The sequence below is a fragment of the Tachypleus tridentatus genome, chromosome 10 (genome assembly GCF_004210375.1).
Source record: "Tachypleus tridentatus isolate NWPU-2018 chromosome 10, ASM421037v1, whole genome shotgun sequence".
NCBI classification, from domain to species: domain Eukaryota; kingdom Metazoa; phylum Arthropoda; class Merostomata; order Xiphosura; family Limulidae; genus Tachypleus; species Tachypleus tridentatus.
In genome coordinates this window covers 88,574,383-88,695,546 of record NC_134834.1, presented here as the reverse complement: position 1 = coordinate 88,695,546, position 121,164 = coordinate 88,574,383, and the positions used below count along the sequence as shown (strand labels likewise).

Below are 121,164 nucleotides of genomic sequence, written 5' to 3'. Positions count from 1 at the left end.
TACTTGAAACATATATCCGGTAAAAACGGATTTAATGAAAGAAACCGTTTTCCGCAGAGACATCTCGGTCCAGCAGGCTGAGAAACTTTTCAGAACTAAAGATATGATTGTTAACAAAGTGTTTATCTGCGATTTCACACGAGATGGGAACAAGGGTAAATAGATTTGTAGTTCAGGCCTTTAGAAATGAAAATATTGAATGTATGGGAAAAGAATGTCAGCTGAAGAAAGTTTCGTGTTTTCAAGCCTCTGAGAAATTAATGACCATCTTAAATCCAAATAACATACCGCTAATATTTCAGACCGGAAATGCATACACTGCTCAACAGAAATATAAGTAATGATGACATAACCCAGTTCTAACAGTACAAAACTCTACTTTTATAATTTTTCACATTTCGTTTTAATAAATTATTTTAGTGAGACAAACGGTGTAACGTTCCACGTATATGGAATAATTGTTTTTTCTTTTTTGGCTTACTTTTTTAAAATATTATTCCAGCTTCAGTAAGACAAGGTAAAATAATGTCACGAGTTTTCTACAGTAATTTTGCAAGTGTTATACAATATTCCATTATTAGTAATACAAAATTAACTTTTTCTTGCTATTGTCAGTCTACACGTTTGAAAATACTACTCCGATTCTATAGCAAAACAAAAAGTTTTATGTATTGTCATTTTATACGTTTTAAAAGATTATTCCAATTTTAATGCCTCACAGTGGTATGTCTGCGGACGTACACACTAAAAACCGGGTTTCGATACCCGTGGTGGGCAGAGCACAGATAGCCCATTGTGTAGCTTTGTGCTTAATTCTAAACAAACAAACCGATTTTAGTACGCAAAATAAGCGATTTATGTGTTTTTCTATTGTATTTTCTACGTTTTAAAGGATTATTCTGGTTTAGTGAAACAATATAAAGGAACTTGTATTTCAGCACTATTATTTTCCACGTTTTCAGATATGAACCTAATTTTGATTTTGCCGAAAAACATAAAAATATATTTTGCTTTTAAAAGACGTTTGGATCAGTTGAAATTTTAAGAAGACGGATTAAAAGCTCTTGTCACTACCGGACATCTTTTTAACGACTACAATAAACCTTAAGCTGAACACGAACTTTTGCATAGGATTGTTTGTTTGTTGTTAAGCACAAAGCTACACAATGGGACATCTCTGCTGTGTTCAACACCACAAGTATCGAAATCCAGTTGCTAGCTTTATGAGCCTTCAGTCTTAACCCTGAGGGGGGATGGAACTCAGCATTTAAAGACAGACACGTTCGGTTATACAGGGTGTTCGGAAAGTCACTGTGCAGTTTTGTCTGTTAATAAATATATAAGTGCACAGTGACTTTCCGAACACCCTGTACTTGTATTGTACAGTAGGAATAATAATAATACGTTTCGTAATAATTAAGGAAGTTTCTCGTGGCCTGGCATGGCCAAGCGCGTAAGGCGTGCGACTCGTAATCCGAGGGTCGCGGGTTCGCGCCCGCGTCGCGCTAAACATGCTCGCCCTCCCAGCCGTGGGGGTGTATAATGTTACGGTAAATCCCACTATTCGTTGGTAAAAGAGTAGCCCAAGAGTTGGCGGTGAGTGGTGATGACTAGTTGCCTTCCCTCTAGTCTTACACTGCTAAATTAGGGACGGCTAGCCCTCGAGTATCTTTGTGCGAAATTCCAAAACAAACAAACAAAATAAGTTTCTCGTTGCGATGTACCGTAAGCAATAATTGTTAAACACTATCACGTTTCTTACTCTTAATTAAAAGAATATTTTCTTTAATTATAGGCTCCTCACAAGCTGTTTTTTTTTTTTCGGTCATAAACACCTTTCAATACTTTAATTTGTCAAGAAATTACATATTTTGTCTTTCGTACCTAGAAATACGATTGTTTGCATTCATATGTTTTTGTTTTATTTTGTTTGTTTCTTTGTTGCTAAGCTGAAAGTTACACTGTGGGTTATATGTGCTCTTTCCCCGCGAATGTCAAAACCCGATTTTCAGCGATGTCAGTCCTCAGACTTGCCGTTGAGCCACCGTTTTATATCTTTAGTAAAATGGTTAATTTCATCTTTTAATTATTTTCGATACAAATCTGTGTAACCATCCTGACGTAGGCACAGCTGCTATAGCATTAAATGATGTTGATTTTTTCCCTTCATCTTTATTTGTTTGTTTGTTTCAAGTTAAGCACAAAGCTACACGATGAGCTATCTGCGTTTAAGTCCGCAGACATACCTCTGTGCCTCAGGAGGCGCACTTTATAAACAGAAGTTAAACTGAAAAAAAAAAAAAAAAAAACGTTGTCAAGTTTCTCTGCAATACCAGCTTCAAACATTTGAGTTATAGGTCCAGAAGTTCTATCAGTGTTACAGATATAACTTTCTAGTACAAAACAACAACGTAGTTTCTCCAGTGAAGCCTAACGGTGGCCCCACACAGAAAGTGAAGCATCGTCTACGCCTACACTCTAGACTTAAGACTAGTGATTAAATTAGTATTTTAAAATGGATTGAATTCCCTTTTGTGATCCACTTTTACGTTCAATCAAAAGACCAGAAAAGCTAATGGAATGAATCTTCCATAGGTGGAACGGAGTTTCATACCAACTTGCTTCCTGATGCAGTCAATAAAAATCTGAGTGCAAAACATAGTAATATCCACATAAACATTGATTTTTATCACATTTGCGCGATAAGTAAGACAATATAATATTAATGTTTAAATAACATTCTTACACGTGCTTACAAGCTATTGAATAATGCTGTATCGTATTCAACCCATTTCTTTAACATTTTTATTTCCTCCAAACCCAAATTGGAGTTTTGTCAGACTGGATTAATTGGATGCAAATGTTGTTGTTTTGTTTTATCTGATGACAACAAGTTGGAAAAACGAGGGCAGCATATAATGAGATCAGATAGAAGAACAGCATTAAAAGAAACCTTATAATGAGAGATCCATAGGCAGACATTCAGAGCATCCTTTTTCTGAACATTCTAGTGAAGAGTTCTTGAAGACCGGGTATTCATTATCGTCACAGCTTTAATCTGTTGTTCATATCGTACTTTGAGAACTAAAATGAGTGAGTCCTTCACAGATTATTCTAATGAGGGAAAGATTTATTGAAAATACATCTTTCCCTCATTAGAATATATACATAGTGTATAAAGAAGATAATTTGATATTTTTAAATCAAAAGCACTAAATTTATAATTTTTCGTACTTTAGGGAAGGGACATCATTCGGCTTCATGGTTAGTATACCCTATGCTTTATCTAAGCCTAATTATTAATCATTTACTAATTTGTTTTTACTATTGGGTTGAGGAATAATTCGTGAGCGTTTTTTCAAGTTAAAAAAATATATTCATAAATGAAACGCTTTCGCAAAATATTTCATGTCATTTGGTAGATAATTTTTTGCTCTAATAGATGGTGTGTTTGATTTTCATATGTCTTTAATTTTTGCTTTCATTTTCAGCTCATTAAATGGAATGTCAAGTGGACAAAATCGAGCATTTTCGACACCATCTGCTTTTCGCATTTAATTTCTTGCAGTTTCGTTTAAAACAATGCATACTATATACCTAGGTATTACATGAAATAAAGTATCATAATAAATGTTTTGGGTGTAATGTGTTCATGCATTGAAGTATTGTATAGTCTTGCATGTAATGCTTGAATGAAATTATTTAAAAACGCTCACGAATTATTCCTCAACCTAATACATACCAATACGAAGTTAGATATCAATGCTGCTGATTGGATCAAGTCCCTTCTACAGCCTGTTGAGTACTGTCATAATGGTTAACAGTAGTAGTTAGGGTTCCTCATGTATTTTTGCTGGACATACCCCATGCTCCATAGGGCACTAACAGGCTTATATCTTAAGACTCGGCAGCTAACATCCTATAGTCTTTAGGTGAGTCGTGATAAGAGATGTATGTGATGATGTGAGCAGAAATTCATCCTGAGTTTCCTTACATGAGAGGCATGTGTGCTAAAAACTCGTCTAGAATCTATTCCTTAATATGAAACTGAGACGTGATATTCATAAAATGGCACTGAATATATCACATGAAAGAATTTTCCTTCACTTGACTTCACTAAATACTAATATCAAAAACTGAAAAAAAAAGTAGCTAGTTTGGAACAATTAAAAAATAAAGTGACGTAGTGACTGAGAAAATTTCGTAAGGGAAAAATATTACCTTCATTTCATTTACTATGATAAGCAAATAATACTTTTTTAGATTATAATACTTTTTGTTAAATTGTTAAGAGGATGATTCGTCGTTATTGTAACAAAAAGAAAGGTTCATTACTAAAAGAGTTTTTTACTTCTACGATTCCTCCTCAAGAGAAATTAGTTGGTTAGGAAGGTCTTCCACAGGCCCCGACTACTTAAATCACCAACAAGTTCATCTTCGGTTGTGAAGGTTGAAGCTAGATTGTTTAAATTCACAAGCAGGTCTAAAGAATTATCTTAATTTAAACGACCAGATAATTTCTATTGAACGCTTCAAAACCGTTGTGACGGCATTTATTTGCTAGATGTTAAGTATGCCAAAAGCGATTTGGTCGGTTGTCATTCTTGATGTTTGCCATAAGATCTAATCTTGAGGTCTAAAGTCAGGTTAATATATGCAATTTTAATGATGTAAGTACAGAAACCATGTATCACTTTTTAAAAATAAAATCAAATTATATGTAATTTACTGACATAAACGAGTTAAGATCTTACCTATGGGTCACAAATGCTTCATATTTAAAATCGCGGCCCGGCACGGTCAGGTGGGTTAAGGCGTTCGACTCGTAATCGGAGGGTCGCGGGTTCGACTCCAGGTTACACTAAACATGCTCACCCTTTCAGCCGTGGGGGCGTTATAATGTGACGGTCAATACCACTATTTGTTGGTAAAAGAGTAGCCCAAAAGTTGGCGGTGGGTGGTGATGACTAGCTGCCTTTTCTCTAGTCTTACACTGCAAAATTAGGGACGGCTAGCGCAGATAGCCCTCAAGTAGCTTTGCACGAAATTAAAAAACAACAACAAACAAACAATTTAAAATCGCTTGTTTTATTTCTTGTGAGCCTGACATGGCTTGGTAAATATAGTGTTAAGTTCACACTCTGCGAAACAAACACAATCACCGAAACATACTCGCATTTTCAGCTGTGGAGAGAGTCGTTATAATGTAACTATTCTTAATAGCCAAAGATTTGGTGGCGGATGATGTTCACTGGTCGCATTTACTTTATTCTACCCATTTATCATTAAGTAATTTGCGAAAACGACCCACGGATAGATTTGCGGAAAACAAACATGCTATGTGTGTTAAAATTTGGTGTTCTCAACATGAAAAAAATGTTAAAAGCCTCTACTACTATTTTCAGTCGTGACATCATAAACTAACTTGTTTTATTCAGCAAACAATAACACAAGCCTTAATATATTAGTCATATCTCTATAATTTACAGCTATACTACATATCTTGTTGTCGTTATGATTTATACACTGGGAATATATTCAGTGACGATTTTATATATGTTAGTATTGTTATGTATTACAATTTCAAATAGCCTGAAACTGAGTTAAATTAGAATTTGAATTTAGAAGTTAACTAAAAGTAACTGTGTGTCCAATTTATGATATTTGCCAAGAAGATTGATATTCACAGTTTCTTTTTTAATACAAATATATTTTAATATAGAAACAATAATACTATTTACAATAACGTTTATTACAATTAACGATCTACATACAAACTTTCAAACAATATTAAGTTTTTTTTTCTTCTCTGAAACTTTCTTGATATTTTATCAAGGGTTCACGATGAGCGAGTTAATTTTGGTTTGATGTTGGTACAATTCACTTAACAGAGAGCTAGCTAGCTCTTCATTTTTCGCTGATCATACATCAATTTTTTTTTTTTTTTTTTGCCACTGTAAGAATTGTCTTTCTAAAATTGCTAATGTCCAATGTGAATCCATTAAAGTTAAACTGTTTGAAATTTATAAACGTTCATGTTCAAATATCTGAAGCTCCCAGTTAATAAGTATTAATCACAGTCATAGTTTCCGAGGTTTATAACAAACCAATAATATATACTATCTCGTGGCGCTTCGCGTTGGTTACATTTATAGGCGTGTGAAAAGAGTTTAGAAATTTCAGTCTGCACAACAATACTGACAATACACCAGTGTTGTTGTTGTTTTGAATGAAGCACAAAGCTACACAATGAGCTATCTGTGCTCTGCCTACCACGGCTATCGAAACCCGATTTTTAGCGTTGTAAATACACAGACATACCGCTGAGCCACTGGGGGGCTATATACGAGTGTTACGTACACACACGTATTGTTGATTCTTACACTCGAGAATATTCTACAATTTTATGGAATATGCAGGAATTCCGCAATACAGATTTAACGATATAAGTTGTGAATATTTCTAAATATAAATGTAACTAAAAAGAAACATCGATATTAAAATAGATATATAATAGCAAATCTATCACAGTATTGAGCTAAGGCATAGAATATAATTGTTATTGTTAGCTAGTAGTTCCACAGATTTAGGATACACACGTTTATGATTGTATTCATGCTAGTGATATACACTAAGGTCAATGTATATGCCAGTAGGCTATACGCAGAAAATTCTATATATACTCTTCAAAACAAGAAACGCAAAAGGAATATTTTTTTTATTTTAAAGAGAAATATATGTATTAACGTTACAAGCTCAGAGTATGTGATGTTACACGTGTTAAGGCACTGATTGTCAGACCAAAATGACAATAAAAGTTGTGCACTTTGAAAACGGAGGAAAACATCGTATTTTTCGCCAAAACGCATTCGTGTCCAATAAATTTGTTTGAGAGATCTGCATGTTCTGCACGTGCAACATGTGCAAAATCCCTATAAAAGTGACGGGTTCTCGGTTTCCATAGCTCAGTGTTAAGTCACCGACACGCAATACAGTTACGCCAAGACTGACAGAAGCACAACGCAACAACGCCATTGGTCGCTTGGAAGCAGGCGAATCTCGATCAGATGTTGCCAGAGCTATGAATATCCACCCAAGCACCATCACAAGGCTATGGAATCGTCACCAACAACATGGATCAACTCGTGACCGTCCACGATCTGGAAGACCTCGTGTGTGCCGGAAGTTGACAGATTTGGTGGTGGCAGCGTCATGATGTCGGCTGCCATCGCCTACAATGCCAGTACAGACCTTTTGCACATTCGAGGGGATCTTACGGCTCAACGATATGTCGACGAGATTCTTAGGCCCCATGTGCAACCCATCATGGTGAACGTCAACGACGTTTCTCAACATGACAACGCCCGTCCTCACACAGCCCGACTCACCACTGTCTTTTTGAGACACCACAACATCAACGTTCTTCCCTGGACCTCCAGATCACCAGATTTAAACCCCATCGAACATCTTTGGGACGAGTTGGACCGATGTCTGCGACGGCGACAACCTCAACTGCAGACCCTACCTCAGCTTGCAGCAGCTTTGCAGGCTGAGTGGACAACCATTCCACAAAATGTGATTCGTCATCTCATCGCTTCCATGGGCAGGAGATGCCAAGCAGTTATTGATGCTCACGGCGGGCATACACGTTATTGACGTTGAGTGACGTTAAACTTCAAGTAGTGAGCGTGGGCTTCGCCTTTGCAGACTTTGGATGTTCATCAGTGAATGTGCAAAGTTTCACACATGTCATACAGAACTACCCGGAATAAACTTGTTAACAATTTGTCTCAAATTTTGCCTTTTGCGTTTCTTTTTTTGAAGAGTTTATATATATATATATTCTTATGATACACACAGAGAATTGTATATATACCTGTGATATAGACGCAGATCATTGTGTATACCCAAATGATACACACCAAAGATTGTATATACATGTAGGATAAACACAGAAGATTATATGTACACACATAAGAAATACACAGAGTATTGTATATACTCGTAGGGTATACGCAGGGGATTGTATGTATGTACACAGTGGATTTCATATGCCCCTGGTACATACACATAGAATTGTATATACTCATAGAACATACACAGAGTATTATATGTATACACGTATGATATACACAGAAGATTGTATAAACCTGTAAAATGTTCATAGAGGATTTATGAATTTGCATTATATAGAAGCCAAGGATATTCGAGAAAACATCACCTCCTATCGTCAAAAAGACAGTTGTATTATATTTCGTAACTATTATTTGACCTATACGTGTATTGTAGGCCTACCTACGTTTTATATTTCACAAGGTATTTTATATTTTAACATATTATTTGCATAACTATTAGGGTGAAGTAATTTACTGACTTCCATTTATTGATGACTTGTCATCTGTGCCAACTGCTTGTACTGAAGTAATGCCATATGGATGCAAGAATAAATACAATACTTTTGGATGTAGACACTGTGAAGAAAACTGGAACTGAACGAGGGCATGCGCCTGCAATGGAAAACAATGCTGCAGTTCTACAGAAAGAAATATAGCCTTAGAATAATCAAATATGCTGTGTAGAATTTGGTATGAAAATAATTTATATACAAATAAATTTATTTTTCTTGCTTATTTGTTTTAATACAAAAACTATCTGCTCTGTCCACCGCGAAGAATCGAGCCTCGCTTTTTAACTTTGATATTTTGTAAACTTACAGCTTATACACTGGGGGACATATGTAAAGGTATGTAAAGAACAACTGACTTACAGATACTGGTCTCTCATACCGTTAATACTGACGCGAAACTTTCATACTGAGACTCTGGTCTGCGGATCACCATTTTCCAAATTTTTTTTCTTCTATGTCTCCCTTAGATAAATATAATATCTTGTGCTTCCCCTCATTTGTTGAATAAGTAAAAAAAAAATGAATTTAGTGAAGAGATACAATGCACGAATACACATTAAAATGTATGTTGAAGACATTAGTTATTATTGCTATTATTAAAAGGGCCAGGTGATTAAGGCACTCGACTCGTAATCTGAGGTTCGTAGGTTCCAGTCCCCGTCGCCGAATATGTTTGTCCTTTCAGCTGTTGGGGCGTCATAATGTAATGGTTAATCCCATTCTTCGTTGGTAAAAGAGTAGCCCAAGAGTTGGCGGTGGATGGTTATGACTAGTTGCCTTTTTTTTCTAGTCTTACACTGATAAATTAAAGACGGCTAGCTCAGATAGCACTTGTGTAGCTTTGTGCGAAATTCAAAAAACAAAATAAACAAAATTATTAAATAAAATTTAATAAAACATCTAATCTTGCGCCCCCTCAAAAATAATTTGCGCCCTCCACATTCTGGAAAACTCTGCTGTAGAATAGTTCCCCCTTAATTAAAGCATTGTACACACATGTAGTCAGTGCAGAATTAACAATACTTATATTTGTGAAACATAATATACATGCATCAGAACTAAGCTACCGACAAGAAATTTCAATATTTTTAACTTACGTTCAATGAAGTCCAATTTTAATAACTGGTAATCCCGTTTTTGTCATAAGAGTGCATAAATGACGATTTTGTACATAATTAGAGTATGAAGTTAGCATTGTTTGACCTTTCGTCTTTAAATGACTCTGAAACCTAAACACTGAACGTGGCATCCGGCTTAATCTTATCTGTGGTAAGTTAAAGTTTAATTTAACACACTTGTAGATGCCACATTGTATTTGTACCACCATAACTTTTCCTGGGATTGAAGTCCTTAGTTGGCCCCTGTATTACCAAACAATCACGTGTGAGAGAGTGCACAAACTATACAATATGAATTATGTATTTCTTTGATTAAAAAGATTGAGATTGACAGAAAGGTTTTGTTTTTGTTTGTTTTTTTGGAATTTCGCACAAAGCTACTCGAGGGCTATCTGTGCTAGCCGTCCCTAATTTAGCAGTGTAAGACTAGAGAGAAGGCAGCTAGTCATCACCACCCACCGCCAACTCTTGGGCTACTCTTTTACCGACGAATAGTTGGATTGACCGTAACATTATAACACCCCCACGGCTGGGAGGGCGAGCATGTTTGGCGCGACTCGGGCGCGAACCCGCGACCCTCAGATTACGAAGCGCACGCCTTAACGCGCTAGGCCGCGCTAGGCCATGCCAGGCCCTTAAGAGAATGGACTTCTAGTGAAAAAGAATGACCATTTTTGTTTTAGTGGATGGAAGGCCTTAAAACTCAGTACTATATCAGTGTTTAAACAACGTAAGAATATAGTCACAACGTATATCATATTAGTGGTTGGTCACTGCGTGTGATATTAGTAGTTAGTTTCAGCATATATCATATTGGTGGTTAGTCATAGTGCGAGTGATATTGATGGTTAGTTACAGTGTATATCATATTAGTGGTTAGTCACAGTGTATATCATGTTAGTAGTTGGTCACAGTGCGTGTGATATTAGTGGTTAGTTACAGTGCGAGTGATATTAGTGGTTAGTTACAGTGTATATCATATTAGTGGTTAGTCACAGTGCGTGTGATATTAGTGGTTAGTTACAGTGCGAGTGATATTAGTGGTTAGTTACAGTGTATATCATATTAGTGGTTAGTCACAGTGCGAGTGATATTAGTGGTTAGTTACAGTGTATATCATATTAGTGGTTAGTCACAGTGCGTGTGATATTAGTGGTTAGTCACAGTGCGAGTGGTATTAGTGGTTAGTTTCAGCGTATATCATATTAGTGGTTAGTCACAGTGCGAGTGATATTGATGGTTAGTTACAGTGTATATCATATTAGTGGTTAGTCACAGTGTATATCATATTAGTGGTTAGTCACAGTGTATATCATATTAGTGGTTAGTCATAGTGCGTGTGATATTAGTGGTTAGTCACAGTGTATATCATATTAGTGGTTAGTCATAGTGCGTGTGATATTAGTGGTTAGTCACAGTGTATATCATATTAGTGGTTAGTCATAGTGCGTGTGATATTAGTGGTTAGTCACAGTGTATATCATATTAGTGGTTAGTCATAGTGTATATCATATTAGTGGTTAGTCACAGTGTATATCATACTACTGGTTTGTCACAGTGCATGTGGTATTAGTGGTTAGTCACAGTGTATATCATATTAGTGGTTAGTCATAGTGCGTGTGATATTAGTGGTTAGTCACAGTGTATATCATATTAGTGGTTGGTCATAGTGCGTGTGATATTAGTGGTTAGTCACAGTGTATATCATATTAGTGGTTAGTCATAGTGTATATCATATTAGTGGTTAGTCATAGTGCGTGTGATATTAGTGGTTAGTCACAGTGTATATCATATTAGTGGTTAGTCATAGTGCGTGTTATATTAGTGGTTAGTCACAGTGTATATCATATTAGTGGTTAGTCACAGTGCATGTGGTATTAGTGGTTAGTCACAATGTATATCATATTAGTGGTTAGTCACAGTGTATATCATATTAGTGGTTAGTCATAGTGCGTGTGATATTAGTGGTTAGTTACAGTGTATATCATACTACTGGTTTGTCACAGTGCATGTGGTATTAGTGGTTAGTCACAATGTATATCATATTAGTGGTTAGTCACAGTGTATATCATATTAGTGGTTAGTCACAGTGTATATCATATTAGTGGTTAGTCACAGTGCGTGTGATATTAGTGGTTAGTCACAGTGCGAGTGGTATTAGTGGTTAGTTTCAGCGTATATCATATTAGTGGTTAGTCACAGTGCGAGTGATATTGATGGTTAGTTACAGTGTATATCATATTAGTGGTTAGTCACAGTGTATATCATATTAGTGGTTAGTCATAGTGCGTGTGATATTAGTGGTTAGTTACAGTGTATATCATATTAGTGGTTAGTCATAGTGCGTGTGATATTAGTGGTTAGTCACAATGTATATCATATTAGTGGTAAGTCATAGAGCATGTAAAGTGAGATAATGAAGTCTGTTTTTTGTTATGCTTTTTTATCGTTTATGTGTTTTTCCTTCTATCATTTAAATTATCTATGAATTTTAGTTACATTACAACGATAACTGATATCCTAGATGAACAAGTTTATTTTGAGTAAATATGCGTGCTTTATGAAACTGACGCAAGCTACCCTAACGGTAACATACAGACACTATTAACATAGCAAGTGATTATGTAAATTTACGATCACATGAGATGTGCTCTCGTGACCTAACGGAGTGAATAGAAACCCTGCTAAATGTCTTCATAAACTAAGTTACGAGATGGGTAGAGAAAGATATGGTAATTTAATTACTGCTGTTTGCTACTCGACATTGTTATTAATATAGAAACGTGATTTTGGAATACTACGTTGTTGTTGTTGTTTTTATAATTAGATTCTTTGTTTTTCTGGTTCTTTTGAAATAATTAATATTGATATATATGTTTTATTGTTCATTAACATTAGTACCAAGTCCTGGCCAGACGCGTGCTTATTAAATGTGTTTTTTGTTAACTGCTAAATTTTATTCCAAGTGTTGTTAGAGTTTAATAAATTGGTTTTCTGTTGAAAAGTGGTTGCAGTGACGTGTATTTTACACAGTTACAGTGAAGTTGATGTATAGTTACAGTACACATGATATTAGTGGTTAGTAGCGGTGTATGCCACATTAATGGTTAGTCGATGATTGTATATGTGATCTTAGTAGTTGATCAGTGTGCGTGCCACTACAACAGATGGTTACTGTATAAGTGATTTCAGTAGTTAGTGACACTGGTGAACTGGTCACTGTTTCAATGTGTGGTCTGAGAAACCACGCACAGCATGTGTCGGTTATCTCCAGTAACAATGATGAATGATATTGTAAACTTCTAATAGCAAGTTGGTTCCCATCTGGATAACGTCAGAATTGGATGTGTTGCTTTCCCATCCGAAAATCCACTTCTCCACCAAACTATTGTATCTAAACAACATTTGAAGACTTTGTTAAACTTGTTTCTTTTAATATGGTTAATGAAATACTCAGATTCATTTTTTTGTATGTTAAACATGTGTATATATCAAAACACATTCAAATTGATTCTCCTGATGATATGCTTACTTCTGAAGTGTTAGCAAAAATAGCTCAGTAAATGAATATTTATCTTCCTGTGGAATACTGAAGAGGTAAAGTTAGTTAGATGTTTATAAGATGTATTTTTTGTGTTTGTATTTTTATAGCAAAGCCACATCGGGCTATCTGCTGAGCCCACCGCGGGGAATCGAACCCATGATTTTAGCGTTGTAAATCCGTAGACTTACCGTTACACTAGCGGGTGAGCAACAGGTTTATAAGAAACAGAAAAGAGAAAATAACGAATTTTCTATCATGATGATTAAACTGCTTTAGATATCACTGAAAACGATTTTCTGGAAAAATTTAGCACCTAAGAATATTTAGCATGTGTGTTTGAGTATTTTATTCTTATAACAAAGCCACATAGAGCTATTGGCTATGTCCGCCGAGGGGAAATCAAACCCCTGATGTTAGCTTTGTCAATGCGAAGAATTACCATTGTCCAAGCAGGAACATTGTTTATCTTTCAATTGTAAATGGAATTGAACATATGGTGATAAAATTATTAAGATGTTAAATTACGTACTTAACTATAAACATATAAGATGAGTAATAATTCTGTAATTGTATTATCTTAAACAAAAAAGTCTGCAAATAATCAGGTTTTTTAGTATAAGCCTTTATGCTTATGCCATTACGAATATAATTGTTTCTTTCTTTGTTTTTGAATCTTCGCGCATAGCTACACGAGGACTATCTGCGCTATCCGTCCTTGATTTAGCAGTGTAAGACTAGAGGAAAGGCACCTAGTCATCACCACCCACCGCCAATTCTCAAGCTACTCTTTTACCCTCACTTCTGAGAGGGCGAGTATATTTGGTGTGACGGGGACTCAAACCCACGATCCTCAGATTACAAGTCGAACGCCCTAACCACCTGGCCTTGCCAAGCCACTAATACGAAAAGAAACTACCACTAGAGATAAATCCAGTTGAAATAAAAACATCCTTTTCCACGGTTAGAGAACAGCCCAGTCAACACTAAAACATTCACTATATTGAGTCTCAAAACTATGCTCTAATCTTACATTATTTATGTTTGTTTTCTTCTAATTAGTATTCTTATATTCATTCCTAAATATCCTGTAATTTAAACGAGTTTTTATTTGTTTCTGGTAATACTTGGGATTTGTACGTATACAACATAGAAGTATAAAAATAACATTTAACACAGAAATATGTACTTTTAATGGACAGTTGAAATACATGAACAGTGTATTAGTGCTATTAACCCAATATCCAATACAGTTTAAGAACTGCAGAAATAGAAATCACTGCTATTTTTGTATTAAACTTTAATAAGAATACAGTTTTAAACTTTATATTTTAGACAGGAATATCTTATACGCTGTATTTAGGAACGAGTTTACTTGTTGCTAGATTAAAACCACACTCACCGCGCAGCCGTCGTGAGCTTTGTTCCACTACGTGCGCTGTTATGCACGTGGGAAAAAGCACAATGTCACTGTCTCCAACTGCATTTCACGTCTAGCGGAACGAAGTAAAACGTGTTGAAATTCCAGTTCTACTAACAGTATGGATTTAAATAAAAACAACACAGATCTGGTCTGGAAATGTTATGAGAGTATTTAGTCGTGCTGAAAGATACATTCCTATCACATACGACAACTCACCCATGTCTTCCAGTTGTCATGAGCAGTAATTCGAGTTTATAACCCACTACTCCTGTTAAACATATCTGCACTTTACATGAAGTTTATTTTAGATTGTTTTACAATTATTCTCAGTCTTAATTAAAGACATACTAATTAGTGAGAAAAAACACGATCTGTAAGATTTGTTTACACATTCCAACTGTACTCAAAATAAAAATTAAGTTGATTGGTTTTGGCTTTGTATTTGCTTTAGTAGACAAAATTCCAGATATCCGATCGTTAACGAAACAGAACAAATAGACGGACGCTGTTATACACTCGATGATTTAAAATATTTTAGTTTTTCCACCCACTGTTAACTTCCAACATGATTTTACCTATTAAGCCTTTTGCTAAACTTTCTTACAGAATCTGTTATTTTATACACATTTCTTTGATTCAAAAATTATATTAATTATTCACATTTACAATCGCATGGTCAACGTTTTGAATAAATCTCTATAGAATCAGCTTATTTCTTTTTTACATTTGATCAAGTCACTTCGAAGAATTTGAGAAATAAACATTTTTTTGTGTGCTAGTGATCTGCGCTAGCCGTCCCTAATTTAGCAGTGTAAGACTAGAGGGAAGGCAGCTAGTCATCACCACCCACCGCCAACTCTTGGGCTACTCTTTTATCAACGAATAGTGGGATTGACCCTTCAAATTATAACGTCCCCACGGCTGAAAGGGCAAGCATGTTGGGTGCCACCGGGATTCGAACCCGCGACCCTCGGATTACGAGTCGTACGCCTTAACACGCTTGGCCATGCCGGGCCTGTGTGCTAGAGAATTTGTTACTGCTGCAAAACAGCAGAAACCTGGTGCCTTAGCACTAACTATGATACTTAACCACAAAAGGAGGATAAAAGTGATAGGAATACGAAACCATGTCTTTTAAGTTTGTAAGACTTCTTTGTTTTGATTTCATCTTAGGTGTTATTAACTAGGAGTTTCTTGACTTCAATCCGGACTGTTCATTCCATATGTCTCGTATTACACGTGTTTGTTCCACATTTTGAAGAATGACTATATATGAAAGAAATTTTTATTGTATATGCTACCAGTCTCAGAACTTGTTTTCATTTACCTCTGTCTATCCCAAGAGCTGTAGAGTTTTGTACACCATTATGTAGATAGTTAAGTATTTTAAAACACTCTCCCTGTACATTGGTACTTTGAGCATAGAAGTACATTTATTTCAAAGTTAATTGCATTGATTTAAACATTAATTTAAATATACAGCTGAAGAATGAGGATCCCAACATTTTACATTCCATTTTGATATATAAAAATCTCCCATTTTTCAAAAAATTTGGAAAGCGCATTTGGATAGCTTTGGCCTCTTAATGAATAGACCAGAGATATAAAGTTTTGACTAGACCTACTCAACACATACATTTGAATTATAACACAGTGAGGGTTCTATCAAATATTCTGAAAGACATTTCAAATTTTCAACAAAAACATATAGATATAAGTTATAGTTCGGCAGATGGCGCCACACATATAAAAGTGACCGACTTTGAACAGGTAAAACCATCAAACTTCAGTAATTTAACGTGTAACGGTAAAACACGTATAGGCTAATGCTGATAAATTTTATACAATACATAAAAAACAGTGTATAATCAGTGTATACAAAATATAAAAAACGGAGATATACTTCTGACAGTAATACCACATTTCTAAAAGTCTGCTATTCCAAAATCTCTTCGCTTAAGTAAGGATTTCACAGTTTTATGTACTCGTTAAATTTGAGCATAAATTTTAATCTGTGAATTTGATTCTGTTTAGTCATTGTTCAAGAAATATGTAACACGTTAGAAAGTTCTATTTAAATGACAAAGATGAACCATGAAAAAAAATACTTTTATTGTCTTCGATGCAATTCTGAAATTTCAGTAGTCTAAAATGTTTGTACATAGAATAGCAGCACAGACCTTTATTCATGTATATATATATCAGAACCTTTACAATGTCGATATATTTTAAGATTTTCTTTTATTTGAAGCCAATAAAAGTTACATTTTCTGGATTAAAACTGTTTAGTTCACATGGAATTATCATGTACTAGTTTTGCCGATAGGTAAACCCATCTAGATAAATTTTGTTTCTTCCATTAGTGTCCTATAGAGATATATCGATATGAAAAGTGTTTCCATCAAAATACTATACTAATTGTAAAAAGTCTCTGCTCACGTACTATAACAGTATGAAAATAGTCTTTACTTAGATACTAAACCGATACGAAACTATATCCATTTATGTAGCGTATTGATAAGAAAAAAGCCTCCATATACAGTTTACATACTATATCAACAAGGAAAGTGCCTTCGTTTAGATGTTTTCGATTGGTCAACGGTAGGTTTGCTAAGTTACAATGTTATAATTCGGAGTTCGATGCCCGGAGAAAAGACTGTTCATAGTCCACTGTGCAATGTGTTCTAAAAAATAACACCGACTATTCCATTTAGACATTTTACCAGCACGAACTTGTGTTTCAAATAAAATACGATAAAAACAAGAAAAGAAATTCGATTTCAGTTAGTATGAAAAGTATGCACATGTACACACCTTACCAATACATAAACATGTTTACTATAATAACATGAAATATGGTCACTTTTACCAACATTGAGGTATATAAAAAGAATGAAAAATATATCCATTTATACACAAAACTGGCATAAAAAGATTTCCATTTAAATACTCTCAGTTTAAATACGAGTCATATTGCGTCATAACTAAAGCTCTTCTACAAAAGCACAGTTTTCATAATACCATGTTGTCTTTGTTTAAGAGATTTAAACCATTAGTTTAGACCCTATTTGGAGGGTATTTTGGTCGACGGAAGATTAATTAAAAGCCAGACTTATATAACATTGACTGGTGGTCTTCTAAACAGCTGACCCCACACTCTTATTAGGTAAACTTATTGACGCCACAGTGAAGCAATTATGGACACACACGACGATAAAGCTTATGTTTTCTAACATTCTGTTCTACTGATTACCGTTCATCCCTCGTGGACGTAATGTCGCCAAGCTCCTTAGAATGGAAAGACAGTGTGAGGGAACACAAATATGTAACGTGGAGTAAAAATAGTTCTTTCAAAATGAACTCTAGGAGTAACAGTTTCGAGCTATTTTTAAAGTCAATAATAGAAAATAATACACTAAAAATAGAAAATTCATTATAGTAAAAAAATATTAATGCATTTACAATTACCTTATTATAAACAGATGCTATCAGTTTATAATATATGCATCACGTAAGCTAAATTCTTTATTTATACAGATATATGAGAATATAAATTTCATTTGAAATTAAAATAAGCTTGAAGATGTAGTGTACTTAGAATATTTTCTTCCTTCCTAATTAGTTAAATCTCACAGTTGAGTACAATAATTTAGTAAAGAATGTTAATTCCAGCTTTTATTTTAATGAAATTTAAAGGCAGCTAAATAAAATATTGTACAATTTGGGAAAACAAAAGCTGTTATTGTCCATTTCACTTTCCCTTGAAAGCCTGTTGATTACTCTTCAATAAATGGTTCATAGATTTTTCAGAATGATAACATGTAAATGTTAAAACAGAGAAAAACATTCACTCGTATTAAGACACTGCCAGTATTAGGTGATGAGTTAATGAATTGTCCCACGAGGGTACAATGGTATGTCTACTGATTTACAACCCTAAAGTCTAGAAATCGATACCTCACGGTGGACTCAGCAGATAGCCTTATGTGGCTTTACTCTAAAACAAACAAACACTTAAAAGACATATATAAATTACACCCGTTTAATAAATACCCACACATTTTGGTTTAAAATTTACTAATATTTTAAAAGCTTATTTTGGTACGCTGAAAACAAAAGCTATAACTGTTACCATATACTTCAAAACCATCAGTATGTTCTATACAACAAGGTTTAATAAATACACGGACTGTTAGTTGCCATATACTTCAAAATTATCAGTATGTTATATACAACAAGGTTTAATAAATACAAGAATTGTTACCATTTACTTAAATATCATTACTATGTGGCATACAAGGTTTAACAAATATAAGTACACTTGTGTTTTCTGACAATCTAATTCGGGCCAACAGAAAACCCAGGGCTTTACTGTTAGGTATGACCTTAGAACTAAACATAATGTTAACACTAGATTACCAAACGTGAAACAGATTATATACTCGAATTGCTGTAATAAAACAAATTCATCGTATAAACAGAAATTTATTTTACTTAATCTGATGAAAACCAGTTCTTCGAAATGTCACCAGATAAAATAAATTTTCCATTTTACAGTAAATCTATTCCATTACATTAAACTCACAGCTGCAAGTTCTTCTGCAAACATTTGGATAATTCTCAAAGGTTGTGTTTTTGTTGTTGTTGTTGTTCATTCACTCTTTAAAACTCTGTTTTGGTTTGGTTTGAATTTAGCGCAAAGCTACACGAGGGCTATCTGTGCTAACCGTCCCTAATTTTGCAGTGTAAGACTAGAGGGAAGGCAGCTAGTCATCACCACCCACCCGCCAACCTTTTTACCAACGAATAGTGAATTGACTGTTGCATTGTAACGCTCCCAAAACTGAAAAGGCGAACATGTTCGGTGCAACAGAGATTCGAACCCGCGATTACGAGTCGAATGCCTTAACCGTCTGGCCACACTGGGCCAAAAACCCTTTTAAAAAGCCAACACGTGGTTATCCGGTGTAAAAAAAAAATCAGACCGAGAGTATAAAACAAGAATTCTTGTGAAGAGTAGTACTCAAAAACGAACATCTTATAGTTTATCAGATTTCAATGAAAATATATTTATTTGTTTCGGCTAGATATACAGTATAACTATGTAGCCTCGTGTAAACCAGTGCTTTAAAACATAACATTTTTCAATTATTTCTCCAAAGCCGAGACAGAAATTTGCTGTAGTTTTATATTCTATTGAAGAATTCAGGGTCCATCTTGTAATTCGGTTTGGAAATAACACACCAGACGGATCCAGTTTGGAAATCCAGACTAACAACAGGCTAGGAAGAGATAACAGATAGTCACTAAACCAGTTCTCGGTTTCTAAATGTTACTAAAGCAGATTGCATTCTTCAATGGTTCTCTAGTTTGTTTGTACTAATCGCACTTGTTCTCTTATTAATGTATGTTTAACCTAACAAGTTCTATCTATTTTGTTCCTAAGTTTTCTGTTTTCCCAGGAATTTATAATTTCACAGTATGATCGAAAGGCTTTATTCTTTTGTCCAAATAAATCACCGAAGTTATAGTCGCATCGCATTTTTTAATTTATATATATATGTGCGTGTGTGTATGAGGTTAGCTTATTTACAAAATCATAACTACCGTTAGAACAATAACTTCCATAAAATATCACGTCGCCTTTGGTTATCATCAATAAGAGGTATGCATGTAGTATTCAAATTGTTTTTTATTCAACATTAAATCTTAAATCTTATCAGTCATTTAGATAGTTCTGGCTGAAATATATAAACGAGCTTCTGTCTTAATAGGGCGCGGCATGACCAGGTGATTAGAGAGTTCGACTCGTAATCTAGGGTTGGCAGGTTTCAATTCCCGTCACACCCAAAATTTTCGCCCTTTCACCTGTAGGGGCGTTATAATGGGACGGTTAATCCCACCGTTCGTTAGTAAAAGAATAGCTCAAGAGTTGGCGATGGGTGATAATGACTAGCTGCCTTCCCTCTGGATGTCTTACGCTGCTAATTAGGGATGACTAGCGTAGATAAATAGTTTTTCCTTTTCGACAAAGACAGAATATACAACCATAAGATCTCAATTGAACTGCTTTGGTAATTCTGAATAGAACAAGCTATTCGATTGTTCATTAAAATGATATTTTATGCATACAATAGGCCATACAGTCAAGGCAGAGACTCCTATAATTTAGGCATATCCGTTTCTAGCTTTAAGCTGCTGATTAAAGAGAAAATAACAAGTTGACGACATCCGTGAAATGAATCGGCTATACGTAACCGTGTTATATGGCTGACTGCCACTTTTATAACGCACCAATCTTGGCAGTATCTCGTCTCATACTGTAGAGATTTTCGGATAGTCAGTTTGGTAGTCTAATAATAATGGGCTTAAATCAAAGCAGTATCGCACTGTACATAGCGTTTAATAATACATACTTAACGATAATAAATAAGGAGAACTATTATGAGAAGACTGGTATATAAGTGTATAAATACAGAATTATGAGTAATAAACACAGTGATAAATAGATACTAAGTGTTTATAGCATTTATTCTTATTCAATACAAATTTCCAGAGAAGCTTGAAGTAAAGGTAATTCGTATAGAAGAATATAGAACCTGATAGTTACTGCCCACCCCACCCCCATTTTTGGTTCATTAACCCTATCTTTTTATAATCTGATTTCTCAAATATTATATCGGATGTACATTTCTGGGTTTTTGTTGCCTGTTACAGTATATCTAATATTAATCCCAAGTAACCAGTATCTTAGGGATGTCGCATCTTTCTGGCCGTAGAAATAAGAAGAAATTCTAGACCTTCTAATCTCAGATTTTCAGCTACCTCCTATTCTAGTCTGCCTCTGTTGTCTCACTGGTCTGCTGACCTCATGTAATCAAAAGTTGACCTCAGGTTGTTACTTCGGAATTCACTGGGACTACATAAAACATTAATTTTGACCTAATTAGTGGAGTTTGAAAGAGAGTCACTTTCTTTGTGTGCTATCTGTAATATCAGTTTAGTTATTTTCCAAAAAAGAGTTCAGGTCTATCCATGCTTCGACCTTAGTTTCTAGTCGAGTCTAGTTTTGTCTGAGGCATGGTCTCAACCTTAGTAGGCTTCAGTTCTGTATAAGCTTCAATTTCAGTTATATTTCCTGGTGTAGGTCAGTTTTATTCGAGCCTAGGTTTCACTCTTAATTGTGTTCTAAGCTGCCTGAGGTTTAGCTCAGAAAGCTAATGTTTTGGTGTAGCTTTTTTTCCTTTCCACATTTTATGTTCTGTATTCTAACATGTGTACGTCGAGTCATCAAGGGTATTCCCAAAAGCAGTGAATATCCAGCTATTTCAAAGCTATATAAGATGTGAATAAAAAAACACTTCCTCAATATCTTAAAATGTGCACGCTTGTGTTACTTATCCAGTACTACGTTATAAGATTACATCTTTTTTAACCTTTTATCTGTTTAGCAGTACTTAGTTTTCGAATTTATAGTTTTGGCAGTGTTGGATATGCAAGACTGTTTAGTTTAAGAGCTATTATTTAGTGATCTAATATTTAATGGTTATTTAGTTTTCATAACAAGGGTGTTAAAAATTAATTCTTTAAAAGGGAACAGTTATTAAAAATTTAATACGTAACTCTGTACGAGTCGTACGTTGAGAATGTTGTTTCACTGCTTTATTAGACTTTTGTAATATTGTTTGCATTATCTTATTCTGAGCTTCTAAGTTTTCTCGTCATGGGAATATTGTTATCATTATAATTCTAGATATTTCTAGATTGTTCTGTTGTATGCTATAAACACGTCCCCCGCTGGTACAGCAGTAAGTCTACAGATTTACAACGTTAAAATCAGGGGTTCGATATCCCTCGATGAACTCAACAGATAGCCCAATGTAGCTTTGCTATAAGAAAAACACACATACACTATAGATACGTGTAAATACATAGTACAAGTAAAAAACTAAAGCTAACAAAAGTGAAGTTAGACTGCGTGACTGTTAGTTTAGCCGTAACGGTTGATATCTAAAGTGAATTTAACAGATATAAATGAGAATTTCTTTTTTTGTCAAAGAGTGTTCTAAGGGAGTTGTATCAGACTATGTAAACTATAAGGAAACGGAGACAGTTATTTAAAACTCTGGATGCAACTGTGATAACAAATAGTGTAACTAATTTTTGTATATACTTTTGACTTATTTTGAATATAATTTTACAACAAGTGGATTGCGTGCTGTCCGTTTGTTGTTCGCATTTATCGCCAACAAGTCACAGACACTTACTGTAAAGAATCCCATCCCTATAAAACCAGACAGGCAGTGCTAATTTAATGCATTACATTCCTGCATATAATATACACTACACTATACTAATAATTTCCAAACCTTTTACTGTGTTACCTTCAAATCATTTTAATCCAAGACCAAAGTGGACTTAACTGTAATTGTCTTCCTGCTAAAATTCGGAACTCAATTTTCTGCGGTGAACAGAGCGCTGTAACTCTTGTATAGCTTTGCGCTAAATACAAAAAAAAAAATCGACCTTTCCATCAACGACTCAGCTGTAAGTCTAAGGACTTATAATGGTAAAATTTGAGTTTCTGCATATACAATGGGCCGAACACAGATAGTCCATTCTATCACCTTGTCTTCAAAAACAAAGAAAAAAGGGTTTGTGTGCGCTGTTTTTATAGCAAAGCTAAATCCGGCCAGCTGTTGTGTCCACCTAGAGAAATCAAACCTCTAATTTTAGCATTGCATATCAGAAAACTTACCACTCTCCACCGGAAGACAGAAAAAAAACGTAAATTTCAAGATAAAAAATATTTCTGCATGTTTATGACGTTAGTTGGTCTATGTTTTCGAAAGATATTGAATATCTTAAAACTTGTAAAAAATATTAATTTAAGGTTGAAATACCATTTCTATTTTTCAAATCTGTTTTGTTCGCGTAGTGATTAATTAATAATTTTTTTACACTCCTGTTACACATTATTGAAAAATTTTCGATTTGTATTGAAAATAGGTAAGAAATGTATTGTTATTCAATCCGATTCTTGTAACTGTGTTTGAAAATGAAGGAGATAACGAGAGCAAAGCAAGTTTCCTCGGTTAAACACTGATAAGTCTACGGACTTGTAACGCTTAAATCCCAGGTTCGATTCCTCTTAGTAGACACAGCAGTGTAGCTCGATGCGGCTTTGTTATAAAAACACACACAACAAAGTGAGTTTCAGCATTGGAGTTTTCTAAAATTGTAAAAAATTACAACGATTTTGACACCAGTCTGTACTCTTGAAGAAGATTGCGTCGACTGTTCACCCTGTGAAATATCGGTAAGTCTATGGAATTGCAGTGCTAAAATCTGAGGTTTGATTCTTCACGGTGGACACAGCAGAGAGCTGAATGTGGCTTTCGTATAACACATACTGGCACGAATTGCTTGGACTCACTTTACTTTAAAGTGAGAGAATGCTCATTTAAATGTTCTAAAAAATAATATCCACTTATAATCTTGAGTCCAATATGCTGAAAACATACATACGCAGTTTCAACTCATTAACTGCGAATTCAAGTTTCATAAATTTTTATGTCCTGAGAGAAAATAATTATTCGTTAATAACATTAGTCACACTGAAGTTCGATATAAAATAGAAAAGACCAAAACCATTGAGATTTTCAATTTGAGTGACACTTTATGCAACAAATAGGACAGGTTAGAGACCCTTAGGGTTTAGGTATGGCCGTTCCCAATTTCGAACTAATGACCCACAAGAATAATAAACATCCAGTCAGTAGCATCTGCTACCACATGGGTTTTGTTCATTTCTTTGGACTGAATAACATAAAGAAAGTATAAACAATGATCAGTGACATCGTGGAGCGAACATTGGATCTATATGTACGCTGTTCGGGTCGCTAACTACCTGAACAATTCCAGTTCATACCGTAAAACAATACTTGACTGTTTATTAGTAAACCAATTTGAAGCTATGGAAGAGTCGAAGCTAGAAGGAAAGGTAACAAAAAAATGATAAAAGCGCAGTCGCAGCAAATCACGCAGATCATTAATCAACTATGAAACCACTTGAACTGGGGTTTCACATGACTTGGACTACTGCGTTCAGCGCATACACATTTTGTAACACCGACCGAAGAAATATGCGTCCCGTTCAAAGACTATAAACGTGCGTAGTCTTTAAAACAAATATTTTTTTGCGCATGAGATGTTGATACATCCAAGAGTCCGCGTATATGTACGTATACACTCTAGCGTACTTTGAAATTCTGTTCATTTCCTGGGAAAAAGTTGAATGAAGTGCAACACATATGCGTATGTGTAGCACCGAACGCTGTTGAATGGCTTAAATAAGTAATTTAGATAAACATATCTGAAAGAAATAAAAAAGTTGTTAGAGAATGTTGAAGACGAATAATCAGGACACTTACAAAATTTCTAGCATAAGACGCCATGCGTAAAGGAGCGTCTGTCATTTATAGAGTTAAAGTTATGGACGTATTTATAAATTATTTACTTTTTAACTATGGTATATATTTACTGTTCAAGATAAAGATAAAAATATTTGACATTTTACCTGGCTTCAGGATTTATAATACAGTATTTGGTTTTGAATTTCGCGCAAAGCTACTCGAGGACTATCTGCGCTAGCCGTCTCCTATTTAGCAGTGTAAGACTAGAGGGAAGACAGCTAGTCATCACTGCTAACTCTTGAGTTACTCTTTAACCAACGAACAGTGGGATTAACTGTCACATTATAACGCCCCCACTGCTTAAATGGCGAGCATGTTTGGTATGACGGAGATTTGAAGCTGTGATCTTCGGATTACGAGTCGAACGCATAAACACCTGGCTATGCTGGGCCTGTAATACAGTATTCAATCCGGACTGAGTAGACAGATTGACTAACTTAGGACTTTTGAAATAATTTCAGATTTTTTTACTTCATATAGTGTCATTTTTTTAAAGTAAGTTCCACGTTCCAGAATATCTAGATATTATTATATTAAAAACATTTTACATAAAAATAAATAAAACATTGCTAACTTAATTTCCGAATACCGTGTTTCGTATCACAGAAAAATATATTTTTCCTTATGTAAAAATGTAGAATACTTATAGGTAAATATTAAAAAGTAACAGTGTTATTGATGTTTATGTCAGCGAAAATATTTTAGTAACAGGATAAAAAAGTGTGTTTTAGTAATAACAATCACATACAGAATGAGGCGTATATTCTCAATGTATTATCAAATACATAAATAAACATTAACAGTACTTAAGCGTCATTTTAGCTATTGAAATTAACTACGATTATAAATAAGTTTCCATAAGTTATTATTAGAAATTTAAAGGAAAACTGCACATTCTTTAAATTTAAACCGTTCTCACGATTACCCTCCACTAGATGGCAACACACTTGAAGGTTGATGATGATAAAAAATGATTGGCTTAATATACATTTATAAGCACACCTAAGAAAATAGTACCCACTCACAATCCCGGAAATTCAGAATACCCAACGTTTTATGTTTTGTGAAATAATGTTATATTCTTGATAGAAAAGCTGATTACAAAGCTTAATGCTGTTTTCAAACCTTACAATCGTACAGTTGAAGTAAGTGATTATGAGAATTACCCATAATCTGTTGGGCAATTACTTGTAGATAAGAAACAAACAACTAGTGGCAAACTAAGTTTCTCACATAATACTTTATGATCTTATGCCCATTTTAAAGATAAAAAAGAGAGAAACATACACGCAACACTACTTAATAAAGTGTTCCTGGTCCACGTTAGGTCTTTGTCCTCTGTGTTCAGTGTTTAGTGAAATGAACACTGTATTTAATTTAAATTTTAAAGTTACCTATAGTCAAGCGACCAAATTAAAAAAAAAACACAACAAAGTAATACCTTATAAAATAGAATAAAATTCATCGTTTTAATTAGATACTAAAGTAAAAACAAACATGTTCTAGTTTTAGTTTTGAAGCCATTGTAATTGTTTAATAAACACTAGACAAGAACTGGCTTAGTTTTAAGCAGTAATACAAAAGGGCACAATTTAACTACGCTTATGGTAATAAGAAACCTAATGAAATCATTTCACTGGCACAGAAACAGCCAAGCTAAAAACAGAGGGTTCAACCATATAGAAATATCATATAAAAATGAGCCAAGTTATACAAAGAGACAAACCCTATAAGTATACACATATATATATATATAATAATGAATTACTGTCCGTTACCGTCTATAGAGAAATGGCAATTACACCATTTTCCCAAATTTGTTGGAACCACTACCATGTCTCTTGATCAAACTGGTTCCAAAATTCAATGATAAATGCCCAATAATCCAAACGCTTTCGAAAAGTAGACCGCTTCTTCTCAAGAGTAAATTGGAAGATATCATGTTCATATAAACGTACTTTTTTTAACTAATGGATGAAACACACAAAATGTAAAACGTTTTCATTTGGGCGCTTATGAGCAGGTTGAGAACGCAAAAAAAAAACAACATAATTGTAAAAGCAAATTTATAGTCAGATGTACTTCGCAAAAAATATATACAATATTTTAGCTGAAAAAAAACCCTATAAAATCTGTATCTTACTTTACACTGTCTTTCTTTACATTGCCAACTTAACATGTTCATAACTTTAAAGGAGAGTTCCAATGTAGCTAAACGTTTAGACAAACCTATGGTGTATTTATAGCACATAAGTGGTATAACACTGTCTTAGGATGCGAAATACTCCAGAACAATAAACAAATTCTAATATTTATATTTCATATACATGCTTAGGAGATCCTCTTACGTTAAGGATAATATAAAATTATCTACATATCTTTGAGTCATCTTTGGGAACTGTTTTAAATGAACTGGAAATTTTTCTTGAATGAATATTTCGAATGCGGGAGTGAGATTACAGTGAGTGATGCATTGTGTAATTGAGCCTTGAAAGAATTCCGTAAACACAGAAGGATTTTAGAAAATGAGGAAAACAGTGATAATGCTGAACCCAAAAATAATGTTACATTCTTCTATGCTCAACCCGAAAATAATGTCACATTCTTCTTGCTATTAAATACAGGTTTTATTCTGTTTAACTATCGTGATTTTATCTTCTATTACCAAAGTTGTTGAGGCTAAAAATTTTATTTTGGCTACAAGCTAATAGAGATTCATTAATGTACATCTGGTGATAACGAAGGTTATATAGACCAATCAGAAAGCGTGCCCTGACCTTAAACGTTTGTCTCCAACCAAGCTTTACACTTTACACTAATACACGTTTAGAATTACTTTACTATGATTTGTAAAACTGAGCATTTCCAGTATAGCAACAAAGAACAATATACGAAACTGTTACTAATGAAGCGTACTTGTTTGATCATTTTGTAGGCTAGTTTGAATAAAAAGATCTAAGAAACTACAATAAGTGCACAACACATTTTATGAGAATATGTAACTAAAATGCATTGCTATTCAATCCGTTTCTCGTAATTGTCATTATGTGTTAAAATTAGGGTTTTAGATCATGTTTGAGTAGATCTCATGGAGTGCATTATAAAATATATAGTTTTACATATTTTTCTGTTATCTAATCAAAGATATAACAAACTAACAACATTTTCTAGAAGGGCACTTTTTTGTCCGCACCTACAAGCTCAGATGGGAGTTTCTAGAAATTTCAGGTGTGGCAACAGTACTAGCAATCACTAGTATTTACATATACAAAGAGTACATTGTTGATTCTTACACCCAGGAATCTTCTACAAATTTAGTGAGTAGGCATGAATTTCACAATACAAATTTAACAGTTGTTACGTATTGTAATTTATCTCGGTATAACGTTACGTATTACGATTTCAAATAGTCTGAAAATTTATTTTTAATTTAGAAGTTAATTTGTTTGTTTGTTTGTTTTTTTAATTTCGCACAAAACTACTCGAGGGCTATCTGTGCTAGCCGTCCCTAATTTAGTAGTGTAAGACTAGAGGGAAAACAGCTAGTCATCACCACCCACCGCCAAATCTTGGACTAATCTTTTACCAACGAATAGTGGAATAAGCCGTCACATTATAACGCCCCTATGGCTGAAAGGGCGAGCATGTTTGGTGTAACGGGGATTCGAACATGCGACCCTCAGATTATGAGTCGCACGCCTTAACACGCTTGGCCATGCCTGGCCTTAGAAGTTAATTAAATTTTGATATGTATCAAATTTATGATATTTGCGAAAAAGATTGATATATGCGATTTTTCAACACAATAATATTTTAATATACAAACAACAACACAATTTGCAATAACGGTTATTACAAATATTTATCACAAACAATGATTTATATGCAAAACTTTTACAAACGTACAAGAAATATTATGTTTTCTATCTTTTTTGAATATTTTAACGACGGTTCACAACAAGCAAATTAATTCTGAGTTAATAAACTAGCTAGCTCTCTATTCTTAGCTGGCCTCAAACCGCTTGCAAGTTGACTTTTCTCGGACGTAAAAATATAATAACCTCGTAGAAATACTTAGATAAAAATCTAATTCACTGAAGTTAAACGTTTTTTTTTCAAAATTATTTCGTTCCTAGTCAAGTATCTGTAAATCTCTTTTCGTGAGCAAATTCCATAGAAGTTTGATTATGTTGCTCGTAATAACTTTCAAACTATTAACGATAAGCCTGCAGAATTAACTCGTATGCTGTGAGATTAGCTGCTTTAAACGTATCATAATCCAAACAATCGTCTAGAGACAGAACTGCATAATCTTTTGTGATTTACCAAGTAAAAGACTTTGATTTAATAATGACCATTTCTCGATGGGTCATTACATGGTTTAAGCAACTTTTCCAAAATGGTGGAACTACTTGCCAACTTTATTATCATTAAATGGTGGCACTTTAATGTGTTGATTAAGTTCAAAGTTGTAATTTTGCCTTGAGTAATCTGTGTTGAGTCTAATTTCTACTTTGTTCAGACTCATTTCATTCTTGTCTTTGATACGATCTTGTTCTTTCTCTTTTTCAGCTTTGAAAAAGGTTGTTCGGCCTGAAGACGTTTACTTTCTTTTTCAAATTCGATACAAAATTGTTGAAGCTCGTTTTTTTAGTTTAAGCTGGATTTCCAACTTAACTTTATCACTCAACTCTGATTGTCTAGTGGAGACACTAAAGTATTACCCTAAGTTCTTCCTGAGACAATAAAACACCAGTGATCAGTTTTTCAATAATACGAATTTTTTAGTTCATTTTTTCTCACTAATTTCTTAACCTCTAATTCTAAAAATTTGGCAGTTTTGAGTAATTCAATTCTGTTATATCATTATAGTTCTTCAGTGGAGGGTGATTCAAGAAAATATTCTTAATCAGATAAGAAAAAAAAATTGTTAGCTCTGATAAATATAAATTTAATTATCATTTGAATTTGAGTTTAGACCAAATTTTGTCTCTGACTTAGATCTCGGACACAAGCTCCCCTTTTATTACTGTTACGAATTATAATTTATCTCGGAGAAGTCTCCGATTTATTATCTTACATATATCATGTATTATGATTTCAAATAGGGGAAATTGTAATTTGAATTTAGAAGTTAATTAAATGTTGATATGTATTAAATTGATACACACAACTTTCTTTCTCAATACAGTTGTATTTTAATATACAAACAACAATACATTTGTAATAAGTTATTACAAATAATGACTTATATATAAAATTTTACAAACTTACAAACAATATCACATTTCTATGTTGTTTAGAACTGAATATTTTATCGACGGTACACGAAGAGCAAATAAATTATGAGCCAATAAAAGAGTTAACTCTCTATTCTTAGTTGGCCTCACGCCGTTTACAAGCTGACTTTAATCCGACGAAGGTATCTAATGTCCTAATAGAAATAATAACTTCCAAAATTAATTCATTGAAGTTAAACGGTTTGTAATGTTTAAAATCGTTCCGTTCCTGGTCAAATACCTATAGTTTCCCAATTGATAAGTGTTTATCACAGTTATAGCTAGTTTTTATAATTTATAGTGTACTAACTGTATTAAACAAACAAATTCTGAAAAATGTTTCTTGGCGTGGAGATTCACATACTTTAGGGTAAGTTCTGAAAAGTTCAGTTGGCAACAATGTGAAACATATATTGTAGATTCTTACACTCGATAATCTTCTACAAATTTAGAGAACAGGTAGGATTTTCGCAATACAGATTTAACACTATAAGTTAGATGCACTTCTAAATATACACTGAACTGAAATAAACATCGATATTAAAATAAATATATAAGAGTAAATCCATCAAAATAGTGACTGTAATAATAATAATAAATGAAATAATTCCTTATCTACTATAAAAAATACACTAATTATTCGACTAATCGTGTAACATAAATATTTCATTAGGGTTACGAAATCTACCGAGAGAAAATCTAAGACGATTTATAAGCTCTAATAGAGTTTAAATCGCAAAAACACACTTCTTACTATTTGCTAGATCCTCTGATGTTTATTACATTGCGTTTTAAAACCACAGACGAATAAATTAATTAGTTTGGTTGTTTTTTAATTTCGCGCAAAGCTGCACGAAGGCCGTCTGCGCTAGCCGTCCTTAATTCAACGTGTGTGTTTGTGTTTTTCATATAGCAAAGCCACAAAGGGCTATCTGCTCAGCCCACCGAGGGGAAATCGAACCCCTGATTTTAGCGTTGTAAATCCGGAGACATACCGCTGTACTAGCGGGGGGCACCTTAATTTAGCAGTGTAAGGCTAAAGGGGAGACAGCTAGTCATCAACACCCACGGGCAACTGTTGGGCTACTTTTTTACCAACGAATAGTGTGATTGACCGTCACTTTATAATGCACCCACGGCTGAAAGAGCGAGCATGTTTGGTGCAACGGGGATTTGAACCTGTGATTATAAGCAGAACGCCTTAATTCACCTGGCATTGCCGGGCTATAAAATTAGTTAAAAACTCGCTTGATTAAAATGAAAATAATAAAAACGCACCAAAGTTATATTTAACCTACTCAATAAAAAGGAAGCTTGGCACTCGTCTAGTAACCTGGAGGGTGCGGGTTCGAATTCCCGTCACACCAAACGTAGGATTGACCGTCATATTCTGACGTCCAATCACACTTTTCGTTGGTAAAAGAGTAGTCCAAGTGAGTGGTGATAACTAACTGCTTTCCCTTACACTGCTAAGTTAGGGACGGCTAGTGCAGATCGCCCTCGTGTATCTTTGCGCGAAATTCAAAACAAACCAAACCAAAAGAAGAATGTTACTTCTTCGTTTTCTTTTCCATCTGCCTGGCATGGCCAAGCGCGTAAGGCGTGCGACTCGTAATCCGAGGGTCGCGCTAAACATGCTCGCCCTCCCAGCCGTGGGGGCGTATAATGTGACGATCAATCCCACTTTTCGTTGGTAAAAGAGTAGCCCAAGAGTTGGCGGTGGGTGGTGATGACTAGCTGCCTTCCCTCTAGTCTTACACTGCAAAATTAGGGACGGCTAGCACAGATAGCCCTCGAGTAGCTTTGTGCGAAATTCCAAAAACAATTCTTTTCCATCGCTAGGTCCAATGGCAGGTTAAGTCTTCGTCATGTGATTATCTGAGTAAAATTTGAGGAGCCTCACATGATGAAAAACCGTACGTATCAAAGATTAAGATATAGAAAAGCTTAGATGATTTGATACTTTTACCGTTTCAGATAAGAACACAATGAAATATCAAAAACTGGAACATTTGGGAAGCTTATACGTGACTTAATAAAATTCATTATTGACAAAAGAAAAAAATTAAATTTTACAAATTCAACAAGCGATAATGACAAAGATAAAACTTTCTATATTAGACATGTTACTTAATTCAAAAGTAAAGATTACTTAAGTAGTTAAACTAAGTATCATATAACACCACTTGACCACTTGTATTGGCTTAGTTAATTTTGTATTATGTGTTCTTTAATTTCAAATAAACCGATCTAAAGTGTATTTTTCAAAATGTTGGAAGGAAATCTCGTAACTGAGAAATAAGTTAAAGAGAAAACTTCCTTGCGTTCTATTTTTTTAAAGCCAATATATGTTATTATATCATAATGTCGTTCATTTCTGTCTCATCTGTCTCGTGTCTTCTCAAGTAGGGCTAAGCATGACAGTTTGGAACTAATAAAAAATATTCTTAGAACGTACGCAAATCCAGGGACTTATAAAACTTAACCTATGATTTTTACTGGCAGAAAGTTATTCGAAAGATGTGATGAACCTGAGGTATTATACTCTTGAATTCTCAATTCACGTTGGTTAAAAAAGTAAAAGATTAAATCTTGTCAGTTGAGAATCCAACTGTAATAATCAACTATTTTATTCGTCACATCATTCTTGAACTAATGAAACTAATCAAATGCTCCGACATAATCCACCACAACGGTGGGGAGCCGCTTATCTATATTCTTGATATCCTAAGTTTTCAGAGAACTTTGGTCCACGCCCTAGCCAGCTGTATATTCCCAGACTTGTGAAAGCTTTGAGATTGCCAATGATCCTCGAAATGTAGTGTCTGTCGTATTCACAGACTCTATTGAAATCATCTAACGAGAGAGAGGAAGGATCCACAACGGCCGCCAACACCCAAATTATTAGATTATTGAATGCACGTGTACTCAGAAAGAGACAAAAATGACATTAATCATGGATGCAATGATTAAAGAAATACACTTTAGTCCCATTAGATTTCTTTAAAAAAACAACACGTCAAGTAATAGGTACTTGATAGAGATAATATATAATTTTATGTCATGGTTTTATAATATTAGATGTATATGACATTAAATTTATTTATTTTTGCACTTGATAAATTAGATCGAATTCCAAAATATATATATATATATATACATATGAAAAGGACAATTTTGACCTATAAAAAAATATGACAGGAGATCAGAAATTAATCTAGACAGGAAGATCAACTGTTCATACTAATCTCAAACAACAGCAAGTCTATGTAGATTCAAAGAAGAAATCTGTAGATTAAGACCAAAGTATATATACGTATCAATACATCTCTAGCAGATCTATAGAAAACATCTGTCGAAGTAAATTAGGCAAACAATATCACGTGATAAATTTCATACTTATAGAAGACAACTCTAGATATATAATAAACTTACTAGTGACACTAATACATCTAAACTGGACAACAGTAAAATTTAAACCTACAACAGACAACAATAGATTAGTAACAGAATTAGACAAAACAACAAGAGATTTATACTAGACCACGAGACCTTTAGATTATGCTAACACATTTATACTAATCTTACAATGTAAAATCATACATCTATACTAGTCCTACAAAACAAATAGTTTGTTTTGTTTGTTTTTGAATTTCGTACAAAGTTACCCGAGGTCTATCTGTGCTAGCCGTCCCTAATTTAGCAGTGTAAGACTAGAGGGAAGGCAGCTAGTCATCACCACCCACCGCCAACGCTTGAGCTACTCTTTTACCAACGAATAGTGGAATCGACCGTTAGATTATAACGCCTCTACGGCTGAAAGGGCGAGCATGTTTGGTGCGACCGGGATTCGAACCCACGACCCTCGGATTACGAGTCGAACGCCTTAACACGTAAATAAAATATTACCTTTACACTAGACCTACAAAATAAATTAGTACAACAGTGCTGGAACAAGAATAAAATAATAAATCTAGATGAGACCTGCAGAATAGTTTGTTTGTTTGTTTTTAAATTTTGCACAGAGCTACTCGAGGGCTATCTGTGCTAGCCGTCCCTAATTTAGTAGTATAAGACTAGAGGAAAGGCAGCTAGTCATCACCACCCACCACCAACTCTTGGGCTACTCTTTTACTAACAAATAGTGGGATTGACCGTCACATTATATCGCCCCCACGGCTGAAATGGCGAGCATGTTTGGCGCTATAGAGATGCGAACCCGCGACTCTCAGATTACGAGTCACACGCCTTAACACGCTTGGCCGGGTCACCTGCAGAATAAAAGAGCATGTGTAATCAAACAATTAGACACCTAAAAAGTTTGAGAAAGTGGGACATTTAGACACCTAATAATTGTATAGCGGTGTTAAAACTTCGCAACATATTTAAAGAAGGCACTTGCTGATTCGATCATATTTGTTTAGTTGTCTGGTTGCTATGTTTGTTTGTATTTGAATTTCACGCAAAGCTACACGAGGGCTATCTGCGCTAGCCGTCCATCATTTAGTAGTGTAAGACTAAAGAGAAGGCAGATAGTTATCGCCACCCACCATTAATTTTTGGGCTACTCTTTTACCAACAAATAGTGGGATTGACCGTAACTATATAACGCTCCCACGGCTGAAAAGGTGAACATGTTTGGTGAGACGGGGATTCGAACTCGCGACCCTCAGATTAGAGTCGAATGCCTCAACCATCTGGTCATGCCGGGCCGGTTACTATCTAGGTCATCTAATGGAATAAATTAAACAGGTAATTATAATGGAGAAAGTTTAAACTTGCTGTATAATAGGCCTAGATCTATACAGTTAATACAATGTGGTAAAGTACAACGTTTGAATTCACGTAGGCAGTTTTCTAACCATTTGCGTTCATGGGAAATATTTGTTGAAATTATTATTTTATTTTATTGCAAGAAGGTGGTGTCTAAATGTCTCACGTTGTTATATTTTTAGGTATTTAATTGTCCATTATCTAAGTGTCCAGTTTAGACAACTAGAGTTGTCCATTGTCTGACTTTCCAGTGTCTAATTGTCCATTATCTGGTTTTCCGATGTCTTGTTGTCCATTATCTAAGTATCCATTGTCTAATAGACCAATGTCTAGTTGTCCTGTATCTAATTGTTCAGTGTTTAGCAATCCTGGATTCCTATACTAGACCTACAAAAGACAACTTTATATTTAAATAAGACCTGCAGGGGACATTGGAATTTTTATACTGATAATTTTATATATACAGGTATTAAATTATAGACCTTAAGTATATGAAATATCAACACTTTTTTTTTAATACCATTCAAAATGCCAAGAACAGTACTGGGTCATCGACAGTGAGCCTAGTGATTTGAAGTCAAAACCAGCTGCAGCAGCTCCCAGTGGTGCGTGACTAACTGTCATTTTTACTGAGAGCCTGTAACATCTTCACCGCTGTTGAAAGATACTTTGTCATGGTTACAGTTATTCTTAATAGATCTACTTGAAATATATTATGTATCATGTTGTTGCTTTCCGGTCGAAAAACTGAAAAAATGCAAACATTGTGATCAGTGATAATTTTATGATTAAATGCCAAATCAACAACTGAGCTAAAGCCTTGTGGGAAAATGCTTGAAACGATTTGAGCAAGAAGCAAAATGAATGCTTTGTGCGAAGTCAACAACTGAAGGGTAAAAAAGAAATAATAATAATAAGCGTGCTTACTTCATGTAGTAAAATGTAGTTTTATTATGCGATACGCTTACATGTAACTGCACAACCAAAACAGTTTGAAGCTACAGGAGATTTCGCAAAATCACGAATGGAAACTGTGGACGAAAAAGCAAAGCGACCGAACGAGAAGTGTTCCCTCTTTATGTATTCATTGAAGTAGTTTTTTTTTTTTTAAATGAGGTTCTTAAAGAAAACATCAGGTGGAGTGTGTTTCTTAGGGAACATCATGTTTCAGTGAGAGTGAAGTTAGTTGGCCTCTCCAAATCGTTGTATTCCTAAAGCAGAACTCCTGTTTGTTAAAAAATAAGTGATTGAAAGCAGAAAAAAAAAGTTGAAACTAAAAGTTTAGAGAGGAAATCACAGCTTACGTTTACCACGGTAAAAAATAAGTTAATAAAAGGAAAATCAATTATTGTTAATATTTATTAATAATCGACATTAACAAATAAATATTTCAATTATTTCTGTGCCACACAGAGTAGATGTGATCAAAATTAGACGTCTTGAAAGGAGTTAAGAAATCGTTGACCATGTTGATCATAAGATGTCTAATGTCAGTAAATATCCGTTGCAATCATAACATATCATTATTCTAAAAATAAATGAACAATTTTAGTGTAATCGCGCCTTTCAAAAAAAAATGTTTTTACTCCAAAATATAAATACTGATCAATTTGCCTTCCGATAGTACAGCGTTTGAGCACGCTAAAATTATTGGTTCGATTCTACAGTTGTACAATACAGATAGCCCATTGTGAGCACTGCGCTTAAAACAAACTTCGATTTTGGGGTTTTAAAAATAAAAGCTTGAAACTGGCCTCAGTTTAATAATTATTTTTAAGTGGCAGTTTGCATTTAACTCGAAAATAAAAGAAAACTAGAACATAAAAGTAAAAACTCTTCGTTAGAAGACTCAATCTAATATATACTCATATTTTCACATTAAATATCTAGACGGATCATATCTGTTCTTTATGACCTCAAAATACTTTGGTGGAGAAAGCCACTCGTCTAATGAATTAACAGGTATTTAGTCAGTTTTCATAGCATTGTCAGGACAAACAAAATAAAACAGGCGTGGCAAAATGTATTCATATTTTTTAAATCGCGTATTTTATCTGTAAACCTGTTATCTCCGTATGATGACGTAGGATTAATTACTTACACGCGTGTTCAAGTTACAGTCGATCCCGTGATGCATTCTTTGACTTAAAAAAAAACAAAACTTTTCCAGTAAATAATATAGATGGCCTGTGAAGGAAACAAACTTGTAATTCTCACACAGCTTAACTCAACAGTTCAGACGTGTCTGTCGCATGTAATGTTCGTGCCAGTTGGATTCTAATTACACAATAGCTTTAGTTTTGTTTTCTACCGTCACGACTCCTGCCAACCTGAAATACCAGAAATAAGGGACCTGAATGTCCATAGTTAAAAAATAAGGTAAAATAAATATATCATAAACATATATCATATTGGACCTGAGACTTCTAATCAGCAAATCGTGGCTTATTCATATTAAAATACTTAAAGAAAAAATCCAGGAGTATCTCGTGTGAAGAAACATAAGTTGTTAAAATACCCATGTCAGAAGATACGAAACATAAAAATATTAAGTAACAACAGAATGAACTGTAAAAAACAAAACAAAAGCATAACATCAGTCAATTCGTTTAATAGGATTTATTTGTATTTTCAACATGGTAACTAGCGTATTTGTGCTGGAAAATACTTGAAATAACATCAGAACATTAAGATTAGTTAACGATTTTTTGTCCCAGAACGCCTAAGTATTTACATGTTAACGTGAGTCCTTAGTAGGTCAACGGTAAGTCTGCGAGCTTATGATGCTAGGAAATGAGTGTCGATAGTTGTCGTGCGCAAAGTATAGATAGCCAACTATGTAGCTTTGCGTTTAACAACTGAAAACTCAATCTAAAACTAAGGTGTTTTTTATAATAAAGTAATTTTAAGAAATCTACAGTGAGCACGATTGTCTGTAAATTTAATAGTGAAATAAAAACCCTTCACTGTAAACTGTTATATATTTACGGACTCTGGAAGGGCAAATTCGTTCTCTTACAACATCATTTAACCTTCAAATCACTAAATAAAAATGCTTGCTACATAACTGCAATCTTTTCATGCAATCAAGAAAGGCAGGTTTTTTCTTTTCTACATAATGTTTTCAACGCTATAATTAGGGGTTCGATTCTCCTCGGTAGACTCAGCAGATAGCCCGATGTGGCTCTGCTGTAAGAAAATACACACGTAATGTTCTGTTTTTTGTAATATTTACTAATATATAATGATATTATTGTTAATTTACAATCAGATATTATTTCTAAAATAGAATGACTATATCAGTATAATTCGTGAATAGTATTAATATACCATTCGCTATAGTGATTGGCTAGAAGTACAATTTATATACATTTTACATGATCGGATTACACCTGCTTCAAAAAAAAGTTAATACTGGACAGAACACTTCTGAAAAACCTGAGTGAGTATCGTTCCAATACATTTTGTTGTGTTTGGAATTAGAAAGTGATAAAAATATCCAATCGGATTTCCCCTTAGTAACTCATAATTTATAATTTAGTACGCCGATGTTAAACACAAGAAAACTAGTTGCGTTAATAAATGATTTATCCTTTTGTGTGTCAATGGTCGTACTATGGCATTTATTCCAGTGTTACGGAAGTAATATTCACATCTTTAAAGTCATCGACAGGCAAAGATGTAGCTAAATAGGCACCACATGTAGCAACAAGCCATACATATTAAACACTGAAGTACGGATAATCTTGTACGATTTAACACCTTAACTGTTTCTGAGCAGGACAAAATAAAGTGTTAAATTCAAAGGGTTTTTATTCAAAGAGTTAATAATATTTTCGGGTATTTATCCTTCGTTATAGCTAGCCTGCAAGCCTTAAGAGTACACAATGTCACGATTTCGTCCCACCCCTGCCATTTCTCGTGCATTCACCCTTCCCGCTCTTAAACATTCACACAGCCAACATATATCATCAGGTAACCCTGTTTCCTGGATTCTAAAATATTCTGAACCTCACATTTGTTTTACTATTGGCTACTTGGAATAACAAGTTATCAAGTTTTCTGTGCTGTGATATGTTTTCTTCCGTGTTTGACTAGAAATTTCATCTAGGGATGAGTGTCTGTCAACTTTTTTTGGGACACAATGATAAGGAAGTATGGTAACCTAATCACACCTAAGTTATTAAAGCAATATTCTGCAGATAGGAAAGGAATGCCATAAAAAGTTTTATTTTTCAACAGGAGGTCAGAGGTTTTGAAGCTAGACAAGTAAGTCACTTACCGTCTATTTTTTTAATAGAGATGAAAAATAGCAATGTGACCTGGATTTCTTAATTTCTATCGCAGTTTTGTGTTTGTTGTTGTTTAGCGAGTTCAGTAAACAACAACAACATTATTATTCCTGTTTCAGGAAATTGGTTTGCATGTTTATTTATTTATTGCTGAAGATGTGGCTGTTATTTTGTTCAACAGAAGGCGAATATCTTAAGTGTTTCTTTCATGTTTGTAACACATTGTACAGAACTTTGTGATCAAATAGAAAATAGGAGGTGCACCAAAGTTTTTTATCACAGCTTAAAAAATATACATTTGTTTACACTAAGATAACACAGTATGACTTTAATACGTTTTATTAATAACTTTTCTTCAATCTAAGAAAATGTTGATCTTTGAAATAAATAATTTTGTCACAAAATGATTTTACTTACCCAAGATGATGTAAACAAACACCCTCCAGTTAGAATTCCTGTTATGTTCTGTCATTAGAAAGTAAACAAAGAATCTGAGTTGACATAGTTATGTTCTGGCAATGGAAGGCAAACAAAGAAAAAGTTGAGATTTCTTTTACACCATTGTGCAAATTAATTGAAACAAGACGGAAAATTACGATTTTTTTTTTCATTTTCTTGCGTTTTATTTCTGGGAATCCAAAAATTACTCACAAATTAATACATGATATGACCACCTTTATTTTTCAGAAGATCATTAATCCGCTTTGGCATCGAGTCCACGAGTTGACTGCAATCTTTACTAATTTTTGGATCGCGGTACCACACCTCAATTATGGCCTCAATTAGCTTATCTTTCGTAGTACAGTCTTTTCCCCCAAGTCTTTCTTTACAAATAGCCCAAAGATTTTCAATAGAATTTAAGTCCGGAGAGTTTCCATGCCAGTCCAGCACCTTTATTCGCGTTGTAGTCATAAAATTCTTCACAAGTTTTGATGTGTGGCACGGAGCCAGATCTTGCTAAAAAAATGCCAGATTCATCTGGAAATCTCTCTTTCAATTCTGAAACGACTCTTTTCTGCAAAACTTCGATGTACTGTGGTCCTCGCATCATACCTTTTACGATATGTAAGCCTCCGATGCCATAGTAGCTGAAAAAGCCCCAAAACATTTTATTCAAAGGATGTTTTACGAACTGATTGATGTGAGATTCTCGAAGTTTCTCAGCTGGAGATCTGCGAACATGCAGACTTCTTTGATCCTGTACGAAGAAATGAGTTTCGTCATTGAATAACACCTTCCTCCATTGTTCTTGCGTCCAGTTCTTGTATTTCAGACCCCATTGATACCGTTTTTTCTTCATTGAATTGGTAAGAAATTGTTTTTTGACTGGCCTCCTTGCCCTTCTAACGCAATTTCAAATGACGTAATATTCCTCAAAATTTCGTCATATATCCCACAAATAGATCGACCGTACTGCAAAACACAGCTAATGACGCTGTCTGTGTGAAAAAATGACTATTAAAGGAAATCAGCGGGTCCAGCGAGCCTACACCGGTCGTCATGCTGAAAATATTATAAAATAACCATTTGTTTCAATTAATTTAAACAAGGGTGTATGTTCTAGAATTTGGAGAACAATTCTGAAATGAGATCCTTGTTACGACCTTACGTTGGAAGGTAAACGAAGACCAAGCTGAGATCTCTTTCATGTTCTGACATTGGAAGAAAAATAAAGAGAAACTGGAAATTGTGTTTTAATACTTTTCCAGATTCTCCTAAGATATATAAATAGAGCATTATAATTTTGAAAATCCAGCATGAAGTTAGTTATCCATTTGTAAATATCATATTACTAACTTGGCCTTCTTACATTGTCTTCCAACTGAAGATATTATTTTTTCACCGATGTGATTTCAGCTATATATATATTATCTATTCCTGTTTTAGAAATGTTATTATGCTTTTCATACATACTTTAGACTAGGACACGTTTCTTCCCTAGACATAATATGAATAAGGACATTTTCCTCTCGTGAAGCTGCTTAATGTAGGGCGTTTTTCTGTTCCTGATATGTAGTTTGAGTTACAATATTATTATTTATTTTCATAGTTGTATTTCAAGCTAAAATCTCACCCTTCCTCTAATTTATTAATATATTGTAATTCTTTTCTGACGCGGTCTGAGCTAAGATACTCATAGTGTGACATAAGGTAAACGGAAACGTAACATAGTCTAAACAAATACATGATACTTTCTCTGGCGCATTCTAATTTTGGATATTATATTTCATCGTATATAGTTTAATCAAATTTATTATTGTTTTCTCGACGGAACTAAGCTTATAATGGTATAATCTTAATTATACCATTATTCTTTAGTTTGGCAAAAATGTCAGCCAAAATACAATATTTTATTATCATTTGAACTTTTAAACAAGTAAATAAAATCTTAAGATAAAATACTGTTGTGTTTGAAAAATGGCCACATGTTTCTTTTTTTTTACTACTTTTCAACATATTTCACACTTAATCCCATTTAGATTCATATGTAATTTTAAACATAGTAAGGGAAGCTTAGGAATGCAGCTGACTTGCTAGTGTCCTAGTTACTTATTGTCATCCCTCTTTGGTGCTAATGCGTTTATGCCACAAAAGTGTTAACTATAGAAATATACGGTTTAGTATCATATAACTTATGTACCTAAATCAACTGTATTGAGATTTAGTGATAATCCATATCTTACCATTTAACTCATCAAGTGACTATTATATGTACTTTAGGATTGATTGTGTTAAAATTATAATTTTTGGTTAACAATCACTTAAATATTATTCAAAATTTCTTCCAAGTTTCCTTCAGTTTCTCACCTGATAGTAGAAGTTTTGAACAGCCAGGAAGTAAGTATATTATAAACATTACTGATGTTTTGTATTGATTACTCTATGTAACAAAATGTTTACTTTTTCTTGTTCCTGGGCAGAAAGTGTTATTTCCCAGCTGCTTATACCTAAAATAAATGGAAAACATCCATTTTTCTGTTCAAACTTTGCTTTTGTGATCTGGCTAATGAAATTTTCAAATTTACCCATTTCTCAGAACTTTACAGGTAGATTCAGCGCTGAGTAGCTGATAGAGAATTATTTTGAAGTTACAAGAATTTTCAAGAACTTTCCAGAATGTTGTAGAAGTTACGAGAATTTTTAACAACCTTTTAAAATTTTATAGAACCTTCCATAGTAATATATATACAGGGACTCACTATTCACCACTTTAGTTTAGTTCTAGCTGCTTAAGTGAACACATAGCCCAAGGAGACTTTACCAAGTTTCCCTGTTATATTTGCCTTTGGGACAACAGGGACACCGCAGCACACTACAACAGGAAGCACTGGCCACAACGGATCGATTTTTCTGTGTGGAGGTACCATGTCAAGTGTGAACCACTAGTAAACCTCCAGAAGGTGTTGTTTCCACCATTGCACATAAAATTGGGTCTTATGAAACAATTTGTTAGAGCTCTTGACAAGGAGTCTACAGCGTCCAAGTATCTTCGAGACTTTTTCCATAAGCTAACTGAGGCAAAGGTCGAAGCTGGTGTCTCCGTTGAACCACAAATAAAGAAGATCCTGGAGTGCACAGAATTCCCCAAAAAGCTCACTAGGAAGGAAAAAAAGGCTTGGGGCAGCTTTGTCGCAGTGGTTCAGGGCTTCTTGGCAATCACAAGACCGAAAATTATGCGGAACTGGTTGAGGCTCTGGCGAAGAACTTCGGCAAAATGGGCTGCAGAATGTCTCTTAAATTCCATATTTTTGATGCTCATCTTGATAAATTCAAGGAGAACATGGGAGCATACTCAGAAGAGCAAGGCAAGCTCATGCACCAAGATATACTGGACTTTGAACACCGCTATCAAGGAACGTATAACAAAAAAATCTAAAGTATCAATTGTTAAAAATGAGGTTACTGCATATAAACATTTTTATTATTTAACAATAAAAATACTTATTAATATTATCTTCAATGCATAAACAGTAAAAATGATACAACTAAATTTAAGATACTAGCAAGATTATTTTACCTACAAAACTACAGAAGATTTATTTAAGGTAATAAATGTGCCCTATTCTGATGGATCTTCCTGTAGTCAAGAGTCAATGATCACCTTTATAGATTTACATTCATAACTTGATTGAACATATTGCAATATGTTTGGTTTCAAATTTTAGATTGTATTTCAAATGTTAATAGTGTACGTTAGTTACTTTCTTACTTCAAAAGTAATTATTTACAAAAAGATCTTAAATATCGATTTTTGTGTCATGTGGTATACTGAATGCATTTTTGGTTTAAATTAGATGTTTGTGATGTCAAAATACAAAGTCTACAGTTTCGTATGAATAAGAAACCCAAATTACCGTTATTGATAAGCAAGAATGTAAGATAAGAAACACCTATCTTTTTCTATTTTCTGAGACATTATTATATTTAGCAAATCAACTAAGGTGGTTCAGCCCACCTTTTCTACTTTTCGAAACACATGCTTACGTATACCCACTTTGTTCAATGGAGTTTGAACAGCCAATGGAAAGCTTAAAATGTCAGCACGACCAATAGTGAAAATAACAGATAAAAATATAAAGCTTTTTTTTAAATGAAGAAAACGTTTCATAACTATTTGGTTGTTACAAAGATTTCTAATCTTAAAATCAAAATTCCTTTGCACGAGGAATTATTTAATTAAAAAATCTGATATTTTGTGTACAAAAGCCTTTTTGATGTTTACTGATAATATGCAATATTTCTTTAAAGTATGCTTCCTGTATTAAAAGTTATTGTATGAAAACTATAACAAGCACAAAATGGTTACGAAGTCGGTTCCTGGGGCTGAGCTCGTAGTATACCTAAAACGTGGTAGGATTTTCGGTTTGAATCTTTTACCTAGGGTTGGTGCCAATCGGTATAAAGCAACTGGGGGTGTTCATAATAATTCTTCTCTTCACCACGCTCATAGTTTGAGTAAAATTTGGGGGCAGTATTTTAAGAACTATCGTCAAAAAATAAAAATAAACGAACTCATGCAGAAGATATTTCATTGAAAAGAGTGGGAGGAGCACGGCTAACGTCTTCATTTTGTAGTGTTTGTTTGTTTTTGAATTTCGCACAAAGCTACTTGAGGGCTATCCGTCCCTAATTTAGCAGTGTAAGACTAGAGGGAAAGTAGGTAGTCATCATTACCCACCGCCAACTCTTGGGCTACTCTTTTACTAACGAATAGTGGGATTGACCGTCACGTTATAACGCCCCACGGCTAAAGGGGCGAGCATGTTAGGCGCGATGGGGATGCGAACCCGCGGATTACGAGTCGCACGCCTTAACACGCTTGGCCATGCCGGGCCATTTTTTAGTGAGAGGGTGAGATACTTTATATTCATAAACTATTTGACAATAGTTGTTACTGTGTGAACTTGATTATTCTAGTAAAGTGAAATTTTCATTAGTTTTATTTTAGTCACAAGATATCAAAATTACTGTAAGGATTATTTTACACAATGTCATTTATTTATTTTAATAACATGTGTTATTATTTATTATTTTATTCAAATAATCTGATCATTTTTCAGTAAAACTGGCGAGCTAGTACTTGATCCAGGATCGAGTTAAGATCCACGCGTTAATTATCCAAAGCGTGTAGATACTGAACATTAAGTAATCTTAGTGAACCAAAGAAGATCTCAGCAAAAGGGAAATAAAAGAAAGAAGCTGTAACATCTTTCACTCTTCATTCGACAGGAAGTTCTAAACCATTAACTTTTTCAAACCTATTGTCGTGACAAATGTTCACGATCATCATTGGGCGTGTTTACGACGAATATTAAAAGTTTGTAAACACTACAGGATGTTCCAAAAATGTATACACACTTTAAATGATTATAAATAGAATGTTTATTAAGATATATCTAGGTTTTTTAATCCAAATTTAAGAAAACAAGTATAGAACCTTTTGAGTTATCGCAGGTGTTCGAACTGATGACCGTTCTGATCCAGACACTGCTGATTACGCGGACAGATGGAATTGCAAACTTCACGAATCATTTCAATTGATATTTGTGTGCATTCACTTTCAATTGCTGCTCTTAGATCATTGATTGATGCAGAGTTTAGGCTATAAGCATTATCTTTGACGTATCCCCATAAAAAAGTCCAGAGGTGTGAGGTCTGGTGAACGTGTGGGAAACTCAGTGCTACCTCTTCGCCCAATCCATCTGTTCGGCAAATCTTCGTCAAGATAGGTTTTCACATTACGATGTAGTGGGGAGGTGCTCCATCTTGCTGGAAATAAAAAACCCTATCTTCAAATTGCTTTTTAATGCATGGCACGACAGATTCTTGAAGCAAGTTCAGATAAACGAGACCAGTGTCTGTGTTTTCGTAAAAGAATGGTACAATTACGCCCAACGCTGATAATCCACACCACACTGTAATCCCAGTAGGTGCAATTATGGTGATTAACTGAGCCATTTAACCTAAATGTGGCCTCATCGCTCCAGACGATCTTGTTTGGAAACTGTACATTCTCAGCAGATTTTGCCAGATACCACTCATAAAATTCAACTCTCCCGTCAGGATCACCTTAATTGAAGGCGTGGACTAATACCGAAATAAAATTTTTCCAATGAACGCGCTTCAACATGCGATGGACGCTCCATTTTGGAATTTTTGTCTTACAGGATGTTTGCCAAACATATTTTATGGAGATCGGTGGAGACTTTTCAACAACTCTGCTTCTTGTGTGGGACTGGTGGACGACTGCGGTCTTCCAGAACGCTCTTTATGGACGTCTTGAACAGTTCCATTTGTTTCAAACTTATCTCTAATGTGAGTAATGGTGACTCGCGTTGGTGGATCTGTTTTAAACTCTCTTCTAAACTGTCTTTGCACTTCAGTTACGTTCTCACACTTCCAGTAACAATTTAAGATAAATTTCCTTTTATCAAAGTTTAGTTTTGCTTCTGTCATTACTTCAAATCAGTTGCACCTATTAAAAAAGAAAGTGTGAGTGAGTTATAATCGTTCAAAGTGTGTATACATTTTTTGGGACATTCTCTATATGTCAAGCAGTCTTAGTGCGAGAAGTGTGTTTATTGTGTCTCTATGCAACGCATTCGTTTATAAATATTACAATTCTTCTTACACTGTCCAATGATGCTTATTATTTAATATTAACACAAAACTAGTGTGAAAATTGATTGTGAACATTAACTGTGAACGTTGTTAGTATTATTACTATTTATAAACAAATAGAGTCAACGATATATTTGCTGGTATAGATAGAAAAGTTGCACTGGTTAGCTTAATATTCTTCATACGAACCTATTTAAAAAATAAAAAAGATGGACTAAGAAAAGGGACACTGAGCTATGGGCAACGAAATATTTTTGAGAAGCTCTGAAACGTTTTTATGTGAAGACGTGACCAAATAAAGTGTAAGTTTCTTTTTTGTTTCTTTTTTGTTTTGAATTTCGCGCAAAGCTACAAGAGGGTTATCTGCACTATGCGGCCCTTATTTAGCAGTGTGAAACTAGAGGGAAGTCAAAGAAAGTGTAAGCAAAACAAATCAACACGGTTGTGCATCTATAATGATTTGGTGATGCTTTTCTGCTGCAGAGATGAAAAGTTTTATTAAAACTGATGGTATTATGAAGTGTCACAATATTTGGATTTGTTACGCATTACACAGTTTACGACAATTCATATACTTAGCCTTTACTTTCAACAAGACAATGACTCTAGCAAATTGCCAGTTGAATAATAAATTTCTGGATGAGGATAAAACAACTTATGTCAGTCCAATTACAAGTTTATGACATCAGTTGAAAACTAATGTTACTAAAGAGAAGTCAGCTAATGTGTGAAAATAGGAATAATGTACAGCAAATATTTAACATTAATAGCTACAAAACGTGAAAAAGAAGGACTCATGTTTCTCATTTTATGTATGTGTGTTCAATATCTTTTTTATTTATTTTCTTGTTTTAGATTAGAGCCACATTGGTTGCCGTGTCCATCGTGGAGATTAGAACCCAGGTTTTTAGTGTTATAAGTACGTAATGAGACAGCTGTCCCGCCGGGTAACTTTACATATTCTTTGCTGCATGTTTGAATAGGTTTTTTGTTCAAACAATATACTGCCAATTCATCCCTTTCTGAACATTGCTTTCAGACGTCCGTTTCTCTTATTAGGCTCTAAAAGACCCAGTGTAGCAAAACGGTTTAATATTCTTTGAACCACACCCTTCAAATTATTTACGTTTTCAGCCATACCATTCGTTTTACTATAGGGTGGAAGAGGTAGTGATACAATAATGCACGTGCTCATGTTCCACCTTTAGTTGTGAATCGTTTATGCCTTAGTTTTAGTCACGTTGAAACTTTCTCCATATCTTTGAATTGTGTTACTTTATGAGCGATTCACTGCAGTATCTTTGAATTGTGTTACTTTATGAGCGATTCACTGCAGTATCTTTGAATTGTGTTACTTTATGAGCGATTCACTGCAGTAAACTCGATTACAATAATTATTTTAATGATTTAAAACAAATGTGAAAAATAAACGTATCATCATTATAAAAACAAGCATCAATCGGTGTTTACTGTTACCTATTGGTTGATGTTTAGTAATTTGTTGTGATAGTTAAACAATACCTAAATTTAATATAAACCGACACAACATGATAGACACTCTTAGTATTCTGCCAATAGTAGCTTCAGTAATAATGTTATTATTATTTCCTTTTTTGACATAAAGTTACGAAAAGTTGTAAGTTTTGGCCATTTAACAACTAATAAGAGCACAAAACAAACTCACGTAAAACATAACATTGATATTTAAACAAAATCCTGAACTAAACATAAATAATTAACTATGCGAATATTACAACAGTTCCGCCCCAGTGGCACAGCGAACTTACAACTCTAAGAATCGGGTTTCAATACCCGTATTGGGCAGCGCACAGATAACCCACTGTTTAGCTTTCTTTGTGATTAACCTCAAACAAGCAATCGTACAATAATGAAGGCCACACAGACGTGTCTGTCAAAGAAACTAAGAACAGAAATTGCAAATCTGTATATGTTGGCGAAACCAGAATATTTTTTCTATTAAACACAAAGCTAAACAATAGGTTATCTATGCTGTACTCATCGCAGATACTGAAACACAATTTTTAGCGATATAAGCTCTCAGAATTACCTCGGAGCCAACAAAGAACAATACACTTTTTTGTTTCAGCGTAAAGCCGTGCAATGGGCCAACTGCCCTCTGTCTACCGTGGGAAATCAAACCACGGATTCTAGTGTTATAAGTCCATAATTGTACTGTTAACTCACCTGTAGAAAACAAACAAACACTAGTAACATAAACATAAAACTGAACGAAAAGTTAAAGGAACAGTCACGTACAAATTAACATGTAAACATCGTAACTACGAAATGAATTATGAAAACAAAAATTGTCGGGTAAAAAACCAAGACGTTCTTTTAACCTCTGAATAAAAGGGAAGAAAATAATTACATTAATATTGTACGAAACAGGATAAATTATTGTTCTCATCAAATACTAAGACTGTGAAATACCAAATATAAAACATCAAGCAATTTTCTTCGTAGAAAAATATATTTACCCGGTTGAAAGAGTTACGGGCAAAATGTATAGTTTGTTTAAATGAAACCCTACATCTAAAATACAACTTGTTTTATTTTCAGAGTCTCCAAAGAAAAGTTGGTTAATCAAGTACTCATGAATTCTGTTCGAACAGAATTTAAAGGTTCTCAAACCATCAGATCTAACTAAAAACAGACGAATTTTCATTCTTCATTGTTTTATTGCCGGTTGGGTCAAATGTCATGTGTGTTTATTGGTTATTATAAGGCTCCAAGACGGCGCCGGCCGCGTGAGATAAAACAACAGGGGGGAAAGTACAGCCATAAGGCGACCTCTATCTAATTATTATAAGCAAAAGAACCTAAGCAAATGTACACACTTTGTGAACAAAAGACGGGTGTTTGGTCTAGTCAGTTACATGAAACCTACAGCTCTGGGAGAGTTAAAAACAAACCATTCTTAGTTCGGCTACTAATGATAAATTTTGAAAACCCACAAGCTTTTAATTGTACCATGTTTCTCCCGAAAATGCTAGTTTAAATGTTTATGTACAATTAATTATGTATTGGTTAATAATCACTACTTGTATAAAAACCATAGGTTACACCATTACAGAAGACTGTAATATTGTTCCACAAAGTAGAGAAGGAACATTTTCTTTTGTTTTTTTTTTAATTTCGCACAAAGCTACTCGAGAGCTATCTGTGCTAGCCGTCCCTAATTTAGCAGTGTAAGACTAGAGGGAAGGCAGCTAGTCATCACCGCCCACCGCCAACTCTTGGGCTACTCTTTTACCAACGAATGGTGGGATTGACCGTCAAATTTTAACGCCCCCACGGATGAAAGGGCGAGCATGTTTGGCGCGACGGGATGCGAACCCGCGACCCTCAGATTACGAGTCGCACGCCTTAACACGCTAAGAGCAGGAACTCAAAGCTATCAGAAATCATTAAGATGGTATTTGATTAATTTGATCTGTATCAGCAAAACAAAATATTCATAATTACGTTAATAACTTTGATTATTATCATCTGTAATTAGTCTTTTTAAACAGACCAAATTAGAACAATTAGTATTACAAATCACTACATTGTTAGTATTAATAATAGACTGTAACATCTGCAAACTTTATTGTTCTAAAATTACCTCGTAAAAACCGAATTCTCATTTGGAAATTATGAGTCGAGTTTTGTTTGTTCTTAACCACTCAGCCTCGTGAAGACACGATTCATTTTTACTTTTCTTTAATCGTTATAAACTTGTTCCAGAAGCAACTGTACCACTAACCAAACCATAAAATAAAACCATAACACCGGAACAAAATGCCACTTACAGGTCTTTCGCGTTTTTATATAAATATTGTGTCTAGAAATGAATTAATTGCCCTTACACTAGCTCTATTAGAGATGCATCAGAAGAGAAGACAGGCTTGAGGTCGAATGAAATCGTTATTATTACACACGACTTTTGCGTTTAGTTGGAAATATGTGATCGTTTTGCATGCGATTCTTTTGCCAACATCAAACTTGTTAACGGTTTCAGAATATATGACCATCTTTACAACATAGATGGCTTGAATTACAACATTCCGTTTTCTAATGACACCATCACTTCAGATAGGCTTGGGTGTGACATAGAAACCGTTGTTTTTCTAAATGCTTTGTTGTGAAAGTAAAATTTATTTCCTCGGCCACCGAAGATGGGTGGAAGTTATGTTTTCACTCAAGTGTGTGTTTGTGTGCGTGTTTTCCAACAAGATTTTTCAAAAATGACTGAAAAGAGTTGGACGAAATATGGTATACATTTGGACCATGACTCAACTCAAAAGTGATTAGCTTTTCGAGATTCTAGGTCAAATTCATGAAAATAAAAATATAAGAACCTTATCTGTTAACTTTTCACACTATTTGATAACTCAGTCAATAATAATCGGATTGTCATGAAACTTGACGGGCACATGTAAAATATTATTCCTTGTTTTCCTACCAAAAAAAGTCCATGTTCATTGAAAAATACCTACATTCAGACACATTTTCGTATTGCTTTTTAGATCCAAAGATTCGCTGTATTGAGTGATTATTTAGTTGGAGATGTATTCAACTGAAAATTTACCACTACCATTGGAGACATCCTTTGATTGTTTGTTTTTGAATTTCGCACAAAGCTAGATGAGGTCTATCAAATCTAGTCGTCCCTAATTTAGCAGTGTAAGACTAGAGGGAAGACAACTAGTCATCACCACCCACCGCCAACTCTTGGGCTACTCTTTTACCAACGAATAGTGGGATTTATCGTAACTTTATAACGCCCCCACGGCTGAAATGGCAAGCATGTTTGGTGTGACGAAGATTCGAACTCGCGACCCTCGGATCACGAGTCGAGCGACTTAACCACCTGGCCATTGTGGGCCAGAACGTCCTTTCACTGAGCATTTTAACAACAACATTTATTGATATTACGAAGTTATTCTGATATTGGCTCAGGTAAGTGCTCCAGTTGCTAGAACCTTTTATGTTGAATTTGTGTTATTGCTCAAACACTAACTGCATGAAATTATGCAGTTGGTGTATCCAATGATTAAACACTTTTGTCTATAGGAAAGACGAGTAAAGACTGGTAAATGAGTTGGTAAATCCATAAGGAACAGTAATTATATAACTAATAAACGTATCAACTGTGATGCTCTTTTAGTTGAATCAGAATTGTAAATTTTATGGATGAAACGTAGCAAAGCTATTCTGTGAGGACTGATATGTTTGTAGGGTCACTTTTAATACGACCTCTCAAACATGAGATCTTAAAATTTGTTACCTTAAGGATACACCTACTTCGAGATAGACATTACGTCTACAGAAGAATGGAACTGCTTGTAGCGTGACGTAATATGAAAGGGCCAGGTTGGCACTGTGTGAATTTGTTAAAGTCTGTCAGGAAATGTGGACATGGCGGGGATATTGCAGGAAGTAACTCTACAGGAAAACGGCATTGTTCAAAGAGGAAGAAATGTCTTTACAAAGAGATACCGTAGTTCCATAAACCAGTAGGTAAGAAGCTCTGGGTGTGCATTCGTTGGTACTAGCTTCACGTGTAAGTATAAAATATTAATAATCTAATTATTGAGCTGGGACTAACTTTATCGATCTCAAATACGCAGTTCTTACAAATTAATGTTCTTTGTAAAGCACAAAGTTATACAACAGGCTATCTGTGCTCTGTGCGCAACGGAAATCGAAATCCGGTTTCTAACAGTGTAAGCCTGCAGACTTACAGCTGTGTCGCTGGGGCCGGTTTCATATTAAATACCAATATCAAGTTGGATTTAAGTACTCAATGTGAACTGTGTTAATACCTTTACGGTAATGCTAGGTATATGATTGCTGATACCAGCCAATTGTGTTAGAATTTATACTATCTATATGAATCTATGAGCCTCAGAGGGTCCCTCATAATCTAGTAATTTTTTAGATTCCAATGACTGTGGTAAGTGTGTGTTTTCTTATAGCAAAGCCACAGCGGGCTATCTGCTGTGGCCCACCGAGGGGAATCGAACCCCTGATTTTAGCGTTGTAAATCCGGAGACATACCGCTGTACTAGCGGGGGGCTGTGATAAGTAGACTTTTGGTTATCAACATGGATAGCCCATAGTTTTTGCACTTGGAAACATATTTTTTTGATGAAACGAAAACAAAAATACGAATGTGTTATAATATGTCAACTGACTACACCTGATATATGCAGTACTGACAAGGCTGGCTGGGATACAACAGATATTGTAGTGGGCCAGGTGCTATTTATATGATTAATTAGAAATTCGTCACTGGTTGATTTTAGCACACCAACAGAGGCTGACTGTTAGACATAAAGCAACATTATGAACAGTCTTTGCTCCCCCAAACGCTAGTACCTAAACCCCACTTTTAACGTTATTATCCCCAGACTGGGAGCTAGAGGCATACCTAAATCATATAATATTTCTGTTTGATATATTCTGATAATAGGAAGGTTAAATGATATTGTTGAGGTGGGTTCAATAAAGAAATTGTAAATAGTCTCTCATTTTAAAGCCATTTTATACGAGAGTAAGCAAAAGTTTGTTAGAGGTGATCCGGTTGTGACCTAATGTTAATATATCAGGTATTATATAATATAATAGTAATACATCAGATATTGTATATTATAATGTTAATATATCAGGTATTATACACTATATTGTTAATATAATATAATATAATATAATATATTATAATATAATATAATATAATATAATATAATATAATATAATATAATATAATATAATATAATATAATATAATATAATATAATATAATATAATATAATATTAATATATCAAGTATTGTATATTATAATGTTAATATATCAGGTATTATATAATATAATAGTAATACATCAGATATTGTATATTATAATGTTAATATATCAGGTATTATATACTATATTGTTAATATATCAGGTATTATATAATATAATATAATATAATATAATATAATATAATATAATATAATATAATATAATATAATATTAATATATCAAGTATTGTATATTATAATGTTAGTATATCAGGTATTGTATATTATAATGTTAGTATATCAGGTATTGTATATTATAATGTTAATATATCAGGTATTGTATATTATAATGTTAGTATATCAGGTATTGTATATTATAATGTTAGTATATCAGGTATTATATATTATATTGTTAATATATCAGGTATTGTATATTATAATGTTAATATATCAGGTATTATATATTATATTGTTAATATATCAGGTATTATATAATATAATATTAATATATCAGGTATTGTATATTATAATGTTAATATATCAGGTATTGTATATTATAATGTTAGTATATCAGGTATTGTATATTATAATGTTAGTATATCAGGTATTATATATTATATTGTTAATATATCAGGTATTATATAATATAATATATCAGGTATTGTATATTATAATGTTAATATATCAGGTATTGTATATTATAATGTTAATATATCAGGTATTGTATATCATATTGTTAATATATCAGGTGTTGTATATTATAATGTTAGTATATCAGGTATTGTATATTATAATGTTAATATATCAGGTATTGTATATTATAATATTAATATATCAGGTATTGTATATTATATTGTTAATATATCAGGTGTTGTATATTATAATGTTAATATATCAGGTATTGTATCTAAACTTTGTCGTGTATTTGGACGTTGTTGTTCTTCAGCCCAACGAACATTTAATTTTTAACGTGTTGAATAATAGCTAAGTTTCACTCTCTCTGCACGAGCCTTACGTCAAACGATTGTAAAACTAACCACGGCTACATCAGTTTACAGCTTGTGTAAACCAAAGTACTACGAGGTAACGGTGTTGGAATGTTTCAAACTTTTTATTAAACGATTAATGAACATAAGGTGCTCCAATAATAAAATCTAACATGTTAAAGACTTATGCACAACTCCCACAAATTCTTAACTTGATCAACATGCAAGAAAACTAACAACCAACAGAAGAACGCCACACTAAGCCTATTAACCAATTGAACATTTAGTAATTAACACGGTACAATAACAGTTGTAGTGCAATAAGACGTAAATGAGAAGCGACATCTTTAAAATATTTAATGTACTGCTAAAGGGCCGAATTCCACCAATTATTATGTTTCTGATCCTGTAGGATAATGTGGCACCTTCAAAAATGATGTCCACCAATTTATATAATTGTAAAAGTATTATTTTAACAGCCGTATTAAGGTATTTCAATTACCCTAGTAGTTTTATTACATCAGTTTTTACGTGTTGGAGCAATGAATCAAATTAAATCATTCAGATATGACTTTGATCACATAACAGGGCGTTCGTGATCTTTCATTCAGGGGAAGTCCCAGCAATCCCCAGCGTATCTGGATATTATGAAGACAAAGTTCACGTGATGTACTCCAGCTCTGGGAAGAATGTGCTGCAAACAATCCCATCTAATCAAGTTAAGAAGTCTACGTTCTCACCGCTTGGACTGTCACGGTTTGCTAAGTTTGAAGGACGTGAATATTCTCTTATTATATGAGTTGACACAAAGGCATGTCTGCGAGTACACGAGATTGCTTATGTAGGGTGTAACATACTAAACAGTTTGCTGCTATAAATGCTTATCGAACGCCTATCTTTCATTTTCGTAGTCTCTTAATTAACTCTGACGTTTAGAAATGCCAGAATAACATACCGAGCATTATACTCAAAATTATTATAGCATAAAAAACTTAAAAGGTGTTAATAATAGGTTGAGTAGTTGTACTGAAAACACACAACAACTGAGCTCTGACCTGCATTTCGGTAATCTTAGTGCTATATGATCTAAACAAATCTACTTTTTTTGTAATCTTGATATCTTTATAAATCCTCGGTCAACTACAGTGTGCGGAATTACAGAGCACGTTAAATATTATTACAACTGTTGGGTTAGGTTTGCTTACTGATACAAAACCGGTATTGTATATAAGAGAATAGCTTAAACATGTTTATATTTATTAAGTCACATATTAAAATATATTGTACTGCTCTTACAGCTATTGTTTTGTTCATCAAAACCCTGATTATTCTAATGGCTGTGATCTCCCACTATTTCTCGACTTCCGCAGAGTCTATTGTAATACTCTTCTGTGAAAGACGGCTAAGTGAGTCTCAGCCTACACATCTTAGGTAATCCGTCACTGGACATTTAGACAGAGCAAGGAACAAAAATAATTTAGACTACAAGTATGTTGTAGAACGGGACTGCCGTGATTATGGTTTCTTCAGTTACGTTTACAACGAAGATAGCCTTTAATTTTACGGTGTGACTTGAAGCTTGTAACATTTTGGCTTATCTATTTTCACACTTTTGCTTATTATTTTGCTAACAGTACCAAGAGATATGACCAATTTTATCGTAATCGTTCTTTGGGTCGAAGGATTACTTTTCGTAACCATAGCGTTTACTTTATAAATAAGGGGATTGCTCCTGATTGTGTCGAAAAGTGTGTGTGTGTGTGTTTTTTTCTGTTTTAAACACTATGCTGTGCATCTATTTTACTTCCATGTACAACATTGAACGTCCCTTTCTTGATACTTAGTGTCCTCTGATTGTGCACCATTTAAGAATTTGGCGACACAAATACCCTTCCTGAGAAAGTGCTGTGACATATCATTGCATTATCAAGTTTTGTTGTGGCTAGAGTGCACGTGCACGTCGAGTGGTCGAGAGTTTGCTATGAACCAAGAATATAAATGCTAAACGCATCTCTTATGGCGCCACTGTATTATCACACAGCTGGTTCACACCTGTCGGAAAAGATAAATGCAGGGTAATGCATACAGGTTCATTTCGAAATCTTTCACATAGCTTTAGATTCATTGTTCGTAGTGATCAAAGAATATCATAATAACAATCAGATAACAATATTACCTTTTGAGTCCTTCATTACTAACATTTTGCGCTCTAATCACCCTGAGAAAAGGTTACCCAATCTAAATTTTGGTATAAACAATGCTCAAACTGGTTTTTGAATTTCCTAGCATGATATGAGCTGCAAAGTTTGTGGTGGCACAAAATATATTTTTCAACATTTTGTGTATCGTTTTCTCGCAGTTTTCACATTCTTATGTTTATACAAGTTTAACCTGATTATATTACATTTTCGACTCAACGAATTAAAGGAAACATTTTTTGGAGTTGATGCTTCCACTAACATGTGATTTGATTAGTGCAAACGGTTGTTGAATTAAAGATAAAATTGCTTTGTTCTGAATTTTGAGCAAAGCTACACGAGAGCTGTCTGAGCTAGCCGTTCATAAATTAGCAGCGTAAGACTAAATGGAAGACAGCTAGTCATTACCACCTACCGCCAACTCTTGGGCTTCTCTTGGGTGGGTGGTGATGACTAGCTGCCTTCCCTCTAGTCTTACACTGCAAAATTAGGGACAGCTAGCGCAGATAGCTCTCGTGCAGCTTTGCGCGAAATTCAAAAACAAACATGTACTTCCTCTAGCGCCTTGCTTGTGCCATTGTAATTTTTCTCATGGAATATTCTTGAATAACCAAAGTTTCGTTGTTTTCTTTTAAAGTTTGGATTGTTAAATACTGCTTTTGTTCAAATACCTGGTCAAATATATAAGTAATATTTATTAATTATTTAAATATTGCACGTGAAAATAATCAAATTGAATTATTTTTTCATGTAAACTCACAAACTTATCACTTAGACACTTTAGCTGTCTAAGTAACATATTTTAGAGACCCAAGAAAGCCCCAAATAATTCAAATTACAATGTAGTCGCATGAACTCAGTCTTTCGAGAAACTTTAATATAAAATAGAGACCTGAGAACAAAAACACCCGTGTCGATCATGAGAGTTAAATTAATGTAGGAAAACCACTTTAGTTTGGGTGTGGACCAACTTAACGATCCTTTGTCATCAATCTGCAGATAATTTTAGCATAGATTATTCATGTTTAAAGGTAAAATTATAATAAATTATATGAAGTTATATGTATTGATTTCTTGAGTCAACTTCCAAAATTTAAAATGGTTAAAACTTGCATGATGATTTCCTCGGAAAAACAAACAAACAGAAACGTGAAAGCTCACCTAATCCTGTTTAACGTTCTCTTCTCCGTAGCTTGTTATTTTCTTAAGAACTATTTGTTTTGTTTCATGCATAAATCCGCACACTAGGCTAACTGCGCCGTGCCCATTGCAGGGATAAAATTTCGAATTCTTGCATGATAAATCTTGGAAGTTACCCATGAGTTAGCGCGGAGACTTAGTTTTACGAAAGTAAATGTCATTATAATTACAGTTTGTTCTTTGTTAAAACAAACGTTGAACTAGCAGAGTAGAAGATTTTACAGAAATAATTTTTAAATGTTGATGTTAGATTGTTCGTTTTTTGAATTTCGCGCATAGCTAAACGAGGGCTATCTGTGCTAGCCGTCCCTAATTCAACAGCTTAAGACTAGAGGGAAAGCAGCCAGTCATACCACCCACTGCCAACTCTAGGGCTACTCTTTTACCAACGAATAGCGAGATTGACCGTCACATTACAACACCCTTACAACTGAAAGGGCGAGCATGTTTGGTGTAACAGGGATTAGAACCTGCGACCCTCGGATTACGAGTCGAGTGCCTTAACGACCTGGTCATGTTGGCCCAAGTGTTTACTTTAATGAAAACAAAAGTTTTTGTTTGAAATTGGTTCTTATAAAGGTTTATTAGAAAAATTACTTAATTCTCTGCCTCCAGACATGTCAGTGGCAGAGCGGTATGTCTGCTGACTTACAAAGCTAGAAACCGGGTCTCGATACCCGTGGTGGACAGAGCACATGTACCCCATTGTGTACATTTGTGCTTAAACAAAGGAACGACAACAAGGATGTAATTCTCTACAGTTTGGTTCAGTTGTACCTTTTTCTAATTAAATTAAGAATTAACAATTAAAAACTGGGTTTCGATACCCTTGGTGGGTAGCTTTGTGCTTAATTATAACTAACTTATCAAAATATTAAATTCGTCGGTTTTTAGCAGTATATATATCAGTATATATTGATAAGTTGGAAACTTTTTTCGTGCAACCGTAACTACTGGTATTTCTTTTTCTTTACAATTCGCCTTAAACGCTGGGTGTAATTTGAATCATATTTACAATTCACTTAGTTTACCCACTTTACACCATAATAACAATAGTTGTTCATACAAGTTGATGGTATGAATACCACCTAGACCGTTACCTGTCTGTGTATTCTAGCCGCCCTGATAAGCTAAGTCAGATGTAATATGGTTAATAGTTATAATATAGTGGTTGCTTTCACTCAGCTCCCTGCTAGTATAGCGGTATGTCTTCGGATTTACGACACTAAAATCAGTGGTTCGATTTCCCTCAATGGGCTTAGTTTAGTAAATAGCCTGCTGTGGCTTTGCTATAAGAAAACACACACTTACGCTTTCACTCATAGGAAGTGCTGTAATGTTTTACTCAAATTTCATATAATTACTTCAAACTACGTCATTATTTTCTTAGAAAAACACGAGGAAATTAGGCTGGAGTTAGAAATTTCATTAAGATGTGATGTAATCAGTTGAGATGTTCTAATACAGAAGATAAAACGAAGATACCAGTTCAACTATAGTAACAGTAAAGGAAAACGTTTTTTAAGATATATATGTATATATATATATTACACGGCAAGGAAAGATATAGTCGTGTATAACAGTGGCTGTTTTCTGGGACTCCATCTGAGATATGTAAACATCGTCTATACCAGCGGCTCTGGAAGAATAAACATATCAGATCTGTTTCAAATAAACTAGTAGAGGGGTAAAAAGACATATCCCAGGCGTCCCACTGGCCACTTAGAAGTCACGCGTCACAAGGTTCTTGTTCGTCAGCGCAGGACACCAGGCGCGCGCGCACTGTGCTAAGGAATGCGGTAAACGCGACCAGCGACTGTTCTCACGCCAGGGTGCCTAGGAGCCTCCCCAAAATAAACAGGTCTCATTAATCGTATTTAGTGAGGATTAATAGAAGTTTCATGTCGAGACTGAGGCTGGCAGCTCCCTCTATTGGACTCTCTATCCAGCTTCGTATCGTAAATACTTTATTTATCAGGGCATAGGGCATCAGAAAACCAGCAAATGATAATTTTTTCCAGAGGTTTTTGTTTGTTAGTTTAAGCCGTCACATCAATTATAGAACATCTGCAAAGCGAATGTAAATTAAACGTCTTCTCACTCAGTGGGTCTTTCATTAAGAAGAAAAGAAATACTGTGGTAATATTTAAATACAGCAATCCAGAGCGAGAGAGAGAAAACTTTCTAACTGTTAACAACTTATTACTAACCGTTGCTTTAAAGCGCACGTATTTTGCTTTGTAGTTAGTGAACAAGGATATATTTCCATTTATGGAGCTTTTGTATCTGTCAATGCTCAGAAGCTAGATGTAAAGACTTAGCTGGCATAGTCGCTCGATCTCTAGTGTATATGCTGCTTTTCAGCTATCCAGATCGTCCCAATGTCGAAAATAGGCGAATAGCGAAAACAAAGATTTCTAATTTTCGTTCATCATCATCTTTCTTCAGCAGTCATAGTGTTTGCCTAGTTCTCCCAGCAACTATATTATTATCATCATTTGATGCACTACCTTTGTTATTATTATTCTATGCAAAATTTATAAAGTTTTAGAATACACTCTATAACCCAGTAACTCATGCACGCCATCTTGATAAGAAAGGAATAAAGAAACAAATATTAGGAAAAAAGTATTGCTAAATAAAACGCTATGTAGTGCTGGCTAGTGAACTTGAAAAAAAAAGAAACAAATAAAGAAGGAATGGAAGTGAACTTAATCCAGCTAATGATTACATGGTAGATTAAGTTGTTTTGACTTCACATGGAAAATAAAATCCGTACATTACTGACTTCCTCACTGGCAAAACAAATAGAACCAGAAGTTTTAATCGTAAAGTGTTGCTCTAGTTTAAAATAGTCATAAAAGTAATATCTTAAAGCTAATAAAAAAAAAGGCTTAGTAACGATAACTGAGATTCTGTTCAAACGCCAGGCTTTCGATAGACAAAGCCAGTAATATAGAGATTTTATTCTGCATGTAAAGTCGAGACGGTTTTGTCTGCTGTGTGATCATTAGCCGGATCAAGTCTCATTCATACCTTGTTTGTTTTCTTTTTACATGTTCAGTAGTCAGCTCTACATAGTTTTCTTATTTAGCAATATTTTATTTTCCTAATACTTGTAAAGTACACCTTCAAGAAATCAAGGTAATAAATTAAAGAGAAAATACAGTCAGTACCTTGCTGACTGACAGCCACTTTTTCAACTACATTCTGGAAAGTTACCAAACATGAAAATACTCAATGCTTAGTTTTAAACACATTACAGAATCGTGTTATATGTGGCAATGAAAATTACATTGTTGGCAGTTTCACTACCTACTATTAGCCGCATTATTGAATCCTGTTAGATATAGCAACGAAAATTACATTGTTGACAGGTTCAATAACTGGCTTCAGTCACGTTATAGAATTCTGTTAGACGTAGCAACAAAAGTTTGAGGAAAAGAGAACGTTTTGGAAATTTTAACCTATCAGACATATTCGAATTAAACTGTATGTATGTTATTTTGAATTAAGCACAAAGCTACACAATGGGCTATCTGTGCGCTGCCCACCACGGGTATCGAAGCTCGGTTTTTAGTGTTGTAAGTCCGTAGACATACTGCTGAGCCTGTATGTATGTTCAGGTAGGGATGAATAGTGAAAAAACGCTTTAAAGTTTTGCAATGTTCAGAAAGAATTTGTATGTAGGAGAATATGAAGAAAAAAAACGAAATATAAGGATTTATGGGAAGGACACAGAAACTGAAAATGTTTTTTAATAATATTTTGTTAAGTACCAACATTAAAGAAATTATTCTTTACTGCAATGTACAATCACATGTAAGCCCCAATATTTTTTTTTACAGTTATAGAGTATAAAATATTGCTTTTTAGCTCTTTACTTAGAAGTTGGAGTTAAGAAATTACCACAAGCAAGCTCTAATGAATTTATCATTACTAATCTATTTTAAAAATTTATGAGTTTAACCTGGAATTCAGTTACCAAACTATAGATAAATTTACAACAAATCAACAAATGTTTAACTTACATCTAAATATTTTCAGGAAAACTTGAACACTGTAATATTGATTAAACATTCAAATAAAGAAAAAACATGTTGGGAAGTTTTATTCTCAGATAAAACAAATGTCTGCACGAGTGTTAGGTTGATCTGCTTTATATCTGAAAAATTATTTAGATTTGTTTGTTTGTTTTTGAATTTCGCACAAAGCTACTCGAGGGCTATCTGTGCTAGCCGTCCCTAATTTAGCAGTGTAAGACTAGAGGGAAAGCAGCTAGTCATCACAACCCACCGCCAACTCTTGGGCTACTCTTTTACCAACGAATAGTGGGATTGACCTCACATTATAACGCCCCCACGGCTGGGAGGGCGAGCATGTTTGGCGCGACGGGGATGCGAACCCGCAACCCTCAGATTACGAGTCGCACACCTTAACACGCTTGGCCATACCGGGCCAATTATTTAGATTGATTTACCGTAGATACACCTTAAACTAAAGGAATTTTAAGCCAAGAATGGATATGTGATATAAACTGAAAATCAATCTTTATTTATAAAATTCAAGCACAAATATAACGTGTTATTTGCATAAGACTTTCGACAGTCCCCTGAATGTGTGAATCAATGAACAACTTCAACATCTCGGGATATTTTCTATCCCCCAGCTAACTTTGGAAAATAAGTAAAACATTATTAATCCAATGTTCTTAACTAAATAGGAAACGTCAGATTCACACATTAAATAACTTGTGCTACCAAATAACTGATCATTCTAAATATTATTCCCTTGGCCAGTGAAGAGCATTACTGTCAGTGACCTTCTTGATGACGAGAAACCCACTTGAAATAAAAATGTATCTCAGAACGGCTGGTATGGATATTAACACCTTTATTGATAAGGAGAGACCAACGTTTCGACCTGCCTGGGTCATCTTCAGGTCAAGAAAGAGAGAGATTGCAAGTGATCGTTGTCGGACACATGTCTTAGGGATGAGCGTATAAACGAGTACCGGATTTTAGGTGGCGTTGCAGTTGGACATTAGGTTATTAATTAGTACAGGTATAAAGGTGTTCCTTTATATTGGTTTAATTTTGGTTTTAGTTGTTGACCTGCTTGCACAATATGCAACATTTCAGCAGTATCACTGTACGAAAGGAAGTAGATATTACTGACAAGGAAATAACAAATAAACTAACATAACTAGAAGAAAAGCAACTCAACGGTTTTCTAAACCCACTTCCTAATATCGCACTAAATGAAAATGTTGAAGAATTTCTTGTTCATGTAAGCAAATAAAAATACACAATATACCTACACACTACGCTGCTCCTTCCTCTTGTGTTCCAAGATTACCCTTAAGCTAGTATTTAAATGAAAATTAAAAGCTAATTAATTGTAAATTATCAACATGAAAAGTATGAATGATTACTCATCACGTGGTAGACACAACCTTTCAACAAAGAACTGTACTAAAATACAACGAAATAAAATCCTTTGATTATAAATGAAATGTACGAAAATACCTTATAATAAAAGACAAGCCCTTTAGCTATAAGCTAAAATTACCGCATAAGAGACAAACTTGAAATACCACTTGAATTTAGAATGATACCTTGCAAATACATAATGAATTACAGTAAACAAAATCCATTAGTAAGGTACCCCGTTGATACAGCAGTAAGTCTACGGATTTACAACGCTAAAATCAGGGGTTCCATTTCCCTCGGTGGACTCAGTAGATAGTCGGATGTGGCTTTGCTATAAGAAAAACACACTTTCTCAAGTGGTGGTTTAAACTAAATAGTGTTCTATGAAATCTTTTGCCCGCAAGTGGCACAATGGTATGTCTGCGGACTTTGTTTTGTTTTTGAATTTCGCGCAAAGCTACTCGAGGGCTGTTTGCGCTAGCCGTCCCTAATTTAGCAGTGTAAGACTAGAGGGAAGGCAGCTAGTCATCACCATCCACCGCCAACTCTTGGGCTACTCTTTTACCAACGAATAGTGGGTTTGACCGTCACGTTATAATGCCCTCACGACTGAAAGGGCAAGCATGTTTGGCGCGACGGAGATGTGAACCCTAGACCCTCAGATTACGAGTCGCACGCCTTAACACGCTTGGCCATGCCGGTCCCGTCTGCGGACTTACACACTAAAAACCGGCTTTCGATGCCCGTAGTGGGTAGAGCACAGATAGCCCATTGTGTAGCTATGTGCTTAATTCTAAACAAACAAACCATTAGTAAGTTGATAGTGCATATAAAAGAAAATACAATACTTTTAAGCAGTAATATAATACAATGAAGACGCTTTAGTCATTATTACAATATAAAATAACATATGTAATAATACTTTAAATTGATTAAATTATATAAATACCTTTTGACAATTATTTATTATATAGCATCACTTTAACAATGGCAAACACAATACATATTTATCCTTTAATGAAGAACACATACACTAACACAAGAAATGTCCCTTAATAATGAAAATTTCTTATATAAAGAAACAGTGTTTTTAAAATAGAACACCTATACCCTTAAAAAGAAGTGTTATGACATATTATACATACATAAAATGATTAAACAAAATACAACACTTTAACAATAATAGCTTGCCCCTTTTAAAATGAATACTCTATATCTTTACAAAAAAAATGTACGAAACCAAATGAGCATTGTTTTTGCATGCTATTAATAATATACAAAGAAAACAGATATTTTTAATATAAAGAGTAAAAATGTAATTCGTATTACTTTATGAGCTACACAACAAATAATAATTTTAAAATTCTTATTCATTTAATAATAACATATAAATAAGTGAAATACTTTCAAACAATAGTAATAATGTAATATACCTATGTATAATGTAAGCTCAAATTACAAAGTAATTATAATAATAATAATAGAATTGTGTTTACATGTCACACACACGCACCAGAAATAAAACATTCCTGATATGACGAAAACAATAAAACATAAAAATACAACTTTAAGGAGATAAATAATGTATGACAAAAACCTCATCTCAAAAATATATATACACAAAGAAGAATGGACACTAAAATACAAAATATTTTTGAAAATTAATAAAAACAAAACAAGATACATTTTAAATTACTTGAAAGAAGTTATATGTAACATATAACTCACTCAGAGTCTGTCAACGTTTTACTTCCCGTCAGCCATCTTAGTCTACAAGTGGTACACTTCCTTCTCAAACTGCACCTTAATCATTATTGGTCTTCATATTTATCACAGAGAGCCCGCACCTCAGTATAATCGATGACTTTTCCTGACAGAGCCTTTTTATTACTAGAATGTTCTCTGATTGAGGTAGTTCATAACCATCTTCAAGGTCTGGTTGAGAATTGTACACCTTCATAATTTTCTTGGCCTAGTCCTGAGACCACTTCACCAATGAGACCTCATCATTTTCCAAGATATAAAATATACAACTGGGCACATGGATAAAGCTCCCTCATGCAGAACATATATTTGTGGTGTGGTGGTTGAAATTGCTCTCTAACTCAATGGTTAGTATGAATTGGCATTGCTGTGATAGCAACACTATAGACGAATTTCAAGATGTATTGATTCAATGACAGTTAGCATTCCATATAAACCCATCCTACCTCTGCTTCCTGAGACATAATTGATCTTTAAGAGAATCCACGTTCTGAAAAGGTATAAACATATTGTTACCATTGAAGTTTAGAGTAAATCTGATACCATCCGTGAGTCAGACTTGGTCCTACTTCTCAGTTTTCATCACAGGGCTCCTCATTTGGAGATATCAATAACGGTGGCATTGAAACTGCTGGGCAACTTTAGGGCTTATTTGTCTTATGCTTATGAGATTATAGCCAATGTAACAGAGTTCAAGATAATTATATCCTCATGCTTAGCAATGATAGACCATAAACCTCTGAATAGGGTTACCCAGCACCACCAGAACCGACTTGATAACAGATGTAGCAATCTCTGCCATGTCCAAAACATTGACCAGAAATAAATTTTCATTCATGATCTAAGTAAGCTACAGTAAATGTCAACCTAACTCCCAGAAATTTCACTGACTGCATTAGTTTCCTTATTGTAGAGGAAGTTCCATAATCTCTAAGGGGTTATCTAGGATTAATAAAAATTCATATTATCATAGAAAATCTACACATCTTACAATAGCCTATCTATATAAATGCACAGTAGCGTATCTGACTATTATATAATAGCACATGTATATAAATGTATTATAGCCTACATGCTTGATCTGTAATAATCGTTAAAATATGGTTTTGGTACTCGTGGTGGTCACAGCACAAATAGCTCATTGTATAATTCAATAAACAAAGAAACCTATAACAGCCGATTTACATAAATTAAGATTCATTGTAGTATGTTCTGTGACCAAAACACATCCAACCAGGCACACCGTGTGTTATTAACAAGAGTGATAGTTTAGCGATTCACCACTTTCTATAGCGCGAACTGTCATAATCTGAATTACCACATATTTTCAGAGAACGCACCCTATCGGACTCTTACTTCACGTACCAAATTTTAAGGCAATCTATTAAGAAATAACACCTACAATTCTGATTTAGCTTCTTCCTTTTAACCTTTATGGATTTTCTCCCATATTGGTACCCTGATAGATATTTACAATCTACAATTAGGAGTCTCATTAGGTGTAATATGAAGCTACTTGTGCAAAGTTATTCAACAAATTTAACGAAATTTCTTCTGTTTATTTACACAAAATTCACGTGACTTATTGGACTGACATGTTTAGTACAGCTTTGCTTATTAAATGAATATTCATTGTAAATTTTTATTAACGTTAAAGCGTACCTATCAGTTTGCCTGACAGAGTGATTTCATTCTTTTATAACTCGCCGTCCATTTAAACAATTTCGTCATACAATATCTTTTCTGCACAATCTATAACAATAGCTTGTTTGTGTAAATGCATAATAGCATATCTGCACTACCTGTAATAGCTTATCTGCATAAATTTATAATGAGAAGTCAACATTTTTTCCACTTTTCTTGTCCATACAATTTATTTTACATTTTCAGCACATAGACAAATAACAACATTAAGTTAAATTTTCGTTGCTGGAACATGGCGTAATCAAAACGCAACACACTAGCTTTTCTATGTATGTTAGAAGTTATCAACGCAACACACTAGCTTTTCTATGTATGTTAGAAGTTATCAACGCAACACACTAGCTTTTCTATGTATGTTAGAAGTTATCAACGCAACACACTAGCTTTTCTATGTATGTTAAAAGTTATCAACGCAACACACTAGTTTTTCTATGTATGTTAGAAGTTATCAACGCAACACACTAGCTTTTCTATGTATGTTAAAAGTTATCAACGCAACACACTAGCTTTTCTATGTATGTTAAAAGTTATCAACGCAACACACTAGCTTTTCTATGTATGTTAAAAGTTATCAACGCAACACACTAGCTTTTCTATGTATGTTAAAAGTTATCAACGCAACACACTAGCTTTTCTATGTATGTTAAAAGTTACCAGTTTAACTGGTTTTACCAGCAATTATTATGTGAATATCCAACAAATTCGTTTCATGAATGATCGTAATTTTGATTGGCTCGCAAAGGAATTTATTGACGTTTGACTTCACTTTTCTGTCTCTTTGTTGGTGAAGCTTAATTTCTCAAATTTTATTGATTTCTGTTAGTTATGAAATGTGATGTTAAGGTATACTGCTGGGTTGTGGTGGAAGTACTTGGACCGTCATTTTTGACTGGATATCCACTAGTAAATGTATAATAAGTGGTTTGTCTGCACAACCTATAATAGTCAACCTGCAAACTTACCAACTAACATTTCTAATTCTAAGAACACGGTGATGTTTTAATTTTACAGAAGGACTAGGCTTAATCGATATTTATGTCATTCATGAGTTATTTAGTACCACTGGTTACTCATGTTGACAAATTTTATAATAAATATCTAAGGAAATCAAAACAGAATAATATCCATTAAAACTTATCACAGAAAGATTACTAGACATCAATGCGAAATTTCTCTACATGACATTTCGAAATACACATTTTATTTATATCTTATTATTATTTCTGTATCAATTGCGCTTTCTTAATAAAAGTGCCACAGTTTCACAGAGTTAAATGACAGCTTGTTCAACATTCAATATTTCCTGGATGTTTTTACATGGTTTCAAAAGTGTTAAATGAGAAGTCTTCTTAATTAATCTAAATTATCGGAAGATAATAATACATAGTTTTGTCTTCCTTCAATCTGGAGTAAGCTACAGGTAAGAAACGTTCATGAGAAACACAACAATACAACTGCAATAATAGTGTTTTAAGGTACCACACCATAAACTATCTCTTTCACATAATGAACTAACAGAAGGCGTAAACTGTTTTAAAAGCCTGAACTAATAGAGAATATACAAATGTTTTAAGATATTATACAATTAATAACCTTTTTTTCTCCTGCAAACACATCTATGTAATGAACTAACAGAAGGCGTAAACTGTTTTAAAAGCCTGAACTAATAGAGAATATACAAATGTTTTAAGATATTATACAATTAATAACCTCTTTTTCTCCTGTAAACATATCTATGTAATGAACTAACAGAAGGCGTAAACTGTTTTAAAAGCCTGAACTAATAGAGAATATACAAAAGTTTTAAGATATTATACAATTAATAACCTCTTTTTCTCCTGTAAACACATCTATGTAATGAACTAACGGAAGGCGTAAACTGTTTTAAAAGCCTGAACTAATAGAGAATATACAAATGTTTTAAGATATTATACAATTAATAACCTCTTTTTCTCCTGTAAACACATCTATGTAATGAACTAACAGAAGGCGTAAACTGTTTTAAAAGCCTGAACTAATAGAGAATATACAAATGTTTTAAGATATTATACAATTAATAACCTCTTTTTCTCCTGTAAACACATCTATGTAATGAACTAACAGAAGGAGTTTATGTCGTTTATTCGTATGAACTATTTTACACGCCTGAGGCAACAGAGAATACACGCCATGCTTTACTTTAGTAAACAGCTATAGACTTTTCTTGGAGAGACAAGGTGTGAAATGTTTTATAGGTAGAGGGCAGGATGTCTATAATCAGTCAACTGTTTGCTAAATGTAATTCTTAAAACTTTGAAAATTACTGGAATTCGATTTTTTACTTTTCTTGTGTGAACAGTTCTATGGCCATAAAGAGTAAAATATGTTATTTTAAATGACGTAAGTGAAGTGGTTATTTCCGAAATGTTTTTATAAGAGCATATTTTTCTACTCCTTGGTTTTAACTCAACTCACGCTCTCGAAATATTTTATGATTCATACACCTAAAATTTGACATTTTTGAGCCAATCAGTAAACGAAGTAATGCCAGAGATCTTCAGTCGAGTAAGTTAGGAAAACAAACAAAGGAAATATGATGTTTCCCAGGCCTATATTTTAACCTAAAACAGGAGAGGCAGTGCCTTAGTTAGCTGATAAGACTTGGTAAAGTACTCAAGATTTTCTTTATGTGAGCTTTCGTGTTCTGTGGGGTAAACCTCTGTGGAGGGGCGCCAAAATATGTTATTAATTACAGCGTGGAATATCTCCTAATATGAGATTTAGCATGGGTTAAGTTTTGTTATTTTAAAGAGGTGAAAACGTTGAGTTGGAAGAGCATGACCTCGCATAGTTAACTAAACGCCTAGGAAATAACTTTATCTCTGCTCAAGGTGACAAATTAATTTTCCGAATAGATAATAATTAGATCAGAATCATAGATAATATTGATGCCCTGAAGTTAATATGGACTAATGAGATTTTTACTGTCCTGCATTTAAATCAGGTTGGACCATCATTCTGACAAAGTATTATTAACTCTTAATATAGAGTTTGCAATCAACAAGAAACTTAAAACAAAAGTTAATATGAAATTTTGTTCAAAATGTTCAGTGTTAAACATAAAGGATGAATACCTATCAAACATTTAAAAGCGAGCGAGATGTCCCCCGCTGGTACAGCGGTAAGTCTACAGATTCTCAAGGCTAAAATCAGGGGCTCGATTCTTCTCGGTGGACTCAACAAATAGCCTGATGTGGCTTTGCTATTAGAAAATACACATAAAAATGAGGTTTCTTTCGTTTATTTTAGTTAAATGCTTCTTTGACAGGTGCTTTCAAAATTTACAACCCATGAAGTATGAGTCTTGAAACCAATAAAGGTTAACAGAAGTAACCTGAAAGCTAACGTACTATTCAGTAATGTAGCTCATTAAATTTTGCTTCCTTTGTTGTCATAGTGAGCTGCTATACGTTTTAAATATTTTAAAAGAAACGAAACAAAAAAACAACACTAAACATAAACTTATCACAATGTATTTATTGTTTGCACCCAAAAAGACTGGATTGAATCTGGTTAAAGTGATGAATTATACGTGGATAAATTACGTCACGTTTCATAACAATTAGCACAAAATCTAGTTGTTTACTGGTAACATACGGAATAATTTATGTTTATCGTATGATATTTGATCTGAAATATACTTATTCAGTTTCATCACGTACCTCCTTGTCCTCTGTGCCACATGGAACACATAACGTGCAATGTTTAATCAATAAGAAATCGTTCGGCCCGGCATTGCTAGGTGGTTAAGGCGCTCGACTCTTAATCGGAGGGTCGCGAGTTCGAATCCCTGTCGTACTAAACATGCTCGCACTTTTCAGTCGTGGGGGCATTATAATGTGACGGCAAATCCTATTATATGTCGGTAAAAGAGTAGCTCAAGAACTGACCGTGGGTGGTGACGTGTAGTTGCCTTTACTTTAGTCTCTCACTGCTAAATTAGGGACGGCTAGCGCAAATAGCCCTCGTGTAACTTTGCGCGAAATTCAAAACACAAACAAGAAATGGTTTATCGTAACGTTTTCCAATACCACTCGTCGAACACGTTAGGTACTACGTTAATTGGGAAGGCGTAGAAAGAAGAGAATTTAACATTCTCTTAGTTATACGAGCCAAGTTTCTTGGGTTTTTTTCTCACGCTACCGTGCCTCGCCCCGTGAGCGCGTAAACTTATCAGGTTTCAGTAGATACATCTGCTAAGCAATAACTTGATCCATTTAAGGCGCTTTTGAGAGAGCAGATTAGAAAATATGAATCAAAAGACGATATGGATGTTGTGTGAACACTTCAAAAACGTGAAATTTGCTTCCGATAAACTTCAAATTTGTACTTATGTAGCTACGTACGTAAGCCAATCAGGCGTATTTACTGTTAGATTTTGAGTATCTATGCGGCTAGTTACTTAAGCCAATCAGGTTAATTTACTATTAGTCTTAAAGTATTAATGTAACTACTTACTAACTTTATCAGGTGAGTTTACTGTTAAATTTAGTGTCGGAACCAACAAGTAATGTATTAGTTTTAAACTAATGTGCAGTGTGTTTTTTATGTATAGTCTTAAAAACATTATTTTTACGTCAAGAAAAATATTTAAACATATTAATACATGTTTCTTCATATGAAATAGTTATTAACAACACATAAGTTTTGAATATCTGTATTGCTACATAAGTGAAAGTTTATACATTTACGAACAACGACCGGGAGAGAGGTTGGGTCAGTAATGTGTGTTTCATCATTGGTAGATTTGGTTTGTCTTGAATTTCGCTCAAAGCTACACGAAGGCTGTTTGCGCTATTCGTCCCTAATTTAGCAGTGTAAGACTAGAGAGAAGGTAACTAGTCATCACCACCCACCGCAAACTCTTGGGCTACTGTTTTACCAACGAATAGTGGGATTGACCGTCACTATATAACGCCCTCACGGCTGAAAGGGCGAGCATGTTTGGTGTTCAAAAGCCTTGTCTACATTTAATAAGTTTAAAGAACTAACGCTTTTACAAAATAGTCCGTAAATGCTAGAAAGATATAATAGGCAGATAGATATTTTAAGATTTTTGTCTACTTTTCGTATCAGTTCGGAAAGTAAATAATTACCACGTGTCTGCCCGTATGACAGCTGAGATGATGATTAATACAGGTACGAAAAAGAGAGCCTTATGCGGAGGTGTGGACTTACAAAAAATAGTGCGACAATAACCTAACAATCTTTTTATAGATAAATCTAGAGAGCTGAGGGGTGGGGGTTGCACAACAGCTAGTGAATGTAATTATTTAACTAGTTGAAGATGCACAATCGACTGAATTCTAATCAAGAAGGGTATTAAAACAAAAAGTGTGAAAATGCATAACTTATTATTTGATATATTTTTAAGCAGATTATTCATGATGAAATTTAGTTGAAAGGAAGCAACTGCTTGCTGTCTTCCGCCATTCGTCTTCAAGTCTATACTTATGTTTCTATAAGAAGCAGTAGCCGTCCATTCAATCAAATTTTATCATGAACGACTTAATTATCTTGTCTTTATTGAGCATGGTTACATTACACGATCGTATTTGATTAGTTGTTGAAACAAGAACGGCTAAGAAATGGACACTTTGCAAAAACCAAAAGGTTCACATTATAGCTTATAGTAGAGGAATAGTGGCTACATGATATAACAATTTCTATTAAATCTTCCATTGAAAAAGGGTGAATGAGGGTGTCTGTTGCACAAACAAACTTCTTTACATTATAAAAAGGTTACTCAGTGAGTTCATCAGAATAAACTTAAGATGTCATTACAAAAGATAATAACAGAGTAAGCTTACTTTATAATAACAGTGTAAGCTTACTTGATAATAACAGAGTAAGCTTACTTGATAATAACAGTGTAAGCTTACTTGATAATAACAGAGTAAGCTTATTTGATAATAACAGAATAAGCTTACTTGATAATAACAAAGTAAGCTTACTTGATAATAACAGAGTAAGCTTACTTGATAATAACAAAGTAAGCTTACTTGATAATAACAGAGTAAGCTTACTTGATAATAACAGTGTAAGCTTACTTGATAATAACAAAGTAAGCTTATTTGATAATAACAGTGTAAGCTTACTTGATAATAACAGAGTAAGCTTATTTGATAATAACAGAGTAAGCTTACTTGATAATAACAAAGTAAGCTTACTTGATAATAACAGAGTAAGCTTACTTGATAATAACAAAGTAAGCTTACTTGATAATAACAGTGTAAGCTTACTTGATAATAACAAAGTAAGCTTACTTGATAATAACAAAGTAAGCTTATTTGATAATAACAGTGTAAACTTACTTGATAATAACAGAGTAAGCTTATTCGATAATAACAGAGTAAGCTTACTTGATAATAACAGAGTAAGCTTACTTGATAATAACAAAGTAAGCTTATTTGATAATAACAGAGTAAGCTTACTTCTTTCATATTCAAGTTTCTTTGTTGTTGTTTTTCAGTGCAACAGTTTAGTGAATTTCTTGACTGTAACTTTCTTGTCAGTTTGTAAATTATTTGTTAAGGCATATTTACAATAGAGTTTATATGTTGCAAAATTGAGTATGTTTAAAAGGAAATATTTCAGTAAGTTCCTTTGTCGCACAGTAAGGAAGTCAGAAGACTTTTAGTATAACAGATCAGTGTGCTGTTTTTTTGGGGTTTTTTTTCATGGAACATTGAGATCCATTTAAACTGGAATAGTTTATTGAGTTAACTTGTTACATATCTACGAATGTTTACGATGGAGAAGACTAGTTAATTATCTGTTGCAAATATAGGAAGGTTTGCTGTGGATCAGGTTATTGAGTTAATTTATTGCGCATTTACAAGTATTTGCAATTGATCAGTTCATTGAACAGTTTGTTGCAAATATAGAACTATTTGCTATGGATAGGGTAATCTAATCATATTGTCTGAATTAGAAAAGTTACTGGGTTTCTTTAAACAGCTTTCAATTGTCGTAAGCTTGAAAAATGTATTTTAGATATAAATATTTTTTAAACAAAACTAAAACTTTTGTAGCAAGATATAATTAATTAAACAAGGGTTAATGTGGCCTTTTAATAAGGATAGTTTAAATGAAAAACTGTTGACTTTTCAATATATGATTATAGAAAATGCGAAAGTATTAAGTGTCAAATGTCTACAATATTCTTATGTTTTGAGTTATTTATTCTTAAAGTATGACTCTAATAGGCTTAGGCTAACTGTCAGTTTATCTTAAGATAGCCTCATGAAGTAACTCTCAGCTGGTGCGTAAAATGAAAGTAAACAAAAACGTTAAAAAAATTCAAAATGTTTAAAATAATTTCGTATGATGAATGAAAGTTTTACTTTTAACGAAAAGTTACACGAAAATATTAGCTTATTACTGAAGACCTGCTCAACTCTTGACGTTAAAACAGTAAAGAGATAATCCTATATTTTTGTTTGTTTGCACTCGATTAAATATACGAAGAACCGGCAGCGCAGGTAACCGAGTGCAGGCGGAACCGTTATGCTAGTGCATTTCGGAAAGAAGTGAATAACGCTGCGTGTGTAACGTTTTATTGTTCTAAGTGAAGTAGATGTTAGCATTTGCCATCTGTTCGTTAATTATCTCGTCAAGTAAATTAACTTTACCTTGTTCATGTTCTGTGGTGAGCAACGAGGGTTTTCAAACCTGGCCATCGGAGAGGATGATACAGTAGTAGGAGTGGTTATGTATCGAAGAGGGGACAATGATCATTTACGGCACGATATCAGGTAAATCTTTAAAAAAAAAAGACATTTTAGACGGTTAAGCAGACGCACATCTTCTGTCACGTTTTCACATTTGGTGTGGACACACACCTGTTTCTTACTGGCTTAATGGGCGGGGGAGGAGGTACACAGCCGTACTTAAATTGTATGAATAGGCGATAAACAGACTGGTGGCTGAGCAGACTCATCGCGTAACAACACATTTTTAGTTTTATATGCCCTAATGTAAGCATGTCTGAAAAAAAAAAAACGAAGAAAAATATTCTGTTGGTATTTTCTACTCCCTGTCAGTAAGAGTATTTTACATTGTAATATATTTATGTCTCGCGACTGTTGTTTTCGTCTTCTTGATATCATAATCCATTCTAAGCACGTTAACTGTTCATAGTGTTTTCTTTTTAACGTATAACACACATCCTTTCTTGTTAGATATAAAATTATAATAGGCTTTGTAAGTTATCTTTGTGCCTGTTAAATAAACGTTGAATGAAGGACTGTAACTGAGTCTAACTTAACATATTTTAGTATTCTCTTTCTGTTAAACATAATGCTACACAATGGATTAAGTGGCTATGAGAAACCAGAGTTTTAGATGAAAAAGTCTTCAAAATTACTGTTTAACCACTGGGGACTTATCGGTGTGAAAGAGTGACGATGTAGACCTTTTATTGAAATATACTGTGTACTTTAATAAATACTGAGTGAGCTACGTAAGTATATATATCACTAATATTTGAGGATTAGAAGGTAACAAGAGCAGTCAGTTACAATTATCTTTACATTATATGGAACTGTTCCCGAAAAGTTATCATCACTATATTTAGCAGAGTGAGGTCTGCTCTAATTTTATCATAACACTTTATGTCTATATCTTCTCACCTCAGAATATAACTTTATTAAAGACAAAATTTGGCGCTCAATTTCATTAACGTTACTGAGTAAACTGTAACACGTGTAATACATTTTTCTTTTTGTTGTATTTGTTAATGTCTGGCTCGGGAAAAGGAAATCAGATCTGAACGCCCATGTTAGAATTCTAGTGTATGAAAGTTAAGAATACTGAAAACCGCTCAGTTTTTAGAAACTACTACTCTGTTAAACACGTGGATGAAATGTGTATTCTTGGCTTGCCACATTATTCTTCAAATAGCAACAGAAAACATAGTTTGTATATTCTGCTGCTATACTGTTTAGCAAAAGAGTCTCATTGTTTTTGCTATTGATCAACATGTTTACCATTAGAATCAGGTTAGAAAGCAGGTCAACCCACTGACACAGGGAGAGTCGTTGAACACAGGCAAGACTGCCCTAGTCACACAGTAAACACCAGTGGCCTGACGAATGACAAAGAAGTATTTATGTTTCATGTATCGTCTTCCTAAATGTCCACCAGTAAGTGGAACCCACGTGCCTGCACTATTAGAAGAAAGTTCGGGGGAAGATGGGGGGATGAATGAAGTTGTTACAAAGCAGGGGATGGAAACGGGGGATCAGAGTTTGTAGGTATTCATTCACGTGTGGTTTAACCAATGTTTATTGTAAGTTGATAACGGCGCGCGGGAAAAAGTTTTAGAAACATCCAATGACGGGTGGCACGTGCCACGTGCATGCCAGAGGTTGTTATCCATACGTTTCTTCCGTGTCTTTCTTAACACATCTGTCGACTGTTTTCCTGTTGTGAAGTATTTCCTCTTTTTTCTTTGAAACAGGAAATAAAAAACAACTGCCAGTTGTAGGTCAAAAGTCTAAACACTTTAATAAAAACCCAAATGATATAATTTAAATCGATATTAAGATTTGTTTTTGAATAACAACTATGAAGAAAATATGAAAACAGCCGTAGCTGTAGAACCCCTAACCAATATTTTGGAATGTTTCATTTTAATATACGCTGTTTGCTGTTACTCCGAAATATGCTATTCATTGAAATGAACAAGTTATTGATCGATTTAGGTCCTCAATAATGGGGCCTGGCATGGCCAGGTGGTTAAGGCACTCGACTCGTAATACGAGGGTTAAAATCCCCGTCACACTAAACATACTTGCTATTTCAGCTGTGGAGGCGTTATAATGTTACAGTCGATCTCACTCTTCGTTGGAAAAAGTGTAGCCCAAGAGTTGGCTGCCTTCCATTTAGTTTTATACTGCTAAATTAGGGACGGCTAGCGCAGATAGCTCTCGTGTAGCTTTGCGCGAAATTCAAAACAAAACCTAAATCGAACAGCAAAATAAAACATACTATAGATCAAGCTTACGTTTCTTACAAAGAAGATCGATCATGCAGGAATATTGATTATGCTTATAGGGATATTATAATGCGTATCAAACTTTATAATTACATTATTCAGCAGAGCTAAAACATTATCTATCAGAAAGTTAATTCAAACTCGGATATCAAACCTAAAATAACTGAAACTGATGATAGGCTAAGTTAACAATAGCATTATCAAAGTATGCGTCATTATGTTATCGTCCTTCTTAAGGTCAATGTAAAATAATGTTAAAACGGCAGAATTTGTTTAATATAAAAAGCAAAAAAAGTGATATGTCAGCGATGTTAAATTTGCCACATAGTTCTTAGTTCTATTTGTAACTTTATTTGACTAGTATCTCACTTCCTTCACAGTTGTAACATCAAATAGACATTTCTCAACTTGAAAGTAGGAATGTCTCTAATTTTACTACATTCCGAAATTCGCATTACGACTTTGCCTAATGATATAACACACATTGCTCTTTTAGCCCTAAAAAATCCTTCAGAAATCATTAGATTTAGATATAGGAATGAACTGAATGCAGACATTGTCTTCCATCTTTTCAACCTTCTAATGTGATATAAAAGTTTCTGAACGTATTTGAAAGGTATACAGTTTTCCTTTTGTGTGTTCATTCATTTTGACTTCAATCTCATTAGTGTCAATTGTCATTGCCTGGTTTTAAACACTGAACATTACATGTAGTTAAAAATATCTAACTAACAACTGAGTTAGCACAGACTAATTAGCCTTTGATAATAAACTGATAACACAGGCTGTCATTAACCGGCGACAACGTATATTTATACTTCACTAACGAGCTCAGCTGCCCAGAGTGTACAACATGAACGGCAAACTTCACAATCTATTCGATCAACAGTTCATGAGAGCTGATAAGCCGATTAACAGTAACTATTCGATTATCAATATGGGAGAGCTGAATAACCAGTTAAAGGCAAATTAACCGCTTAGGTTTCGCTGTGAATTTTTTAATGATCAATAGCTGGAAAATTGTGTGTTGTTAATATTTTGTTTCGAACGTTAAAATTTTGTTTAGAATTTTGTCTGATATTCAGCGTGTATTTGCACTTGCAAATGTTTCGTATGTTGCTGACCTTTGTCTTTGTCACCTGGATTTGTGCTCAAAGCATGCAAACAGCTGGAACCCACACATTAAACTAACGATCTCCAGAAAACTTCTTATTTCAGAATATATCATTTTCGTGATATAAACAGAGTCTGATTCAGGTAGCTTTATCTTTTCAGACAAATGGACACTACTACAATCTGGATTTGAATGGCTATATTGTGTTAGGAATTTTAACGCCGTCCATTAAATTCTGAATGTGAATGGTTATAGTGTTTCAGGCATCTAGACACTAGAATCTGGATTTGACTGGTTATAGTGTTTCTGGAATTTGGACATCAGAGTCCGAATTTGAGTGGTTATAGCGTTTGAGACATTTGGACACTAGTATCTGGATTTGAGTGGTTATAGTGTGTAACACATTTAGAAATCAAAGTCTGGATTTGAGCGGTTATAGTGTTTCAGTCATTTGGACACCAGAGTCTAGATTTGGGTGGTTATAGTGTCTCAGGCATTTAGTAATTGGACTCTGGATTTGAGTGGTTATAGTATTTCAAGCATTTGGATGCTAGAATCTGGATTTCGATAGTTATAATGTTTCAGGAATTTGGACATCAGAGTCTGAATTTGAGTAGTTATAGTGTTTTAGACATTTCGACATCATAGTCTGAATTTGAATAGTTATAGTGTTTCAGGCATTTGGACACTAGAATCTTAATTTGATGGTTATAGTGTTTAAGGCGCTTGGACATCAGAGTCTGAATTTGAGTAGTTATAGTGTTTTAGACATTTCGACATCATAGTCTGAATTTGAATAGTTATAGTGTTTCAGGCATTTGGACACTAGAATCTTAATTTGATGGTTATAGTGTTTAAGGCGCTTGGACATCAGAGTCTGAATTTAAGTAGTTATAGTGTTTCAGGCATTCGGACATTAGAGTCTGGAGCTGAGTGGTTATAGTGTTCCAGATATTTGGACACCAGAGTCTGGATTTAACTAGTTATAGTGTTTTAGGCATTTGGATAACAGAGTCTAGAATTAGTGGTTATAGTGTTTCAGGCATTTAGAAATTGAAGTCTGAATTTGATGGTTATAGTGTTTCAGGCATTTAGAAACTGGAGTCTGAATTTGAGTGGTTATAGTATTTCAGGAATTTGGACAATATAATCTGGATTTGGTTGTAATAGTGTTTCAGGTATTTTGACATCAGAGTCTGAATTTGATGGTATATATATAGTGTTTCAAGCATTTGGACATCAATGTCTGGATTTGAGCAGTTATAGTGTTTCAGTCATTTGGACACCAGTGTCTGGATTTGAATGGTTATAGTGTGTCAGACATTTAGAAATCGGAGTCTGAATTTGAGTGGTTATAATGTTTCGGGAATTTGGACATTAGAGTCTGTATTTGAGTGGTTATAGTGTTTGAGGCATTTTGACATTAGAGTCTTGAGTTGAGTGGTTATAGTATTTCCGGTATTTGGACACCAGAGTCTGGATTTGAGTGGTTAGTGTGTCAGACATTTAGAAATCGCGGTCTGTATTTGAATATTTATAGTGTTTCAGGTATTTGTACACCAGAACCTGGATTTGAGTAGTTTTAGTATCAGCATTAAAGAAAAAACAACATAAAAAGGAACTTTATGTTCGGTTCTTCTCTTTTTAACCTAAATCTCTGTTTTTTTCTTAAAAGAATTTCCAGTGTTGATGTATTAGGATTTAATTTGGTTTCAACTTCCAGATAGATAAAGACTCCTTACATCTGGTTCTTTGTTGGAACTACATGTTGTCCCGCCTCATTCTTGGTCAAGATGTCTGCAGGTTGATGTTGTAAGAATCAAATAGACTCCAATTATCATGACCCTCAAACCAAAGTTAAATTCCAATCCATCTCTAACTGAAGCAGAATCAGATTATTTAAACCATTACGAATGCTGAAAATGAGTTATCAAAAATTTGAATGTTGGTTTAGGCTTTCAATAGATTATGTGAAAGAAATCACTATTACTTACCGCTATAATTAATACAACTGATTTTTTAAGTAGCTTAGCAAGCAATTTATAAGGTTTGTTTAAAAATTCAAGATAGTTTTTTATGTATTCTTTATAACTGGAGGAGGATAAATAACTTATAATAAAACTTATCGTGTGTAAAATTTGTCTCAAAAATATCTCTAACTATTTTTCAAATCAAAGCGCTTTATCTAATTTATTGTTTTAATATTATATAATACTGACTTTTATCGAGTGTATATATATTTAGAGGTAGCATGTCAAAATTAGATGTTTTGCTTAGTTAATAATAAAGATTTTTTTATTTCGCGCAAAGCTACATGAGAACTATCTGCGCTAGCCGTCCCTAATTTAGTAGCGTAAGACTAGAGGGAAGGCAGCTAGTCATCACCATCCACCGCCAATTCTTGAGCTACTCTTTTACCAACGAATACTGGGATTGAGTGAAAATTATAACGCCGCCACGGCTGTAAGGGCGAGCATGTTTGGGGCGACAGGGATTCGAACCCCCAACCCTCATATTATAATAATAAAGAGGTATTATTCATGTATCCAAACTGTCCAATTACAAATAATGTCAAAACAATTCTATAAAAGCATACTTCCAAACAAATTTCATTTATAGCTAAACAAAAACTGGTTACAGTTGAAAATCACTTCAATCAGGTAATTGTTTGTTTGTTTGTTTGTTTCAAAATTTTCGTGTTAAACTATAAAGAAAAAGGATTATCTACAGTACCCACCGCCTACCTTTAGATTACTCGTGTCTGACCGAATAGTGAGACTTGAGCATTGCTTTTGTTGAGTAACCTCAGCCCCAAAGTGAGAAAAGCGTCTTTTGCAGTGACAAGCCAGGAACCATTAACTTTAAAATTCACAGCCAACTAAAGACCACGCCCGACACAGATGAAGTCATGTGAAATAACCAAGTAGACTTATTTAATACTTAATTAAAATGTTTTGTTAAAACACATTTAGATATATATAAATGCGTTATGTTTAGTTTGGTTAAAAATTTAAATGATTTGAGAGTTCTGAATGTTTAAGAGACGACAGAAACATTTTCGGCTATAAATAGTACAATGATTAAAACTGTTAGAGGTGATTGATACGAAAGCCACTAATCTCCATATAGCTTTGCCCCAAGCTAAAATCTCCGATTGTACTCGTTGTAGTACTTAGAATGCATTATCGAGGATGAAAGAATGCTTATTGACAAGTTATTCAACTTCATTAAATACGGTTTTCGGATAAATGTGCGAGGTATAAATGGTTCTTTCAACTAGTTTGGGTTTATTTAAAGAGCATGTTCCGAAGAGTAATAGGTGATATCTGTAGACGAGTTGAACTTTAGTTAATATTTCCAGGTGTTAAGATAAAGTAGTCCTAACCTTGTAAACGTGTTTTCTAAATTAATCATGCAGCAAATTCCTTGAGTCCAAGACTCTGTTACTTACATGGTTCTTAATATCGCAAGGAAACATAAAAAATTAAACAAATGTCGAATAAACTCAGCAGTTAATAATCCCATTAATTAAAACCAAAAACATAAAATTACTTAGTAAGATACAATACGTAGACCCCACAGAAGTGAATATTTTAAAAACAATTCCATAATATAAAAGTTACAAAACACTCTTTCAGCGCCAAACTATTACCCGTAATAATGGCTCAATATGACCTAGTGGCGAGAGTACTTGAACTGTCAATCCGAGAGTTCAAGCTTTACATCCGCTTGCCACAAAGTTGGAGTCTGTCCTTTGAGGCCATGGATTAAATCCCACTATTCCATTAGAGTTAGGCCCTGCATGGCCAGGTGGTTAAGGCACTCGACTCGTAATCTGTGGGTCACGGGTTCAAACCCCGTCGCACCAAACATGCTCGCCCTTTCAGCCGGAGGGAGAATTATAATGTTACGGTCAATCCCACTATTCGATGGTAAAAGAGTACCCCAAGAGTTGGCGGTGTGTGGCGATGACTGCCTGACTTCCTTCTAGTCTTACATTGCTAAATTAGGGAGGGCTATCTGCGCTCGCTGTATTTTGCGCAAAATGCAAAACAAACTAAACCATTAGAGGGTTCCAAGAGTTGGCGATGGATGCTGTTGTGCCTTCTGTCTAACCTATCGTTTCAAAACTAGGGACTACCAGCGCAGATAGTCTTTCTTCTACCTAACCTATCGTTTCAAAACTGGGGACTACTAGCGCAGATAGTCTTTCTTCTACCTAACCTATCGTTTCAAAACTGGGGACTACCAACGCAGATAGTCTTTCTTCTACCTAACTTATCGTTTTAAAACTGAGAACTACCAGCGCAGATAGTCTTTCTTTTACCTAATCTATCGTTTCCAAAACTGGGGATTACCAGTGCAGATAGTCTTTCTTTTACCTAATCTATCGTTTCCAAAACTGGGGACTACCAGCGCAGATAGTCTTTCTTCTACCTAACTTATCGTTTCAAAACTGGGGACTACCAGCGCAGATAGTCTTTCTTTAGCTGTGCGCAAACATCCGAAACAATCAAAACAAACTCTATGTATGACATCTGCTGAATAATTCCAGAAGTAAGTTTACGCTGTAATCGTGCAAGTGGCTAGTTTTGTGAACACCTGTTTCTTAAATTTGACCAAGTTATTGGTAATATTCTTACAATCGTACAATAGTAACAGCTTTGTACCCTACACAGCACTAACAGATTCGTGTATTATTAATATTGGTAGGTTAACTATATAAGTTGAATTATTTAAGCATTTTGAAAACTTCTTGATTAAAAGATTTAAATTTAAAATGATTAAAATGAAGTAGGCAGAAATATTAGTGTCTTAACACATTTAGTAACGCTATTGACAATGTCATAACCATTTAAACGTGTTGTTGTTGTTGTTGTTTTTGTCTTTTATTGTTAATTTCTGTGAAGAAACTCTGATGATGTATACATGGATTATGAGGTCAGTATATGGAGAAAAGATTTATAGATCAATGTCGTTCAGCATCTGAAACCTAACTACAACTGGCTAAAGTACCAGGGGAGTAAAATAGAACATGTGAGCCCTACTTTGATTGAGCTTCAGATCCTTGGTTTTGAGCCTAAAGAAAGAAATTACGAAATTTTGTGAGCACTAGTGATTGAGTAATTGTCTTGCAAGTTTCAGATTTTAAAATACGTGCATATAATTTTTTAAACGTTTTGGACCATGTGTAAAAACATCTGCAATTACATGTAGTGCTTACTAACGAAACAAGTTTTTTCCGCGTGTAATCACGAATGCCATTAAATAAAACTTTAGAATATTTTTTCAAGTTTACTTTACCATCGCAGGTAAGAAGACCATCTGTTCTTAGCAGCTGTCGTCCAGGAACCCGATCAGTCATGCACCTGGCACCTCTCGCCTTTGAATCTTCAGTCTCTCCGGTTTCGAACATTATTCAAAACGGTATTCGAACACTAGAATGAGAAGGATTACTTGTGTGAGTTTTCCTTTCCGGAAACTACCCAAGTCTAAGTTTTAATACATATCTCAGGAACTCCATCTCATTAATCAGGTAAGTTTGGGTTTTCAAGCTTTTGTTCGATTGTATTCGTTTCGCTCTATGTTAATAAACTACAAGTTGAGCAAAATAATTTTATGTCCAGATGTCGTGGAGGTAAACAGGTTTTATTAATCTTTTAGTTGGTTTGTTTCTTTTTACCATTTAAGGTTTTCTCAAAAAATGTTTTCTTTTCCTAAAAAAATAGTGACTTATAAACATAGCGTATTGCCTATAATTACAGTGTTTTATAAAGCTTACCGTGTGCGACAGTATTATTAGTCGAACATATAATCAATGTTTATTTCCGTAATTTTTATTTGAAAAAAGACACAAACATACACATACACGCACTTACCAGCACTGATATCAACAAGTCATTTGTGGAAAATAGAATCCAGAACTGCACACATACTATAATTATCGCCCCATAACAGTTTGCAACGCCACCAGGAGGTGTTAATTAGAGGCAATACGGTTCGTCCCGATATACCTTTTTTTCTGACCTAGCAAGTATATATTGCATGATACTTTCATCAGGTATTTAAATCCAACCAGCGAGTTTGTTCAAAAAATGACATAATCTTTCATTTATATAAATGTTTCTTCAGTACCCACTCAAACCGACTACAATTCTTTATTTTCTAAAAAATTAGGTTCCTCTTCTTCGACGATATACAGTTTTTTACAATGGTTGTGAAATCGCTTTACGTGAACACTGTCGTTCTCAAACTGTATAATGCAGTAGAAAGATGACTTTATATTGAACGTCGTACAAAGACATTTTACAATACAGTAAACTTGTTCGTCCTGTTAAACACGTATCACTTTCACATTCTATCTTATACATGTCTTTTAACGTGTAGTTAATTTTGCGTCTATAAGAATAGATATCGACTACGTAATTTCTATGCAGAATAATTACTTTTTTTCCGTTTAAACAGTGTGTACAATGTAACTTGTAAAACTGTTATTTAATATTTCTTAATCTTGTTTTTTAATTACAAACATAAACTCCAAAATCTCAACTCCTTCCTCTTTAAATATATTTATATGGAATTTAAATTTTCAACCTGGACATCACCTGGGGCTCATTTATAGACCTTATCAAAGATATCCAGGATTCGATTGTAACTGCTCCAAATTTTGAACAATTAACCAATGGGAAGACAGCCAGCACCTGCCGCCTCAGTATTTGCGTCTGGATCTTTTAATCAGATAACGGGATTTTCTTATTACTTTTATAACGCATCCACACCTGAAAGAGAGAAACGTGTTCAACATCATCACTTCTTGATCCTCGGACCCTGCGATCCATTGTTGATCAGTAATCCGTGCTAAGCCTAAGGGCTTTTATTTTAACAGTTGACACAAACATTGATTAAGTTATTCACTAGTGTATGCGGTAAATCTGTAGACAGAATTAAGACCAGTAATGAAATGTAATATATATCTATTATTGTATAGATGTACAAGTGATCGATGCCATGCATATACACTAAGGTCAACTTTGGCGTAAAATTTCCAACAATGAAAGATTTAGTAATTTTGTTCGTTTTGATAACACTGCGTAGTACAGGTTTTACTTTAAGTAAAAAAAGATGTCACGATGTGACGAGATCATATTCCGTCAAACAAGATCATATCTCAGAATCAATTAAATATAAAGATGACGGATTTTCTTTGTTATCTCCTGAACAATTTTGTCTTCAACAATTATAAACATAGAAATATTGTTTTGATATTTCTGTTTTGACTTTATTTTCTGTCATCAGTTTTCCTTTACATCATTTCTATTTATTTATTACTTGTTAATATTCTTTCATTATCCTTCATATTTGATTTTACATAGATTAACCAATAATGTAAGATGGATATTATTCTTTGAAGACACAAGTTTTGACGGATATAGAGATTTCTTTTCCTGCAAAATATCTTTATAGTCCATATTTCTTAATGTTCCTGTAAATAAATGGATTGATTGATGAATTTATCGACTTATATTTCTGAAGACGTTTGACTTATTTCTAAACAAACATTTAAGACTTATTTTGAAAGAGAAAAGTTTAATGTAATATTGTTTTAAAAAGAACATTATTCTTTTTTTTTTTTAATCCTGCAAAATACACGTTTGGGAACAATTTCTCTTAACAGCATCACCTTATCAGTCTTTTTTCTAAACAACCAAAACGTCAGCGAAGGTTAATAATTTTAGGCCTAACAGTCTGATAATTGTGAAGACATTTATAATGAACTGTGACCTCTTGAATACATGAAGTTTAAGCTGTCGATTGTAGTTAGCTAAAAAAGTGGCCACTATTATAACAATACGTTAATTATACATTTTCTGTATAAATATTGAACTTTATCATTTTAACACATTATCAACAAGTCAGAAAACAAACGCGCGCAAGTTTTACAGTGCGATTCAACAGATGGTAGTTTTTATTTTGTACACTAGACTGCGCCCTAGGCGGGATTCTCCCACTTGTGCTCGTGTGGAACGACTCAGCACATGTAAATGCTACGAAGCAAGACGAAATATTAAAAGATGTTGACGTAGCGTGGCACGGAAGTGAGCAAAAACATCTACTTCGTATGATGCCTATTGTAAGAGACGATAAGCTCTTATAAAGAAGGGGTAGCTATGGTCATATTCAGGCAATCTCGTTAACAAAGCTTCATAGAAATTCTTCAGCCGAAAAGTAGAACCTTTCCACTTAATTAAATAATTATAATATCGACCACATTATTTGTTTTTTAACTATTTAAAAACACCAAAATACACGCTCAAGTGTGTGTTTTTAAATAATTTACGTATAGAATGAAAATATTAACCATATTTAACGTTCGATCAAAATATACTATGCTATTTTTTTATGTAAAGCCTTGATAGAACTATTTTATTTTCAGACAATTATTGATTATACACAATAGTGTTATTCTTTCAAAACGAAGCTCGTGATAAACAATGTAAAGAAATTCAAATAATAAAACACTCATCAAGAACGGATATTACTTCAGTTTACGTAACACGACTTTTTTATTAACTTTTATATTCAGAATTGTTTGAAATGATAAACCTAACCTAGATGAAACTCCGCTCTGTGTCTCGTCTTTGGTTTGGTTTGTTTCGAATTTTGCGCAAAGCTATACGAAGGCTATCTGCGCCAGCCGTCCCTAATTTAGTAGTGTAAGAGTAGAGGGAAGGCAGCCAGTCATCACCACCCACCGCCAACTCTTGAACTACTCTTTTACCAATGAATAGTGGATTGACCGTCACATAATAACGCCCCCATGACTGAAAGGGTGAGCATGTTTGGTGCGATGGGAATTCGAACCCGCGATCTTCAGATTACGGGCCGAGCGCCTTAACCACCTGGTCATGCCAGGTCGTCTCGTCTTTGAAAAGAATATTCACGCGAGAAATCTCGTTTTATTTACAAGCCTAAATTAAAATATTTATAAGAAATTTGTGATAGCAGTCATTAAATTTGTACTCTTTGAACTGATACAAAATAACTCAGACTGTTGAGCTATATTTTTATTATTAGAAGCTGGACATAATTATATTTATCCTAACTCGTTAACAACTAGATGGGATCAAATACTAGATTCTTTTTCCTTATTGGCTAAGCACCAACATATGACCAAATGACTTTTGTTGATGAGATCAAAAGATTAAAAAATAACTCTATAAATATCAACTAAAAATACGTTTTTGTTTTTAATGTTAAGTCATATTTTGAGCTCTTCTTGAACTAAAATGGTACGAAAACTAATCAAAATTCTAAATGTTCACTCCTTGAACAAAAGGTTAGAAACCTTAACCTCGAAACGTCATTATGAATTTAAGAAGCTTCAGTATTGTAGTTAACATTATTTTTCTGGTCTTTGATTCTGAATATTATTTGTTCTAATCTTTCAATTAATCGCATTACAGCAGCTGTGATGAACTTCCAACCTTGTCTCTATGTTGAGTCTCTACGAAAATAAACCTATGATGCAGGTCTTGACTAGGACCCCGGAGGGTGGACAAGTTCCTAGAATAACCATTCTTTGGCCTGTTAGATCTCTAACAAAAGGATTGTAAATCTCCTATTTATATTGATTTAAAAATGGAATTTGTAACAGCTAGACAGATACTGATTAACTCAGTTCACGAGTTTAACATGTTGAACTAAGTGTCCTTTAATAATGTAGCATTCAGATGTCCGAATTCATTATTCGGCTTACAGTTCATCATGTTTTCAGAAAATAAAGAATTATAGAGTGTGTCACACACAATACAACAAAATTATAAAATATATGGATGAGAAAAAAATACGTAACCTCCGAACATTCCTTATCAAATTCTTTCAAATCTAAAACTTATTCATCGTTAAAAACAATGTAAATAATTTCTGGTTCGGTAGTTTTATATGAATTGTTATTAACAAGTGTTTTCCATAGTTTGGTATACATTTTTATTCGTCCTTTTCTAATACTATCTAAGCCTATCTTGTCGGAAAATGCAGTTACAACATTTCTGTCATTACTCCAAACAACATATTGTTAATCGCCATCTTTCGTTACCAAAACCTACTAAAACAGTTCATATTTCTAGTTTATTTATTTTGATGTTCCTTTTTATAGCAAATAATTAAAAATTCCTCGTGCGAGTATTTACAATATGTAATTTAACTTCTACCTAACTTACTAATGATCATAAATTATAGAATTCAATCAAAAAGGTACGTGCACTTCGGTAAGCTTACTTAAAGGTTAAGGTTTTACGAGACTCGTGTGAGAAATATTTGATTCAGTTGCTATTAGCAAAACATGAACGTCGAGAACGTGTTGTCCAACATGCTGTTCGACACCTCAACTCGGTCGAAAGATGTCGTTAAAAGACGTAGGTGATGGAAAGTGTTCTCATTAATTACTCAAGTGATAAGTGAAATAACGTTTCAAACTTACGGAATCAAACGTGACATGTTAATTATAAAAAATTGATGTCGTGCAGAATTCTTACGACACTTCTGTGACATTTTTAAAATCAATTTGATTTGAATTTTCTTCTTTTTTTCCGTCGTGAGAGACAAATGTCCATTAGTATAAGAAGTTGAAATCGAATTGCTTTTATATTTCAAAATATGAAACTATATTCTTATTTATTCTATTTAAAACACCAAAAACTTAAGAACATTCACGACTTACTAAGCCTTGCTGTTTATCACAGAAGGTTATGCTTGAATTAATAATGTCTTATTCCATAACTGGCGTGACAGACTCAACTCTGGGAGACAAATAAGGAGATATATTTTCAAGCCTGACCCGGCATGGTCAGGTGGTTAATGCGCTCGACCCGTAATCTAAGAGTTGCATGTTTGAATCCCCATCACACCAAACATGCTCGCCCTTTCAGCCGTGGGGGCGTTACATTATGACGGTCAATCCCGCTATTCGTTGGAAAAAAGAGTAGCCCAAGAGTTGCCGGTGGATGGTAATGATTAGCTGCCTTCCCTCTAGTCTTACATTACTAAATTAGGGAAGGCTAGAGCAGATAGCTCTCGTGTAGCTTTGTGCGAAATTCGAAACAAGCAAAGCCAAACTCTTCAAGCCTGGCCTGGCATGGCCAGGTGGGTTAAAGCTTTCAACTCGTAATCCGAGGGCCGCGGGTTCGAATTCTCTCGTTCCAAACATGCTCGCCCTTTCAGCCGTGGGGGCGTTACATTGCGGCTGTCAATCCCACTATTCATTGGTAAAAGAGTAGCCCAAGAGTTGGCGGCTGGTAGTGATGACTAGCTGCCTTCCCTCTAGTCTTATACTGCTAAATTAGGGACGGCTAGCGCCGATAGCCCTCGAATAGCTTTGCGCGAAATTAAAAAAATAAACAAACAATTTTCCAAGCCTTATGCATCTTATTACGTACTTCGGAAAACCGTAGCATCTACGTGATGCCCTCCAGTAGCATAACGATACATCAGTGGACTCATACTGCTAGAAACCGGGTTTCAATATCCGTAGTTAACAGAGTACACATTTTCCACTGTGTAGATTTTTGCTTCATTCTAAACAAACTAAGAGCCTTACACGAGAATATTTTACTCTGAAATCAAGTCAATGTGATCTCCTGTTTAGTCCAGTGGCAAATATTATTTAGTTCCAAACTTACGCAATATATATATATTTATTTTAGTTTTCAAAAACTGCCTACTCTTCGTTTGATTTTAAAAGTTGTATGAAAGAATTCGTACTCAATCGCACTATTTTGTGGAATTATGTTGCCTAAAATGCCTGCCAAGGGTACAGTGATATGTCTGCATACTTACAACGCTATAAACTGGGTTTCGGTATGCGTGTTGGTTAGAGTACAAATAACCCATTGTGTAGCTTTGTGTTTAACATTAAACAACAAGTGAATAAAACATGTTAGCAAAATACTTCGAAGGTATGTTAACCTAATGATGTTTTTGCTAAAATTCAATACAGGGTTGTCAGTTGGTCAAGAACAAAGAAATCTTATATTTATGCTATATTTGAAGAAATGTTTTTATATATATTTTTGACAGTACACATAAGGAGGCGCGGCATGGCCAAGCGTGTCAAGGTGTGCGACTCGTAATCTGAGGGTCGCGGGTTCACATCCCCATAGCGCCAAACATGCTCGCCCTTTCAACCGTGGGGGCGTTATAATGTGACGGTCAATCCCACTATTCGTTGGTAAAAGAGTAGCCCAATAGTTGGCGGTAGGTGGTGATGATTAGCTGCCTTACCTCTAGTCATGCACTACTAAATTAGGCGGCTAGCACAGATAGCCCGCAAGTAGCTTTGTGCGAAATTCAAAAACAAACAAACAATACACATAAGGAGTTGCTAATACATAAAGACTAGGAAATACCCGTAAAACATTTACTGCTAAATTAGTATCTTTATTATAATATTACCTCTTTATATAGATGATTTCAAAAATAATACGTGATAAATCTAATAGTAGACACCGAAATACATAGTCCACTTGTCTTAGGCCTAACATTAGTTAAGCTATTATTACGCACGGACTATATTCGATAAAGAGATAAATTAACAATGTAATCCGGGTACTTTTTTTGCTTTAGTTTAGTTAGGGCTGAACTTTACCGTGCTTAATTCCCTTAATAAATAAACTTACAATATTTTTCTGCAACCTAACGTTAAGCTTTAAAAAAATAACTAATGAGCATTTAACACGTTGTTGTATAAATAACTATTAAAGTATATTTACATCCTTTACGCTCTTAGATTTCCATGACACATTTGTTGCTTGTAATAACGCGCAGGTAGATCTTTAATCAGGTATTAAATATCTCCGAATATATGTTATCAACAGCTGATATCCAAAAGTTATAAGTGCTCAAGAGAGAAGAGACTAGTCTCGTGAAAGAATGATATATATCTGCAAACATTATACCGAAAGCTTCATAATTTATGAAATACAATAATTATAAATTTTCTTTGAGGATGAGTGAGGAGCAACAGCTCTTCCTGTCCTTGAGGAAGGATGAGATATACCTAAGTCTTTCTAATTAAACAGTGATCTTGACCCGGGATGAGATATATCTAGACACTTTCTATTACAGGTTGATCATGTGGTGGAATGAGGTATATCTAGACACTTTTTATTACAGATTGAATATGTGGTGGAATAAGGTATGTCTAGGCACTTTCTATTACAGACTGAATATCTGGTGGAATGAGGTATGTCTAGACACTTTCTATTACAGGCTGAATGTCTGGTGGAATAAGATATATCTAGACACTTTCTATTACAGGCTGAATATGTGGTGGAATAAGGTATGTCTCGGCACTTTCTATTACAGACTGAATATCTGGTGGAATGAGGTATGTCTAGACACTTTCTATTACAGGCTGAATATCTGGTGGAATAAGGTATGTCTAGGCACTTTCTATTACAGACTGAATATCTGGTGGAATAAGGTATGTCTAGGCACTTTCTATTACAGACTGAATATCTGGTGGAATGAGGTATATCTAGACACTTTCTATTACAGGCTGAATATCTGGTGGAATAAGATATATTTAGACACTTTCTGTTACAGACTGATCGTAGGGTAAAATGTCTAGCTGGACACAATGCTACTGATCATGTAATAAAATGAGAAATCTCTAAACACTTTCTATTGCAGGTTGATTATGGTGATATTACTGATAAATGAACACTTTATGAGACAGGCGTGTCCGGATTAAGGTTTGGTGGATAACTAGACCCATGTAATATTTGGGAATAATAATAATAGCTCACTATTGCTTCTATTCTGCTAATTTTACAGACTCCAGTAGCCGGAGGTACCTTTGTATGGCTAGGGCGCTAATCCGTCTTGTGTGGCCTATGTGTTTATCTAGTACTGATTATAGGCTGGTCTTTTGGCAGGATGAGTTATACCCAGACGTTTAATGCTATACAATAAAGTGACTAGAAATTGTCAACGGTACAGATTACAACAAAAGACAACTGAAACCTGTAATCATTAAAATGCACAAAATCACAATTTGAATAACTTGTTGTAATAATAAAACATTCAGCCATAATTCTAGAAATATCTCACCAAGTTTTGTCGGCCATAATCCTAGAAATATCTCACCAAGTTTTGTCGGCCTAGGCTAGTTCTAAACCCACAAAGTAAGAGAGTTATGTAAAATGAGAGCGATTTTATGTTCTACAAATTATAGTAATGACAGATAAATTCCAGTGTATGTAATGTATGTGAACTGTAAAAATTGTAGACTAATTAATTTAAAAAAAGCAAACTAACAAACAATCAGTTGTTACAGGTGATGAGAGATATTTTAAAGTGAATAGCCATTTTTTTGTGAATGGCTGTTATTTTCTGTAGTTTAATTTTGCACCCGGCTTGCTAAAAAAAACAAAAACACAAACACCAAGCGTTGACCCTGATACAAATGCTACAGTTGAATATACGGAGGTCATTCTAGTGATATAAGGTAATAAGAGTTCTGTTAAATGGAACCACCAAAGAAAGACGTGACTTCCTTGGTTACGTATTAGATGTAAATTCTCCCAAAGTGGCATATCTTAGAAAATATCGTCAATAACTATTGACGCTTAATAACGACTTTTTCGTGGATACCGCACCTGGATGGGTCGCGAAACTTCTCCGCACGCGACTCACGTTGCTTTCTATGTTATTCCAGACTTCTGTCAGTCACGTTAATGGGCGGAGCCTAGGCGATACAGAGAACGGGCGGACTAGTAGCTACAACAGAACTCAAGGAGACAGGAGAGTGGCGTGATGTGGATGCGAGCTAGACTGTCCTGGCTCGTTACCCTGGTTCTTTTATGTGCGGTGTTACAGGTATGACAGCTTAGCCTGAGTAGAGATAGATACGAATATAGAAGGCGATAAATTATAAACTTTCCAACAGAATAACAGAGGAAATAAAAGTGTTGTACGTTAGTTATTAAGACATCTTTTCTCCAAGTCATAACCAATATAGAATCGTTTTTGTTATGTAATCAGCTTTTCTTGCACCTAAACATTTTGCTTGAATATATTTGTACATATATTATATTATCTAGCAATATATTACTTTTACGTAAAATAATATTAGTTCTTTTATTAGTTAAAATATCAACAATAATTACGTCAGTAACGTTTAAACATATTTGTTTTATTAGTGACAACAAACAATGATAAATGACCATAACTATTAAACGTTTCTCAGTGTTTCATTTAACTCATTTCATTTTATTTTAAACAAGATGATTAATATAATTATAAACTCTTTCCTTCTTCCCTTCGCTGCTATAGGTTTTAGGTTCCGGGGTATTCGAGTTTCGTCTAGTGTCATTTTCCAACGAATATGGCCGTGATTTCGAAGGAAATTGTTGTAGCGAATATCGTACTTCGCACGGTTTGTGTAGTAGTGTTTGCCGGACGTCATTTCGCGTGTGTTTAAAACATTACCAAACAACCATTGATCCAAACCCGCCTTGTACTTTCGGCGAGGTTATAACGCCTGTGCTAGGCAATAACTCTGTGCATCTTTTGGATAAAAAAGTTCCCGGATTTAACAACCCAGTTCGGTTCTCTTTTGATTTTTCCTGGCCGGTAAGTAGAATATACACTAAGTTAAACTTAAGTGTTACCTTTAAAACAAATCAATGATATTTTGTTAATTTTGATATTTTGTACACGGTTGCTTGCGTGAGAAACTATTTAAAGACAATAAGGCAGAGTATAGGTTTTAAAACGTTTTTAAGTATTCTGCGACTCTGATGTAAAGCTAAGACCGGTGTTCATAAATAAACGGGTTTTATTTCTTATAATCCAACAGTTTTAGATTTACAACAAAACGTACACCAAACGTGGCACTCATGTGGACAATTTCTCGTCAGTTATGGATATAGTCTTTGTTAAATAAAAAAATAATTAATCCATCATTCCACAATAGCTCAACCATACTAGTTTTATAAAATGCACGTGCGATAATATTAATTCATATGTTCACAATTGATAGAATTCGTATACAGGGTGTTGGATTTGTCTAGCTAAGTTTCACAGTCTCTTTACTTTGATTCAGTGATGTGTTTCACAGAGCGCGAGAAAACTTCATCAGTGAATATGACCAACCGTTTCACCCCTCTTTGTGAAGAATCTTGATTGCAGGTTCAAAGTTACCTAAAAGTCGTAATTCTGTTATACATGAAACACATACGAGACCGACGGCAGCGGACGGATATTAACCTGTCATCACAATAATTTTTCGATTTCAATTCATCTATCTAACCTATGGAAAAAATAACATTTCTTTATGAACACCGCTCGTGAATATGCTGAATAACCATTTTAAAGTGCAGTGGGCATGGTGTAACGAGACGTATTTATTTCAAAATATAAAACACCATATTTTAATCCGTATATTACAGTATATTGAAAAACAGTTCTGTCAAGTATTTATTTTGTTATGACTAAAGTAATCAACAAAATTATACGAAGAAACTATTCCTATTGGCTATGTTTTAGTAATGTGAGTACGAATAATAAGTTTTCACGTGGTCGAAATCAACAATTCATTATGTTTTTATATTACATCATATCACGTCACAAACGTATCACATATTTAGACTTTTGTATATTTGAATGAAACAGGTTTTAGAATTAAATACCAATGTTGATTGTGGTTTACTTGCTAAATAGTGTCTTCACCGCTGGATTTGTTCGACATCTGTATTTATTTTTGTTGTATTTGAAAGTTGCTACTAAACATTCGGAGAACTAACAACAATATTAGGTAAGCTTTCATGTACCCTGTATCAAAACTTTCAAAGGATAACAGTTGTTCTTAGATAACAGCCAGTTTCTTTGTTGTTAAGCACAAAACTGCAGAAAGGATTATCTGGTTCCATCATTAAACTCTCAACTGTAATGTTGTAACTTCTTACGTTTACCGCGAAACCACCGGAAGTTGTAAACTTGATACCCGGAAGCCAAGATATATATATATATATATCACAATTTATTAGTTTTTATAGGTTTTAAATAGTAGTACTGTTATTATGTATTAAATTTATTTTTACATTTATAAAAGTGAAACCTTTTTATGTGACGTAAAGATTGTGTTTTTGTGAGTAACTTAGTTTTATAAAAACATCATATATATATATATACATGACAGATATATTTTACTTCCTTTTATATAATAACTGAGGTATCACAAACGTTAAGTGATGCAGAAATGTTTTAAGGTATCTATAAAATATAAATTTTTAGGGCTATATAATAACAAATAGTAGCATGTGTGTGTTAAGTATTACGGTTTATGCTGTTGTAACAATGTTAAGTAACAAGACGTGTTTTATTTCAGTAGTGTTAGGTAAAAGAGAGTATCTTAATAATGTTACACAACAAAATGCATGTTAATATTATTAAGTTAAATAAAACAAGAAATGTTAGCATAATAATGTTAAGTAACACAAGATGCTTAATGTAACATTGTTAAGTAAAAGTACATATGCTAACGTAATAATATCAAGTAAAACAAGTTATGTTAGTGTAATCATATTAAGTAACATAGGTTATGTTCATGTAATATTGTTAAGTATGTTAATATAATCACGTTAAGTAACAAGGGATATATTAGTACAATAATGTTAAGTATCATGTGCATTGCACACCTATCAACAATTAACTTTGTTTCTTTTTATTTTCTAGAAAAAAACATGAAGTACAGACTTATTTATTTATAATTTTATAATATAAGTATCACAATAATTCTTAGAAAAAAGTAATATTTAGGTATTTTTAACAAACATTTATCAATTTACTGAGAAAAAAATAAAAACCAAATGTTTTAGTTGTATAAGATAAACAAGTGTTGTATAAAAGAAAATCTTAACTTATACAACAAATACCTTGGAAATTGTTTTGGAAGTGAGTTCAAAGAAAAGGTTATAAAACAAATATTTTTAGAATTGCAACTCTCTGGAGCATAAAAAGTTATTTTTCTAATTTTAAAAATATCTATTCACATCTTATCGTGTTTAATGAGTCAGGAGTGGTTTACTGGTTATCGTGCCCGAACTTTGAATTCGATGATTCATGGGTTTGTTTGTTTTGAATTTCGCGCAAAGCTAGACGAGAGCTATCTGCGATAGCCGGCCCTAATTTAGCAGTGTAAGACTAGAGAGAAGGCAGCTAGTCATCATCACCCACCGCCAACTCTTGGGCTACAGTTTTACCAACGATTAGTGTGAATGGCCGTCACATTATAACGACCCCCCATGACTAATAGGGCGAGCATGTCTGGTTTGACAGGAATTCGAACCTGCGACTTTCGGATTACGAGTCTAGTGCCTCAACCACCTGGCCATGCCGGGCCGAATTCATGGGTTGTAGCGCATTGTTCCGTATATTCGCTCTACACTTTGGATCCGTAAATGGGCTACATGAATGTCACTTAAATCCCAATATGTGGTAATAGTCCAAAAGTTAACGATACGTGTTACTGACAGAATGAGATCGGTTCACGACACGACATGGACAGGTAGGTGGAATTCAGCCGTGGGAATGTCATAACCTTCGATCAACCCCACCATTCGTTGATAAAATAAGTGGCTCAGAAACTGATGGTGAGTGATGTTGACTATACGGCTTTTCCTGTAATCTTTCACTGTTAAATTAGGAATGGCTAACGAAGACAGCCGTCGTGTGACTTTGCGCGAAATTCGAAAAAAACTAATATTATGGATTGCTATGTGCAGGTACCCCTTGGTAAAGCCTTACACGAGATTTTGAAACAAAGTGGCTTGTTAAGTAAATTAAAGAAGTTAATATTATTCGTGTATAAATACATTTATTTATAAAAATTAATTAATTCAAAAAATTAATTTGAATTGTCGTAAATTCGACTTTGTTCCATTTAGACACAAATTACTAGAACTTGTTTGATTCATACGTGAATGTGTGATTGTCTTATGTCTTGAAAAATAACAGTTAATAATAATTTGTTTGTTTCTGTTTACGGAACTCTAAATTTTCTTCTCAGGGACACAGCAGTGTCAGAAGGTTTATAAAACTAAAATTCGGGTTTCCACACAAGTAACCCATTGTTTAGCTTTGTGCTTAACAATAAATTTAGAAAAAAATCCTAAAATTTTCCAAAATACGCGCTTCTTATGTACAGATTTATCAAAAGAGAGAGAGAAATACGAAAAACAACAATACTAGAGGTGACATCAATTTGACAGCACTAACTCTTGCTTATGAGACAATGACCCATAAGAAGTTATCAGTGAAAGCAAAGAAGAATATGTTATATGGTGTCAATAACACTACATTTGTTGTTTCTACTGCTGATGAGACCTTTCGCTAACACCAAAACTCAACACGCCGGCTAGAATACGATAATCAGAATAGGTAGTGAGTGATCAAGGTGTTATCTACATCATCAGTTTCAAGAACTACGACTACAGTGATGTGAACTAGATAAATTATTTGTAATTACTTGAAATGAATGTAAGAAATATTGAGACATAACATTGCTTGATTCTGTTGTTTTTTTTCTAAGTAAACTATGTTGTGTTAAAACATTTGTAAAACAAAAGGATCCCTATTTCTTACGTTGTGTTTCCCGGTGGGACAACGATAAGTGTATGGACTTACAACGGTAAAACCCGAGGTTATTTCCACGTGGCAGACAGAGTATAGAGAACTCAATGTGTGGCTGTGATGTGAAAAACAAAGAAATTCTTACCTTATTTATGCAACTTACTCGTCTTTTGCTGTTAATGTTTTCGTAACTACTTTAGCGATAACGTGAGTTGAATTTGACGATGCTCCATATTTGTGAGTTGCTGAAACTTATATTCTTATTCGCTGGTCTTCATTTTCAAGTCTACGAACACTTGCATCATGTGGACGGTAGTGATTTGTTTTTACTTTGTAACGATCAGATATCTGCTAGATGTCGTTAAATCAGCCACTGAACGTTGGTCCATCCATATCCAAGGTCATATGGGCTTTTCTTTGATATGGACTATACTCATGAAAATGTTTGCTCTTAGAGTCCAGGAAATGAGTTGTTATCTCTCGTTCTTTTAGATAATTCAACTCACTTCCTAATAATATGGAGAAAATTTGTTATTTTCAGGGAATTAGTGGCTTTATGGTTTCTTCATTATCTAACTAACATTTTTTGTAGTCTGTTTGAAGAGGTTAAGTTTGGTTGTGTTGTGTTTTTTTTTTGCAACTTCTTATAATTATAACTAACGTTCCTTAAAAATGGTTGTATCATGTACCGATTCAGCCATCTTCATTATAAGATGTCTGCTCTCGTCTGGAAGATATTGTATGATAGCTGTCTTAATGGATACCATGTGTTTAAAAAAAATTGATCGTTCGTATATCCAAGTAGATTGGAATGTTTTCTGTAGAATAAAATGTTAAAAGCGAAACAGGTGGTCAAATAAGTATTTGATACTTTCAACATGAGCACTATTTTATGCGACATGAGGGCTAAACAATCAGGTCGTAGACCTTCAAGATTGAAGCCCAACCATTCTTAATGCAGAACTACTGACTAGAAGAAGAAAAACCTATCATTGACGTCTTACGTATACACATTTACTCCTAACAAAATAACAGAATCGTTTAGTGCTTTTATAATTAATCCGTGCTCTTAGTGTATGAAGCGTGTTCAGCGGCCTGATACAAACTAATATTTTGGTATTTTCAGTTCGCAGCCCAAAACACTAACCAACAGACTACGCCCAATTAAAAAGCATCATCCTTGCTTTGGTTCCGCAAATGGCTCTTGAGAAAGGAATAGTAACTTTATTTTATAATCATATATGAAATTTGTTGTTGAATGTCGAGTTTAGTTAATGATAATAACAGTTACGTGGTTATAGTGACAAATGTGTCCTCATTATAAATTACTACACGTGGACTGATAACAATAAGAAAATTTTATTCTTTTTCTCCAGGGAACATTTTCATTGATTGTTGAAGCCTGGCACGAAAACAGTGACAGAGAAGGTATGTTACTAATTAGCACTTATCGTAAAGTTGGAGTTGATTAGACATTAATTAAAATAATACCGTATTTTAAATGTTGGTCACGAAACATTCAATGTAGATGTTTACAAGTATCAAACTTCTGTACAATGAATACTTAGCATTAACCAAACATTAACCTTGCTATCTTCACTTTAGGATCAGCCGTAAATTTCATATTACCCGGAGGAAAGTCAACAAAATGCAACGGGTGGGCAGGACTAAGCCATGTTTCACACATTTGGTTTTACGTGAATTACTTGAACGCCTGTGTTTTGACGCACACAGATCTAATAATCTAAAGCGAAACCTTAAATTTTATTTTAGTACTATTTTTGGTAGTAGGCTTAAAGTACAAGAACAAATCGATGTTACAAAGCAAGGAAAAGAATTACGCGACCAGTATGATGCTTTCTCACAGAATTCATATTTCCTCTCAGTTCACAGCTGTCTTTTTATGTGCTGTAATATTTTAAACATCAAGCGTTGTTCCGAGAAGTTTCAGTTATCGTAATCTCGGTACTGTGGGAATTGTCTTTGTTAAACAATGCACGGAAACTGTTTTAAATGTCTTTACATCATCTCCGACTTAATTCTATGCGAGGTACAATAAGATGTTAACGACAGTTATGCTTAAGCGGCGACTTTCAGAGTTTTTGACCGTTTAACACCATGGAAAAAACAAAACAAAACGTGTATTTCATTAAAGTTGATTATAGTTTGTTTGTTTTTTTATAGTAGTTTGTATTCAGTCTTCGTTTTGCTGCGATGTGTAAGTTTGTAAACTAATATTAATATCTGAGGTTAAGATAATACATGCATGCAATTAACTTTAAAAGTCTCCTGCCCTGGTGTCGTAATTTCAATTGTTAAACCAACTTAACATTATTTTGGCTTTGCAGCCATGTATAATCTACTGTTTGCGACGCTTTCTATACCCGCTGTCAAAAAGTAAACGAAGATGCTTATATCAAACATTCGCTCACTCGTACAGAAGCGGTCAGTCTGCCAGCTGGGATGCAGGGGGGGGGGGGGTAGTAGCCCATCTAGAGTTCTCTCCTCCCCCGACCCCATTCTTCCGCTGTCTGCCCAGGTTAAGGACCTGAGAACCGTGAGAAACATGTGATTCAGTCGTCAATATTTACTGAGTAGACCTATTGTCGACGTAGAGAAAAAAAAAAGAGAACCCAATAATTCTTAAGAACACGTTATGGGAATTGGTAGATGACCTGTTAACAGCTTTGCGCGAACTTACAGATCGTGTAGATTGGGAGTTGTTTTATCTCGTTTTTATGCGTTTATTATATTGTGGTTATCGTTTAGGGCGTTTTAATTAATGTTGATATTGTAATTTTAAACTAAGTATTGCCCAAGTTGCATTACATTTTATCTTGTTGCAATTATTTTGATAATATATAGAGAAAGTAAGTTTTATAAAGTTTAATTTGCAGTTATGAATTCTGCCTGCGTCACAGTGCGAGTCAGGTGACGCTATGCGATAGCTTTGAATTTATATTATATATTTGAATAATTGCAGCGTTAACTATTCAGTGATGCGTGTCATCCAGAATAAATGTGTACAGTTCATAGTTATACATAGTATTCAGTCAGTCAGTTTACGAATTGTTCCAAATGCACTGTGAATCGGACATTTGGCATGCAATCTGCGGGACGCAAGTTCGAACCCCTCACCGAACATGCTCGCTCTAAAAGCGTTATAACGTGAGTGGAAATCACACTATTCGGTGATAAAAAATAGTAACCCAAGAGTTCGGGATGAAGTTGACTCTCTGCTTTCCCGATAATTTATCAATACAAAATTAGGGACGGCTAGCGTATACAGCCGGCGAGTTTTTTCTTTTGTTTTTGTTGCCAAAATCAATAAAATAGACAATGAAATACAATGAATGATTATACCATGTATGATATTTATCTAATACACACAAAAGTTGTTGTCTTTTAGTAAAGCTTTGTTTCTCTGTGTGGCTTAGCGACAAACTTATATATATATTAGATTCGAACTTCAAAACGTAGAAAATTATTTTAACTGTATAAATCACATCAACTTACAAGGGTAACAACTATCTCAACTGCAAAGGTCACATTAGCTTACAGGAACAAAACCTATCATAACTTTATGGGTCGTATCAACTTATAGGGGAAATAACCGCCTTAACTGTATAAGTCACCTCAATTTGTAAGGTCACAAAAGCTTACAAGGACAACAACTATCTTCACTGTACTGGGAACATCAACTTTGTAGATTTTTAAATTCTTACACTTATCACACAGCCACTTTAATAAAAACACTTCATGAAACAGATAAATCGGATATATTTCAACAATTTCTCCTGGGACGTTATGTGACAAGGTTTGGGTGATAAGGTCATGTTAGTAAGGTCTTGCTTGAACTTCTGCTGTCTAGAGTTGTCCGGATAATTGATCTAATATATATGTATAAAAATGAGTTGTCAGTTTAGTGTGTAACATTAGTATTATGAGTCATTTTTAATCTAAAATGCGCCATTTTTATTACGTTTCTTTAGAGTGTATTTGAAGCATGTTTTCTTCTCCTCTATGTGTCATTGTTTTTCTTTTACGATAAAGGGGAAGTTTGATATAAAAAATTCTAAAAAAGGTAGGGAGGCTGTTTTGTTTATACGAAACTCTAACCTATTAGTTTTGGCTGGTCGGACAAAACTAATTGTCTAATATAATGAGTAATATGGCTCGGCATGGCCAAGCGCGTAAGGCGTGCGACGCGTAATCCGAGGGTCGCAGGTTCGCGCCCGCGTCGCGCCAAACATGCTCGCCCTCCCAGCCGTGGGGGCGTTATAATGTGACGGTCAATCCCACTATTCGTTGGTAAAAGAGTAGCCCAAGAGTTGGCGGTGGGTGGTGATGACTGGCTGCCTTCCCTCTAGTCTTACACTACTAAATTAGGGACGGCTCGGTGCAGCGGGCTAACAACCCAGTCACTTAAATACCTGTTGAAGAATCCGTAAGCGATTGCGGCCCTATGTTCCTTGATGGAATCTAATGGTGAATGAATGAAGGAGAAAAATGGTGTAATTTTTACAAGTTGGATGTAAACCTGTCTATTAGTGTGTTGTTGTTTTTTACAGAAGTAAACACATTGAGCACTCTGAGAATAGTTGTAATGTCTTGAGCATACTTAGAATGCACCAGCTTGTTGTTTATGTAGCACAATTGTTGCTACATACACAGAATCTCATTACAGCTGTTTGAATACGAAAGGTTTAAACAGCAGGTAATAATCCCAGAATTCGTGACGAGTTCGTATTCTATCGGCTTTTCGTTTTTTTCTGAAAATTATTTATGCACCAAATTGTTTGTGAGCCCATAACTATTATATTCAAAGAGTCATACAAAAAGGCATTTTCATTCTTTGTTTATTGTAAATAATTCCACTATTTATTACTGAGGTTTTCATGGTATGTCCGACTTAGAGTGTAAGGTATTTCATCTACTCTTTTGGATACCTCACACTGGATTTTACACTAGACAAGAACTTGGAACTATTCAAAGTGATGCAACACGTGAACCATACCGATAGAGAACGGTATAAAAAAACTACTTTACTTTGAGGGTTAAAGTAAGCGTGAAGTTTTATCGTTTCCATCTGATAGCTGTCTACGGTGACAAAGGTAAACGTTTTGTTTTTTTTTCAATATCACCTGCAATAATGATTTCACTCGGAGCCATTTTGAACGTACATACTGTTTTTTCGTTGTGATGATTACTTTCTACACGTGACTTCTAAAGCAGTCCAATTCCCTGTGTTAAACACGTGTAACTTGTCTCTTTCAGATCATGAAATCAAATAAACTTAACGATAACCAAGTGGGTTTTAGCAATAGTAAGTTACTTGATTATTTAACGAACTTACAGTGAAACATATTTGAGTGTTGTTGGTTTTAACATGATGATGTGTATATTGTATTGTTAGATTTAACATGACTATATCCATGGTGTACTGTTGGTTTTATAGTGTATTGTCGGTTTTAATATGAAGATGTGTACAGTGTATTGTTGGTTTTAATATGAGGATGTGTATAGTGTATTGTTGGTTTTAATATGAGGATGTGTATAGTGTATTGTTGGTTTTAATATGAAGATGTGTATAGTGTATTGTTGGTTTTAATATGAAGATGTGTATAGTGCATTGTTGGTTTTAATATGAGAATGTATACAGTGTATTGTTGGTTTTAATATGATGATGTGTACAGTGTATTGTTGGTTTTAATATGAAGATGTGTATAGTGCATTGTTGGTTTTAATATGAGGATGTGTACAGTGTATTGTTGGTTTTAATATGAGAATATGCTTTATACTTCATGTGGCACTAGGAAAGACTTTGGTCAGCCGACTAGCCACACAGCGGTGGCTGGACGTCAAATCAGAGTGGACGTTGGACACCCATCGCACTAACCATACCACTATGAGCTACTCTTACCGGGTACACTGTGATGACAACTACTATGGTGAAGCCTGCGCTAAAGTGTGCCGGCCACGTGACGATAAATTCGGTCACTACAGGTGTAGCTCCAACGGCGACAAGGTGTGCCTTCCTGGTTGGACCGGAAAGTACTGTGTGAACGGTAATAAGTGCATAGATTCTCCCTGCGACACAACTTATACACGTCCAGCTGCTCCTTCACCATTTGGAGAAACACAGGAGAATTTTTTTTATTATTTAATTATAGTAAACGATATTTATTGGTAAATTATTCACCCAATTAACTTAAGCATGCATACGGAGAAATATGCGGAGAAATCCTTTAATAAAAAATAATTATTGTAAATCATATAGGGAAATTATTATTCATCTGGAGGCACCTACGTATCGAATGGATTGCGCTTTTAAATAATGGTCAACCAGCGACACCTAACATAACATAGGAAAAGTAATGACAAAACACTAAGATTCGAACAGTCACGTTTTAACATCTTTACTGTTTTTTGACAAAACAATATGGAAAATTGTAAACAATGAAGTGGTAATTTAAAAACCACAGTACAATGGAACAAACTAACGTAAGTCCTGATGTTGAACAAACTAGTTTTTAGGAACAATATGTATATATATAAAACACATTTTCCAGTTTAATTTTAATACACATTTAACACACGATGCTGTGTTCTTTTGTTGCCGTAACACGTCATCAAATTTTGCACCAACAACTAAGTTACATGTAAAATAATTAATGACATTTCTCAGTAATAAAAGAATATCCAGCCATTTATTATCGAGACGTTTAACAAACATTAACAAATGATTCGCTCTAGTTCTAGATGAATGAATATTGTATATGCCTGATGATTTTATGTTTCAACTTGTGTTTAATATTATTAAAAAGGGGAATTTAACAATAGCAACATAACAAACTGCAGTTTTATTTATAGTTGAGGTGGTATGGGAATATATTTAGTTTTTTTTAAGCTAAAAATATTTATGATTCTTTTAGTAGTGCAGCATTTCCCAGATTTTTGCCTTTCACGGCCCCTTAAATATTTGTTTTTGTGCGCTCATATCCGTATTCAAATAAATGAAAAGGTGAGTTGATTGATGAGATGTGATACATGAATTAAAATGCTTTATGTTTTGTAGAAATTACATATTGTCTTCATGATAACGTGTTATAGTAGTTACGTATTAATTTAATTTATGGGAAATATATTACAACACTTGATTTTATATTACTGTTATAGTTGATCTCACCAACCGAAAGGGAGCGCTGTAGTGATGTACACCAAATCGTCTGTTTCGTACTCCACAGTAATACAATATTTTCTGTAAGGCGTAGAGTTTGTCTGTAATACACTGACTGATTGCTTTGTTTTCTGATTTGGAGATTATGTTCCTTAATCATACTAAGTTGATAATAAAAAATATGTATTTAAATAGATGTGAAAGTTTGAATTCTAAAACAGGTGTTGGCCAGACATGGCCAGGTGGTTAAAGCACTCGAGTCGTAATCTGCAACTCGCGGGTTCGAATCCCTGTCACATCAAACATGCTCGCCCTTTCATCCGTGGGGGCGTTAAAATGTGACAGTCAATCCCACTATTCGTTGGTAAAAGAGTAACCCAAAAGTTGGCAGTGGGTGGTGTTGACTAGCTGCCTTCTCTCTATTCTTACACTGCTAAATTAGGGACGGCTAGCGCAGATAGCCCTCTTGTAGCTTTTCGCGAAATTCAAAAACAAACAGATGTTTTATTAGCGATTGCTAGTCGTTTAGCTTTCTTTCCTAACACAATTTGTAGAACATTCCTTTGATGTGCGAGAGAGCTTGTGTTTCAACCTAACAATCCAACAACAAAATTAATGTATTTAAAAAATAAAAATTGTTGTTCAGTTATTTTTAATAGTATTTCTTCAAGCCATGGTATACCACCAGACCTCTCGCACGCCAGTCAAGCGCCGTTGACACATTACGTGTTTTAAACTACCACGTGCTTATAAAGCCACTAGAGTGAATCCGAGGTTCCGTAATCCTATTACCGGAAAAAAAAAAAATCACATTACACACTTCGGAGCTGTGAGTGCGTTATAATAGTGACTGTTAGACCTTAGTACTCTATTACAGCAGCCCAAAAGTTGACGGTGTGTGTTGTTGACTGCTATCCCTCTGGTTTATCAGCTCAAAATTATTAAAGGGCAGCGCAGGTAGTTTTTGAGTACTTTCACGAGAAATTCAACAAACAAACAAAACCAGCAACAATATAAATAATTTTCCGCAGATTGGTTTACAATGCAGAATATTATGTTCTTCCTTTGTCTTTATAATTAACAACCTATCGACACCTCGTTGCGTTACGACAGATCATGACGCTAACATTTTTGTTTATTTAGGTAAAAAAGTCACAAAATTATTATTTACCATATAGATTAACCCTGATAAATGTGGATCCTTCCCTAACATTCGAGACCTTTTTCTTTCAAGTGAGATTGTGTTATTTATTCCTTACCTTATTGTTTGGTTTTCTTTTAGCCATCTGCTTACTGGGATGCCACAAACAAAACGGATATTGTGACAAACCAAACGAGTGCAGGTGAGTGCAGATTATCTTAGTTTATTTTGTTGAAGTTTGAATGAAAGAATAGTCAAATTTGACTTTTTTTTCACCATTGCGAATTGTAAAGAAATTCAACATTCGTTATAATTTGTTTTTTTGTTTTTTTTTTTTAACGTTGCACTAAAATGAGATTCTGCCATATTTTCTTTTCCATTTTTCAGATGCCGATATGGCTGGGAGGGCGCCCTATGTCAGCAGTGTTCGCGCTATCCTAACTGTGTTCACGGAACGTGCTCCCAACGATGGCAATGTAATTGTGAGGAAGGATGGGGTGGATTGTTGTGTAACCAAGGTAACAGGCAGTCGCCCCTATCTTCTTGCATTAATTTCGTCGTCAAAACGCTGTCGAAGCATGATCTACCTAATTAAGTTTAAAAGTTTGGCACTCTTGAGTATATCTTTGTTACAAAACCTAACTATATACAGTAGACACGAACCACTTGTCTCTTATTCAATTACAACCACAACTTTCTTTTCTCTCTCTCTTGTATTTATTAACCACATAGTGTAAAAAATAACTTGATAAATCATACAGCTGATAAAACTGGGTGGCATTTGTGTTTTGGGAATACTTATATTTTTAAATACTAATTATCGTGTCCTGATTACTCGACGTTTGTTTGTTGAAAATGTATTTTTTTAGGTTTAAAACATATTCACAAGTACAGTGAACTATTTGGTGGAGTCTTTGTTCCTCTTATCGCTTATATACCATTACTTGTTGTGTTGATTTCTTTTATACAGATTTAAACTATTGCACCAATCACAAGCCCTGTAAGAACGGAGGAACGTGCACTAACACTGGCCAGGGGTCCTACACATGCACGTGCCCTCAGGGAATCACAGGAACCAACTGCGATATCCAGGTGGACAACTGCGCACACCAACCTTGTCAAAATGGAGGGAAGTGCAAGGTAAACAGTTCTTTGCATAACAAAAACCCTTAAATAACCAGGTGAGGCCTGTTTACCTATCAAAATTTATGGTAATTTTTACCCGAAGTAATAATGGCACATGTTACTTGAGCACGAAGATATAATAGAGTTGTTAAGTAACTAAATTGGTACAAATATTCTTTTCCTTGCTCTATCTTCTCCGTGGAGACTGTTGCAGCTGCTTTCGCTGTGTTACTAATTGAAATTCGGCGCAACACACCTGCAGCAAAAGATCATTGTAACAACTAAATCAGCAACAAATTCTAAGAAAGTATGAGTGAAAGCAAAGAATAATATGTAAGAACATTTCAACCATACTTTATCTGCCATATCCAAAGACGACGAGACCTTTCGCTTTATGCCAGAACTCGTCAGGTATGGAATGAGACATAGTTAGTAGCAGTCTTCGTGTCACTACTAATTGCACTATTTGCACGAACAACAACAATTAGCATGTAAAATAGATCATATGTAATTATCATTGTGTTTGCCTAAATCTGAATCACGGTATGGAATTATCACACGATAGTAGATAAATATTTATTATTTTAAAACAATTATTTATTGCTGTCATCTGTACCATAATTAACTTTATGATTCAAAAGAACTGGTACGTTCGTTGGTCAGTGTTCAGATTGTTTGTTTGTTTTTGAATTTCGCGTCCCTAATTTAGTAGTGTGAGATTACAGGAAAGGCAGCTAGTCATCACCACCCACCGCCAACTCTTGGTCTACTCTTTTACCAATGAATAGTGGGATTGACCGTCACATTATATCGCCCCCACGGCCGAAAGGACGAGCATGTGTGGTGCAACCGGGATTCGAACCCCCGACCGTCGGAATACGAGTCGAACGCCTTAACACACTTGGCCATGCCGGGCCATTAAAGCATGATTAGTAAAGCCTTTCTCCCTGCAACAATGAAATAGTTTCTATTTCTCACACGTGTAAGATAACTTTACTACACCGACGGTTATAATGTTTTGAGTTCTAAATCCCGTGTATGTTTGTTCTTGTTTTTTTGAATTTCGCACACAGCTACAAGAGGGCTATCTACGCTAGCCGTCCCTAATTTAGCAGTGTAAGGCTAGAGGGAAGGTAGCTAGTCATTACCACCCATCGCCAACTCTTGGGTTACTCTTTTACCAACGAATAGTTGGTTTGACCGTCAAATTATAACGCCCCCACGGCCGAAAGGGCGAGCATGTTTTGGTGTGACGAGGATTCGAACCTGCAACCCTCGGATTTCGATTCGAGTGCTTTAACCACCTGGCCATGCCGGTCGCTGCTTCTGTATGACTTCCTAGTAACTGGAAAGGTAGCTGTTTACTATTTCAATAACACATCACTTTTGACTAAAACAAAACAAAAAAACTATGTCCTACTAATAAAAGTGACATGTGTGCTCTTACAATATATCAAATAGACCGACATCATGGAAACGTAATGTAAAACAAGTTGTATTTTCAGCTTTTAAAAAACTCGCGGGTGATGGCGCTCAGCAAATTATTTCTAATTTTTAATTTTAATTTATGATTTATTCTTTTTAAAACTCAGTTGCATCTGAATTGTTACTATAAGTGATGTTTAAGAGCAAATGTTCTGTTGGAATACAAAAGTGTTTCAATTTTTCCTTTTTTCAGCCAGCCATTAAGACCTACAAATGCGAATGTCCACATGGTTTTTATGGCTCCAACTGTGAAATGGCGTCCAACACGTGCCCAACTCATCACTGCCAAAATGGCGGGACGTGTAGGACTGGGACAAGTGGTTATGTGTGCGTTTGCCCTGATGGTTTTTCTGGACATCACTGTGAAGTCCGCTTGAACAAATGTGAACCAAATCCTTGTTTTAATGGTAAGTTTACCTAAGTAACGGATTCAAGTATTACTTTTATATATTTATTAACAGGTGTAGTTTTAACGATTTAAGTATACAGAAAGAATTTTCAAGACTTCAATTGGAAAGGTCATGATTTTTTACTGCAGGTTACCTTATTGATAAAAGTAAAAAATGTTGTTGTATTATTTAACCATTTCTACCATTTGTGGAATAACTTTTCAATAATTACCGTATTTCAGTGAAAATATATGCCTGTTTTTTGGACCTGTTTTTCAACGATATGCATGTTGTTGGTAGCCAAGCGTAAAGCATGAGAGAAACGCCACTAGGTGTCTAGAGAGTTTCATAAATGTTGACAGACCTGGTTTTGTATTCCAACAATTGTAATTAGTTCTTATTCACAGGTTTAGGTATTCCAACAATTGTAATTAGTTCTTATTCACAGGTTTAGGTATTCCAAGAATTATAATTAGTTCTTATTTACAGGTTTAGGTATTCCAACAATTGTAATTAGTTCTTATTTACAGGTTTAGGTATTTTAACAATTGTAACTAGTTCTTATTTACAGGTTTAGGTATTCGAACCATTGTAATTAGTTCTCACTGGTAGATTTTGGTATTCGAACCATTGTAATTAATTCTTATTTACATCACATTTTGTTTTCATTTGGTTTCAGAGTATTCTTATTATTGTAAGTTGGCTTGTAACTAGGACAATAAAGACAGCATGGACACGACTAAAACAGAATATTGAAGTTACATCTTGTTATGCAGTACTGACCCAAATTAACAATAATACGTGTTTATAAAAATAGTTAAGGTTTTCAAAAAGGCCTTGTATAATGTACTTGATAACGATAAAAGAAAAAAAAATAATAATTAGTATTCGATATTTATTTATCCTTTTGCCTTGCTTGTCAAGAAATAGATTAAGTTGAATTCAGGTCGACTGAGTCTCTATACGATACCCTTACCATACCTCTACACAGGTCCAGAATGCATTACCTCGAAAGCTCTCGCTGTTTCTTAACAATATATGTAATAATATTGATTTACTGAGTGTTCTGTACATTATATTAGATTCTTCCTAATTAAATCGAACAGCAACTTCTCGTGACCGACATAATTTTCGATGTATTTACCAAAACTGTACGTCTTCACAATAGCATGAAATCTTAAGGTCGTAACATTACATATAATAATAACAGTTTTTTTACGAATGTTCAGTAAAACACTTTCTTCCATTCAGAGCAATGAATTTAGCGAAATTTAATCTTTTGTTTCTGAGAATTGATTTCCTGTTTCATGAACACCAATATATATATATATATATATAAATTAAAAGACAATACCATTTTAGGCAAATTTTAATTGTCAAAGTCTACACAATTTCGAATTTTTTTTAAATGCAAGGAAACGTGAAAAATCCATTATTCGCTTTGGGCGACAGTTTGCAGTGGGATAAAAATATTTTTGTTACAGTAACTTTAATTTAGGTACAGCTTTTCAATTGCTACTGGGATCTTTCTCAAGTGTAAAACATAAAATAACTTAAAAGTGACAATGTAGGGAAAAGGAGTACAATAAACATATTTATTTCCAACTACCCATTTAAACCTACGTACAATGTCTGATACAGGTAAAAAACTTAAGCTTAAACATTAAAATACAATATTTGTTTGTTTATTGTTTATTGTTTTGAATTTCGCGCAAAGCTACTCGAGGGCTATCTGCGCTAGCCGTCCCTAATTCAGCAGTGACTAGAGGGAAGGCAGCTAGTCATCACCACCCACCACCAACTGTTGGACTACTCTTTTACCAACAAATAGTGGGATTGACTGTCACATTATAACGCCTCTACGGTTGGGAGGACGAACATGTTTGGTGCGACTGGGATGTTTATTTTCAGCATTTTTACATCTTGCTGAAAAAAACATAATGGAAGAAGTTGTAGATTATAAAAATAATCTGGTATTTATTACGTGTGTGTGTAAAGCCACGTCACACTATCAACTGTGTTCACAAGGGGAATCAAACCCCTAATTTCAGCCTTGTAACTCCGAAGACTTGCCCGGAGGACAGTTATCCATTACATTGATTCATGATGATTTGTTAGGAGTGTTTGTGTTTTTTTTAGAACAAAGCCACATCGGGCTATCTGCTGAGTCCACCGAGGGGAATCGAACCCCTGATTTTAACGTTGTAAATTCGTAGACTTATCGTTGTACTAGCGGGGGCGATTTTTAGGAATAACTAGATTCCATTTTTCATACGTGTTAGAAACAGATTAGTTGGAGTAATAGAAAAGTAAATTAAATTAATAGAAATGTAAATTAAGATGATAAATATATTTTACATAAAAATAACTTACTTCAAGAGTAAATACTTAAAAAAATTAAAACTTCCAAATATCTGCTTGTTGCAAGTCTCAGTCCAAATTGTATGAATGTTATTTTAAATCTGAATTTTGTTACACTAAGAATATTCCTGTTATCAGTCTATATGAACTTGTACGTGGTAAAGATAGGTGTTTGTCTTGTTCCTTCAGGTAGCTGCATTCAACGAATGGACGGTTACAAGTGCCTGTGTTCTACTGGATACACAGGTGAACGCTGCGATGTGGATATCAACGACTGTGAGGACAGTCCTTGTCTCAACGGAGGTACCTGTGTAGACAACATCAACTCCTTCCACTGCTCCTGTGTTCCAGGATTTATGGGCCCTTTATGTCAGACTAACGTGGACGACTGCCTTATTAAGCCTTGTGCTAACGGAGGCACTTGCCACGATTTGGTTAACGACTTCATGTGCGATTGCCAAGTAGGTTTCACTTCTAAAGATTGTTCAGTTGAGATCAACGAATGTCGTTCCAGTCCTTGTCGTAATGGTGGAACGTGCGTGGACCGTGTGAATGAGATCCTGTGTTTATGTCCTTATGGATTTAGTGGTAACATCTGCGAAAAAAGCTCTAATGCAAATGACGAGAATAGTATTATAGACCGTCAGAGTGCGAAGTTTAATAAGAATGTGTCTGCTAGTGGTTCGCATGTAGCGACCCCTACTTCTGGTGTGCATGTTTCTCATCACATTTCTGATGAACTCAAACATACACACCTCTCCGGGCACCAGGTGGCGCTTATCGCCACACTTTCCGCTATAATGCCGATAGTCACTCTGATTGCAGTATTGTTAATATTGTTCTGCCGCCAAAGAAAGCATCGAGAACGAGAACGCGAAGAAAAAGTAATACAAAAACAGAACGAACAAAACATAATAAATAGCATCAACAACAAGTTCTTTGATGGTAAACTGTCCAACACCATTGAGAGGCCGAATCAAAAGTCGCTAAACATTAACAGTCAGGGTCAAGACACCTCTGCTGTTTTAAAAGAACAAAAACGTATGTCTATAACCGACAGCTTACTGAACAAAGACTGCAGTAGCAAGACTACGGATACAAACCATGACAAACAATTTCTCAACACCCAAAGGACTTGGATAAGAAAGGGACCAATACAGCCTGTGGAAGCAGGTATCAGCAAAAGGTATTTATTGATATTTTATTACTGTTATTAACCCGTCTTATCTGCAATGCTTCATCTTGAACACGCGAATCGGAAAACTTTTTATGAGATAACAAACATGCTCAATGTTTCAAGTTTTCCTAAACTCTTAATGTTCCCATGTGCAAATATCATATTTTTCTAGGCATTCTAGTTTTCTAAAAGAAAAGTATTTTTGTTTTTGTCTTTTTTACTCCAAAGGATATATTTCAATAAATCTGTTTATACAACAAAGTCTGCCTTGGAGTTTGGAGACAACGTTTTGGTACGCTTTCACAAGGCTATTATTATACAGTTAGTTATGGCTTTACCAAAACACTCTAACTAGCTGACACGTGTATTGAAATCTTGTTTCTTAGCTATTCTAAAAAGGTAGATTTTCTTTCACATTAAACTGGAATGGACCACACCCTAATAGATTATAGAAGGAAAGAAAAACATTTGTAATTATAAGAGTCGTTGATTGTTATTAAGCACAATGCTACACAAAGGACCAGCTGTGTTTTGCTCACCACAGGTATCGAAACCCGGTTTTCAGAAGTAGAAGTCCGCAGACATACCACTGTGCTACCCAGAGGCGTTATTATACTATTATTAGAAAAAAAAACAATAGAAAGTTCGTATCTCCGAATAAACTACGAAATACATAGCTTTAACATTGTTTGATGTTAAACAAAATGCTGCACAATGGGCTATGTTTACTGAACGGATTAAAATCAGAGTTTTAAATTTATAAGCTCCCAAACTTACCAATGAACCAACAAAAGGTCAGAATATAAAACAAAGATCAGTTTTATATTTTCTATAAACAGGTATATTTTACCCATTCTTTTGTAAAAATGTAAAATTTATATTTTGCACTTAATTTTTAAAGCGAAGTTAATAAAACATTTTACCGATTTTTAGTTTAAATTCAGTTGTAACTTAGAAATATGAAATATATACCAAAAGTGATTTTTTATTTGCAAAACTTCATTATAAGATATAGTAATACTATTTTGTTTAATCTAGAAATATTACTAATCAATTCAGATTAGAATTATCTATGTACTTAAAATGAAATTAAATGTCAACCTGGCCATTAGAATAGCTAAATAAATATACTGACTTTATGTTTATACTTCTAAAGATTATAATACATTGCTTTATTAGCTGGGTATCTTTGTTGTTAAGAGCATTTTTGGCCGTAAACCCAATAGTATCACCTTAGAATATTTAAGAACACGGACTTCTAAAAATAAACTGTTATTATCTAGGGAAATTATTATTGTTTATGACATTTAATATTTGTCGCTTATCAAAACAGCTTAAATAATTCAAAACCAACAGTAATATGAAACATTTGTGTAAAACATCGGGTAACAAAATCTATCTCATCCCATGACCATCTGCTACATTTATGAGCTATATATATATATATATTACTCGCCTAAAGAGTGCATGTCATCCAACAGTTTCGAGCTATGTCGACTATCACTAGCCAAGATAAAGAATGTCATCTAACAGTTTCGAGCTATGTCGACTATCACTAGCCAAGATAAAGAATGTCATCTAACAGTTTCGAGCTATGTCGACTATCACTAGCCAAGATAAAGAATGTCATCTAACAGTTTCGAGCTATGTCGACTATCACTAGCCAAGATAAAGAATGTCATCTAACAGTTTCGAGCTATGTCGACTATCACTAGCCAAGATAAAGAATGTCATCTAGCAGTTTCGAGCTATATCGACCATCAAAGTCTAACTAGAAAATATCATCTAACAGTTTCGAGCTTATTGACCATCACCAGTCTAAATAGAAAATATCATCTAACAGTTTCGAGCTTATTGACCATCACCAGTCTAAATAGAAAATATCATCTAACAGTTTCGAGCTTATTGACCATCACCAGTCTAAATAGAAAATATCATCTAACAGTTTCGAGCTTATTGACCATCACCAGTCTAAATAGAAAATATCATCTAACAGTTTCGAGCTTATTGACCATCACCAGTCTAAATAGAAAATATCATCTAACAGTTTCGAGCTTATTGACCATCACCAGTCTAAATAGAAAATATCATCTAACAGTTTCGAGCTTATTGACCATCACCAGTCTAAATAGAAAATATCATCTAACAGTTTCGAGCTTATTGACCATCACCAGTCTAAATAGAAAATATCATCTAACAGTTTCGAGCTTATTGACCATCACCAGTCTAAATAGAAAATGTCGTCTAACAGTTTCGAGCTATATCGGCCATTATCAGACTAAATAATGAATGTTATCCAACAGTGCAGAGCTATATCGACCATGACCAGTCAAAACAGAAAATGTTATCCATTAGAGTTGATATCTTAATGAAGGTGTAGAAGTTTGTATATTCAAAACTTGCTAATATACTCGAGTACTTGATTTAACTTTATAAATACACACACATTAAATTTGATAAAGTTTAAATGGTAAACTACGACGGTGATGAAATCACAAAAGCTTACATTGGAGTACACTGCAAATTTTGGTGATTTTAAATAATACATTTAGCCTGTCTTAAAACGACTTATAGCATTAAATGTACAAAAATATCGTTATAACAATTTTTCCTTTTTGAAACTGACAAACAGAAAATCAATGTAGTTTAGAAATTTTGCCAGGGCAGATTTTTATGTATCAGGTATCAGTAATATTGATAAATACCAAGTTTTTAAGAAAACTTTCTTTATATAAGGTGTCAGTAGTATTGATAAATATCAAGTTTTTATGGAAACTATCTCTGTGTAAGATGTCATTAGTATCGATAAATACTAAATTTTTAAGGGAACTTTCTCTGTATAAGGTGTCAGTAGTATCAATGAATACCAAGTTTATCAAAACAGAATTTTGTACACGTTAGTACCAATTAGCAATGTTTCTTTACCTATACTGTTTTATGTCTTTGGTGAATGTACCAATCAAAAGTTCAAACTTTCAATCATATATTCTTTGTTTATATATTTATCTGTGTGTTCACTTGTACTAATTACCAACATGTTTTTTTAAACACAACATTTCACTAAGTAATGTTTTTAGTACAACAGTCAGTAGCACATATTTTTAAATTCAGCATTTTTCTCGTTTCATAATACCTTGGAATGTTAATGTTTTTGATATCCAGTGTCACTATTAAAACCTTTGAAATATTAATATTTATGCAACGCCATCTGCTTTCTACTTCTACTGTGAGCTTGCACCTGGCATGCAAAAAGTAGACTTCGTTCATAATGACATTTGTTGATAATGGCTTAGGTAATGGAATAAAATCTGTCTTTTTTACATACTCGTGACTTAAAAACGTACAATAATATATCATAGAACTCACCCTGTACTAAACTGTAGCAGGTTGAGAAACTAATGTAATCGTTGTTTGATGGCATTAATGTCCAACATCTCGACTTGGTTTTTTTTTTTATTAATAGACTGAATTCCTTCAAGAAGAAAAAAAAACCCAAACCCTCTGAAGTATAAAACACATATACAATTTAACAGTACAAAAGTACATAATGTTTTCTAAGGCGTAATGAATATGATAAAACTAAAAAACACATGACGTAATGTATTCGATAATCCCAAGAATACGTCGAGGAAACTCATAGTTTTGTTTCTATGCGTACAACTCTTACAATTAAGTTGTCAGTGGATAGAATATTTTAAAAATATGGAAAACATATTTAAAAAAAAAGACTGGTAGTAACCTAATGGAAAAGATTGAATAATGAAACCAATGACTTTGCATGAAAAAGCAACTCCGTTCCACACCGTCATACTGAGTTGTGAACGTCACTCTCACATTGGGTCAGTAATAAGTATAAAGTCTTGTAACACTAAAAACAACTTGATACCCATGCTGGGCACAGGATAGATAGCCCATTGTGTATCTTTGTTCTTAATTTTTTGTTTTTAAATTTCGCGCAAAGCTGCACTAGGGCTATCTGCGCTAGCCGTCCCTAATTTAGCAGTGTAAGAATAGAGGGAAGGCCGCTAGTCATCACCACCCACCGCCAACTCTTGGGCTACTCTTTTACCAACGAATAGTGGAATTGACCGTCACATTATAGCACATTTACGGCTGAAAGGGCCTTTGTTCTTGAGAAACTAACAAATAAACCTGAACGTTGGGTAAACAAACCACTCATCAAACGCAAGTAGTCATCAGATTGGAGCTTAAAATCTTCCAGCCGAAAATCCAGATAAAAATATTATGGGAAATAGAATGAAATATTAGCATTTTTGTATCAATGAACAAAATGTGTTATGTTTGCTTTCAACGTGTTTTTAAAACAAAAGCTGTAACATTCACTTCGTATTGAATATTTTGTAATCATTAGATAACAGTTGATCGAAAGAAACAGAAATGTTCAGTTGTTGATGTTTATATAACGTGTATATGAACAGATCGTATTTATTCCGAGTCAAATGTGATAAAAAACTTTGCGTATTTTGCCGTTCCGAAGGTCTTCCCATAAAGTAGCCGTTTGGCTAAATTAAAAGGAGAAATTTTCACAATTATTACAGGAGAAGGATGATATGAACCACACACAATTAAATTAAACTTCTTCCTGAGTTCTAACTCAGCATTGATACTACAGTCTCAGTTCTTTCAATACTTTTATCGATTACATATAGAAGTTAAACTAATCACCTTTCTTTCTACTTAGTGTTTGTATATATGTTTACAGAAATTCTGAGATTTTTTACAATGGCTGATTTCAATAGGAGAGGAGTGAGGGGTCTTTAAAGCAATTATTCACAATTCTTTTATTTGTTATCCTGATTCATTTATGTAGTAAGCTCGAGATATGAAGGTGTATTTTGTGCGAAGGTAAGCACAATATCTACACAGGGTGTAGGAATATCGTTATTTTACAAAAGTATAATGTTTCAAGTTTTCTTTGGAGCTTACACGCCATTAAGGGTAGCTTCAGAGTACACTAACCTCGGCAGTTATTGATTTCAATATCGATCAACAGGGGATGCTGAAAGCGACATGAAAATTATATAAGATTGCTATTTGTCAAATTAATTAGTCTTTCACACATAGTAACTTAGGGGGTATATAAATTTCGCAGATATTTCTCGTTCCAAATCTTCCCTCATAATACATTCAGATGTCTGCATGGGGCAGTGGCTTAATGCAGAAATATTCCAGCCGTGAGTTTACGTTTATGGGAATAAGACTTTTTTTTTTCTTTCTTTGGTGACGTATTAATAACTTGAATATTTAATTTATAAAATAGTGGATAGCTATGTTGTGATAATATATTTTGAATTAATTGTATTAGTTCAAAAACAAGAACAGGATAGGATTAATAATTATAAATATTAATACGGTATAGCAGTGATGTACATAGATAATTATGAATGTTAATACGGTATAGCAGTGATATACATAGATAATTATAAATATTAATACGGTATAGCAGTGATATACATAGATAATTATAAATTTTAATACGGTATAGCAGTGATGTACATTGATAATTATAAATGTTAATACGATATAGCAGTGATATACATAGATAATTATAAATATTAATACGGTATAGCAGTGATGTACATAGATGATTATAAATGTTAATACGATATAGCAGTGATATACATAGATAATTATAAATATTAATACGGTATAGCAGTGATATACATAGATAATTATAAATATTAATACGGTATAGCAGTGATATACATAGATAATTATAAATGTTAATACGGTATGGCAATGATATACATAGATAATTATAAATTTAAATAAGGTATAGCAGTGATGTACATGATAATCATAAATGATAATGATATAAATGTTAATTATAAATATTAATAGCAGTGATGTACATAGATAATTATAAATATTAATACGGTATAGCAGTGATGTACATAGATGATTATAAATGTTAATACGGTATAGCAGTGATATACATAGATAATTATAAATATTAATACGGTATAGCAGTGATATACATAGATAATTATAAATATTAATACGGTATAGCAGTGATATACATAGATAATTATAAATATTAATACGGTATAGCAGTGATATACATAGATAATTATAAATATTAATACGGTATAGCAGTGATATACATAGATAATTATAAATATTAATACGGTATACGGTATCTAACTTTTGAAATATAAAACCACATATTTAGATTTTTTTTCTTATGTGTCTGTGTGCGATAAATACAGACCGATAAAGCATATAGCGTGATTTTGCAAATCAATACACATGTTCAAACATGAGAACTCCCACTAGTTAATATATACTTATACACATAAATATATTAATTTTGCATGCATAACGGAATTGTCAGTCTATCTCTTCCCCAATGGGTCAGCGGTAACTTCAGGGACGTACAACTTTCAAATCTGAGGTTTGGCTGCCAGTGGTGAGCACAGTTCAATATCGTTTTGCTCTAAAACAAACAAGCAAACCGTATGTCTGTCTGGTGTTACAAACTGTTATGAAAAACTAGATGATCCATTTTCGATTAAATTTGGTAAAGAACACAAATGACCCCTCCATCAACATTATATCTGTGGAGTTACAACGCTAGAATCCGAGGTTCAATACCCGTGGTGGGCAGAACATAGATGTCTCATTGTATAACTTTGTACAAACAAACCCTCTATCATATATATATATATATAGACACACAAACACAAAGTTCAGAGTTTCAATGGACAAGCAGTCGGATGAAAAAATTCAACTGAAAGATGATGTCAATTGCAAAATAAATGAAGCCGACGTCAAGCGAAAGTGACGTTTAACACCGCGAGAAACACGGGGAACTTTGCATCGGATGAACGGTTCGTGTGCCGCAGCTCAAAAGTTAGTGCAGTGTTTTTGAAACTATAAATTGATAAACAGAATAAACGTGTTTGAAGAAAAATTAGCCCTAACAGTTTGGGAAATATATTACCTTGAAAATTAATATATTTATTTGTGCATTAACACTAATTAATATTGTTTTCTCTACATTCTCTTTACTTGATTTTTTGTTCAAATTTAAGATTAGTTCAGACGATCGTTGAAACCTTCATTTAACAGTCATGTGTGTAAGTCGACTATTCCTTACTTTTCCCACACGTTTTTATTCGTTGTTTAGATCTGTAGTTAACTTTGATGCAAATTAATTTTTGAATGCGCATGCACATGTTTAATAAGCGTTCTCATTTTGCTTTCAAATATAAATCCTGGTTACCCAGTGTCGTATTGGTCAATTTACAATATTATGGGCACACGAAATAACAGTTAATAAATTATTAATGACACTTAGTAATTTATAAACAGGACACAGTTTTTCTTAAATTAATGCTTTTTTATATATTTCTCCGAGAAAAGAAATGTAAATGTTTTGTTATTTCTTTTCTCGACCGTATTGTTCACAGAAATATAGAGCTTTTTAAAAATATTTTGCCATGAGGTAAGATAAAAGCTTTCTAAACCGCAGACCTGTGGTGGGGTTTGTTTTGAATTTCGCGCAAAGTTACACGAGGGTTACCTGCGCTAGCCGTCCCTAATTTAGCAGTGTAAGACTAGAGGGAAGGCAGCTAGTCAGCATCACCAACCGCCAACTCTTGGGATACTCTTTTACCAAAGAATAGTGGGATTGACGGCTGAAAGGACGAGTATGTTTGCTGTGACGGGGATTCGAACCCAGGACCCTCGGATAATGAGTCGAACGCCTTATCCACGTGGTCATGCCGGGCCACAGATCTGTGAAAGCCAAAAATTACTGATGTTACAATTACAAACAAAAAAAGAAAATCAATTTTAGTAGCATTTTTCACACCAAAATACAACATACAATATGTTTCTCGGTCACTGATAGCTTAGAATGAAACTCGAGGCTTATAACGTTAAAACTGGATATCAGGTCCTTGTCGCAGACACAAAATATATAGTTCATTACGCAACATTGCACTGTAACAAAACCAACTAGAAAATATTTTTGAACGGATGTGACGTAATTCTTGTAACTTGTTGTCACAGCGGTTGAAGCTTTTACAATGTTATGTATCCCGAGCAATGGCTAATTTCCTTTGTATAAAACTTGTATTTTTTCTGTTTTTTTTAGCGATTACTCATCATCTTGTCCTCACAGTACTGTTTACGTCATTGAAGACGACATCCAACAGGAGCTCAGTAAGGAGGTTCTTGGAACTGAGGTGTGATGAGGTTATTTAGCGGAGGGTTAAGGATATTCTTGGAACAGACGTGTGAGTTGATTCTCTACGTTGGTAGTATCCCCACAAGGTTAACTAGACTGTTTCAATGGGTAACTTTAGGATTTATTTATTTATCGTTCACAGAGAAAAACAATTAACTAGCCGAGCAGCGACCTGTCAGTGCCTTGCATATTTGTGAAGTAATTTGGATTTGTAAGATATGAAACAGAAATGGTTAGGAATTTGTACATGTTTACGACTTCGGGCATCTTTAAAGTTTTGTAGCAAGTCACATTCTACGAGTTCGATTTTTTTGTGCAGTTAGTTGATGTACAACAATTTTTGTACATTTGAAATATCGGCTTGTAACTTCATATTAAGAAGCCCAGAGAATCAGTACCATCAAGTTGTAGTTTCAGAGAGAACTATTTGATACTATTATTATTATTGTAAAACTAAGTCATCATAATTTGACCTTTGGGTGTACATAATGTTGTATATTTATAGTTAGACGATCACTGTTGTTGTTGTACAAAATATATACTGCTGTGCCACTGTCGTCACTGTCAATAAACTCATTGTCATCAATGTCTGCACCATCAATTTGTGTTCGTGTGAAATTGATACACCTAAACGAGCTGTTTACTTACCGACTTTCTTAACCTAACTGACTGAAACCAACGTATGTTTCCAAGTAGTAACATAAATCATTTCTTACCAAAAACAACCTTGTCTGTGAACGAAGAGATACTCTTCATTCTGTTTATGTTAAACAAAGTAACAATAAGTTAATGCTGAATTCCACACT

At 34.3% G+C, this 121,164-nt stretch overlaps 1 protein-coding gene across 1 annotated transcript; it reads left to right on the top strand.

Annotated features, from left to right (window-relative positions):
- The first annotated feature begins 51,865 nt into the window (after nucleotides 1–51,865).
- LOC143229831 (uncharacterized) lies at nucleotides 51,866–120,957 on the top strand. The gene is made up of 12 exons (XM_076462648.1): nucleotides 51,866–51,996; nucleotides 82,966–83,189; nucleotides 92,370–92,530; nucleotides 92,987–93,286; nucleotides 98,662–98,713; nucleotides 103,102–103,353; nucleotides 105,748–105,808; nucleotides 105,994–106,124; nucleotides 106,577–106,746; nucleotides 108,410–108,623; nucleotides 111,156–112,152; nucleotides 120,266–120,957. Exons 3-12 carry the CDS (start codon nucleotides 92,468–92,470, stop codon nucleotides 120,360–120,362), a joined length of 2,337 nt encoding a protein of 778 aa, XP_076318763.1. The 5' UTR covers nucleotides 51,866–51,996; nucleotides 82,966–83,189; nucleotides 92,370–92,467; the 3' UTR covers nucleotides 120,363–120,957.
- The last annotated feature ends 207 nt before the right edge of the window (nucleotides 120,958–121,164 follow it).

Bases quoted from the DNA above. Each gene is read 5' to 3' on its own strand.
- LOC143229831 (XM_076462648.1), top strand. From the start codon at position 92,468: ATGTGGATGCGAGCTAGACTGTCCTGGCTCGTTACCCTGGTTCTTTTA. The intron at 93,287-98,661 runs GTAAGTAGAATA...CTTTTTCTCCAG, and splicing joins CTTTTGATTTTTCCTGGCCG to GGAACATTTTCATTGATTGT. The intron at 106,125-106,576 runs GTAACAGGCAGT...TCTTTTATACAG, and splicing joins TGGATTGTTGTGTAACCAAG to ATTTAAACTATTGCACCAAT.